Raw genomic sequence first — 144,179 nt, forward strand, 5'->3', positions numbered from 1 at the left:
GGAGAAAGAATGTGATTGGAGCACTATTTTGAAAACACATCTTTTTTTTTTGCATCAAAAGAATTTAAATTAGGTCTTTATGTATTTAGTTTCTGGCATTACGACAAGACACAATCTCATTGCAAACTCTCTGATCCCCTGGGTCTTACAATCTTTTTGCTCCTTCTTCTGCAATGTCCTCTGCACCAGGAATTAGCCCCTAAAATACACAAAGTAAAAATATACAGAGTGAGCAGGTTGTATTTCACAGTTTGGAATAAATAGCATACCCATATTCATATAGGTATGTAACAACAATTAATGAGAAAGGAGGTCATGAACTTGAAAGAAAGCAATAAGGGGTATGTGGGAGACTGTGGAGGGAGGAAAGGAAAGGGAAAGTGATGTAATTATATTATAATCTCAGAAAATAAAAATAAATACAATTTGTTATTGTAATGGTCTAGGAACAATAGAACTTACCTTTGTGAAGATGGACACAAAGATCATGACGCAATTTTTCTTTCAGACCAGTAGAAAAGAATAAAAGGGAGTCAAAGATAGGTGAGAATAGATCACAGACATTCTAATAGCTTAAGTACTGCCTAGAAAAGGCAGCCAAGCCTTCCATGTAATCATGTTGCAACTTTCTCCTCTTTCTGTAAAAAGTCAGGGAAGATGGAAAAGAATGCCATGGTCAGGGTCCCAGACTGAATATAACACAGAAAGTGAATGCTAGCTCTCTTCTATTCATTTCTTTCTTTTTAAAAAAGATTTATTTATTTATTTATTTATTACATATACAATATTCTGCCTACATACCAGAAGAGGCCACCAAATTGAATTGTATATGGTTGTGATCCATCATGTGGTTGCTGGGAATTGAACTCAGGACCTCTGGAAGAGCAGTTAGGACTCTTAATCTCTGAGTCTTCTCTCCAGTCCCTCTTCTCTTCATTTCTTAACTACAGATACAGTATGACCAGCTGCCTCATGCTCCTGACACTATACCTTCCTGCCATGACACTGTCTTCTCAAACTGTGAGCCAGAATACAGTCCGCTTCCCTTACATGTTTTTTTTTAATTATTTGACATCCCAGCCACAATTTCCCCTCCATCTTGTCCTTCCAGTCTCTTCCCCACACCTCCTCTGTCTTCCTACCTGCCAGTTCACTCCCCTTCCATTTCTGTTCAGGAAAGGGTGGTAACATGAAAAGTATCTAATACAGTTAATTAGTAAAATTCTAGGTACAATATTTAGAAAGATGAATACATCTCCTAAATGATTAAACACACACACACACACACACTGTATGTACTGTGAAAGCAACTCTTATTGACTCAGTGGCAGTCCAACAAAAAAATCATGAACTATCAAAATCATTTTTACACTTAATAAGTAAAAGCCTTGGAAATTATATCATTGACTTTTCTACTTCCTCACTCATCAAATAGGTACAGTCACACCTACCATCACTGATTTGTTAAAAAAAACTGAATGAGATAACATAGCAAGTGTTTTTTTGTGCAGTGAGTTCCACAAATGACTATTTTCTTTCAGACATTCCAAACACTACCATTACAAAGGGTAGCAATTACAAGAGTTGCTAAACAAAAATACTAATACTTATTTAGACAGAATAAACTCTTTCAGAGGAATTTAATTTTATTTGAATGAATTAAAATGAGTCTCAACACATCACCAGCACAATTTAGACCCTTCATTTCAGCATTTCTAGCCTAAGATCAAGATCAGTTCTCCCAAAAGACACAGTGTCATAAGGTTTCTATAGTTGCGACAAATACCATGACCAAAAAAACTTGTGGAGGAAAAATGGTTTATTTCAGCTTTGAACCCTCAGGTCAGGTCTGTCATTGGGAAAATCGGGAACTGATGCAGAGGCCATGGAGGGCTGCTGCTTACTGGCTTGCTCCCTATGGTTTGATTACCCAGCTTTCATATGGAACCCAGGACCACCATCCCAGGTCTGGCACTGCTCACAGTGAGTAGGACCCTCAACATTTATCATTAATCAAGAATAAACCCCATAGGCTACTCTGGTGAGGTCATTTCCCAAGTTGAGTTTCCCTTTTTCCCAAATTACTCCAGCTTGTGTCAAGGTGACAAAAAACCAGGTAGTCCGGACAGGCCGCTCTAAAGTGCCCCATCTCCTGTGAGAATGCAGACCCTGTTCTTATTTGTTCATGAGTTTTGTATGTCGGTCCATAAGAAAGCTAACTTCTTATTCCCTGGAAAGCTTTTCTTACAATGTGAGAAGAGTTTTTACAGAGTTTAAAATCAAATCATGCTGTAAGCCAGACCTTGCCCACAAGCACTTCATAGTTACTTCTGCTTTGATGTTAACTTAGATATAATTAGAATGCAACCTTGACATTTGGTCTCTTCATCAATGTGAAAGTGGGATAAACCCCAAGAGAGCTTTAATGCAATGTGCTTTCCCTTCAACTCAACTTCCTGCTTTACTCTTTCCGTGTGCTTAGCCAGCATATCTTATGAAATTCCCATTCCAGGACAAACTATTTTATATAAGTAACACGTGTTGATTTTTTCTTTTTGATTCTGTCTCTCATAGTGAAATAAAACAAAATAGTCAAAATAATATAAAACCCTGACTCTTCCTGAGTATCCTCTTTTCACCATCTCCTCATATTTTCTTATTACTCCTAATGCTTCCCGTCGCTGCCTATTCACAAACATCACTACCTTCTACTAAGAGCTGCTTTCATGCCATTAGTTGGTTATGTCATTCTCTGTGTCATCATCATTATTTCTACTCCACCATCTGCTACCATTGAACACATTACAATTTATGTTAAAGGCTTGCTTCTCAGCCATAATGGTCCATCACGCTGGGTATTTGGTACACATTTTGACACATCCTGGACAACTTAGATTTTATATCAGTATACAAAACCATGTATGTATGTGTGAAACAAGAGTAAAAGTGAAACTGTGTAGGGAAATGAAGGGACTAAGGGGGCAGATGAAAGGAGCATAACGGGTATGGGGCAATATGTTCAATATATAATATATACTTGAATGAAAACGTTCTTATGCAGCACAGTAGCATGTACAATGAACACAAACCATGACATTAAAAAACGCCAATACGTTCTTTTTATCCTTTTAGATTGACATTTAGAACCCAGTCATAACCGCAAATATTCTTTTGAATGATAGGGACTCTTGCATTTGATGAGAATTTTCTATGCATCCTAGTTTGCTTTCCAAACACACTAACACTCCCATAGGTCTCATCTTTCAACTCACCCAGAACACAGTATGCTAGAAAGTCAAATTCCTATATGGCTGCTCCAACTTCAGTCATAGGATTCCTGCAGTACATGCATTTTGGTGGGTTGAGGGTAGGCAGGGTCATGTTGGAAAGATATATGGCTCTTTTATTGTCAACAGAAGAAAAGATAATGACAAATGCAATCTGCTACAAAGCCATTTCTTCTTTAAAATTCCTCAACTTCCCCTCATTTTGACTTCAGGAAGTCTTTTCACAAAATTTAAAACTCTTGTTATTCAGTCACATATCCTTTTCCTGATGTGCCCCTTTCCTTCCCTTTATCTTTTATTCTTCTCAGAAATGGCAGTTGTTTTTTATTTGAGAACACAGTGAACAGCAGTGTTTTCTCTTGCCTCTTAACCTTTTCCTGTGGATACCTCTTGTGCAATAACTGCTTCTCCTTCCACCACAAGCCCCTCCTATCCTTCCAATCACAGTTTAGGTGGGTTTCTTTGAAAGTCTTTTTATGTGCCTCTTTTCCACTTCCCCTCTGGCAATAGTAATTTACCCCTAGGACCACTGGCCCTTTGTTTATCTTTCTAGCATAGTCTCTATCACAGAACATTTTAATTTTGTATTTCTTGTCCTCTGGTTATTTGATACTTGATTGTAAACTCTTAGAAGGGATGGAGTATTTTTTAATAATCCTTCCTGTATTAGTTGATTGTAACAATATTTTTATTTAACACACACTCAACAATTTTTTAAGGAATAGAATTCAAAAAAAGAAAAGTGTAGGCTTCAAAGGACGCTGTAACGATAAGCGACACTTACTGGAAGTAAAACTAAGTATTTATTGTAGAAATTACTCACAAGATACCAAACAAGTAACCCAGACGAGACAAGCAGTTTTCCGCTGCCGAACCGGAAGCTGAACTCCGGGAAAAAGACCGAGACGTCCTGTGTGCTGTCTTTTATACCTTCCCCCGTAACGCCCCCTAGCCATGCCCAAAAGTGGGCCTGGCTAGTGACGTAGTTCCGCCTACGTACGTATACGTCTTTACGTCCAGCCGTATACGTCTTTAGTCCTGCCTAAAGTGGGTGTGGTTAGCGGTGTGGTAAACCGCCCTTTTATTACCTCATCTGTATGCGCCTCTAATAAGTCACATGCTTAATGGCGGCATACAGACTTCCTCCTACAGAAAAGAAGACAGAATAATTCCTTGTGGTTGTCCTCACAATGACAAGAGAGACTGTCATCAACCTGATATGAATGGTTAATATTTGGTATAATTTAATGTGAGTTGAAATGATTCCACCTCAGGACACAGTAAATATAATGGACAGTGTGTAAATGTTACTCTCCTTAAGCTGCTAACAAGGTACATAAATAAAATTAACTGCTTTATTGACTAACTATAATCTATTTGAATTCCCTTGAAGCTGCACAATTTAAATAGCTAAATAGCATTCCTCAGAGAGGTACAGCCTCTACATCAAATCTCATTCTGCTTGGATATTTGCTTGCCTTTGAAATCCAATGATGTTAGTTTGGTGCCAAGATGCAATGGATGAGTGATTGTTTTCTTGGCTTATCATCTGAATAAAATTATTTTAAGAATGTATTTGATATTGTGTGATCACTAAAACATGGACCAAAAAACAGGGAGTCATTTCAACTATCATAAGTAATAAAACAAACATCTGTTACATCCAATAGTTCACCAAAAATTAAAACCAGTGACTCACATACAGTGTGTTAAATCAATTATTAAGAAGCTAAGATCAAAAGCTGCACAAAGACTTGGAAGGCAGTTCAGTAAGTAAAAGTATCCCACAAGATGATGGACTAAGTGTAGATAGCCGGACCCCCACGTAAAAGCCAGACACAGTGGAGGAAGTGGCTGAAGTGTCTGTGATCATCCCTATGTGCCTAAGATAAATGGGAAGCAGAGACTGTTGGATCCCTGAAGCTTATGGACAGCTACTCTGGACTGGCTTATGTAACTTTGAAGAGACTATCTCAAACAAAGTAGAGACTCCAGGAAGCACTCTGTATGGTTTTTCTGTGACTGCCACATACACACTTGTAGGGAGAGGTCTACGTACCCATAGCACTGACCATGCCCGCTTGGGTGTGTTCACAGGTACATAGAATGCAAGGGGGATGAAAGAGCTGGGGGGAGGAGACTCTTTCTCTGTGGGTTCCTGTTTCAGCCTGGAGAGCAGCATGTGGACCTTTGGTTCTCGACTTTCTTGGCTTCTCACATAAGTGATTTCTCTCTCAATAAAATATCATAGTTCAGACTTGGGCATCTCTTTCAGATAAGTTTCAGGTTTAGATGGGATAGATATGATTAGGATAGGATATAGGTAGATTATAATTTGTTTAGCAGCTACTATGTATATATGCTTTATATATGTTAGTGATATTTTGTATAGTGACACAATTTAGTTTTAAGTCTAAATCTTTTCTTTAGACTAAAAGGGGAATTATAGGGAGAGGTCTAAATACACATAGCGCTGACCATGCCATTTGGGTGTGTTCACAGGTACGTAGAACCTAAGGGGGATAAAAATAGCTAGGGGGAGGAGACTCTTTAGGTTCCAGTATCAGCCTGGAGAGCAGCATGCGGACCTCTGGTTCTCGGCTTTCTTGGCTTCTCATGTAAGTGATTTCTTCCTCAATAAAATACCATAGGACATCCCTATTTTGTGTATTTTAATAGTTCCACATTACACACTGGGACACATCTACACATATAAATACAAGTCACATACACACACACCGTACACATCCATAAAGGTCTGTGACGATATTCATTAAACCTGTTTATGAAGCATACATTCTCTGACTTTGTATATACATAAAGATTTTCTATGTATTCCTGGGACACTCATAACTGTCTAGACTGTAGCTAGTCTAGTCACAGGTCTTTGAGTCTCACCAGAGCCCAGACCTCCCTACTCTCATTACAGTTCACTAGCATTAAACCTGTATCCACATCACCCAGCGTGCTCCTGATTGCTGTTTCTGGACACATTATTTGGAATGGACTTCTCAGTTGCTGTTTTGATCATCTCCTTCATCTTCTTCATTATATGACAACCTGTCTGCTGCTGCTTCTGTCTGATCTATTATTTTCTCATTTTTCCCATTTATATCATCCTAAATGGCATGACCTGTGTAATGCCTGCCAAGGAACGGACTTAAGAAGCATTATCATAATTCCTTAATTATCCAGTGGGACTTTTTACTTGGCAGGTCAAGGATGTAGCATTGGATGCCAAGGCACAATAACCTATTTCTCCTCTGATACTGACTCAACTGTGAGGGGACTATGTCATGGGTAGCTGCCACTGTGGGAGTCCCAAATTTCTGAAACCACAATCCTCTGCCACCTGGTTTATGCCAGAAATGACAGGGCCTTGGCAAAAGGAAAGTAAATATTCTAAGCAGAGGCAAATGAGGCAATAGGAGGTGTGAAGCAAAAGGGAAAGAAAATACTTTCAAGTCAGAACTAGACTGGCCATCTTGCTAATGGCCAGCCTGGCCATCTTCACCTCCACCTCCACAGCAGACAGAGTTGCAGCCATGTTTCTTCATCTTCTCTAATGCTGACAGAGTACTGGGCATTAACCTGTGCTTGCACGTTGGTTTATAAGCAGACAGAGGAGTCAATGGGATACCTGGTTGTCATCTACTTCAACTCTATGACTGGAAAACACCCAAAAGGGCATCACTAATGACATACTTCACTGCACCCCACTTTCTAAAGTTTCTAGACTTTCTTTAGCTCCCCACTCCCAGTGGGAGACCAAGACTTTAACATGGATCGTACATTACTCCTCTTGTCTGATTCTCCATCTACGAAGGTTTTCTGTGAGGTCATGTAATGACATTTGATCATATGAGTAGAAAACCAATGTCAAGCCTTACCAGGAAGCAACTTCACCATGTGTTTCTAAGGAAGTTCAAATTAATTTTAAAGGGAGGTATAGTCACATAAATTTAGCAACTTTTCTGTTTCAAAAGGAATTTGTCCTATGAGTGCCAATGTATTCCGAGTTGAATCTGAAGCAATCACATTTTTATGAGTCCAGTCATTTGTAGCATGTGGTACTACTTTAAAGGCTATGGTGCTTTTAGGAGTCGGGCCTTGACTGATGAGGAAGTAACCCCATAGAAGCAAACTTTTAAATGTTATACCACAAAAGGTAAGGAAGAATTCATCCAAGTTTAGATTCTTTGTTGTGATAACAACAAGAAACAAATAAGCCAACGGAGTATACAAATATAACCAGACAGATCTTCCAAGCGTCATGAAGAATCTGAAGATTGTATGTGCAGGCTAACAACTGTGCCTACTGCAGTTTCATAGGTGCTGGCAGAGCACATATATCTGTTGGGTCAGACACTAAACACAGCAGCTGGCTTCAGCTTCATGACCATAATTGGTCCATCCCCCCTAAGCACCATGAACCCACTGGTTCCTTCACCCTGAGAACCATGCCAACATTATTTCCTCAACACTGAGCTCTATGCTAAGTTCCTTCATTTTGAACCCCATGTCCACACTGGTTCCTTTACCATGCAATTCATGATAACATTGAGATTCACGTCCACATCGGTTCTTCCATAGCTCATCGCATGTGTGTATTAGTTGTTTTAGCCAAATATCATCACATTGTGATGGAGATCCACAATGAGATCCCCATGCTTGTATGGCATTTGTATTACACATTCAGCCACCGTTTCAGCCCTTAATCTAGGATTTCTATGTAACTGACCAGGGTAATTTTGTGTCGTTGGTGTTAAGGTGATTTTGTCATTGTAAAATGTACTTGTGATATTATCTTCTCTTCAAGTTTATGGGAAAGTTCAAGAATAATAAATGTAATTCTTAAAATGTTTGAAAGAAGGAATCAGTGAAGCCATCTGGTCCTGGTTGCTTCTAAGGGAAGGACTTGATTATTCAATATTGTTCATTATCTCTTGAGATTTTCTATTTCTTTATTACTCTCTTTTTTCAAGTTTTATGTTTTTAGATTTCAGAATATCTTCAATTTGCACCTGAAGTGTCTGCAAAAGGATTTTCTAGACCCAAAACGGTTAGGGGGGAGGAAACAATAAAGAAAAGAATAAACAAACAAGTAACAAAAGAACAATGAAAGACTAGAAAATATTTGACTAAAATTTGATTCTTTGAAAAACTCAAGGTCTCACCTCAAATTGCACACATGCATGTGCTTTAAAATTGTTACCATGGTAAACTGTAAGCCTTAACCTCAAGCCCCCAGAAGTCTGCCAATCAGATAAACACCCAGTTTGTTTTCATATCTAGCCTTTCTAACTAGGTAAGTGACAATCAAACATAGCTGATCCCTAAGCATTCTTCTCCAACTTCTGTCTTCATTTTGGATTATGGTGAATTTCCTAAATTTTGAATATCAAATATAGCTATATAATTAGATTTTTTATTTTTAAGAGGTTTTTTTTTGCTTTCATTTTAACTTCACCTCTGGCTTACTTACTTATTGTTAACAGGATAATTTGACTCTAATTATCCATTCACTGTCACCAGGTAAAAAATCTATTTTACCTATAGATAACAAGAAAGTACAATATTTGATGACATTTAAGTAATTACTTGATTGTAGTTGAGAAATTCTCCACAACATGTATTTGTAATTTAAACATTGTGTGGGGAAGAAGGCTCGCTTTCTTCTCCACAAGGATGAGGAAATGGGGAAGTGGCCATTTTATGACTCAAAAGCTCATTTTCAGCTTATTTTTAAAAATGACATACTGAGATCCCAAAGTGTTTTTGTATTTATTTTTTTAGTAGTGCCAGCTGAAAAAAAATCCAGTGTTAGATACTGGTAATAACTCCATCCCTGTGTCATTGTCTAGAAACCATGACTAGCTGCCTTGATCCTGGGTTTTCATACATGACCTCAAAGACAAAAAAGAGTAAAGAGGAATAGAGGATGAATTAAAGCCATATTAATACTGGATATTTGTTCTTGCAATACTGTTAGCTTTAATTTCTTTTCTTTATAGTTCTACCATTCTTTTTGTTTTCTTCATAGAGTTTGAATTGTATTCATAAGCATTTTAAGTGTTGAATCGCCTTACACACTACATTACCATGAACATAATTATATAATCAAAAATAAAAGTTTTAAGAAAAGCTTCATAAAATATTACTACTATTCCTTGAATGCTACATTGTAGGCATGATAATGTGTATTTATTTTAGACTATTTTTTGGAACCTTCCAGGTTTCTCTAAAAGCTTTTATTTATTTTTTAGTTGAGAAGAATAATCAACTCAAATGTACACGGTTTTGTGTACAGCAACAATGCATCCATAATTGTGCTTTAGATTTCCTTTTAAAATCAAAGGGCTCTTGAGGAGTTGTCTGGGAAAACCTTTTGTAGCTGTGATGTTATTCTGGTTGAGAAGAATTGATTGCCTAATGTGCCCTGTGACTGCTGTGTTGAAAGGGGAGTTCAGATACAGAAGACAGAAGAAAGAAAGCTGAACAGCACAGGGCAAGTTCTTAGATTCAAATGGGAAAGGAATCAAATCTTCCTATGGTTTCAGCACAGTTGAAGTTGAAGACTGGAGAAAGTGGTGGGTACAGACCTTAATCTGGCAAACACGGCTCTCTCAGCTTGCTTCTTACCACTTCCAGATGAAAAGGATTTCATTAACCAGGACCCATTCAACACAAAAATGTGTTTTCTATTCCCGTCATAATAAAATACCATAAATTCTGGGATGAAGAGATGGCTCAGTGGTTAAGAGCACTTGCTGCTCTTGAAGAAGACCTGAGTTTGGTTTCCAGCACCATTACATGGTAGCTCACAATCGTCTGCAACCTCCAGTTGTAGGGAATCTGACATTGTCTTCTGGCTTACATGGTCACTAGGCACATAGATAGTGTGCATTCATACATGCAGCCAAATGCTCATAAATAAATAATTAAAAATAAATAGAATCTTTAAAATGAAACACTACAGACTTGGTGGTTCAAATTACAGAAGGGACGGCTCCAGAGTTGTGAAGGCTTGAGTCAAGGTATTTATAAATTGTTCTCTTTTGAGGCTGTCCTCTTTGGCTTGTAGTTATACACTTTCTGTGTTTACATAGAGCCCTTTTGGGACTGTGTGTCTCAGATGTCTCCTCCTACACCCACACGTACCGTTTGATAAAGATTTTTCCGTCAGACTGAATTCAGTCTTCTGTAATGGCCTCATTTACTAATCTCACTAAAACCCTTTGTTCAAATACAGTCATATTCTCAGGCACAAGGAAACACTTTAGTGTATGAATTGGGAAATCTTAAATCAACCCCCAGCATTCTGCCCTTACAATCCCCAAATTCATGGCCTCTCCAGGAAAAATACACTTACCCTATCCAAGCAGTCCAGAAAACTTTGCTAGATCCAACATCAACTCCAAGTCCCCAATCTCATCTAAATGTCATCTATATAAAGTATGGATGAGACTAGAAGTGTGATTTATCCTGAGGCAAAATTCCTGTCCATCTATTAAACTGTTGGCAAATTGTCTGCTTCCAAAAATACTGTTGTGATAGATACAGGATAAACATTCATATTCTAGAAGGAAAAAATAAGAGCGATGAGGTCTCTTGGTCCAATCAAACATAAAGCCTTGCAGGAAAATATCTTCAGACCTTAAGGTTTCAGGATCTGTCACTAGGTAGATTACCTCTTCTTCTAGCCCCTCCCCAAAGTAGCAATAACTTTCCCCATTGCTCTGGCTGTTATTTTCTCTCTGCAGCTAAGCAGACAACGTCTGTGTCCCTGTGTCTACCTTCAGGATCTTTCCTTCTCCTAAACAGCAATGGTGCAACCTGACAGCTCTGCCACCCATGCCAGCATCTGAGAAAGAGTTTTTCCATACCCTCTCTCCTCTCCCCTCAGTCTAACGCGCAGTGTCCATGCTGATGTTTTGCCTCTCCTGCTATCTCCTTTGGAAGAGGTTCCAATTCATGAGGCACCTCTGGAATCTCTTCCTCAGGTGACTGTTGAACTGCGTCTACGATGTTCTGTCCTAGTTTTATATTTGCATGAAATACAACAAAACTTTAATCCATGACTTTTCACGTCTAAGTTGTTTGTTTTTTGCTTCAGATTTACTTCCTCATTGTACCCCCTTTCTCTTGTATTTATGTAAAGATCAATTAGTATTCTGTGACTTTGCTGAGAAATTCCTTACAATCCGAGAAGTGTACACACTGTAGCTTCCACAAAACAGCAGAGCACAACTCAGCCATGTTCTTTGCCACATGGCAGCAACCTTTCCTCTGGAGCCCAGGAGCTTGTTTCGTGTTTCCCTCTGGGGCTCATGAGACCATCAGCATGCCTGGTTGTTAATAGCTCATCAAGCAATCCTAGGCTTTTCTGTCTTGCCCTCTCCAAACCACGCCTGCTTCTATTCAGTGTGTTACAAAGCTATGTCCATGTGAGTTACAGCAGAGTCATTCTCAGCCCTAACCTCTATAGCAGTTTGTCACAGCTGCTGTAAGGAACCACCACATCCCAGGCGTCTGAACGTCTTGAATTTCGGGAGGTTGCCATCAAGAGTGTGGCACGTTTCGTCTGGGTTACAGTGCTCTCCAGCTCACATCCTCACGCATTCTTTCCTCCTTGCACATGTTTCCCGGCAGCTCGCTCATGTGTCCACATGTCTTGCTGTTATTGGAACACTGCTGCATTAGGATGGATCTGCCCTCGAGAGCCTCATCTTAACCCAATCACCTGCTTAAAAGCTCCCTTTTCAAATCCAGCCACACTCCAAGGTCCTAGGGGTTTGAGCTGTACATATGAATTTGGGGGAAATACAATGTAGTTCATAATAAAGGTAAATTGTATTTATACAAACGAGTTGCAGATAAGAACTTGGACTATCCACAGCATTTTGAGCATGTTTTAATAGATATGGTATCTTCAAAAAACAAAATATAAACAAAAACTTTAACTTACTATTAGGATAATTCTCATGATTTAAAATATCAAGAAGAGGAAGCAGGAAGTAAATACAACCCTATTTTTTTTTTGCTATACCAGTGCACATGCATAAGGAGGCCCACACAAAGATAAAGAAGAAACAGGAAGAGGGCAGTGACTGTCTCCAGTGAATCTGCAGACTACATTCTATTCTTTGCATGTCCCACACCTTTTCAGATTCTCTCACCGAGACACATCACTTATACAATTAGACAAACATGTGGGATTAGTAAAAGGAGAGTCAGAAAGTTTTGCTTCCCCTCTACTAACACTACTTAGTTATAATGACCAGAGAATAACTTGGTATTGTTTACACATGAAGGAAATGTACAGAAAGGCTTTTTGTGGTGCTTAGCAAATCACAGGGGCTCCTGAAATAATTCATCATAGAAAACTCTAGAGTTAGAGCAGTTGGGGGTTGGGGATGTAGCTCAGTGGTAGAGCGCTTGCCTAGCACACACAAGGCCCTGGGTTCAGTCCTCAGCTCTGGAAAAAAAAAAGAGAGCAGTTGTGGGGACTGTGAATGATATAAACTGAATAACAATTTTATTGACAAGTTACTGCCAGTGGATCTTATCTTTGACTACATTTTCTATACTGGTAGGGCATTGAGATTAGGCTAATTTAGGCCTTATACCCATCCCTGGAATTTGGAAGACATATTTTTGATAACTTTACTAAGAAACTAAGACATTAAGAGAAACAATATAAGAAAGCAAATTATAGTATGTTATCAAAGAAAAGGAATTGTTCAATAATGAGTCTTGATTGTAGCATTAAAGGCAGCACAACACCACATGGTCATAACTGTGGTTCTCATTGCAGCATTTTATGCATATTGAGTTCAACTTAAGAATCTAAGTGCCATCTACTTCTCAGACATTTCAATCATTGAACTGACTCATATAATGCATGTCTTGTCTTTATGATTTCTGAATCTACAATAAAGATTTCATTTTTAAAAAACTCCCCATATTTTCTTTTCTCTTTAGTTTCTCTTTTCAAAAGTGTATTGCAAAATTTGTGTTTTGTTTCCTTTTAAACCAAAGTCACATTCCACTTGTGAGTAGATCAGAGTGTCAAGGAGCCATATTTAGTAGCTCATTAGTCACCTTTTCTTACAAATCGTTAATGGTCACCCTGAAGGCAGTCTTTAAATTGCCTACAACTTTCTCTACCAAATATTGACTGCTCTTGTCAACTTTGTGAGCATTCTCTTATAACCACTTTAAAAATCCATAACAGTGATATTTTCTCATTTTGTACTCGTCAAAATTTTCTAATCCTCTTGTGTGATGTTTCAGAAAAAAATTCTTAGAAGTTATAAATAAATTAAACATACATGCTTTCCTTTATTAAAAAAAAGTATCAGATATGGCTTATGCCTCCAAAATGATGAACACAATCTTTTGCACTCTATGCTTGAAGACCTGACTCCACTTTCTTTTTATAAGGACTAAAGCAATTGTGATGATTTAAAATTCCTGTAGCAACACAATTTTAGCAGGTTGTAAACTGGGATTTGCAGAAGAAGTTTAAATTCCTCAGGTCCATTTATCCTGTGAAGTGATTATGGATACCAACTGAAAAGAGCATGTACTTTTGCAAAGTGCTCTGTTTTAAAGGTCACAAAGGGGAAAACATCGTAAATAACTAAGCCCAGATAAGCTAACAGTACCATTTGGAAATAATGCATCTGTTAGCCAAGAACACACAGTTGATACCATGTGAGAGGTTACAACAAGTACAAAAAATTTCAATTCATTGTTATCTTAATACTTCAAGCAATGGGCTGTTTTCCTTATTTCATTTCAAAGCTTATGCCAGCATGAGTTTTCTTCCTTTCTTTTTTTTTCCTTTCTTATAAACAACTTTAAGTTTGAAATCTTAGAAACGCTAAGCATTTTCTCATTTTAATGCAGCAAGATAATGGAGTACATGGCCATGTCCTAATGCACTCTTCTGAATCTGCTCGTTTCAAGATTTTGAAAAAGAATCATAATGAAAACAGTAAGAAATCTTGAGAAATGTATGCATCTATATTCTGTTGAATATTCACCTGTATTTTAAAAATAATAAGTATCTGATTAAAGAAAACCTTAACCCAATTTATTATTGCTGTTGCTATGTTGAGACATGGTCTCAAACTATTGCCCACACTGGCCTAGAGCTCATTATGCTACCAATGTTAGCCTTCAACTTTCAACAATACTCCTGCCTCTGTTTCCAAATGCTGGGATTACAGGCACATATTATCACACCCAAGAAGAAAGCATTAACTCTAATATTAAGGCAAATGTGTCTTTATTTTCAGTATATACCAGATCCAGGCTATCTAAACACCTACTTAATCTATATGTTACTTTAGCATATAGTTAGTCAATATTTATCACCACCAGTATACTCATAACTTGTCTAGAAAAATAATCACTGTCTAATGACTCTGTATGTTAGTAATTTTGCAGTTAAGATTTATTTCTAATTTATGTATACATATATCCATATCCATATACACACATATATATTTACATACGAGTTTTTCACAGTACATATGCACATGTACCACATGTATGCCTGGTGCCTGTGGAGGCCAGATGATGTGTTGATAAAATAGATTTATGATTAACTCCTAGTTACCAATAATGCATCAGTGTCAAGTTAGGGAAGAAATAAAAGCTGTTCCTCTGAAAGTCATTTAACCAAGAGTCTATTATTTGAATTATCTCCTTCATACTCCCTGTGTCTTCCATCCTCTGTCTATCTTTTATATGAGTCTGAGTCTGGCCTAAATGAAGGCTGTTTTGTGAATATGCCCCATGTTTGTGTCTGTCTGTGAATCTGCTTGTGTCTGTGCTTGTGTGTGTGTGTGTGTGTGTGTGTGTGTGTGTGTGTGTGTGTGGTCTGTCTGTCCCTATACATCCGTGTGTGTATCTGTGATTATGTGTGCATCTGTCCATAACAAAGGGCTTTGATTTGTCTTATTGAACAGCACAGAAAGCATCACATATAAAAGGAATGTGATCCCGCATAAAAATCTTTAATAGAGTTCTACATGGAATTCAGTCACTGACTCCAGCTGATCCCAAGTGATCCAGACAATAAACAATACTACAGACATCATTATTTATCAACCAATGTCCATAAATGGATATTCATTTTAGAAGATTGCTTTCAACCTATGTTTTTGCTGCTCTTAGCAAATGATACACAAGCATTATTCTGGGTCATGAAACAGTACATGCTTGAAGATTGTAGTTACGCATTAGATTGGGTTATAAAAGTTGATTACATAGGAAATCTACTGCAGGTAAGATTGATTGTTACATTGTTCTCTTAATGGCAGGTTAAACAAATGCACTAAGGACCCAGTAGGCTAGCAGTCCTCAGCCCTTAGCAACCTCAAGATGCATTATTAACTTGAGTTGAGAGTTCCAGTCTCATAGGATACAAGAGATATTTTTATCACAATGCATTACCATGAGAAGATAGTGTTGGATCCCCTGGGAAGGAGTTCTGTATGGCTGTGAGGTGCCGTGTGGGTGCTGGGAATGGAGCCCAGGTTGTCTTCAAGAGCAGCAAGAGTGGTGAGCCATCTCTCCAGTCACTGAACTTCACAATTGAAGCCACAGCCATTTTCAATGACGTACAAGAATAAGACTGTAAAATCCAAAAACTGCCTGGGAAAAAGGACCTCACAAGTTCCCACAGGTGCAATTGCAACCCCTGTTAGGAAAATTTCCAGATTTGTCTCTATATCTGTGCTCCCAGCTATATACTGAGCACTTCTCAAGATCTTGCAATGATATGTCATCCAAATATTGTCCCTTATGATTTTCCCAGTATTTTTAATGACACAATTACCTTTTTTCACAACTCAATATCAAGAACTAATTAAAAGTATATTAAATGATGGCCTAACTTGTCACACCCTCACAGTAAACTGTCTGCCACATGATGAGGCATTCCTGAAGGTTGTTTTGATTTGTACTTCTATTTTCTTGACACCATTTTTATTTGGTCACAAATCACATTTGAATTGCTTGAGTTATCAACAAGTAATGTAGAATCTCTTCAAATGAGTGTTGCATTCTAAATAAATAACACAGTTTTTCTGTAATTTAGAACTGCATTTGTATGCTCCCAACACCTAAATTCTCACTCACTAGCTCACTTACTCGGAATTATGTTCTGATGGTCTAATTATAAAACACTAGGATGAGCATCTGTCATGGTTTTCAAAAGCTGAAATGGACAAATTATTTTATGTTCTGATAAGTACTGTAGGGCTATTGCAGTCTGATTTTATAAAGAGTGGCACATATGCACTACATTTGATAGGGCATTCTAGGCAGCTGTATGATGGGAGAAATCGTTTGTGTAAAACCTATGGGAGTAACACGAGGAAGTATTTAGAAGAACACATTTTAGCATGTTTAAGGAACAGAAAGAAGATCAATGGAGTGGAAATTGTGCTGAGCCAATATTGCTTAAGTATAAAGAAGAAACACCAAGAAAGATTTGAAGGAAAAGCTTGTAGGAAATCACCAGTAGTAAATACACTTTAGGGTTCAGGGATCTGTATGAGAGCTTCTGATACGATAGAGATGTTGTATCGAAAGGTAACACTGACTTCTGAGTGAAGAGTGATGAATAATAACTTCTGTTCCAAGATGAAATATGACATGCATTGTGAAATTCGCTCTTTTACTTCAATGATATGAAATCGACTCTGCCTATTCCAATTTTGATAGTCATGCTTCAAATCATGAAGGACTTTGTGAATTTCATTTTTGAACCGTGAACACCTAATAGTAAACACAGATGCAAACATGAGAAGGTAGTAATACCCGTTAAGGCTGCACTATTCTTCAGCAGGGATTGGTGAGACTGGGGAAGGCCACCATGATTCCTTGATGTGGCAAATAAGAATTCCTTCAACCTATTTTGTACATACTTATTACTTTCTTTATCTCAACTCCCTCCTGTGATTATATATTATAGAAAGGGTATACTGTATGTTCTTTCATCTTTAGTACCTGTGGGTTCCATATCTGAGGACCCAACCAATCAGGAATTGAAATATTTGTAAAACATATATCTGTACAGAGGTGTGGTAGCTTGAATGAAAATGGTCCCCACAGGCTCATAGGGCGTGACATTTTTTCAAAATATTAGGACGTGTGGCCTTGTTGGAGTAGGTATGACCTTAATGGAGGAAGTGTGTGGCACTGGTTTTGAAGTTTCAGAAGGTCAAACCAGATTTTCTCTCTCTCTCTCTCTCTCTCTCTCTCTCTCTCTCTCTCTCTCTCTCTCTCTCTCTCTCTCTCTCTCTCTCTCGCTTCTACCTACAGATCAGAATGTAGAGCTCTCAGCTTCTTCTCCAGCACCATGTCTGCCTGCTTGCCACTATGTTATCTGCCATGACAATAATGGACTAAATCTCTGAACTGTAAGCTAACCCTAGTTAAATGTTTTCTTTTATAAGAGTTGCTGTGGTCATGATATCTTTGCATAGCAATAGAACTTTGATTAAGATAGGAGGATCACAGTTTAACCAATGAGTACATTGACTAAATCACAGTACAACCAATGAGTGCATTGCATTTAGATAGCATTACAGATTGCTACATTTTTATTTTCATCTTTCCCTTTTATATCCCTTTTCTTTTCTGCCATATCATCCCCACTTTGCCTTTCTCTCTTCTTCTCTTTGTACTTCTGTTGGATGATGTACAGCCCTTTCTCTTTTGTGTGTCTATAGATAGAGATCTATAGATATAGCGACGTGCTTTCTTGTGTATAAATCTGTATCTACATATGAAGGAAGATATCTTTTTGAGTGCAACAGAAGCAGTTTAGCAAACTAGAGGCTCCTTGGTGAGATTACAAGGATGCAAGACCCCTATGATCTGAGTCAAGTATGTTCATGGTGTAGAAGGTATGACCACACAAGAGGAGTTCATACCATTAGTGCATTGTGAATTGTATGTCAGTGTTGAATAAAAGAGCCTCCTGCAAATACTAGTTACCATTTTCATTAGTCATACCTATTTTTCTTTATAATCATGAAATATATCTTAATTTTATTAAAGTGTTTGTGTTGGTTTTTTTCTCTGCAAGCAAATGATTAAATATTAAATCAAATATACCCAGCATTTTAGAGGCATAGAGGATAGTCATACTGTGGAATAAAGACAGTGGGATTATGGAATCTATGGCACAGTGAGTAGGGAGATATTTTTTTACAAGAATTATAACTCTTGTGGTGATGGGCAGTGCTTGGGGCTTTGGTGACTCCACTGCCTCCAGGTGTCATGCTGGCCAGGAGCTTCTGTTGGGTCAGTTGTCCATTATTTATTAAGAAAAGCCTTTCCCGTTATTCATTCAGAAAAGTCTAATAGGAAAGTTACTACATAAACTGTAATCATGAGTTTGCTAGTGTAAGGAAGTACTTGTGACAATTGTCCAATTCAGAGTTACTCTGAAAAGGAACAAGATATGACTGTACAATAAAACATGACTTTGCTATATTTTCCTTTTTATAAAGACATGTTTTTAATGGAAAATTTATATGGGCTCAAGATGAAAACCACCAAATACCCCTTGAACTTCATTATTTCTCCCCAGAGTGTTGCTGTGGGCACTCTCTTGTGTTTCTACAAGTCAAACTATGTGTGTGAATCCCTTGCTTTTATTTACTATTCTTTGACATTTCTCTATAATGAAAACTAAGAGGTTACCAAATCAAACTCTCATAAGATGCTTGCAGTAGTCTTTTCCATAGTTTATTTAACGAGTGCCTTGCTGATAGAAAGTCGTTTCCCCTAACTTTTGACTAATATAAAAATGTTGCAAGTCATTTTTACCTGTAATGAGTAAATATATAAGACAAAGTTTTCATACGTGGAACTTTTGGATATATGCACAGGCATGTTTTAAATTTTGGTGGAAAGGTCCAATGTGCAAGCTAAGGGAAGGTGGCTAATACACTGCTGTATCCAGGGCTTAAAGGGTTAATAACAAGTCTCCCTGCCTGGAAACTTACTTTAGTTCAATCTTACTGCAAATAAGTTAGAACAGATTTACATGTGGCTTTTAATATTTCTTTTTCTGTAGATCCATAGCATGAATAAACACATTTTTAACTTTCACTGCCACAATGCATCCTTAATTTCTACAATTTTCTTAGTAGTTTCAAAAGGTTCTTTCAGTTAATACCCTCTAGTCATTTCTGACTAACAGTTCAGAGTTGGGACAATATGGGCTCATTTGGAGGAAATTTGCAAGGAACAAAGAAGTGGAAGAGAGAGGGGAAGGTAGAAGGAGAAAGAAAAATCCGCTTGAAAGCATGGACTCCTGAATTACACACCTTCTGAAACAGATTTTAAATTCTCTGTCTCATCAATGCCTGAGTGACTGGCAGAAGCTCCAGAACTTTCTGCTCACCAGGCCAGGCTACAGGAACAAAGAACAATGGGAAGTCTTTGATAACTTCTAAGTGTCCACTAGATTATACCCAAGAATGGAGACATTTTTCATGTTCCACTCTAACAGCCTCCTTGAAAACAGCAAGGTCTTGTCTATGCCTGCACTGTTACACACCAGGGAGGATGACCCCATTGCTAGCTTCCTCCCTTGCCTAAGCACACTAAGTGTCTCACGACAGGTTGGGTGGGCTTCGCTTTCAAGACTTGGTTTCTTTTTGCACTGGAACTGTCTTTGCTTTCAGCATGTTGAGTGACATCCTCTACCTTGCTTAGATGTCAGGGCTGTGAAAGAATAATAATTAGGACCCATACAGAAACAAACAAAGCTGCTTTCTTATTTTAATTCCACCGTTTAGAAAGAAGGTTTTCATTCATTGTGTCTCCATTTCCATTTCTTTTTTTTTAATTATTTTTTTATTTAGGTTAGAAACAATCTTGTTTCACATGTCAATCACAGCTCTCTCTCCCTTCCCTCCTCCTCCAACCTCCCCACCAGGTCCCCCTGTCCCCTACCCAATCTCCACTTAGATCCTCAAGGAGGGTGAGGCACTCCATGGTGGATCTCTAGTAACTGTCGTTTCATCCAGGGCAAGGCCTAGGCCCTCTCCAAGAGTCCCGGCTGAGAAAGCCTCCCATATTGTGGCATGGACATTCAAAGTCTATTTGTACACCAGGGATAAATACTACCCAAGGCCCCATAGATTACCTAGGCCTCCTCACTGACACCCACGTTCAGAAGTCTGGGTCAGTCCCATGCTTTCCACACAGCCATCAATCTGGAGTCCAAGAGCTCCCCCTTGTTCAGGTCAACTGTTTCTGTGGGTTAAACCAGCCCACTCTTAACTCTTTTGCTCATCAGTTCTCTTTCTGATACTGGATTCTAGGAGTTCAGTTCAGTGTTTGTCTGTGGGTATTTACCTCTGCTTTCATCAGTCACTGGGTGAAGGTTCCATTTCCTAGACTCTCTAGCAGTGGGACTATATGCTGGCACTCCCCTGATTCATGTCTAAAATCTAATTAAGAACAAACCGTACTTTTAAACTCGCTAGGACGTGCCAGTCATTATCATGCCACACCTTCCACATGTGATGCTCACTGGTCTGTACTTGAAGGAGGTGAGCTGGTTACACACAAGAGCTGTGACCCACAGGAAAGGAAGGGACTGCGAAGGATTTTCAGAAGAAGGAAATTGAGTGTTGAGCCTTCTTTTCAAATAACAAACGGCTCTCCTTTTCCTTGTTCATCCAGAAAGAGTATTTATAGACCAGGACAAGGAAACAGATTCTGAATGAGAAAACAGCCCTGGCCCCATAGTCCTTTAAGTCAATGTGAAGGCATTCAGAAAAGCGCCCCGTGACCAATGAGTGGGGACACACTGGCCTGTCCTCAGTTTTTCCAGAGGCCTACATGCATGTGCTCTTTTTTTTTTTTTTGCCATTAATAGGATTTGGGCACCCAAAAGAAACCTATGAACTCATTAATGAGCTTGAAGTTCATTGAATTCATTGGGCTGCATGTTTATGAGATACTTTATTTTTTCTTTTTGACCACCTTGAAACAAATTAATCAGATGTCTTGTATGTGCGTTTCTATTAACACAGTGTGCCATGCTGGGCAGGAGAAAAGCCATACAAGTTGTCATCCCTGCGTTTTCAATTCACAGTCAAAGGCAGACTGCTCTTTTGAAAGACACTAGTCATCAGAAGGAGAGGTAAATAGCGAATTACCTAGCAGCAGCCAGAGGAATAAGTCAGTAGCATTTTAATAATTCTATTTGCACTGGGAAAACAAAATAATAGATTTCTGTTGAATGAATGAGATTCTTTGTTTACTGAATGACAAATGTAAATGGCGGAAATTGTTTTTGCAGAAATCTCCAAATCACTTAATTCATCTTGAAATGGAGTTTTCTTACAATAGGGTTCCTGAACTTTTTAAAAGTACTGCGGAACCAAATCCTTGATACCTCAAGCAGTAAACTTCCCATGTTCCCTATTTTAGTCACTTCCTACATTCCATGAGCAGGATATGGGAGGAGAGGCCATTTCCCTCTTATCTAATCTATCTCTAACCTTGGAAACCAAGGTTAAATTCAATTACATTCTTGTTCACAGTCTGACAGATGGGAATCCTTAGTCAAAGACACCACCCTGTTCATTATTTGTGTGTGTGTGTGTGTGAGAGAGAGAGAGACATCATTCTTTTTAGATACCAATGGTAAAGAATTAGACAAAAAAATTGGTGTCACCATATCAAAAATACCTAAAATTTTTTTTAACTTGAGCAAAGAGAAACTATAAATAACTTCAATACAGCATCATGCAAAAATGACTTTCTCTTTCATAATACAATTTTAAGTTAAAGGTTTAGCTAACAGTAATGTAATAAGCACAATCTTCATTCCTTTACATATAAAGATGACATTATCAATCCTTTAATGTTGGGCCTGTAAAGCGAATTAATGTCTACAAGGGAGGTATACAGGACAGTAACAGGAATGGGGAAGAACTAGGAAACTATACTTGAATTAAAATGAGTGAACATGTGAAAGGGAATTTTTAATTTTAATCAGTGTATCTGTGTTCTTTTCAGGGGCCAGGGTACACTGAGACCCATAAAATAAGGACAGAAGACTCAGCTATTTTCAGAGTTGGAAGACTTGATCAGACTTGCCATATTTACCACGGTCTGAGAAGGGCTAAGCTTCACTATAAATGGCAGAAAACCACTATCGTATAGTACATGGAGACATCTGTGTAAATATTCCTGTGTTATTGAACAATTTTGCATTATGCATTCCTCCTTTCACTTTGTAAATGTATCTCAACTAAGTTAGATTTAGAAAATCACAGTCTGAAAACCTAAGGAAATATTTTAGCTTTTCAACTTTTATCATTGGTATGAATATGTACCTATATTGTTTTCTGTTCTTTGAAAAGGAAAACACTAAAATCAAACTACTTTGCCTACAATGAAAATAATCATTAAGTGAGATGATCTTTTAAAGGCAAGGGCGTTTCTCAACAGTTGAATGCAATAGCCATTTGGCAAAGAAGTTGTAAAATTCCAGAAAGACAATTAGTAGAAATGTTTTAATCCATTAAAATTTTTCTCCTACTTGATGCCTTGGATACACCTGTTATAATCTGTGACACTCAAGATTTGCTTTGAATGTGTCTAAAACACAAGAATGTCAGGCTGCTTTCCACATTTGGCTTGCAAATGGAAATTTTGAGGACATAAAACATGATGTCCTCCACCCTGTGAAACACTGAGGGGAAGCTGTTAAGGATGTTATGATTGTTTTTCCTCTCCTCTCTCCTGTGCTTGTTTTAACTGGAACCAGGGCTTCTAGAGCACAGTTGGAATGAGTGGCTGTGGAAGAGAAAAAAGGTAGACTGTGTGGGTCTGTGGCTAAGGTGAGACTGGTCCAGCTGTGTCTGCTAGGCTGTCTATCAACAAGAAATTCAGATGGTAGTTGTTATTTTCTCTTGTTCTGAAACAAACTCAGCCTGGTCTCTGTATTTGCAGAATGCTGATGATCTGGTTTCAGTTCCAAATCAGAAGTGCCGGTGTGAAGAACCCTGCAGCAGCACTGCCTCTACCTCTCTTGTGTAAAGGAGGTTCTAGGAACAGGGTCTTTGTTGCATGACTATCTACTACAGCATTTTAGCACTTCTGAAAATACTCGGTTAAGGCCACCATTGTGCATATCTGTATCTGACTTATTATAAAAGTTTATCTTAAATTCTAGACAGTCTTCAATTTAATAAAGAAATTTTTGTCTTACTTTTTTCTTTATCTTTTTTTCTTAAACACCATTCATATATTTTGGAGAGTCTATTATATTTCTAAAATTTTATTTCATGCATATGTGTTATTTACCTGCATGTATATGTGTGTACTACTTGTGTGTCTGGTGCCCACAAAGGACAGACAAGGGTATGAAAACCCAGGAACTGGAGTAATAGGTGGTTGTGAGCTAACATGTGGGTGCTGGGAGTTGAACCTGAGTCTTCTAGAAAAGCAGCCAGTGCTCTTAAAGTCTGAGGTGTCTCTCCAGCCTCACAGAGAGATTCTATTTTAAATTTAATCTAACTAGATAAAATAATTAGAGAAAATATTTTTCTTGTTAAATTCACATTTACATATTATTTGAAATGGGAGAATGATTAGAAAGGAATTATGATTTACTGCATAATCAACAGACTGAACCATGGTTCACAGCAAAAGTAGTTGAAAAGTAATCACTAAAATTCCTATTTCCAGCTTTATTTTCAATATTATCTCTTCTGGAGATAAACTCAAAGACATAATTTAATGAAATAACATACTCTCACCTCTCAGGCTTAATTATATTCACGGCTGACCTGAGCTTTAGTGTGGTATAAATGGAATGCAATCAGAGTTAGCAGTTTGTAGTGGGAAGCCCAGTTTAAACTCTTGGTATCTGTGTGTACTTCACTTCATTTACACTCAGATTTCTCTTCTAGGGGATGAGATAATGGCATCTTCCTCTCAGCATTTTTCAATGGATTGTTGGAGCAACAGAGCTATTGAACACAAGATTATACATGCTAAATATTAATTCACCCCCATGTTACTCTCTCATCTCATGTGTATATAGGATAGATTTGATAAAGAAATAGAAAAAGTTACCAATGTATAGGGGAAAATAATTAGCTTTAGACATCATAGATTAGATTGCGATCTCAGCTTCACCAACTGTTTCTGACGTCCGTCACATTGTGAGCTCAGGCTTCCTGTTTGCTGTTTGGGAGACGGGGATAGACATGTCTGCTTTGAGAGGTGTTAAGTGACCAAGTGTGTGAAGTAGTAAGTACAATACCCCAAACCTTGGAACTGAAGTTTACCGTCATGAATTGGTTAAGGAGGACACTGTCACTATCAATAGAAGTTCTGATTGAATCAGATCAGTCATGAATGAAATGGAAGAAATAATAATACTCTACATTCAAATACTTTCATGAAAGCATATAGTATAACTTTTGATAAGCAATCATATCATTCATATACAAAATGGGAGCATTAATCTAAAGTAATAAAGTCCTTTACTTCTTTGGAATACTAATCACTTGATGTTCTTGTTTCTGAAATAGACACACATTCACAGTATATTCTTCATTTGCTGTTATTTATTTTTAAGATATTATTTTATTTTATGTATATGACTGTTTGCCTGGATGAATGCATGTGTGCCACATGTGTCATACATGCCTGGTGCCATAGGGGCCAGAAGAGGGTGTCAAATTTCCTGGAAATACAGTGACAGATGCTTGTGAGTCACTTATGTAGGTTAACTGATCCCAGGTCCTCTGCAAGAGAAGCAAGTGCTTTCAGCTGCTGAGCCATCTCTCTAGCTCTGTTTTTCCTTCTTACCTGGGGTGGAGAGTTGTCCTCAGTCTAAGTACACATGAAAAAATATTTCATAAGAGAATGAGAACCTGAGAAAATTACAGATTGACTTTGTTATCACATATATGATATATTAACTTTGACAGATAGTTGACAATCATACATTAGCAGAAGAGAGCATGATTTACATACATTGTAAGTAGGAATTAAGATTTATTCTTTTCTTTTATCTATTGGATTTTTTCCATTTTTAAATTTATTTATTTTTCAGTTTAAATTTAGATAAGAAACAAGGTTGCTTCACAAGTCAGTTCCAGGTCCCTCTCCCTTTCCCTCCCCTCCTCCCGTGCCTTCCCCCCAACCCCCCCCATTATCCCCTCATTTCCCCAGGGAGGGTGAGGCCCTCCATGGGGGTGTCCATAGTCTGTCATTTCATATAGGGCAGGTCCTAGACCCTTCCCCAAGAGTTCAGGGTGAGAGTGCACCTCACATTGTTGGATGGGAGTCCAAAGTCCATGTGTATACTCGGGATGGGTACTGATCTGCTGCCCAAGGCTCAATAGATTACCTAGGCCTCCTCACTGACACTCACATTCAGGGGTTCTTGATCAGTCCCATGCTGAATTCCCAGGCTGATGCCTGGGATTCAAGAGTTAACCTTTGTCTGGTCAGCTGTTTCTGGGGGTTAAACCAGCCCAGTCTTAATCCCTTTGATCATCAGTCCTCCCTCTCTGTTACTGGCTTTCTTGAGTTCAGCTCAGTACTTAACCGAGGGAGTCTGCCTCTTCTTCCATCAGCCACTGAATGAAGTTTCTGTTTCCCAGACTCTCTGGCTATGGGATTGTAGGCTGGCACTCCCCAGATCTATGTCTAAAATCCATATATGAGAGAGTACATGCCATGTTTCTCTTTTTGTGACTGGGTTACCTCACTCAGGATGGTTTCTTCTAGTGTCATCCATTTGCCTGCGAATCTCAGGATTCCATTGTTTTTTTCTGCTGAATAGTACTCCACTGTGTAAATGTACCACATTTTCTCTATCCACTCTTCTGTTGAGGGACATCTAGATTGCTTCCAAGTTCTGGCTATTACAAATAATGCTGCTATGAACATAGTGGAACAGACATCTTTGTTGTATGAATGGATACCTTTTGGATATATGCCTAAGAGTGGAGTTGCTGGGTCTTGTGGTAGGTTTATTCCCATTTTTCTGAGGAAACTCCAAAGTGGCTAAACCAGTTGGCACTCCTACCAGCAATGGAGGAGTGTCCCCCTTTCACCACATCCTTGGATTTTTTTAAAAGCTCAATTTGTCCACAGTACCAATGATGAATTAGCTAATAAATGATTCTCATTAATTAAGTGCACATCCTTAGAGTAAGATGAAAATTGACTTCCATCTGCTATTCAACAACACTCACTGTCTACCTGTCTTGCTCATGCAACTCTGCTTTCTACTGCATTTGTCTTGTACTCATAGCAAGCATGTTGGTATACTTAATATGGCCATGTAGTAAGACCCATAGAGAAGTATTATGTAAGCAGGGCCTTTCTGAAACTGTATTTAAATGCTACTAGAATTTGCGTGAAAACGAACCAGACTTACTTCTGACTTTGAATATAGATACTTCATTTTCTTCTGTGAGAGCCTCTTATAAAAATGCTTGTTAAAACCATCCCAATGAACAGTTGATAGCTTCTAAGGAAGAGTCAGTGTTCAATAAGGGTATGGCCCCTTGTAGACTTATTATGCTTCAATTGGTGTACTCACACAAATTGAACTGCTTGGGTTATTAAAAACAACAACAACAACATAAAACAAGACATTAAGTTGGGTGTGGATGGATGTGGGGTGGTTTAGGGAGAATTTATAGGGAGGAATGAGGTTGAATATGATCAGAAAACATTGTATCACATTCTCAAAGAATTAATAAATAAAAACCTATCCCAATGGAGTTGACTTTAGTGACAAAAAATGCAGTAGCTATGGAAGAGAATTAGGACTACTATTTAATGTCAAGGCAGTTCTTTGATTCTTAGCTAATTGGATGCAAGAGAACCAACTAAACATTTTTGATAGGATGCCAAGATAAAAGCATCGACACAACTACATTAGTTCCTTTTCTCATTGCTGTAGCAGAATACCTGATTAAAAACAAATTAAAGAGACAATAGTTTATTTTGGCTTGCAAATTTAGGGTAGTTTATCACATAAAGGAAGACAGGGTGACAAGAATGGCTCCAACCATGGTGGCAAAACCATCAGGCATACAGTCACATTGAATCCCTAGCCAGAAGACAGAGAATGATCATGTTTGTCATTGAACCCTAGGTACAATCAATCTGGGATCCCCGTTCCTGGAATGATGACATCCACGTGGTCTTCTGTTTCCAGTGAAACTTTTCTGAACACTACCTCATAGACATGTTCACGGATGTATTTTCATGGCAATTATAAATCTAGTCAAGTTGACAGGGAATATTAAACATCACAGTTCCATCCCCTCTTAATTTGACTGCCAGGCACATCATTTTTAATCATAGAATTCCACTCCATTGCCCTTAAAGTTTCATTGTCGTTTCATAATGCAGTATGTGTTTAGTCCATCTCTTAAAAACCCTGAAACTCTTTAATAGTCTAAACACAGGATTGATAAGAGCATAAGAAGAAGAGATCAGACCAAAGCAATAACTATATACAGCAGGATAAATACTAACTCCTTCAGTTCCATGTCTAACATGGGGCACTGTAACATGAATTAGTAAAAGGGCCCAGAGACAAATATTGGAGTTCAAGCTTCAGGATGAAGATCAGAAAAGTAAGTGGCAAGCCACTAGCTCTTACTCTACCTCAGACTGAAAGGTGATCCTGGAGAATATTGGGCCTTCAATGTCTTTCTATCCTTAGTATGGCTGGAGAACAAATCTCTGATACTGACTGCTGAAAACCCTGCTTCTGACTTATATAGCCTTCTAGTGCGGGGATTAAAGGCATGTGATCCGAGGTGCTGAGATCATCTATGTGTGAGTTGTTTCTCTTTAGAACTGGATCAGTCTTGTGTAGATATTGGTGGCTCACAGATATCTGTTTATCTCTTAATCGCGAGTCCTAGGATTAAAGGTATGCACCACCACCTGTTACCTTCTGGACGCTGGGATTAAAGGTGTGTATCACTACTGCCTGATCTCTGTAGCTTGAGTCTGACTTTGCTTCCTGAATCTTCAAGCAAGCTTTAATAAATCATAAATAATGCATCACCACAGGGCATCTTGATGGAATCATCTGGACTCTGATGGACATAGGCAGCCTCACCTCTCCAATTCTGCTGCATATAACGCATGTGGTATCTTCAAGTTTGCTTTACTCTGTGCCTCTAGCTCTCCTCAGTGAGAATCCACTAGTGATGGCATTTCCAAGGTCATGAGGTTTCTGTTCTAACTTAGGCTGGCCTTTCCAGCATCATGTAATGGCCTCTCACAGCCTTCTTGGGGGAAATTTGGCACTGTCACTTACTGCCTGGACTCAGCAACATTTTAGAACCTTGGTGCAAGTCTTCATTGACCCCCTCATTCTTGCATCTTTCGTGCTCATAAAACAAGTACCGTACTGTCAACTTGTAGTCTGGCTCCCTCTGATAACAGTTGATGTGACCTATACCTGTCTTCAAGGAGGACCTTGGAGAGACACTTCCCTAGACAGTTTTTGTTTTGTTTTGTTTTAAGCTGGGAGTCAGTCTCACTTCCACTTTTTTCCTCTCAGATAGATTTGCATTTTCACATGTTGGATTTTTCCAAGTGGGTGGGATCTTGTGCTCAGGGCACCTTTCCTACTGTTACTGCTAAGAACTAGAACTTGATGTTCACCTTTAGTAGTGCAAATTTCTCCAATAGTCCCTGACACTGATCTGAAACGTCACTATATGAAACTTGAAACTCACTTAACTATACATTTTTCATATCTTATTGCTCTTTCGTTTTCATCGAAGACATGGATATTATCAATAAATAGTAAGGAGGGCACAGCCTGGATGCTTTCTTTTCTTAAAGTTTCTTCTGTCAAGAAATATCAGCCTTTTCATTATTTTTGCACTGAGACTCGCTGAGGCTTTTAGAATACAGGCAGAACGAAGTCAAATTCTTTGCCAGAGTAGAACATTAATGGCATGTCCAGTTCCTGCTAGAGCCATTGCTCCTCTCTGGAGCCTCAGGAGCTGGGCCCACTCTCTGAAACTCTTTCGGCCTTATAATTTTCCAATGTGTCATTAGAATGTCCCAACAAGCTCTCTTTACGACCTTCAAAAGCTTCTTTAGTATGGAATTCCAACCTCTCCTACATTCCTTCTACAAACCAGTCCCCAGATCCTCTGAGCCACACAATCAAGTTCATGATAACAATAACCCTGTTCTCAGTAACACTTTCCCATATTTTTTACTTGCTGTTGTGAAAATATCTGACAAAAAACATAAAAACAAGTTAAGAAAGAAAGGTTTTATTTTAGCTCACAATTTGAGGAAGAACATGAGGCGGAGAGAATGAGTCCGTGACAACAGAGACACCAGGCATTAGGCAGCTGGTCACATTTTATCCACAGACTGAAAAAAAAAAGAAAGAAAAAATGAAGAAAGAAAGAAAGGAAGAAAGAAAGACACAATCATTCAGTTGTTCAGTTTGTTCCTTTTTATTTAGGCTGGGAACCCATGGGGTGATACCACTTATATTCAAGGTAGGTTTCCTCTCCTTAGTTAACCAAGTTAACCCTGCCTAGAAATCCTCTCACAGATACATGCAGGTTTGTGTTTCCATGGTGACTCTAAATCCAGACAAATGGATTCTGGAGATTAACTATAACAGACTGCATAATCATTTTTGTATCCATGGATATTAGAAAGACTTAATCTGCACTGCAGTTTATCCATTCTGTTTAGTCATTTGATATTTATTGAGAGTCTTCTTTGAACCATGTGTCCCAGACTAAAATCCCTGTCTTCACAGAGTTTGCATTCTAACAGTATGGGGGATAATATGCAAATAATTGAACTATTTAATACCATCACTTTGCAAGAAACTAATTCAATTATAATTCAATTATAATACAATGTAATGGGCAGCTGGAATTACAGAGTGTTAGGATTGTACATTGGGTGATTAAAGAAAAATTGCTGAGACAATATGATTTGGACAAAAGCCTAAATGTGACAAAAAGAAGAGCTGTGTGATTATCTGAATGCTGGATACCGCAACTGCACTCTCACATAAAGGACCCCGGCTTTGCCAGCATTGAGTGGGATCCAGGTTCATCTTCAAAGTCCAGCAAGTAAAGCCAGATTGGCTAAGCTCGGTGAGTGGAGGCTGACAGAGGGCAGGATTTAGAAATAATGTCAGTTAGATCTTAGGCCCATTTTAAGACCTGCAGTGTTACTTAGAGTTGGATAGGGAGCCGGTCTCAGAAAGCAAAAGAATGTACCACAGTCTGACTTTTCTTTTAAAATAACTCGTCTGTCTCCTGTGTGTAGGGACGACTAGATGAGAGCCTTAATAAAAACACCTTGCAAGTGGCTCAGAGGGCAGAAGAGAAGCTGGGGTCTTGGCCATCCTGATGACTGCAGTCAGGTGGATGGATAGACTTTTGGAAATGGAGCTCTGTGCAATGTGTTAGGTCAGCAATACTATGGTTCTTCTGGCTCTAAGGAAGTACAGTTTCCTGGAAAATCTTTATTACCTAATTAAGCAGGGGGGAAGACTTTCAAGTGGTCTCCGGAGTCTCTCCTCACCTCACCATCCTCAGCCTGACTGGAATGCCAGGACTCAGCAACTCTGTGGGATGACTAGGTAGACCCAAACAATGATTTCTTCTTCCATGTTCATTTAGGAATGTTGTCCTTGGCACAGTGGATTTCCAGTAGCTAAAGGCTCATTTCCTTAGGTCAACATACCATGTGGCAGTCAACAAAGACTTTCCTGATCAACCTCAAGATACAGTATGAGCTGCATGAGAAGGTGCAGCACAGAGCTGTGGCAACCCAATGGAATACTGAATCTATGCTTAGTGTGGAGCTAGCGCTATGCAGTCCCAATAGCCTCAAACTTTAGATGAAAAGGTAACACTAAGTAGCAACAATAAACACAAGACTTACAGTTTTCCAGATGATCACAGAGCCTTCTGTTCTTACACATAAAGCCCTATTGCTCCATAGCTTCAGTGACATAATTTCTGTCTTAATTGACATCCTGTGTTATATACTACTCCCTGATAATTATTTGTGGATAGCTTGAATGTCAGTCCTAAGTTTCAATTCTTTAATAGAAAGTACTACATGGTGGGATGGATGCCTTTGCTATTTTCACAGACACTTTTGACCTTAAATGTATTTTACACAACTTACACATCTTATGTGCAAATCTTATGTATCTCATACAACTTATTCATCTTGCCATTTTTCAAAGTCAAATGAGGCCATGTGCATTTGAGATTACTCTGAGACAACAGAGCACACAGCGATCCTTCTCAATGTTCGTTTGTGCAGAATAGTGGAGACAGTGTGAGCAGAGTTGAAGGCAGGATATAGAGGTGTGGCAAAGAGGAGCCACATACCATACTTGAAAGGTTAGGAACAAGTGACACAAAGGCAGCCCAATATAGAACTGTATGTCAAACACCGTGCTCGTTACATCATGCATTTTTACTCTCTTAATGCTACAATTCCTAGGCAGAGTAACAAACAGAAGTTTTCAGTATATATAAGCATGCTGTAAAAATTTGTTAAGTATGAAACTTCCCCCAATTTAATATATTAAAACCAAAGTCTTAGATGTCAAATAATCTGTGTATAAACAAAGATTCCCTCCTATTAAAAGTTGTGTTCTTACACAGCCAACACACAATGAATCTACGTCATCATGTTATAAGCACAAAGAAGCTTGAATCTAGCTGTGTGTGATGGATTTATACACATTTGCAATTGTTTCAAGAAAACAGTTTTGCTCCAAGTTACCTGTGCCCTTGTAGTAGCACACTTGGGAAATGTGCATTGTTCTGATCTCGGTTACCAGTTGTCATCCAAATTCTTTTATTATTGCCAAAAGAAACATCCAAACCTGACATAGGATTTCTAACAGAACACAGACAGCCTCTTTCAAACAATGATAGGAATTTTTGATAACTTGGTGCTTTAAATATTGCAAATTATAACCTTTCTGCTTTGTCTTTGTTATATTTTAAAATGCTTCATTACTGTATTTTAGTTAAAATACAATACATTCATCATAAATATGATTCTAGTAACACACTTATATTTATGCTAGTGACATAATTATGGCAATATAAATATAATTATTTGTATTGAATTTACTTTCTTTTCTATTGAATACAATTGTGTTTTTTTTGTTTTGTTTTTTTTTTGGTTTTTCGAGACAGGGTTTCTCTGTGGCTTTGGAGGCTGTCCTGGAACTAGCTCTTGTAGACCAGGCTGGCCTCGAACTCACAGAGATCTGCCTGCCTCTGCCTCCCAAGTGCTGGGATTAAAGGCGTGCGCCACCAATGCCCGGCCCTGAATACAATTCTTAATCTTTTGTTATTCTATGTAAGGAGTTTAGACAATTGCTTGAAATAAAAATATAGATGACAAAGAAAGGGCATATTGCATTATTTCAGAGTAAGAGCATACAATAACATAATAAAGCTGTGAATTCAAGGGAAAGAAAAATGCTATTAAGAAGTAATACTTTTGACTACATAGCTCTTGAAAGTTGTTTAATAAAACAAATGCCTATATATAGTGTAACTCAACATTTATACTATACTGTAAAATTCAACATTTTAAAGTTGATAACAAATGAGGAAACACTTGTTAAGTCTCCACTCCTATGTACCAGTGTTTCTCTAGCTGTTGTTGGTGCAGAAAATGTCTATCATTCCTAAAACGCCAAAGCTATATTTTTTAGACTCACTTTTTACAATACATTCTTAAGAAAGTATTTTGGAACACAAACCAACCTTAGCTCATGTAAACAAATGCGTGTAACTTCCTTGGGAAAGATTTGCTGCTTAAATTGTTTTTGAGGGAAGTAATTGATTTTTCTTGGCAGATTTGGCAAAAATAACAAAGTCTTGATTGTCTTATCTGAAGGTCATGTCCTTCTCAGGAATCATCAGTGCATAGCATAGGTTCAGTTGAATTCAAGATGCCCTGTGGTTCTTTCATAATATGGTGGGCAGATGCCATCAAAGGGTTTTACTAGCATATATTACCCACAGTATTTGTATAAATATGTAACAAAAGGAGAATAAGGTATTTTTCTAAAAGAAATAAATCAGGTAGTAAGACAGGCATTAATAGTATTTTCCTTGGGGGATACAGAGAGTTAGGATCATTCCGGGTACCAAAGGGAGGCTCATTACCATATGTAAATTCATTTCAGCAGCTCTGATCCCTGATTTTGGCCTCCCCAAACAGTGGGCTTACATTCGTTGCACAGACACACATGAAGGCACAACATTTACACACACAAAGCAAAATAAAAGAAAAAGAAAATTTCTCCCCTGACCTCCCACTTCTTGGTATTTCTATGAAAATTTCTTCATTAATTCTTGATGAATTCTTGATGAATTCTTAATTCTTGATGAAAATGAAACTTGATTAAGAAGTTTTCATTTTGCTATTTGGAGTGAATGAAGACAGAAGTTGACAGCAAAATAGAAATTCAAATAAGAGAACTAGGTGATTTTTCAACAGATTAGAATATGAGAAAAAAATCTGAAAGTTTAATGTATCACTAATTCAAAATTATTTTCACATGTTCGCTAGAGGAAATCTACAGGGAATTTTACCATGAAGCATTTGTTGTTAATGTGTGCAGTAAAAACAATGAGAATTGTATCTATTTAGACACTTTTCTGAGAGATGGAGAGGCAGCTCAGTGGTTAAGAGCACTGTCCGTTCTCTTCCGACCCAAGTTTGATTCTCAGAATCCAGGTACAGTAGTTTTCAATTGCCTGTAACTCTAGTGTCTGGGGAGCCAATGTCCTCTTTTCGACCAGGGTATCCACACTTAGCAACTTATATATCTACACTTACCAACCTGCGTATCTACACATATCTTCCTGTGTATCTACACTTACCAACTTGTGTACCTACAGTTAACCTGGGAATCCACCCTTGTCAAACTGAGTATTCACACTTACCTACCAGGGTATCTATACTTAAAACCTGTGTATCCACACTTAACACCCTGGTTATTCTAATTCATATGTGCAACTCATATGTAAGTTATATTTATTTTATATGAAATAAATCTTCAAAATCTTTTTGCAATTTATGCTGATGAAGTAGTTGATGTTATCATTATTATTAATTCAAGTTAGTACCATTGGAGAAATAATGAATTGAGAGACATAGAAATGATAAATCTGGATCCAGTAATTTTCTAAAGTAAATATCTATGGTAAGTACAACACCCTTGTCCAATTTATAAGGAAATATTGTTCAAATACACTTACACAGTTCTGGACAGTGACAACCCTGAGAATATTGCCCAATACTAGGCCCATAAATGACATTATTATATTAGGAATGTGTTGGGAAGCCCTGCTGGTCAGAGAGTGCAGTCTACTATAACTTAGCAGGTCTTCCTGGAGAACAGCATAAAGAATTCCCTCTCCACCTTCTTTGGAAGCTTCCTGCTCTCTACCTAGCCTTATCTGAAGGATACCTCTAGGCCTGAATGTCTGACTTATCTGAAGGTCTGAAGGATGACCCCTGACACAGGTCCCTGCAAATGCTCTTCCCCTGCTGCCCATATGGTAATTAAGTAACATGCTCCAGCTATTTTCTTTTTTTTCTACTTTTAAAAATTTAAACTAGAAACAAGCTTGTTTTACATGTCAATCCCAGTTCCCTCTCTCTCCCCTCCTCCTCCTGCCCCCCAACAACTCCCTGTCTCACTCTTTTCTGCTCCCCAGGGAGGGCGAGGCCTTCCATGGGGGATCTTCAAAGTCTGTCCTATCATTTATATCAAGGCCTAGACCTTACCCAGGGTGTCTAGGCTGAGAGAGTATCCCTCTATGTGGAATAGGCTCCCAAAGTCTATTTGTATACTAGGAATAAATATGATCTACTACCAGAGGCCCCATAGATTGAATAGGCCTTGCAGGCAGACTGGGCAGGAGAGGCCTGAGTGGGCTGATGCCTTCCTCGCTGAAGCTTGGAACAGACTCATGGTCAGCACAGAGTGAGCCCTAGCTATTTTCATAGGGCTGTGCTGCCACTAATTCAGATAGGGGATAAGATGGGAACATGCCACCTAATGCAAATTAGGGTTTGCCCCAGCCAATACTATGTAATCCTTATACACTGGAATAAGTTGAGCAGTCTTACGAAAGCTGTCTCCTGACCATCCAAAGCTCTCTGTCATCTTCTGCCCCTTTGTCCTTGTGGACTGGTGGCCCCAGTCTGAGAGGAAAAGGGGGATCCCACAGGGACACAGAGCACATGCCTGGAAAATTTTAAGAGGACACACCAATTCTTTAGGAAGGTTAATTCATGCGATGGCAAATAGCTATGGTTTAGAAAGCCCTTGGTAAAATGAAAACAAAAACCAGCAAAATCTAATGCGGAAAAATTAAGATACACAAAATAGGGATGTCCTATGATATTTCACTGAGGGAGAGATCACTTATGTGAGAAGCCAAGAAAGCCGAGAACCAAAGGTCCGCAAGATGCTCTCCCAGGCCAAAACCGGAACTCCAAGACAGGAGAGTCTCCTCCCCCTAGCTCCTTTTATACCCCGTATGTTCTATGTACCTGTGAACGCACCGAAAAGGGCGTGGTCAGCATTACAGATACATAGAACTCTCCCTACAAAAATCAAAACTTCAGTTTCTGGGGTTGAAATACCCTCTTCTGACCTTTCCTGCTACCACGTATGAATGTGGTACACATACATACATGCAAGCAAGAAATTGCACACATAAAAATAAAATATGTCTAAATTTAAAAGCAGATTACTCAACAGTCACATTAAAAAACTATTTTGATAAAAAATAGAATTGAATGAATAAGAATAACAAATTTTATTCAACAAGAATGCATTCTTGGTTTGTGTAATGGGAAAACTATAAGAAATTCATGTTGCAATATTTTACACAACAAGTCTAGTTAAGTTGTGTAAAATTTTATTCTACATATTGGTGGTCACATAGCAACTTGGATATTATATTTCCAATGAAAAAGTTATATTCCCTAACTGAAGTTACTTAAGGAAGGTCACACTTAGTAGGACTATGAGCTAGTGCAATTCTTATGGGAAGCTATATGGAAATCCATGAACAATTAAAAGCTGAACTGCATGATTTATAAATCCCACTGCTATGCAAATGAAGTTTTTCAACAAAGTAGACTGAACTCAAGATCATCATGTTAAATGAAGTATGCTAGGCACAGGAAGACAAATACCGAGTAAGTGATCACACTGAGGTGGAATCCGACAGGAGTGGTCTCATACATACAAATTTAAAGCAGGCTGTGGTTGGTAGAGACTGAGGATTATGGGGAGTTAGCAAAGGGGAAAGGCTGATTAGACCAAATTAAGTGGTAGAGAATAGAAGCAAGAAGTTTTGTTGTGTTAATGGAAGATAAGCCCACACAGCAATAAATCACTGAGTGTATATGTACATATGTACTGTATATCTGAAAGAGCTATAAGAAAGGAATGATAAATATTTGAGGGGTTAAATGTGCCGACTCAAACATATGATGTATAAATGCATTAGAACATCACTTGGTATCTAATGTATCTGTAGTATCACATATAATTTAAAGTTAATTTATTTAAACAATAAAATAAAACCATACAAGGAGGCGATTGATACAATGGTGAGGGGTCTGGGCAGCAGGTCTCACTGTGACCTGTGGGGTGAAGCTCTCAAAGGCTGCAGCTCTTGGCCAGGAAGTAATGAGGCTGGAAGGCAGGCTGCATTGCTGATGATACTTGTCCGTGTTAGCTCTTTAATTTCTTGGACCATTACACGGAACCTCCTCTGAACAGTGAAAATGCAGGTGTGTAACCTTAAGTATCCTGGGACACCCAAAGAACATGACACTTAATACAATTAGCACTGCACTTAACATTAGCATGCATTATCGTTAATAGAAATTACTGGTATTTTCATAAAATATTACCAACCGACTGCTCCCAAAACAAAGGCACAGTGATAGCAACAATCTCAAAGCACGAGGATATTCACTGAGTAAGAAGTTTAGTAAAATTTCCCCAGGAAGTTAAGAGATTCATGCTCTACTGAAGAAGGTTTGCAGAGGATAACATGTTTGAAGAAGGTTTGCAAAGCATAACATGTTTGAAGATCAGTTAAGCTACCCTGAAAATCAGGAGGCTTCATGCCATTACTATCCTTTACGCAAAAGGGGGGAAGGCTATATTCTAAGGATGTCCTGGGAGAATTTCTCCTTCTAGTTATAGTGCCCCTTGAGATAGTATTTCCTGCTGATGTTAATGTTAATGATGTTAATGTTAACCTTTCCTTTAATCTCTACGGGCATGGGAAATTCTTACACAACAATTGATTCTAAAGGATTCGCACACTTAGAAGCTCAGGCTGTAATTTACTCATAATCTTTGGAGGGTGAAACTGTCCAATAAATAATTGAGGGACATATGGAGACTCCTGCATTTTAAAAATAACACCTGGGAGTCAGTCGTGAAGCTGACATCATGTCATGAGAAGATAGCTGTGTGTGTATGGGGGGCAATGAATGTCTTGATCTCTCTTTTGCAGCTGCTGGTAACATTTGACCATACAGAACCATTCCCTAGGCAGAGTGAGTATAAGGCTTGGTAGATGAAGACTCATAGGAAATAAGTAGCTATCCTGATAAAAATTCCTGAAAGAGGGAAATGAGGGAAGGAGACAGAGGGAGGAGTACCACTTAAAAATGTTCTGGTGAAGAATACACAAAGGGAGTGGCTTAAATGAAGATTTCATCTAAAATGAGTCTGGCCAGTTCTCAGTGAAGCGCAGTGCAGAGGCAATCATACTTTTAGCTGCAATCGAAACAAATCAAATCAAATCAAATCAAAACAAAACAAGACAAGAAAGAACGCTTGGAGTCCAAGTCAAAGGGCAGAATCCAACTCTATTCTGTTATAGGAGAACCCATAAATAGGCATTATATTTAATTTGGAGCAGGATTATTTTAAGTAACAGACACTGGTCTATATTTGGTTTAGAAGAAGAGACGCCAAACAGGAAATAGTTTGCAATCATGTCATAAAGTGGACATTTAAAGGAACTGAGGGAGATTCAGCTTTGGAGGGGAGAATTCAGGTTCTAAGATGAGGGGTAAAACTACTGTTTCTGTAGCCTCCAAAGTCTGAATGGTGACAACTAGTTCTCACCCACAGAGAAGTGAACTGTCTCATGGGTGAGGCTTTCTGCTGTCAGATGTATTATAAAGACACTGGGTAATGGGAATGACAGACTCTGAATTTATTCATATATGTATATATATACAGTTATGTGCATATGTATGTACATAGATGTGTGCGTTTCCCCAGAGTCAGAAGAGGGTATTAGATTCTCTCAAGTTAGAGTTATAAGCGGTGGTTACCCAACCTGGTTCTTGGGAGCTGAATCCTATTCCTCTGTAACAGTAGCAAGTGCTCTTAACTGCTGAGCCATCTCTCCATCTCTTGGTTCCTATTTCATTTATAGTAACTTAAAATTAAGATCCTAGTGCCATCCCATTCCATAATTATTCACTAAGGGCAATACCATATTTTGAGGCTCTTTCTGTTTCAAGGGTGCGAATGGTGAATATAAGTGCTGAGTGTAATATGGTTTTTTGATTCAAGGTACCAGATGGAAAAATTCATTATAATATCTTGAGTCAGTGTATATTAAAGATATTTCAATCAAGTTACTAAGACCCAACAATTAGAATACTGCTTTCTTTAGTGGAAGACACAAACTGTTTTAACACAGTCTTACATATGAATAGCATAGTATTGACTGGAGAGATTTTCAAACCTTGTATTAGTTTAGATAGGGTAGAAAAATTAATGGGTATAAAATAACAATAAAGTTATATATTTACATGGATAATAATTATATAATTAATACATGTGCAAAAAAATCATACAATGCTTGTGTGAAAGTTGTTGGCTTACTAGTTTAAAAGCATTTTCATATAAGCATTTTCAATTCAATTCCTTTTATGTTTTAATACATGAGTTACACATAAGTATTTTTGGCACAACAATATTTTTATATTTTTCATCACACTTAAGAGTTTTCCAAAATATTTTTATATTACTAGATACCCCGAAGTCTTTCTAAAATGAAATTTTAGAAGGAACGAATTCCAATTTCTTTAGGTTGGTCTCAGAGCTCTAAGCAGAAAGATAGAATTTATTTCCTACCAGAATTTATTTTTTAAACTTATTGCTTTTTCTCATAACTACACATCTGTAGAAAATCGGTCTGGGAATATCATTAGTTTTTATTCAGCTGGAAAGTTTTCATAGCTATTTAAAACAGTTGACACTGTCCCAATTCTTTTTCATTCTTTCTCTGGAGCTAAGGGTTGTGACAGCTATGCTTCAAATGGAACACCTCATAACGACCACATTATCACGGGTGGATAATTCTCTTTTGTGACTTCTGAATCCTTGCCATATTGATCACCATCAATTATTTTTGTAGATTTTCCTTTGACATAGAAACAAAATATACACATCATAAATGTTCTCTGGAAAAAATTCACACAAAGTAAATACCCTTAAATATCATTAAGATTAGAAATAGATCATTATCAGCATTTCAAAATACTCTCTCTTTTAATCTTAAACACAAGTCCCCCATAGACAGCTACCATATTGAACTTTAACTGTCTGTCTGTGAATGGGATAACAAATCTACATTTTGCATTTAATATTTCTTCCTAAAGTTAGGTTTTCACAGTTCATGAATATTACAGCTTATTGTTTCAATTAACTTATCATTATCATAGACACCCCATGGCATGAATAAATCACTGTTGCTCATTCTGCTCTTACAGGGTACCTTGTTTCTACTAGAATTCTTGGGAATAGAGTGTCTGTGAATGATCACATATTTGGTTTTTGATTGATATATGGATACACTCTGTTGAATTGACACATGGACATGGAATTTCTAGCTCATGCATACATGTACACTTAGCTTTAGTAAATAACATCAAAAAGTTTTCCCAGTATTTCTTCTCACAATCATGTACAGATGCCTCTCACCATTTCAAGACTTGGTGCTCAAATATACTTCAGTCATTCTCTTCAAGCCAACCACCATTTTATTTGTTTACTAGTATTTTGATTATTCTCTTTGGTGAAGAGAAGATATTGTTCAAATAGTTGCAATTTGGTTAGGATGGCTAATCTTGGTTGTCAATTTACTTACACATGGAGTCAGTTAAAACCCAAGCATATGGGCACACCTGTGGAGTGTTTTCATGATTGGGTCATTTGAGATGTCACTACCCTGAACAATCATGACATGAGGTCAGAAGACCCGCCATAAATCTTGCCCAAACCTACCGGTTGTAGGCTTCATAAGAGGACACACAATAAGGAAGGTTTTGCTTCTTGCTTGCCTTTGCTTGCACTAACAAGTTCAACTGTCCTGTTGCTGACGATTTTCTCCATTGGTATTAGAACCTACCTCTTTGGGATTCCAATGTAGACTAGAGACCAGTGACTTTCTAGGACTTGTGCATGAGATTAGGGCTGCTTAATCATCCAGTTGTGCAGACTGAACAACTACAGGATCCATATTTCTTTTGAGAGAAATCCACTATTGGACTATTCAGACTATAGCATGCAATCCACTCTAATAAATCTTCCATATATATATAATGCACACATATATGCATACATATTGTGTACATGTATATATGTATATGTTTATATATGTATATTGTATATATATGCACATTTGTATGTATATCCACTCTGTAAGTTATGTTCCTTTACAGAACCCCGGCTAATACATTGGTTTGTTATTCTATCTGTATTTTCCCCACTCTGTGTCTCTTCTAGAATTTCCACTCTCTTGCTGATGTCTGATGACTGGCAGAAGGTCTTGATTTTAGAGTAGGTCAGTTTGGAAATATCTCACTATGGTTGCTGTTTTTAGCACTCTTCTTACTCTAAACAAACACACTGCATCATTGCTTTTGTATCTTGCTTCAGATATCTAATGCCTATGACTGGAAATGAACTTGGATTTTTATCATATATGCTGAGCCCCCACACCTTGACTCATGTTACATAATGTCAAAATCAGTTCTGAGCACAATAATTAAGAAATAATCTCAAGAATATTTGGAATACTTAAATCCTAGAAGAAATTTTGCCTATTGTGACTTTTGTCTTTTATTCAGGAAAGGAAAAATAAACCTTATGTATTGGAATATCTTCTTGTTATTCCTAAAGATAAAAAAATTGAAGATTAGATAGGGCCACTGCATTTGCTTTCTCAGGAAAACATCTGGTCATAGTTATGGCTGAAGAAGCATAATTCAACATAGTTAACAGACAGATATAACTTAAGCCACATAAATGCTTTGGTTTCTTCCAAGAAAAATTACTTCCATAAAAAGTGAATGAGTTTCTATTTTCTCCTTTATTTTCATTTGTTTTTGTTTTTTGTTTTGTTAAAAGGTCATGCTTTTTAGCCCAGGTTGGCCTATGACTTGCCATGTGAACCAGGCTTGCCTAAAACTTGTGGTGATGCTCCTGCCTCTGCTTCCTATACAGAAAGTACAGGTGTGCATTACCAGGTCTTGCTTCCTTATTCTTTCTTAAGTGAGGGTGTTAGTTCTAAAATAGGAGCATCCCTTATCAGACTTGGAAAGTAATTATTCAACTTAGTTTTAATAAAAAAGAACATAAATCAGTGTACATTGTCATGAATAATTAATTTCACTGTTTAAAAATTTATGTAAGTCTTCTACAGAAAACTAGATTACACACTGATCTCAGTGCTTCTCTTCATTACATGATAGAAGATTTTCTAAGAAGAACTATGTTTTTACTGGAAGGTAGAAAAGTTTTCAAACCACTCTTTATTGAGGTAGCTTTGTTTCATATTCAGAAAATACTTGTAAACCTTTTTTGAATATATCATTTGAATGTAGATTATGTACATGTGCATTTAAATGTTTCAATTCATTTGCATCAAGAATAATTTGAATATTGTCATTCATTAATTATAATGGTTACAGAAAGTTTCACTAAGTTAATACTTAGAAGTTAAGGCTACATACAGAAAAATAAAATGATGCTATTTTTTAACATACACTCACTCAACTTGCTTTTATATTCATTCTCAAAGACATCAAAACAGAAAGTATGAGAGTTTATGGCTTTTGGACACTCCTAGGAGACACATTCTCACAGCCAACTAGCTTTTCCTCTCTCTGGTCCTTACTATCTGCCTGTCACTTGTTACACAATGACATCCAAGCCAAGGTGCAGAGGCAGTGCTGTAGATACGTCTTCTGAGAATGGACTCCACAACTCTGCATGTTGACTGGTTGTGATTTTCTGCAATGGTCTTGATGGGTTGCAGAGAGAAGTTTCTAGTAGGCACAGAAGCATGTGATGATGCAACGATAAACGGCACACTTGAGGGTATAGGTAAATGTTTATTGTAGAAATTACTCACAAGAGAAAAACGAGCAACCCAGATGAGTCTAGTAGTTTTCCACCACAGAACTGGAAGCTGAAAGAGAGCCAGCGCTCTTGTGGCTCGGTCTTTTGTTCCTTCCTCCATGCACGCCTCTAACCTGGCCAAAAGTGGGCCTGGCTAGTGGTAGTTCTGCTGCTCTGTGTCTAGTCATGCCCAAAGTGGGTGTGGTTAGCGGCGTGGTTCTGCCCTTTCATTACCACATCCGTATGTTTCTTTAGAGCGCCACATGGCTAATGGCGGAGTCCTAAGTTTCCCCCTACCCGAATAGCCTTTGATGTTCACCTCTACACATGCCCAGATGCTGGCAGAAATCACAAAGAACCAAGAAAATACACACCAGGTTCTGAAGCCCAAACAAGTGAATATGAAAGAAAGCCAGACCACTGTGTAGAACAAAGAGTGACTGTCTGAGAAAACACAAAATCGGGGCAGCAACCAAACCCCACACTCACAATTCCTAGTGCTTTCTTAGGCTCACAGAGACTTGACTTTGAGATCAATTGATGGACAAATGTCACAGTGAATATCATGGAATGAAAGAACATTACTAAATCCAGATTGCATCAGTCTGCCACTAAATGAAGTAACCTGTCTATCAAAGGTGTGTGACATAACTTTCTCAGTTATATATTGTCTGCAAAGTTCTGAAGCTTAAGCAAGGCTGAGGAAAATACCTTTAATTTAAAAGACAGAGAAAATGAAAAATTAGTAAGCATTTGCTATGAAACTATTGCATTTTCGAAGCATCTCTGTGAATTCAAGGCCAATCTGGTCTACAAAGCTACACAGAGAAACCCTGTTTCAAAAAACAAAACAAAACAAAAAACAAAATTAAACAAACAAAAGAAACTATTGCTTTTCAAGTTTTGTGTTGATTCTTTTGGTGGCTTTGTTTTGTTTGAAATGATGGTTTTTGTTTTGTTTATTTCTGGTTGCGTTTGGTGCTACAGGCAGAATCCAGGACTTCGAGCCAGCTAGGTAAGTACTCTGCCACTGAGCCAAGTCTCCAATCTCTATGTCAGGGTCTTAATATACGTTCTATCATTAGTTATCAGAATAGTAGAGGGAGACATTTTTCTTCCATTATATACATAAGCAAACTGAAATTCCACTAGTTGAAGTGGCACATAGAAATTAACACATGATACTGTCTGGCTTCAAGAGCACTTCACTGCACCACACCAACCTAAAATCTGTAATGAGGACATAAACAGACACATTGATGAAGGGCTGCCAGTATACAAAATGGCAAACAGTACAAGATTATGTGTGACTCATGAAACCAAGAACAGTTTTTTGAGAGGAGCGATCTTCCCCCAAGGCTCTTGAGAGATAAATAGGATTGGAGAAGAGGAATAGAATTCTCCTGGAAAGGGTTGTCAATGGAATCGAGGGAAGACATTAAAGGAAAGTCTTAAGTATTGGTTCCTAGAAACTGGAGCACTTGAAATATATATTTTTAAAAAATCTCAACCATAGGTAAACTCAATAAATTTACAGTCTTTTCCAACCAGCATGTATCCAGCAATCTCCCTAGATTGCACCTTGAAGAAGTCAGATAACCCCTTCTCTGTGTATAACCTGCCCTGATTGCACTGGCTTTTGTAAAGTCCAGACATTTTTGGGAGGTTACAAGTTACAATCTGCGCCTCTTTCTCTCCACTCTATATAGGCATGCTCTTCATTTCCGAAAGCCTCCGGACACTTCCTGGTCTCAGTTTGGATTGATTGCTGTCTCCTCTGCTGGAAATGCCTTTTACCCTCTTGTCTGCACTTGTTCAAAGTCTATTTTCTCAGATTCCATATTCCTTTGAAAAAGAGCATATGATTTGCTTTGTTGTCTGTTCCACTTATAAGATTGGCTCACTTGGAATTTTTTATTTCATCACCTATTTGGAAGTTTGCCCTATAAATGAATCTTTGCAAAGCCTTACCTATAGAGCCTTTAAAAATGTTGGCATAACCATGTAACTACCAAATTTATAGTTCTGAGGAAGATGTCTGGATTTTCTGGTCTTTCTCAAGTACTAAGTGAAAAACTAAAACAAGGAAAGAGACTGTGTAATATATATTTCATGAAAAAGAAACTTTGTCTAAAGCCGCTTCCCCTGATTTGTTATAACCTGGGACCATGTGAGCTAAAAATATTGGGACTGTAAATCACCATGAAACACTAATTTCTGCTGAAATTATAAAGTAAAGGAGGTTTGAACTATCTAAGGTGAGTTAGGCTTACAAAGACTTAAGATCTGAAGGGTAGTTCCACTGTCATCATATCCACAAGGGTATCAGCTTGAAAGGACACACTCATACCACAATAGTCAGTATATAACAGAATCAAAATTCCTTCAGGACAGGTGTCTGTTCCTAAATATCTTGTGATTCTCAATGTTATCCAATGAAAAGAACCAAAAAAGACTCACTCAGAGTGGGAAAATAGTCCCATTTTGGTGCATGCTGCAGATTTTTGCGTTCTTAATCACTAGAAATTCTTTCATATATATTTGTTGAATTGATGAGTTCATAATCAACAGATATGATGCCACTCAGGATGGGTATTTAAATATGGCTTAAAGATAATAACTTGCCAAATCTTTAACCACATGGAATTATTCAGGAATAAAACTTGTATAAACAGGCTGTTATTATAAAATTAAAGAGCAATTTGAGATGTAAACCTCTTTTAAAATATCTTGTTAATGTTTTCAGCTAGACACATTTGTGTGTGTGTGTGTGTGTGTGTGCGTGTGTGTGTGTGTGTGCGTGTGTTTGCCTATATCTGTGTATATATGTTGTAGGTGTTTGTGTGAAGGTATATACATGTGTGGTGGCCAGGGGACAACCTTCCTTGTCAGTCCTTGGGCATTGTCCTCCGTTTTACCTTTTGAGACAGGGCCTCCTATTGATCTAGAACACATCAACTAGGCTAGGCTGTGTGCCAGCAAACTGCTGGGCATCCACCTGCCTCAGCACTGAGATTAAAAGTGGACATGGGTTCTAGACGCTGAACTCATCTCCCTATGATTTCACAGCAGCCACTTGGATGACTGAACCATTTTCAAGGCCCCAGACTCATTCTTAATTCATGATAAGCCACACTATTGCTAAACATTATGACTTAAATTTATTTTTAGCTTTTAAGGCTAAGAATAATTATCTCTAATAGGAATTTTTAAGTTATCTCTTTCATTTTTCTAGGAAATACATGTGAAGGGGAAAGGACCTATTGCATAAATTTAAGGGCATTTTAGAATAAGGGACAATGTTTCAGTTAACTCTGATTCTTTGAATTTTATCTGCAAAGGAAAATGGAAAGACACAACATGACATAATAATAATAATAATAATAATAATAATTTAATCTGTTGGAAGTGGTCATTTGTTTTTGTTTTTTTGTAAGCTTTGACTATCACCCAAAACAAAATTCAACAAAAATGGTTAAGAGAATTTTATTGCCTCATAATCATAGCGATATTATTATGTTTAGTGGTGTTGGCCTTCATCCATAGGCAATCTTTAATAAAATTTAAGGTGATGAAAGCAACTAACAACCAGTCATTGTTGTTCACATGCAGGTGTAATAACAAGGACTTTATTTGAACTTATGCATTTAAACTGAACCCTGAAGCTGAGAAACAAATGCATTGACACTCAACCTCTACAGATGAAGGGCTAGTTACTTGGAATGTCTAGAAGTTGTTTGAATTTAGTCTAGAAGGTGGCAGAGCAGAGACCTTTCTTATGCAATTACAACATCTAGGCTCATTATCCATTATCTACCATAGAAATTTCTCTTCTAAATCAGGTGGTGGTGGCACACTCCTTTAATCCCAGCACTATGGAGGCAGAAATTGGTGAATCTCTATGAGTTTGAAGCCAACCTGGGCTACAAAGTGAGTTACAGGACAGGCTCCAAAGTTACACAGACAAAACCTGTCTTGAAAAACAACAACAACAAAAAGTTCTCTTCCAAAAACAAACATGGTATCTGGCTATGATGCTACACATCTGCAATCCCAGCACTGAGGAAACAGAAGCAGAGGAACCATTATGAGTTTAAGGCAGCATGGGCCATGATAGAGAAACAATTCCAAGACAACCAGAACAACATAACAAAAATTTGTCTCAAAATAAATAAATAAACAAAGGTAAACACAAAGCTAAAACATACCAACTATAGTATAATTACTTCCAGTTTGGTCTCGACCAGCCCACTTAGAACATAAGCTTCATTTGCCATGCAGTGATTCCTTCTAAAGCAAGTGCAGCATCAGAAGAAGCAAGTTTTCCTGATTTCTGAGTTTAAAACTGTGATTGTCTTAGCAGTGCAAGAGTAAATTTGCTATTTTAGCAATTAGGCCATGAAGTTGAGGCTGAACCATGTGAAGTCATTTGTGTTATAGATCAAAACTGATCAAATATTGATAATTTAATGAGGTTTAATCTGAAAGCTTTCAGTTTCTCTCTAGGGTACTTCAACCAGAGCATTGAAAAGCTATAGTGAGAATTCAGTTTCTACATACAAGCTAGGAGAGAAATAGAAAGAAGGCATAGATGTAACTGGATCAGCAGATTAAGCAAATAAAAAAGAGAGGAAGAAAAATGTTTTTACTTACTCAAGAATCCTATATTGTACATAGATTTACACATATAATTTTATGTATATATTACATTAAAATAGAAATGAGAAAAGGGAATAGCAGGAGATAATTTGGAAGGAAAGATATGGGTGTGAATCTGATCTAACTGAATGGAATGTCTTTGGAAACCCATCACACTATATACAGTGATTATATAGCAAAAATGACCCAAAAGACATGAGAAGGCAAATAACCTATGTTCAAGGAACTTAGAAGGAGATCATATGTAAAACATGTTGGATTTGATCAATTCTTTGGTCAAAAATAGAAACTGATCGATGGCTAGACTTTCTGGCACTAGTAGAATTTGAAAGCTATAGGAATTTCTAAACATTCCAGGAAGTGAATTAAATAGAGAAACATGGAAAGACGATGATGGTACAAGGAGCAACATAGGAAAAGACAGATACCTTAGCGCCATCTAAAAATGTGCAGAGCCAAGAGAAGAAAGGCCTGGTTGCATCGGTGACCTGGCTAGAAGAGAAGGAAGGTAGGCTGCAGTGGGAGCAGACACCTGGATTCTGCCCAGGAGGAGGGACGTGGTTCTTTTCCAGGAGGGTAAGTCCGTAGAGCATACTCTAAAACAACTAACTGTGGTGAGCGCACAATGTGAGTGACCAGGGCCAAGAAGCATCTTTGGTCAGTTAAATAAGCCAGTGCCAGGGTGCAGAAATATGAACCTGCCTGAGAACCCAATAAATCTTACAAGGAATAAGATTTGGCTTCCAATTTGGCATTTTGGTAGAGCAGGAAAAAAAATGAATCTAAAATATTATCTAATTACTTGAGAGAAATGAAAGCTGTGTTACCTCAAAACTAAGATAGTGGATGATTTATTCTAATAACTATATAGAGTTATGATAGTGCGTTTCCAGACAGGGATTGAGTGCTGAGTGGTGATATGCATATATTCAATTCTTCAGATAATTGAAAGGCAAATATTCTTACTTTAATTTCATAAGCAAGAAAATGTAGGCTCAGAGATCCACTATTTTTGTGAATTACATGACCTTAAGTGTTTATGCCTGCCAAAGTCCAAGCTTTGGGTTGCTTGTGTATTTCATTCCAGGGGAAGTTGAACAGACTGCTGAACATTCAAAAGACTGTGCTTTTTGTTTTGTTTTCTTTTTCTTTTATTATTAATTAACTAGCTAATTGTGGGAACACCAGACCTTGAGCAAGAGACCCACTTCCCCTTCTGCCTGGGAGTAGGCAGCTGTAAGACAATGTTTACTAAAAACATGTTTACTAAAAATAATACAATGCCTGGGGGCATTAAGTTCCTGGAAAAGGCCTTCCCACAGAAACCACCCTGACCTCGACCTTGTCCAAAGACTAACCACCTCTTCTGCCACGCCCAGATCAGTTTCTGGGGTCAGAGCAGAACCAGCCAGGGGAGAGGAGAGAGCAGAAGCTTCTCTGGTGGGAGCCTTTCTTAGGAAGTTTTCTTGAACCTTTTTGGGGCCTGCTTAAAGTTTTCTTTACATCGTTGAACAAGTCTCTGTGTTGTCAATCCCCGACACCCTCCGCACGTTCTCGGACACAGGCCGCGCAGCAGACGCGACAATTGGAGGTCCCACCGAGATCGTGAAAGCGAGGTAAGTGGACGGGGTTAAGAAACTATGGGGAATAGTTCCGGGAAGCTAGAATCATTGCAGTATCAACTAAAAAAGTTACTTAAAGAACATGGGACTGCAGTCAAGTCTAAAACCCTAGAAGGCTTTCTAAAATCGATCGAACAAGCCAGTCCATGGTTCATTACTGGGGGGAAACTTAAATATTCCAGATTGGGAGGAGGTTCCCCGTGATCTTCATAGACTTTTACGAAAAGAGGGATCTGAGTCCTTACCCCCTACAACATTCTCCTTATGGAGATTAGTGAGGGGAGCACTTTTGACAGATAAGGTTCGTCACCGCCAGGTAGTTCAGGACACAAAAGAGGCTTTTTTTAGAATTACAAGAGACTGAGACTCAAGCCTCCTTGAGTTCAGGGGCAGAGAGTGATGATGAACCATCTGAAGGGACCCTGACTGAAACTAGAGGCTCCATTGTTAGTGAGGATGAGGAGGAGTCTCTTAGTAACAACAAAAAAATGGGTAGAGATCTCCGGGCGCGACCCAAACAGAAGAACTCCGGTCAGAATTGGTTATATCCTTCTCTATCAGACCTAGGAAATGGAAGTAGCTCAGACTCAGACTCGTCACAGTCTGAAAAGGAACGGTTACTTGCTGAGATCGCGGCCCTTAAAAAAGAACTAAAAAAGATTCGATTTAAGGAAAGACAGGACAGGGAGAGAAACCCTTCCCCATACTCTGAAAAAAGGGACTCCTCCTATGAGATAACTCAGTCCTTCTCGGACCTGGAGGGAAGACCCAGAGGAGGGGTCCAATGCTGCCCGGTGGTGGCCCCAGTAATGGAAGTTCCAGACCCAAACAATTCTGGACAGGTCATTCGGCATCATAACCCTTTAAATTTTAAGGATATAAGACAACTTAAAGAGGCAACTTTAAATTATGGAGCACAGGCTCCCTTTACACTTTCCTTAATGGAATCTTTTTCGTCTCTTAATTTGACACCTGGCGATTGGCAGCAGCTTTGCAGAGCAGCTCTGTCGGGGGGAGATTATTTGATTTGGAGAGGTGAGTTTCAGGAAAGATGCAGCCAGACAGCCCAAAGAAATGCACAGGCTGGACAGCCCCAGAGAAATGTGGAGATGCTTACCGGGAGTGGTCAATATGCCACCATTCAGCAACAAATGCAATATGACATCGCAGTCTATGCCCAAATGGCAGCAGCGGCCCAAGGGGCTTGGAAAGCATTGCCTTCCAAGGAAGGAGGGGATCATCTGTCCAAAGTCCTTCAAGGACCCTCCGAACCTTTTCAAGACTTCGTAGACCGTCTCAGTCAGGTAGCAGAAAGAATATTTGGGGGCATTGGGCCTGCGATGCCAGTCATCAAGCAGATGGCATTTGAAAATGCAAATAAGTATTGTAAGGAAGCCCTTCGCCCCTATCGCAATAAAAGTCTAAATGACTATATCCGGATCTGTAGGGACATTGATGGGAACTTCATCCAGGGCCAAGTGTTAGCTGCTGCCATTCGGCCCCAAGTGGGGAAAGAAAGACCTACTCTGGGAGGGAGAAAAACATGTTTCAGCTGCGGTAGGGAGGGACACTTCCGTAGAGAGTGCCCTCAAAATAGTACTACGGGTCTCAAGAGACCTGGTTTATGCTCCCGTTGCCTAAGGGGATATCACTGGGCCAATGACTGCTACTCTAAAACTGACCGGGAGGGAAATTTCCTTCCTGCTAATAATAATCAGGGAAACGGGAGGAGGGCCCCGCCCCAGGGCCCCAAAACCAATGTGTACGGGGCAATGACCCCTGCTCCGGGCAGTGGCAGGATTCATTTTCTCCCCCAGAGCAACCCCTTCATATCTCAGACCTCCTTAGAGCCACCTCGGGGAGTGCAGGATTGGACCTCGCTCCCTCTGCCCGGGCAATCCTAACACCGGAAATGGGGATCCAGGCCCTCCCTACTGGGGTGCATGGGCCATTGCCCCCAGGCACGGTCGGACTACTCTTGGGACGGTCCAGTACTATTCTTCGAGGCATCCAGGTACACCCTGGTGTTATAGACCAGGATAGTGAGGGGGAGATTAAAATAATGACATTAGTGGGCAGTGGGGTTGTTGCCATCCCTGCAGGAGAACGGATTGCTCAGTTACTCCTTCTCCCTACAGCTCCTTGTGAGGCTAGAAAAATTAAAGAGAAAAGGGGCAACCAAGGTTTTGGAAGTACCGGCCCAGCACAATTGGAGGCAGGTCATTTGGTTCCTTCCATGTCCCCTTGGAATACCCCTATACCGTAATAATTTGTCTACTATGAAGAGACATTGAAACAAACCCTCCCAGTCCTTGGGATGGGTCAGATGGAAGGATTTAATTACAGGAAAATGGCAGCCACCCACCCCCCTATTAGCTAGGGTCCGAGGGGCTGTTTGTGTTTTCCCTCCAGGAAGTGAGAAGCCTATTTGGGTCCCCGAACGGTGCATCAGGCATGTCGATCCCAATACTACTCCGGATACTAGGAATGCTCACCATGATAAAGATGATCCAACCATTGTTGAACACTCAGGTAAGGGAAATATGGGCGTTGGTGAGGATTCCCCCCCATGTTGATGCCAGATAGTCATTCCAGCTCCCTGTTCATCAAATTTTATAACACCAATAATATATTGGGAGCAGCTGCCGCCAATGAGATTAAAAAGTCAGAAACTAGACATTCTGAGTTTCCCCCTCCTAAGCCTGATACCAGGGTCAAGAAGTAGGGAAACCCAAGAGATTGCCAGCGGCATACGCCTTTAATCCCAACACGCCTTTATGAGGGAACATCCTGGGTTGAAAATTGGATTGAAAATGGGTGAATAGCTGGGCTTTGGCAGCACACGCCTTTAATCCCAGTACTCGGGAGACACAGGCAGGCAGATCTCTTGAGTTCAAGGCCAGCCTGGTTTACAGAGCAAGTTCCAAGACAGCCTCCAAATAATACAGAAAAAAAAAATGGTAACAAGCTGGGCGGTGGTTGCACACGCCTTTAATCCCAGCACTTGGGGAGGCAGAGGCAGGCGTATCTCTGTGAGTTCGAGGCCAGGCTGGACTGATAGCCTCAAACAATACAGAGAAACCCTGACTCAAAAAAATTGGTAACAGTAAAGAGGTACTGGTATTAAGTAAAGAAAAAGAAAAAGACAAAGGTATATAGAATGGAAATTTTCGTTTACATTTAAGTCCTATTTTGTGAGTCATCGCTAAAAACTTTTGGCCAAAAGCGTGGCCTCTCCACCTTGCATCTACAGTTACAAGGAGTAGGTATGGCTGTACCCCATGACTGTAGCTCAAATGGAGGAATGATAAAGAACATACAGGACTTTTTAACCTCTTAGTTCAAGGATTGGCTGGAGTTGTTCTTTTACATAGATTTCAATTAAGGGAGCTTCATTGCAACAGACTAATCATGACCTAGGGAAAAAGGATGACTGAAAGATGCATGTATGTTCTGAATGTATGGTGTGGCCACACCGGTATGTATAAAATGTGATTGTGAATGCGTGAGTGTGAACTGCTTATATGTTTAAAAGGATACTTCAATCCCTTCAAAAATAGTTAAGAAGCTACCTAGATTGCTTTAAATATAGCCAAAAGGAACATCCAGCCAGTCTGTTAATGTTTTAACAGAAAAATTTAAGATGCAAATGAGGCCTTGTCAGCTAGTGAGAGCTCTACAGGTTAGATTGGGAAAGACTGCTCACCGACTTCAAATAATTTTCAAAAGTTATTTGGACACAGTATAGTTTACAGTCTTTGAGTGATTTTCAGAAGTTTTTGGGAAATATTTAATGGATATGTCCCTTTTAATGGGCATCTACAAAAAATCTAAGTAGTAATCCCAATTTACCTAGATAGTCAACCAAGGAGGGTAGACAAATTCTTCTACTATTATGGTCCAGCTTCAACAGTTCAAAAAATTTTTTAGAAAATAAAAAAGGGGAATAATATCCCCAGTCCCCACATGACTCATCAAATAATACACTCCTCATTTAAAAATTTTATAATGTGAATGCCAGTGAGCTTTAGACAGATTCTGGCATGATGGAACTTGAGCAACCATTGCTCAGGTCAAATGAAGACATCCATGCACTAAACAGTGGAGAAGACCCTAATTTGGGGTCGAGGGCATGTTTGTGTTTTCTTGTAGGAAAAGAATAAAAGCTTCGGCATGGAGCAGAGAAAAACTGGACCTGAGACCATGGGAGCCTACCTAAGCTAGTTTGAGTGAGATCTCCTAAATCAGTGTTCCTGACCCTTGATGTCATCGAATCTAGAGCCCAAGAAAGAAAGAAAACAGTCAGCTCGAGATTTCCAGTTTCTCAACAGACCTGCTGCATCAACCTTCCGGACCCATAAGTTTTCATCATGAAGCCAACAGAGAAAAAAGGACCCATTTAAAACATTTGGACATTGGTAAGGACTGTGATGAGGGGCAAAAGCCTCTTTTCAGTAATTGAACAGGACATGGTCACTTAAAATATCAGACTTGATGGTTCCTGTTTCTGGAATCACGACTAGGCCAGTGTATTTTTCTAGAGAGATGCAACTTGTCCTAATGTGACAAAAAGGAGACTTTGACTCAAGTCGCATACCACAGGAACAAATTGGTGCTCTGTGGATAGTGCAACAAGCCTATTGTTCATATTTTTCATAATGCTACATGTGTAACATCAATGATTGTACCTAATGTATCTGTGCAAGTGCACTTTCTAAATGCTTTCCTGAGCAGATCTTGGAACAATTGTAACTTTATCAAATTGTAAATGTAAATCACATGCGGGTTACCCTTGTAACAGATGAAGGCTGGTAGAATGTTATGGCCCAGATCTGGTGATGGGTATGGTGATGGAGAGGCGCTATGTCAATGGGGGTCCTGGAAATGGTGGCAGTGGCGGTAGGCATTCTGGCTTTATGCCGAGCTCAAACGTGCCTTGTTCCAGAGGCAAGAGATCTGTAACCAAGCATTGCTTAGCCTAGCCCATGGCAATCCCGATAGCCATGAAGGTTGGTTACAGATGATTTAAAGTTGGGGTGCTCTGATGACGGGCAACCTGTGGGGAAGACCCCTCCCGCCTAAGACAGGGGTTCAAGGTCCCCCAAGGATGGGAAAGGGAGGGTGACCCTACTTGACCTAAGCCAGGAGTGCCTCATTTAAAATAAAAAGGGGTGAATTGTGGGAACACCAGACCTTGAGCAAGAGACCCACTTCCCCTTCTGCCTGGGAGTAGGCAGCTGTAAGACAATGTTTACTAAAAACATGTTTACTAAAAATAATACAATGCCTGGGGGCATTAAGTTCCTGGAAAAGGCCTTCCCACAGAAACCACCCTGACCTCGACCTTGTCCAAAGACTAACCACCTCTTCTGCCACGCCCAGATCAGTTTCTGGGGTCAGAGCAGAACCAGCCAGGGGAGAGGAGAGAGCAGAAGCTTCTCTGGTGGGAGCCTTTCTTAGGAAGTTTTCTTGAACCTTTTTGGGGCCTGCTTAAAGTTTTCTTTACATCGTTGAACAAGTCTCTGTGTTGTCAATCCCCGACACCCTCCGCACGTTCTCGGACACAGGCCGCGCAGCAGACGCTAATTTTCTCCAGACCAATCACATTTCCCTCTCCCTACCCCCAGCCTTCTCTCTCTCCCACCATCCACTCCTCCTTTCTCTTCAGAAAAGGGAAGGACTCCCATGTATATTAGTCAGAGATAACATATCAAGTTGTAGTGAAACTAGTCACCTCCTCTCCTATTAAGACTGGACAAGGCAACCCAGTAGGAGGAAAGGGACGCAAAAGCAGGTAACAGAGTCAGAGACAGCCCCTGCTTCCATGGTTAGGAATCACATGAGAAGACCAACCTACACAACTGCAACATATACACAGAACACATAGGTCAGTTTCATGCAAGCTCTCTGCTTGGTGATTTTCTGTGAGCCCCTATGAGCCCAGGTTAGTTGAGTCTGTGGAATTTTTTGTGATGTCCTTGGCCCCTCTGGATCCCATAATCCCTCCTCCTCCTCTTCCACAGGTTTCCCCAAGGTCCACCTAAAGTTTGGGTGAGGGTCTCTGCATCTATTTCCATCAGATGCTGGGTGAAGACTCTGATGACCAATGGGCCAGGCAACAATCTGTGAGTATAGCAAAATATCATTAGAAATCAATCATTTCATTGACTCTTTTGCCAGTTATGTTTGGTTCTATCCTAGGTCTCTGGGCTATCCAGCCTCTGAGTTCTGGCCTTCCAGGCAGTGTCAGCAGTGCTCCCTCTCTGGCATGAGTTTCAAACTGGACCAGTCATTGGTTGGCCACTCTCAAAATTTCTGCACTACCTTTACCCCAGCACATCATATAGACAAGTCAAATTGTAGGTCAAAGGTTATGTGGCGAGATTGGTGTCCCTATTCCTCCATGGGAAGGCTCACATGGTTCACAAGAGTTGATTCAGGCTCCATCTCGCCCATTTCTAGGAGTCTTAGCTAGCTGTCATCCTCATAGATTCCTGGGAGTTTCTATTGCACTAGGTTTCTAGCTTATTCCAGAGATGCCCTCGAATCAGTTGTTTTTCCCAGAAGACTGGAGATGGGGGGCAGGGGTACTTAGTGCCTGGATTTGGAGGTCACCACAATTAGTTGAGGAGAAGAAATGTGAGAGAGCAAAAATCCCAAACCTCCAACCATAAGAGCCATTTAGGATGATCAATAGAAAGTAGAGATGAGCATGTCAAAACTAAAACAAAATACAGGGAGAGGGAGTGGAGTTTTAAGGCATCTCAATCATGTAGAGCAGAAATGTCCAATAGCTAAGCAATAAGCTGGCTGATACCGAAGGCCCATTGAATGTTATGTGTGTGAAGTGAAGTGTATTCCAGGAGGAAGAGACTGCTGAAGAGTGTCAGGAAGGAAGGGCAGGTGGAGGGAGTTAGCAATGAAGGGCTTAGGCTGAAAACAGTGGATTCTGAAGAGAAGCTCCTGGTACTGTTTCACCAGATGAAGATCCCAGGAGCTACCTACCATTTGGGGATCCAATATCTGCAGCATGTGTCTCCTGTCTCTCATTGTTAAAGGTTCACGGTTATCTTATCTTTGGAAGCCACAACAAATAAAAGACCAAGAACGGAGTGAACTATTACGTGTGTGTCTCATAGTCCAAAGGTTATCGAGCAAATACAACCTGGGTACTATCTGACGAGAGTCCCATGAGGATATTCTTCTGGTTTATAGACAGTTGCCCTCTTGCTGTGATGTCATATGGAGTGTGAGTTGTGGGAAAAACAGGAGATCTGTAGTCTCTTCTAGTAAAGACTCTACTATCATCTACTGTCCCCATGACTTGTTTCCATTCCCAAAGACCTTATCTCTAAGCACCAATATGTTGACTATATGAGCTTCAATACACACATTTGGGGGATGGGAGGACATAGGACACAAATACTCATTCCACAGCAATGGGCTGACTATTATTTGTATCAAATTGAAAAAAATTGTTTCTACTCTGTCTCAAGTTGACCTTCCCAAGTTTTATTTGATAGTAAACAAGACACACTACAAAAGATCTGTAATTTTGAAAAATATCAAAATCGGTGATATGATTTTTAATAATTAAACCGCCAATTGGTATTTCTGAGGATGTCAAGACAGACATATTTCCCAAAAACCACTGAAGGAGGTTCTTGATGCTCCTTCACCTATCTTTGGCTCTAAGATGAAGTAGAGGAGGACTGCTCCACCTCTGTGTTCACAAAACTGGGACATGGAGGCTGCTTCAGGGTTCAGTTCCTCTATCTCAGTGTGTGATAAGCTGTTCCCACAGTTGCCTTCATTGTCACAGGCAGTTCATTTTAAGCTGCATGTGCCATAAGCAAATGGATTTAGGGGAGCAGATATCTGCATGGTTGATACACTCAGCATCTTTTGTTAGGCACTGTCTCTGTCTCCTAGCAACATTGTAGGGAAATCCATCAGGGGTATGAAATTAGATGTCTATGTAGGCGGAATACCTGTAGAGTGTTCAGTTTTATGAAAAGCTTTCACTAAAAATTATATATATTATGCAAAATGCTACAGTAACATAAGGTTAAAGTAGAAATTGTTCAACTCCCACATGAGCAATTTAAGGTTCCAGCAGTAACCAGTAGCCAAGAGTCTACAGTGTACAAAGAAGAAAGGGGGAAAATCACAGAAAGACACCATATGGAAAGCCAGAGCCAGATACAATAACTACTCTAAGAAAAAAATTCTTCCTCAAAAAATGAAAGAAAGACAGACAGACAGACATAAAAGGAAAGAAAGAGGAAGGAAGGAAGGAAGGAAGGAAGAAGGAAGGAAGGAAGGAAGGAAGGAAGGAAGGAAGGAAGGAAGGAAGGAGAGAGACTTTTTGGGATGGGAGTCATCTTGATCCAGGCTCTTGTTTTGTGAAAAGCTTCTCTAGCTGTGGAGAGAGAATAAAACAAGTCACTTTGTGCTGCAAGCAACCTAGACACAAGCTGGAAATACAAAATTCCAGGACAAATGCTAAGGAGATTTTCTCTGCAGGTTCTGGTGGCTCACATGTATCAAAATCCCATGTACTCAGACTCACTCCTTGTTACTTCATTTCTTACAGTAGTTGAGAGTCAGCTGTCTGACTCACCTATGAGCTGCAACTCGACAAATCCAGGTTCAAGAGGAACATGTCCCAGGATCTGTGTGTGACCAACCTGTCCAAGAGATTCTTGAAAAATGATAAATTTTACAGAAAGTGCTACACATGTTGTCTGCCCCATTTGTGTAAGGCCAATAAAGGAATTTCCACTTACAGAGAGCCTGTAATGTTTTGTCCCATCCTGTTCAATGCAAAAACAAATGAACAAGTAAAAATCCCTTTAGAAAATAAAATAATTTACTTCTCAGTTGTTTTATTTACATGACTAGTTTGAGTCATATTCCTAGTGATCTTACAACTAACATTATTATTTATTGTATGCTATGCAGTCGTATAAACTATAAATCACATACACATACACACACACAAAATGTATATATGCACATATCTAGCTGCAAAAGCTTGATCTGGTCGCCGTGCTTGATGCTGGAAAAGGATAGGACAGGCTGTCAGTGTTGATACAGGACTCACAATCCTTCAAAAAAATCAATAAGCAGTAAACATTAAGGATGAATGCTATCAAGGACTACTTGATTAAAAGATGAGCACACACACATATTCATGTATTGAAGATCTTTTCTTCTTAATTTAATTACCCTCTGCAACTATAAATTAAAATTAATAATGTTGCTGGTTATATATATATGTTGAATCCTTTTGCAAAAGTATTTCAAAGGCCATGCATGAAAGAACTTGCAACACAAAGATTGATTACCAAACTAAGGATGGTTAAATTACTCTGGTGTGGCTAGAAAAGCCTAACAACCCTGGAGCAGAGTAGATGGTTCTTCTTTTATGGGTCTCTGGGTTTATCTATAGACCCCACTTCTTCAGGCATGGAAATGGAAAGAGGAAAGAATGATCTTGCTAGAGTACTTCAGATTTCACCTACAAGTTAAATTATAAAAAAGCAGCTCCTTTTTTTATATTTTATTTTCCATTTTAAATTTAGATAAGAAACGAGGTTGCTTCACAAGTCAGTTCCAGGTCTCTCTCCCATTCCCTCCCCTCCTCCCGTGCCCTCCCCCCAACCCCCCCATTATCCCCTCATTCCCCCAGGGAGGGTGAGGCCCTCCATGGGGAAATGACAGACTATGGAAAAAGCAGCTCCTTAATAAGACTTTGTATGAACCAAAGGACCAAGCTCCAGCTTCCCTGTTTCCAGAAGGGAGAGGAAAAGAAAAGGCAGGTCAGGTTAAGATGTCTGTTACAAATTCTATAAAATTTCTCCTTTAACTACTAGAAATTTTAGGTGACTAGTATTGCAAAATCCCTTAAACTAAATTTCTTATGAACAGACAGCAAAAATTTGTAGGATGAGAAGTCCAGTGCCAGGACATTGGCAGATCTGAAGTCTAGTCAGCCATCTCTCTGGTTTGGAGATAGTGCCCTCACACTACACCTTTATATGGAAGTAGTAAGGCAGGACTCTGGAGCCTGATTTGCAAATGCTCTAGTCCCATTAGTGAAACCTCTACAATCATGACTTAATCAACAGCCACACCTTACAAACACATTAATGAATATAGGCTTTGCTATGTGAACTTTGGAGAGATTCAAACATTCAGTCTATAGCACAAAAGTCTCAGAACTGTGAGGCAGCTTTGACACTTACTGATTCTATTGTCCAGAACTTAGTGCCACCTTTCTTTGGGCAAGTGATTCTCAAGTACTAACATAAAAGAATTCACTCAGACTACTGTGAGGAAGTGAAAACTTAAACAGAAAACTGGAAGATGAGTGACACATGATGCTGACCACACCTCTTACAGTGGTACTTCTTGCAGGGTCCCCACAAGGATGTTTTTATTTCAGCCTCATTCCTTTTGACTATGGTGTAAATTTTATTCTCTGTCTTCTCATAGTTTCTGTAACATGGCACCTCCTGAAATAGCCTTTTTTTCTGTTAAGTTAATCTGAGTCAGTTTCTGATTTTAAGTAATGAGAACTTTGACTACTATGGGTAGGAAGCTGGATCACGAATCATGGGGGAGACAGGCTATATCAGTACAACAGTAACAAGGCTAAGCTCCTGGAGAAAAGTTTGGCAAAGATGAGTTCCCTAACTTTGGTTTTGTGCTTATGGTTGGTCAAAGATCACCACACAGTGGGTAAACTGAATAGTAACTCAAGTGTTAACAAATATCCACCAAGATTATGCTCAACCATTAGCCTCTACAACTAGGAAGACCCACTATGAGGACCTACTTGTCCTACCTCTAAGAAAATGTCTTTCTAAGAACTGTTTTATGAGTATGTATGTGGTGTGGATATTGTAGGTACCTGTGTGTGTTCATATGGAAGCCAAAGGACAGATACCCTCATATGTTGTTTTTTTGGGTACTACTCACTTCATTATATAAATTAGAAACAAGCTTGCTTCACATGTCAATCCCAGCTCCCTCTCCCTCCTCTCCTCCCTTGCCCCTCCACCAGCCCCACAGACCCCCACTCAATCCCCACACTATCACCCAGGGAGGGTGAAGCCCTCCATGCCGGATCTCCAGAGTCTGTCATTTCGTCCAAGGCAGGACCTAGGCCCTCCCCCATGTGTCCAGGCTGAGAGCATACCTCCATGTGGAATGAGCTCCCATACTGGCCTCTCAGCCATCAGTCTGGGGTCCAAGATCTCCCCCTTGTCAGGTCAGCTGTCTCTGTGGGTTTCACCATCATGGTCTTGACCCATTTGCTCATCATTCCTCCCTCCATGTCACTGGGTTCCAGGAGTTCAGTTCAGTGTTTAGCCTTGGGTATCTGCCTAGGCTTCCTTCAGTCACTAGATGAAGGTTTGTCAGTGGGATTGTAGGCTGGCACTCCCATGATCTATATCTAAAATCCATATATGAGTGAGTACATACAATGTTTGTCTTTTTTGTGACTGGGTTATCTCACTCAGGATGGGTTCTTCTAGTGCCATCCATTTGCCTGCAAATTTCAAGATTTCATTTTTTCCTACTGAGTAGTACTCCATTGTGTAAATGTACCACATTTTCTCTATCCACTGTTCAGTTGTGGGGCATCTAGGTTGCTTCCAGGATCTGGCTATTACAAATAATGCTGTTATGAACATAGTGGAAAAGATGACCTTGTTGTATAAATGGGCATCTTTTGGGTATATGCCTGAGAGTAGTATTGCTGGATCTTGTGGTAGACTAATTCCTATTTTTCTGAGGAATCTCCATACTGATTTCTAAAGTGGCTGAACGAGTTGGCACTCCCAACAGCAGTGGAGGAATGTCCCCTTTCTCCAATTCTCTCCATCATAAACTGTCATTAGTGTTTTTGATTTTAGCCATTCTGACAGTAGTAAGTTGGTATCTCAGAGTTGTTTTGATTTGCATTTCCCTAATGGCTAAGGATGTTGAGCACTTTCTCAAGTGTCTCATGGCCATTTTGGACTCCTCTTTTGAGAATTCTCTATTTAGTTCTGTAGCCCACTTTTTAATTGGATCCTTTGGTGTTTTGGAGATCTGCTTTTTGAGGTCTTTGCAAATTTTGGAGATTAGTCCTCTGTCAGATGTGGGGTTATACTCACATTGTTTTTAAGACATGTCTTTATCTACTTCATAGAAGAGGTGGGCTAGCCAGAGAGCCCCAGGGATCTGCTTGCCTCTTCATTTCCAGGGCTGGAATCTTTTTCTATGCTCAGTATTCCACTGAAGTATATTCCCACCCAAGAAATACTTCTAATACACTGAAGTATTCATTCATTTTTTTACTCAGTCTGTCATTACTGAACACTTGAGACATGAATGGAATGACAATAAAGACAATAAATACAGTAGCAACCTTCCTGAAAATTAGAGAGGAGCAAAACATGTATTAAATAATTATACACACAATTGTTTCTCATTTTGTTGTGGATTCATGTACTTAATAAAAAGTATTCATAACTTCCAAAGCAGTCAGTAGCAGACAGAAGCAGAGGCTGTGAATAATTAAATCATCAGATAGACAAGTTCCCAGAGGTCACTCTGTCTGGTTTGAGCTTCAAGGCAGAAAGTACCTGAGGAGAGACAGTAAGGGAGAGAATAGTGCAAGGAGCATAGACTGTTGCCAACTAGAATGGGTCATCATCTAATCCCAATTTCTGATCAATAGGGCAGCCACTTTCTGCTTAGAGCAAAGTTACAGAAAGCTAATTCATATTGGTATGTTATCAAGTTCACTTTTTTTAATAATAAATATTTTAATACAATTTAGCATGATTTTCATATTTATGCTCTAAATATTAGGTTTGGAGGTTTTGTATTCATAATTAGTTACTTATTATTTTCTTTAACTTCTTTACTTGTACAACTATTGTTTTCAATAGCCCTATATGCAATTTATCAATTATAGCATTTGTTTCTATTATACCAATTGTTTTGTCCTCCTCTTTCTTATTATAGGTCATATTTTCTGCTTCTTTGAAAGTTTGGATTTTTATTATGTGAATGTTAGATATTGTAAAATGCATGATGCTGTGTGACAGCTTTCCTGGGATCCTTGCCTTACTTTAAAGAGAAGTAGAATTATATAAAAGTTACCCTTTATTCCTTGCTCCAACCATCCTAGCACATCTTATTTTGTCTGGGCACATCTCATTATTAACATACTAACTTTTTGAAAATGCTATCTAATGACTATATATCTATCATGAAATTTCTACCTTTGCTGGTTATTATACAAATTGTTTCTAGGAAAAATGCAGAAAACCATTATACCTACTTGTCATTTGTTTTTTTTCACAAAGTGGGATAATTTTTACTGACATGTTAATTGGATTAAGAGTTGCCTAGGAGATACAGCCCTAGACATGTCGGTGGAGGCGTTTTCACAAATGATAACTAAGGAAGAAACATATACAATGAATGTAGGCAAGAGTATGAGACTGAGTACAAATGGCAAGAAAGTCAAACCAAAGCAACAACAATAACAATAACAAACATAAAATAAATGGAAAAAAACCAGTAGAGGTTTTTGGCTCTTCATTTAAAGATGTGGAGAAGCAGTATCTTGGACCTACTACCATGTAGCTGTCTGTCACCATGTCTTCGCCACATGCCTGAGTTGTGTCCTTAAAACATGAGCCCAAGTAAGACCTTTCTCCTTTTAACTTTTGTCAGGCATTTGATCACATCAAGGAGAGTAACTAGTAAGTAGCTAGTAAGAGTAAGTTGATATTAAATGTGTGGACATTCTTTTGACTAGCATGAACATATGGGTCACATACCTTGGATTTGTAAGAGTTATGTTGCAGACTTTGGGGCTCTGGTCCAAAGAATCCTTAGAATGCTGTAAGCAGGGACAATTTATCAATTCTGGTGTGGTAGACAAGAAAGCCAGATGAAATAATAGATAGTAAAGGCCATACTCAAGATGTTTTAGAGGAAAACAAGGGTTCAATTAAACAACAGACAGGCCTTGTGTTTTATCTCCTGGAAAATAATCTAGCTATGTTTTGCCCATGACCTGAAAATTAGAATGAAACTGAATTAAAAAATGATTAAGTGATCTTGCAGAGGACATTTTGAAGTGGCATAGCATTCAGGCTGTGATTACTGCCTGTTACTTTTAGCCATATTTACAGTAGAAAAGGTCTGAAAGTTATAAAATTTTACATCTTGGTCAAGAAAGGTATGTGGACATGACTAAAGTTACATGTAGGGCAGATGCCAAGAAAGTATCTATACTTGTTAAAGAGAATCATTAAAAAGAAACAATTAACTTTGCATTAGGATAATAAAGTTCTCTGAAAGCAAGAACCCATCCATCAACAGCTGTAGTTTATAGCACTGCAAATTCATCTGAAAGAAGAGAACCTAGACTGGTAATGTTTCCTTGGATATTCCTGGGTCAAAAGTAACCACTAAAGAAATATTGTTCCAGGTTCATCAGGAAGAAAAGGTCACTATTAATGAGTCAAAACCTGAGCTATGGTGTACTTCAAGCTAACAGAATTTAGCAATGGCGTCCAGATGATGCTGGCTTAGAAGCTTGCATAATATAAGACTGGGGGAGCTAAGGAGGCTTATGCCAAGCTTCCTGAAAGTCACTGAAACAATGTGCAGCAAGGTCAGAATGACAAGAAGGTCCTCACAGACTGTTGTGTGAAGTTATAACAGTGAGGCCTAAGTTGCTTTGGAGACCCCAGGACGTTGTAGATGCCAGGAATAATGGAAAATGTGCTCAGTAAAAATACAGCACCAAGTGGAAAAGAGAGGCTATGGATGTTAATAGCCACAGACATGCAGGAGTGAGGAAATGCAAGTGCATTAGAACCCAGGATGATATCACCATAAACCCCATATGTTGGATATGACACCGAGATTATGTAATGGTGTTTTCATTATGTTTTGTTCTGGTATTGACCTTGTATTGGATATGTTTTCAATGTCTACCAGGGCTGTCTCACTTTAGTAGCTTCTTTCCTTTGCACAACAGGGGAAGACTTCCTTAGATGTTTTAGTTTATAGGCTGCAATGTATCCTACTCCCTCAAGATTCTCCAAATTTGATACCCTAGGGAGGCTAATTTTCTAACTGGGGCAGTGACTCCCAAGTGCATCGGGGATGCCAGAATGCATTTCAACACAGATCTGTATAGACAGAGACCATGGCTTCATCCTTTTCAACAACCCTAAGTATTGACTGCTCTACTGTAAGAATAGACTTATGGGTGTTAAACATTCCAATGGTCATAAAATTTCTCAGTATCTATAGCTCTGAATGGCAGATGCACCTCCGGAGGTTAATTTACTGGTTGACCTTAGGGTCAGGGCATCAAGTTCAACACTATTCTCAATTGATGATGCCTTCTCTGGACCACCAAGGATGGGGCTATCATTCCCTGTACCATTCACAGCCTGAACTTTGGGAAGTCTGAGCATTTTGACTGTCACCATCTAGTGTTTCATTTCCCATAACTGCATTTCACCACATGGCTACAGAAGGTCAATTTCAAATTGTCTGAGTTGTGGTTGTTCTCTCTCCTCAGGCACTCAAGTAGCTTAGTTTTAAACCATAAGTTCTTTCTAGAGACCAGACCCAACCACTGCCCTCTGAGTCATATTAGGATGACAGGGTGAGATCTTTCCCACTGCTGACCCATCAGTCAGCAATCCCCTCTATTACCCAATCCTAGAAATGGACCTGTGACTTTTGAGGACTGAAGGCTTGTCCTAGGAGTAAGGCTTGCAGTCTTTTCATCATGGTCACTGGCTTTTTTGGGCAAGGCTTCTCCTTTTACTCTGCCTCAGGGAGGGTTAGTGACCCTTATTTCATTCTGGCACATAACTTTTTTTCTTTGTACTGTTCATCTGTTTCCTTACTCCCCTTGTGAATTTCTGATATTCCCTCTTTTTCTTTTCCAGATAAATTATTTTCCTAATCTGGCTCTCCTTCACAGGGTTGCAAAGAGGCTGTTTCTAGCCTATCACCAAGACAGGGAGTCTCTCTGACTGCCTCCTAAAATCTGAAGACAGCACTGAAGATATTCAGGTGACATGAAAATCCAGGAACTATGATATTGCCAAGGAGATGCAATAACTTTCTATTAATTATACCAAAGAAGCATAATTCTGTGAATTCCTGCTTTTAAAAAAATCAAAAATTTTTACATGGAAGTTTAGCAAAGAAATGTAGATGTCAAACTCACTAAATTTTAGTATATGGGATACCTACAAAGAAAGGAATAATCTCTTCAGGTTCTCAGTTGAAATACATGCTGAGACACAACCTCATCAATTGTTTATAGTGACTCGGTGACATCATTTGTAAGAAGGCACACACTAGTCAGAGACTCCCTGCTACTCATCGAGAAGTGGCAGGACAAGAAACAGAGTCTGTTTTTCAAAATGATTAAATACATTTTATCATTTTATATGTCACTAAGTTAACTTGGTCTATTAGAAATGAATAAGTTGCAATCAGATGGTTTTTCAGAGTTTAATGGGAGCTTTTTTTGGTAATTTATATTATTTGTGCTAACAAGTGGTAGAGAAGGCAGTGCTGGGTAGAACAATGACCTAACCTCAGAGAAATTAGAAGTCAATGACTATCCTAGTTATGTTCCTATTGCTGTGTTAAGACACTGAGACAAAAGGCAACTGGAGGGGGAAAGGGTTTATTTTAACTTATAGCTTAAAATCTGCAATGGAGGGGAAGTCAGGGCAGGAACTGAAGAAGATGCCATCCAGGAGTGTTTCATCATGGCTTGCTCTCTGTGATTTGCTCAGTCTGTTTTTGTATACAACCCAGGACAACCTACCTAAGGGTGGCACCACCAACAGTCGGATGGGCCTTCTCACTTCAATCATTAATGAATAATCCCCTGAGATATTTCCACAGGCTACTCTGATGAAAGCACTCAGAGTTTCTTTTTTTGATGATGACACCAGCTTGTGTCAAGTTGAAAAAACAACCAACTGTTCACATATCACACAGCCAGGAAGGTGTAGAGCCATTTTCTGAGGTCTTCTAAGCTCAAGCCAGTTAAGCTCCATGTGTACCAGACTAACACAACATGGCTGCTCATGAGGAATCATGGAATTCCTTTGCACCATAGATTTCTCACATTCTGTTTTTATAACATCCATCAATGCAGTGTTCATTAAGGAAGCTCAAGATTGTAAAAGCTGCCCATCTTATTGCACAACACAGAGTTTAATGTTTCAGGAGAGAGTAACATGCTATTGCTTCTCTCTTTCTCCATTGGTCTGAATTACCCAAAAGAGTTGTTGAAATCTGGAAGCTTTTGCATATTGTATGCCTCTCTGCTCAGTTAGCCTCCCACTGCAGTTTTCTTAATAACAAGATCCCAGGCTTGTTTACCTTTAATAAAGAGAATATTATACCCATGTGTTTTCAGAAGTGGATGTAAGTGTTTCCCTAGTCCCATGTTTGCTAAGTTTATGCACAAGTTCCCAAATGTCAAAAGATATGGCACATTTCATGAAATAAGTTGTAAGTTGCTTCATTCCCTTGAAATATAATAAATCATACTTCATAGACTTTCAGAATTTCTTCCTAAAAGCACCACTATAAAGGTAGAAAATGTCACACAATATCCTCTGATATGGGAAAACTAATTAATTCAATATTTTCAAAAATTATCTACTCTACCTCCTTGAAGTGCTGTAGGTAGTGTTTATGGTACAGTGAAGGCTACTTTTCCTTCCAGTTGGTTTTATTTTATTTGTACACGTTTAGCAAAAGAGAAATGGTTGACTCCCATCATACATAGTACTTAATTTTATTTCTAACTTAAAAATTTATTGTTTGAAAATTTCAAACATACATACAATACATCTTGATCATAACCACCCATCACTCCCAACTTCAACTTTCTCCTCAGACCATACCATCACAATTTGCTCTACATCTCAAGTCCTCCTCCTTTATTATTATAATTATAATATAATAATTATTATTATTATCATTTTAACACATTAAGTTTAATTAACTCTGCTTGTATGCTTATAGGTGCAGAATCATTCACTAGGGCATGTGATACACACCAGTGGCAACAAATCTGAAGAAAAATGACTCTCCCTTCCCTAGAAACCATTATCTGCCAACGTCTCCTCAGCTAGGGATAGGGTCTTGGGATCTCTTCCCCTATTCAAGCTAGAATTTTAACTGGATTGATCTTGTGCATATCTTGGGCAAGCAACTACAACTGCTGTGAGTTCATGTGTGGCATAACCATGTCATATCCATAGGACAGCATTTCACAACACTCTTCCCCATCTGCCTAGTAGTAACCATGGTCAAAACCTACGGCTGTTAAATCCATGGCCCTAATGAAGAACCTACTGATGTTTTCCTAATGGTGATATTGTCAAAATGTCTTCCAAATGTTTATGTTTCTATCCATATATTTGTGCTGCTTCCAACCTTGGTCAGAGAATCTTCATATTTTACAGGGTGTCAGTTAATACGGGGAGTCATTACTGTCCTAAGTTCTGAAAAGGAGTGACTGTGGGCGTTTTGTCATAGGAGGGACATCTATATCACCACACATACACACACACACACACACACACACATATGCACACACACTCCACATATGCACACATGCCACATAGGCATGCATGCACATAAGTGGCCCAGGTAACACCATGGAACAGAAGGAAAAATAGTATATTTTTATGGAAATAGTTATATTTGCTGCTTGATTATAAAAAATTACTTTTTTCTTCTAAATATTAAAGCACAGGAATTTAACAATTCAAATTGCCCAAAATTTAACAATGTACAAAATATGCTTCTAGATATTTCAATATAGTTATTTTCAACATCCTATTATAATTTCTGTTTTGTTGATCAACATTCAGAGTTACATTTCTATACCAGTAAATATGAACACAATATACTTCTTTCCTTGAACTTAAAGAATAGCATTATTTTATTTATTTATATAGCATATATTGATTTTTAACAATATCTCCTTTCAAAGTACTCTGTCAGCATTGGTCAATACAGAGTCCAATCTAGGTGAATTTTAATTTTATATTCACTCTCAATTCCTGGTCCACTGCATTTACCTTATATTTATATCATGTATAAGACATTCAGTCTAAAAGGGAAGATGAGCCAGCAGTTCAGGCTCCTTCTCAATTACAGTGCTGAAATAATAAGGAGTGACAGATTAAAAAAACAAAAACAAAACAACGAAAAGATATTCAGTCTATATATATGGAAAATATACATACACATATATATGTATGTATGTACGGGTATGTGTGTGTGTATATATAAACACATATATAGTACATAGTCCACAGGCACATATATATTAATCTATTATATCAGCAAGTTACAATGCACACAAGAAAAAGTACTCTAACACAGTGGAGTACAACAAACCACACAGCTGTAACTACTACTATTCACAACCCAAAGTGTCAAGGTTTCCCATTTTGGTCAAAACCAACTGTCAGCACTGTATTGAACATGGTTTTATGTGGCTTTACCTCCTGCTGCACAAAAGAAATAAAAACAAGACAAAGAGCCAGAGGAAGCTCTCTCCAGTATTTCTAAATTTCACTCAAAACCAAACTTGTTTTCTGTTTGGTCTGCAGCCCCCGCTCCCCTTCCCCTGATTTTGTCTCTTTAATTTGCCATCTTTCTTTCTTTCCACCTCTTTCAAACAGTCAGTGTTCATCTTATTTCAAGGTAGGGACTTATAATTTATAATAACATCCTTCTAAAAATTATTAATTACCAAGTTAAGGTTTGCTTTTTGTAGCCCTGATGTTTTAGTAGGTTTTATTCTCTATGTTAGAGTTCTTTTCAAAATTTCACATCTTAGGTAGAAAAGACTCTGTGGCTCTCTTTCTTTAATCAAACTATACCAGATATGTTTCATAAGTGATGATGGCAAAATAACACCTAGTTAAGAAAAAATTGAGTTTCAGGCCAGCCTGGTCTACAAAATGAATTCCAGGACAGCCAGAGCCCTTACCTAGGGAAACCCTGTTTTGAAAAACCAAAAAAGAAAAAATAAAAAGAATGTGTGACTGGTGACTTATAGACAGAAGCTGTCACTGTCATAACTGAAGTGCCTACCTTTCTGGGCTTATTTGGGAAGGAAGTACTTACTGAGGTGGCCATTGGTAAAACTAATCATTCCAGGAAAATTGAAACAGGTGAACACCCTGAAGTCCCACTTCCTAATACAAATTTTTCTGATACTTCTTGTTATAAATTATGACTTTCAATTTCCTTCTCCAGAAGGGCTTATGCTGTTTTGCTTATTCTACTCTATAATTTATAAAATAGAAGGAACTTTCTCAAAATTTCAAAGTTATATTATTAATGGCTACAAAATTATCCTCAGCTAAGACTGTTTCTAATTAATTTTAGAGCAATAAATATTTTGAGTTTGCTCAAGAAGCAAAGATTCTAGGTCAAGAGGCATAAATAACTTAAGATTTAAGTCTACTGAGTTTGAAGTAAATAAGTGCAAGTCAAACAGCTCCTTTTGCTCCTAGCCTTTCACAAGCTGTATTCTCAGACAAGATGCAAATCCTTGTAAAGTTGTCCTTATCGTTCAACTCGGTGTTGCTGTCTATCCCTTCTACTTGTTTCCTAGTCCCTCCATTTTAGAAAATGCCCAGAAGATTTGAGAGTACAGAATTATTAGAATGAGAACATCAAATATGGGAAGAAATGACTGACACCAAAGGTCATTTGAAATACTGTATGAAAACATACAATTATAGAAACTTCGCCTGTATTTATGTATGTATATACATATATGAAAGGAATAAAAATAGCATCACCAAATAATATGGGAGATGATTCCCCAAGAAGATGAGGAAGAGTATTCTGGGAAGTATAGGCAGAGTGTAGTTGACATGTATGATGCCAGAGGAGTAATAGGTCCCTGGACCTTTCTCCAGAAAGATAAGACCACATGGAAACACTTAGGTTAGTAGAAATGGGTTAGTAATTGAGACAGCACTAGCAAATAAGAAACGCTAGTCGTTGGCCACCAGTCTCATAATTAATTTAAGTCTTTGGGTGTTCATTTGGGGCTGACGTGGTTGTGGTGCCAAGTTGGTGGGAAAGAGTTCAGTAACAACCTAATGCTATTATTCAGCTAAAGGAACATAACAATGGGCTCTGGGGTCTATGTGAAAGAGGAGGTAGAAACATTATAAGAGGACTACAAAGAGACAGTGTCTTACAGACACAACAGTACAGATACACACATGAACTCATCGAGACTGTTGTAGCACATGAAAGAACTGCAAAGATTCAAATCAAACAGAGCACCATCACTAAGAGAGAGAATTGGACATGGGGTTCCAACCCTCACCAAACAGAGTTCTGTCACTAAGAGAGAGAAGCGGGCATGGGGTTCCAACCCTCACCAAACAGAGTTCTGTCACTAAGAGAGAGAAGCGGGCATGGGGTTCCAACCCTCACCAAACAGAGTTCTGTCACTAAGAGAGAGAAGCGGGCATGGGGTTCCAACCCTCACCAAGAAGCTAGCTGTTGTTGGAACATGCTGGCAAAAGGAAACCTAGTTTTCTCCAACAGAGTAACATTGGGTATATCAACAACATATGCCAGGGCCATCCCCATGCCCAGGAGTAGTTGGTCAATAACAAACTACAAATTCCACAGTTTATTTTGTCAACTTTTAATTTCATTTTTGTGTTTTCTTTTTTGGATATTTTGTCTTATTAGTCTTTAGATTGTTTGGTTGGATTTTTGTTTTTGGTTGAAGGTTTTGTTATTTTTTTTTGTTCTTATAGTTTGTTTTATTTTTGAAAGGGAGAGAGAAGGATGGATGGGTGGATGGATGGATGGATGGATGGATGGATGGATCAGAGTTTAGTAGGTAGGTAGGTGCGGAAGAACTGGGAGAAATTTGGGGAGGGGAAATATAATCAAAATATATTATATAAAAATCAATAAGATGAATGAAAGAGAAGAGTCATGAAAAGCTAAGAAATATTGAAGTGGTCTGGTATGAGCATTTCCATGAAGAAAAAGGAATATCAATGAATAATCTCTTCATGTTGTAGATATAAGGTTTTCTATATCCACACTCAACAAATCATTTTCTACATACAAAAGTTTGTGCTTCATTTGTTTGCATTTTCTTTTTTAAAATTTTACTGTCTTGATTATAATTTACTTACATTTCTCCATTGCCTTCTCTCCCTCCAATCCCAACTATGTACCGCCATATGCTTTCTTTCAAATCCATGACTTCCTTTTTTTCATTAACTGTTATTGCATGCATATATAAATACAACCTGCTCTGTCTGTGGATTGTTAACTTGTATTATACATAGGGTTTCAGGGCTGACACAGAGCAACAAATTGGTGTGTTCTTCTATAGGGACAACCACTTTTCCTTTTCCGAGTTTTCCTCAGTTGACTACATTTCTTTGTGCATAGTTGAGGCCTCATGGGCTTTTATATGTCCACGTTAGCATACCCACTGATGTCATCCTTGTTCAGCTAACATTTGGGCAGACATGCTGATGGGACTTTTTGGATGTAGCTTCTGATATTGTAGCTGACACAATCTCTCAGTAAACTCCCCAATCCTCCAGCTTTTTCAATCTTTCCTCTTCCTCCTCTGAAATGTTCACCAAGCCTTAGGTGCAGGAGTGTTTTGTAGATGTACACATTGGTACTGGGATCCACAATTCTGCATGTTTCTTGGTTGTGGTTTCCTATAGTGGTCTCCCTCAGCTGCAAAGAGAAGTTTCCATGATGAGGGATGAAGACTAGAGTTTCATTTTAAGGAAACTGAAAAAAGGTTTTGTTTACCCAAGGCTGACACAGTTTCATAGGTTGCCCAAGATCACTTAGTAAATGCTCCTTAAAACTGAACTATTTTGGCGATCACAGAAGTGCAGAGACAGAGAAGTCCAGACAACAGTTTCAAGAAACCATTTTAATGTAGTTCTCCAGTCTGTGGAATGTGAGTTTGGATTTCTATTACAAGTGCATTCATAGCAGTTGGCAACAGGGAACCAGTTGTGTTCTTCTGACGCATTAAAACCCAGGTATGATTTGTCTGGATGTCTCCTCTACTCTGTCCAAAATTGACTGTTCCTGCAATAACTCTCTGTGATATAAGTGAACCCCAATTCACACCCTCTTTCGCTCTAAACTGCACCATCTCATTTTATATCCATCAGTCCTTTTCCACTACTGAATGCTTATATGTGTATCTCTATATACTGAGAAGATGAGATAAATTTAGCAAGGAGAAATTGCTGCCTCAGAACCTGCTGTGAAACAGAACTCATTTTTGTGGATGAGCTTAGCCACCTTGTGCAAATTGAGTGATGGCTCTGAGAAAGTATGCAGCGTGTAAACCTTCCAGCAAAGTTGTCCGTCTGCTCTTTTCTGACAGACCCAGGGCAGAACGCCAGTTGTTCATATTTTTTGGAGTTACAAAATTTAGATGAGGAAGATGGCTTGATCCAGGAATCTTACCCGGAGGTATGAGTTGCTTCAGCCGAGAGGGAATGGCTGTTACCATACAAATAAGGGGCTTCGGCATGTGCTCCACGAAGCATTGGAAAATCCCCAAGGAACTGATTGAGAAATCCTGCTTTTGCTCCTGCCTCCCTCTGGAAACAGCTGTAAGAAAAAAGTAGAGATCAGGTCTGGCAGGGATATCAGTCTTGGCTGTTTGCAAAACCAGAATTGATTTATTTTCTGGGAGAGGCCCCTCAGAAAGAAAGTGATGCTTGCTATTAGTGGATTCACTTCAGCCTCAGGGGACAGTTCATTAAAGCAGACTTCCTTGGTTTCCAGCTTGCCATATTGGAGTGAGTAAAGAGCAATGCTTCCCAGTTTTTTATGGATGATTCGTGTGCATGTCCATGGGACAATCTAACTTTCTTTTTATTAATTGTAATGAAATACTTTAATTTTCCTTTTTGCTAAACTCTTAACATCCACCTTATTCTGTTGAGTTTCCTTCTTCCTGTCATCAAACTCCTTCTAAAGAGAAACAAAACAAAATATACATTAATTAATTATCCCGATGTCAAAATGGCTGTCATTGGTTTGGGATGGGTGGTATAAACCCTAAACAGAAAATCTTTATCGTGTCTCTCCTTTGTGCATAGTTTTCTTGATGAAAGCAAAAAATGAAATTTTCAAATTCAAAATAAATGTTTTTGTTTTCCTCTATTTGTTGAAAATTCTGGAAGCTAGACTTGAAAACTTCTTAATATTTTTAGTGATTAAAATATAATAGTCTCCACTGTCTGGAGATGATGTACACCTTTAATACCAGCACTCAGGAGGCAGAGGCAGGCGGATCTCTGTGAGTTCGAGGCCTGGCTGGACCGACAGCCTCCACAAAACAATACAGAGAAACCCTGTCTCGTAAAAAACCAAAAAAAAAAAAAAAGTGGAAGGCAGGAAGCTGAGCTTGAGTCTGGTGCCTTAGACCACTCGGCCACCCTAACACGACTTTGCAAAGAGGAGAGAGCTAAGAACCAAGATCAGGCTGGGATACCCTTAGAGGCAGCTGACCTAAACGAGAGGGACCGCATGGACCCCAGACTGATGACTGAGAGGGCAGCATGGGACTGATCCAGACATGCCCCCCCACTAAAAACCTGGGTGCAGGAGGAGAGGCCTCAGGAATCTGTGGGACCTTGGAGAGTAGATCAGTATTTATTCCTGGCATACAAATGGACACTGCGAGCCCATTCCACATGGAGAGGATGCTCTCTCGACCTGGGCACATGGGGGAGGACCTAGGTCCTGCCTGGAATGATATATTAGACTGAAAATCCTTCCTGGAAGCTCTTACCCTCTCTTGGGAGCAGAGGCGGGATGGAGTGGGGTCAGGGGCAGGGAGGAATGGGGGGCCGGGGCAGAGGGGAGGGAGAGGGAACTGAGAGTAACATGCGTAAAATGATTTTAAAAAAGAGAGAGAGAAAAAAAAAGTGGAAGGCAGAAGCCCTCAGACCTTTGGAATCATAGTATGGCAGGCACCAAGTAAATCCCTCGGGCCATCGATATGAGCAGTGTGCGTGCTCCTATGCAGGATTGTCTGCTTCCTTAGCTCAATAGGGGTGTTTTTTCTGTCTTGTTTGTTGCTAAGGATGGCACAACAGTAAATATTTAGTGACTGCTTCGTTGTATTAGGAGTACCAAAGGAGTATAATTTGATTATTTTACAAATTGCAAAGCTTCCGGCCACCCTTCTCGCTGACACATTTTACAGGGTCACTTTTGCCTGTGGTCTAGCCTGAGGCTCCTCTGTAAGCCCCAAAACGGCATGGTCCTTATTTGTTTCTACTAACGGGAGAGAAGAACCCAAGCGGTCTTGTCCAGCCTGAAATTTCAGCTCGGTCCAGCTGGGTTCAACTGGATCAGAGGACGCATTCCACCAACCAGGAGCTCTCTGTTACCAAGAGGAAGGTGTCCAGGGGTTGAAGTTGCCAGAGATGCAGGGAGTGGCAAGACCATAAATGGAACAATTTGGCAGCTGTGACGTAGCAGAAAGATTTGCTAAAATAGTACAAAACCATACGTGAGCTAAAGGAAGTGAAAGCCGAGCTACTAATCTTGATGTGTCTTCTTTTTGTTTCTTTCTATATAAAATGATCTCTAGAATAGCTTAAGTTACACTTGAGACTCAGAGTGGTGGCTCCCAATATAGTCCGGTGGACAGGCGTGTATTGATTATAAAAGAAACCAGCTACAAGCTGTGAGATAGCACCATGTGTGAGGCAGCTTAGAGTCAAGTTCTCTCGCGCTCTGCTCCAGCTCTGCTTCCATGCCTATTACAGGCATTGCCAATTAGGAGTGTAGGACCTTGAGTAAAATATTCAATATTTTTGGTCATTTCTTTTTCTAATCAGGGTATTAAAATTGCTAATATACTCCACTCTTAGGCATATATCCAAAAGATGCCCATTCATACAACAAAGATGTCTGTTCCACTATGTTCATAGCAGCTTTATTTGTAATAGCCAGAACTTGGAAGCAGCCTAGATGTCCCTCACCCGAAGAGTGGATAGAGAAAATGTGGTACATCTACACAATGGAGTACTATTCAGCAGAAAAAAAATAATGGAATCATGAGATTCGCAGGCAAATGGATGACACTAGAAGAAACCATCCTGAGTGAGGTAACCCAGTCACAAAAAGAGAAACATGGCATGTACTCTCTCATATATGGATTTTAGACATAGATCTGGGGAGGGCCAGCCTACAATCCTATGGCCAGAGAGTCTGGGAAACAGAAACTTCATTTAGTGGCTGATCGAAGAAGAGGCAGACTCCCTTGGTTAAGTACTGAGCTGAACTCAAGAAAGCCAGTAACAGAGAGGGGGGACTGGTGATCAAAGGGATTAAGACTGGGCTGGTTTAACCCCCAGAAACAGCTGGCTAGACAAATGTTAACTCTTGAAACCCAGGCATCAGCCTGGGAATCCAGCATGGGACTGATCAATACCCCCTGAATTTGGGTGTCAGTGAGGAGGCCTAGGGAATCTATTGAGCCTTGGGCAGCAGATCAGTACCCATCCCAAGTATACACACGGACTTTGGACTCCCATAGAACAATGTGAGGTGCACTCTCACCCTGAACTCTTGGGGAAGGGTCTAGGCCCTGCCCTATATGAAATGACAGACTATGGACACCCCCATGGAGGGCCTCACCCTCCCTGGGGGAATGAGGGGATAACGGGGGGGGGTTGGGGGGAGGGCACGGGAGGAGGGGAGGGAATGGGAGACGGACCTGGTACTGACTTGTGAAGCAACCTCGTTTCTTATCTAAATTTAAACTGGAAAAAAATTGCTAATATATTTCATACATCCTGCTGATACAAATGATATACTTAAAATGGTGTTTATGCACCTGGATACATGATATGAATATTAGTAACTATTAGCTTGATTACCACGACTGTCCTGTGGTGAAAGCTGTGTCAAAAAAGGGGGGGGTTCCTTAGACTCTATTCTAGTTCAAGTTTCATGGTTTCAGAGAAGCTTTCTTTCCTGTTTCTTTTGTTGTCATTGCTGTTCATCAACTAGCCCACTGCATACCGGGGATGTATTTATCAAATATTCAAGGACTAAGTCATGAAAGAAGAAAGATTTAATGATTGGTGGGGTATTCTATATTTAAAATAAGGGAATAGAGGTTCATGGACATTCAGAAGTCATAGAGGTTGAAGGAAGTCACAAAGTTCATAGAAGGCAGAAGTGACATTTAAATCTTAATTGAGATGAAGATGTGCAAGATAGGAACCCAAGGAGCAGGTGCACACACACACACACACACACACACACACACACACACGGAGGAATAAGTAACTAAATAATGAGAAAATAGTGTAAATGATCCGAGGATGTCTCCTTTAAGAGTATAGGAGACTAGGAGTATATGGTGTTTCATATACAGCAGCAGTTGGACGGAAGGCTGGAGAGATGAAGGGTAGGGCTCCTCTCCAGAAGTCTGGAGGTTAACCTGGTAGAGACTGTGATGGAGACCAGCATTCTGAGCACTAGTGAAGGCTGCTGATAGGAAGGTTGGTGTCAGAGCTCTTGAACAGCTCTTCATAAAGTCAAGGGCATTCCCTAAAATCCTTGAGTGGAACCTAGACAGAATAGACTTACTTTGTCTTGGGCTTTAAATCAACGCCAAATTAAGGTGTGATATACAGGAAGCAAATGGGGAATATTTTTTTTGGTGGTGGTGGTGTTTTTGTTCGTTTGTTGTTTATTATCTATAGCCATAGATAGCAAAGAATAAGTAGAGTCTGGAAACAAGAAAGGAAGAAAAGGGGGTAATTTAAGAGACTGGAGACAGACTTCCAGCTTTGACCATCTAACCTAGGTGGTTCATTACTAAAATACACTTTGTGACCCAATTAAAGGGAAATTTTATCTCCAAATTTACAAATATAATGGAATTGCAATTCCTTTCATTTAACTTTTTTTTTTGGTTTTACCAGACAGGGTTTCTCTGTATTGTTTTGGAGGCTGTCGGTCCCTTTCATTTAACTTTTAAAATTACTCACTTCGGCTTTTCTTTAATAGCCTATATTTGACATGTTTCTAGGAAAAGCCATGGTACTCAAAATTTATCAGTAACTTTAACTCCTCCTTATACTCTCTCATGGTTGAGTACAAGGTTTTATGTTATTTTTCATTACTTTTGTTTTTATGGTATTTGTTTTTATTTTATGTTTATGGATATTTTGTCTGCACATATATCTGTGTACCATGTGCATTCCTGATGCCCTTAAAACCAGAAGAGGGAGGCAGATCGCCTAGAACCAGAGTTGGAGAGGATGGTAGGACTCTTATGGGTGCCAGGAATTGAATCCAGGTCCTCTGCAAGAGCAGCCAATGAGCTATCTCTCTAGCCCCCTCTGTTAGTTTTGTTGAAACTATTGTAAAATGAATATACTTTCACAGTTGAGTGTGGTAGTACACATCTATAAACCCAGCACTCAGAAGGCAAAGAAAAGGGGATAGTCATGATTTTGAGAACAGATTGGACTACTAAGTGAAATTCTGTTTCAGCGAAACCAACAAATAAAACCAGTGAATTCATGTTCTCTCTCAGATATCCTTGTGTAGGTTCCTTATGAACAGGATATACCAATTCACTTTCTGGACTAGAAATTCTAGCTGTAGGCTTGGTGTTGAATCTGCAGTTTAAAAAAATGGCTGTCTCCTACTATAATTGCTCATAATTTATTAAAGAATTTTAATAACAAGAATTAACCTTTTAAGTCTAACTCAGATCATCAATATTTTGTGAAGTGTATTTTAACTTTCCAAGTTTTTTCTTCCAACTTTGCAATTAATCATTTCAAGATTTAACTTTGTGAATTGTCTGTATTTGAGTTCCCTGTATTAAGCCATTTTTTTGATACTGAAGCTAGGTAATTTATAATGAGATATTTCTCAGCTCACAGTTCAAGGAACTGACACCTTTGTTTGATGGACAGACACATAGTGAGGATCTTATTGGGGTATAATCCCTCTATGAAAGGTAAACGAGCAAGAGAAAAATAGAACCAAGGGGAAGGGGAAGGAGAGCGGAGGGAAGAAGAGATAGAGATGGAGAGAGAAGGAAGAGGAGTAGGAAGAGGCGAGGAAGAGGAGAGCAGGAGGAAGGTTTTAAAATTGCATGACTCTCTGTGAGTAAAGTTCTGGTGTCACAGTCAGGAGGACCTGAGTTTGAACTCACAAGCCCTGGGTTAAGTTGGATGAGTAGCTTGCATCTATAATCTCAGTGCCCATATTTATCTCAGCCATTTCCACAAAAGTAAGATGGAATCTCAAGGTAGTTTTGATTTGCAGCTTCTTGATGGCTAAGGATGTTGAACATTTCTTTAAGCATTTCTCAGACATTTCAGTTTCGTCTATTGAGAATTCTCTGGTTTAATTTGTAGCCCATTTTTAAATTTAATTATTTAGTTTTTAAGATCTAGTTTCTTGAGTTCCTTATATAATTTGAATATTCATTCTCAGATCCAAAAGGGTTTTCAAGTTTTAAAGTGATCACATGCTATTACTTGAAATAAACTCTATTTGCTTAAGATACTTATCATTTTATTTGATTGCAGACTTTAATTTGATTCCCAGTATTGTACAAAAGAAAGACAAGTCTAGACTTCAGTAACCTCATCATCACAGCCAGTTTGAATAATCTTTACAGTCTCTTGCAACACTTATGAAATTCTCTGTCCACAGGGTATAAAATTAAATGAAACTGCTGAATGTATCAGAAAGTGAAGACTACACATTACATGGGGATGGGGTGGTTACATAAAGATTCCAAAACAAAATTTCACAAACTGCAGTTTAAAACAACAGAAACTTATTTTCTCACCTTTGGACACTTGACTGCATCTGTCTAGAGGTCTGAAGGAGAAGTTCTTGATCCCTCCCATGGCTTCCAGTAGTCTGCAGCTGCTGATATTCATAGACATAAAGACACATTACCTAAACCCCTGCCACTGCTATCAATGCCCCTCTCCTTGTGAGTACTCATGTCCCAATTTTCCTCTTCTTTTCAGCATGTAAGTCATGAGCTCTGCTTCAGTAAGACCCTATTGTAACTTCATTAAAACTTCTAGGACTCTATTTTGAAATAAGGTTGTATTCATTGGCTCTATGAAGGTGTGAATTTGGGGAGGACATTACTTAGTCTAGTACACACTTGGATTTTAAATTTGATGTCAGCAGGGTATAAAAAAGATTCTTACTAAAATGGAACTCTTCTTTCTTTTTAATAATTTATTTTTTCTTTAAAATTTCATTTTACATTCCAACCACAGCTTTCCCTTCCACCTCTCCACCTGACTCCCCTTGTGCCGCCTGCCCCTCAAGCAAACCCCAGTCCACTCCTCCTCATAGTGAGGCATTAACAAAGTCTGGCACAATAGGTTTGGGGCAGGGGCAAGTCCCTCTTCCACACATTAAAGTTGAGTATGGCATCCCATCATAGGGAATGAGCTAAAATGGAGCTTTTCTTAACCATGCTATATGGAGTTAAACTATTCTGTACACACACACACACACACACACATTTTATGACACAGCATCATCTTTCTTTGTGCCAACATGAAATGCTTGATTGCTACACATGTTGTCAAGATAATCCATGATTTACAATACTTGTTCATCCTTACAGAGACATGTTGTATCTTCTTTGGGTTCTATAGGAGATGAGGACCTAGACCTAAGAGAACACACCCCTCAGTCTGGAGAAGACTGGCTTGGCTGAAGAAACTCAAACAGGATTGCACAGATCTTGATTGTATATACTCAAAGCTGGGCAATCCAGGCCTTGAGAAATCTAGTAAACACACACAAGTGTTTATATGTCTACATTTAAGTTTTAGTATGATGAGCAAGCAAAGTCATGTTCCTGAAGCAGACAGTGACAGTTTCTTTAAGGGGCTATAGTTTCCCACTGTTACTAATCTCGAGAAGTTGATACTGGAAATAAAGGTTAGAGGTCAAATTTAAGTAAGCACAAAGCAGAGGCATCTTCCTTTTTGTGTGTCTAGAATCTCTAACTCTAGAATGCTGAATGTTTAGGGGCACTTGATGGATTGAAGTATGTCCTTGGAAGGTAGACAAAGTCTTTATGTATTAGGCATAAAGCCAGGAATTATAAACAATCCCAGGATTACGAACCACATTTTGAGAGCTGTTAATCTAAAAATTATGATTTGAAAGTTACTGTTTTCTGATTCTTTTGTTGTTCTAGAATAATCAGTAACTTGGTAAGAGTATTTCTGCGATCATCTAAAGATTACCATCCTCACTAAAATTATTGTAGAGCACAAGGAGCTTGGACATGGGAATTAGACTGTAAGACTTGCTTAGTTCTTCTTAGCTTTATTTTGAGAACTTAAAATAACAGGAAAATTAGAAAACAATTGGAACTTTTAACTGTTATGTGGATAAATGGTCCTTGGAACGTGTAACAAATAAGTTATGCAAAAAGTTTAGAGTAGTTATTATTATCTCATTGGAACTATTTGTATAAACAGTGCAGAAACTCAATGGAGGGTAGTGAGGAGAAATAAATGGAGAGCCAATGAGGGAAAATAGAGAGCAAACAGAAATGCTTGGTGCAAATATTGGGAAGGACAAAGTTGGGTGGCCCCTTTAATTGTAGAACTAAGTGGCAGGGCAGGGGGTGTGTGTAATGATCACTGAACTCTGAAATGAAAGCTTACAGTAAGGAATGACAAAAAAGCTCCAGAGAGGCAGGGGTAGGAGCATTTAAATACTGGAGAAAGTTTTCCTGAAAGGGTAATTTACTCAAAGATGCAAAAGTCTAAAGGAAATTAATGAGAAGGCACTTAATCGGTACTTAAGAGGTCTTTCTTTGAACTATTTTAGTAATCCAGAGAGTTCTTGCTTGACGGCTTTGAGCTATTCTGAATAATTTATATTAGCCTTTTAAAAGTTTTCCCAAGCACTCACATGTATAAATGGAGAAGAGGCCTACTTATTAGTACTGTGTATAAAATTAAGGAGAATGATCACAAATGGTGCCCATTAGGCCTATCCGACCAGCACTCTACCATTTAAGCCCCAAATCAAGGGTTTAAGAGCTCAAAGTTTTTCCTCAGAAGTGAGTGAATTGGTTTCAATGATTCTCTCTGCACACAGATGTGGTTGTCCAAGACCTCTTTCTACCTCTTAGATTATTCTTGGAGTATCCATTAAAGGAAGCTGAGTCAAGTGTTTCCCATCATCTTCAGAGAGGAGGTGTATATTGCCTTAACTTCTTCTCCTTCACAGAGTCTCTACCCCATGGTTTCTTGGCAGAGGTTCTCATACAGTCCTTAGATGCCCTGAGGTTTTCAGAATACTGAAAGTGGGCCTGGACCAATGGTGTTTGTTTGTTTGTATTTTTACCTCCAGTTTACAGAAAGATTCACTCCTATTGTCCAAGGGCTAATCAAAAATCACTTGATGGCACTAATTGACTTAGGCCATTTGTATATGTTATAACAAAGTCCTATAAGCTGGGCAAGTCTGGGGACACAGGAATTATTTCTCACACATCTGGAAGGGAGGAAGTCCTCAGTGTCTACCAAAGGTCTACAGTCTGTTTTCCAGATAACGCCTCCTCACCTCTTACTCTGGAGACTGATTCAGTAAATTACAGTTTCAAGAGCTGGAGAAGTGGATCCGTGGATAAGACAGAACTCATTTGCCTGTGCACATGTCAGCAATAAAAAACCAGTTGTAACTCCTGCTCCAGGGTAAACTGATACCCCTTTTTACTCTCTGCAAGTTCCCCCCATACACACATTAATATTAAAAAATTGAAAGTTTATAGTTAAGAAACTAAGTTATTCTAATCATGATAAAGGTTGACTGCTTGTGGTCATGGGCAAAGATGTGTCACTTCCTTGGTTTACTAAAGGGCTAAATGAGCAAGAGCTAGGCAGGTAGACGTTAGGTGGGACTTACAGACAAAAAGAGAGCACAGGAATGAAGAAAATCAATGTTGCCAGTTAGACACAGAGGAAGCAGGAGATGGACAGACCAAGTTGGAAAAAGGTACCACCATGTAGTAGAGTGTAGATAAGGAATATGGATTAATTTAAGACATAAGAGATAGTAACAAGCCTAACAAGCCTAACCTAGCAGCAAGCATTTATAATTAAATAATAAGTCTCTGGGTGGTTATTAGGAAGCTGACAGTCCCAATGGAAAAACCCCACCTACAAGTAAGAGATACTATCTCAACAAACCAAGTAGCCAAAGATCACCAAGGCCAAGGAAAGCACCCAACACTAACATCTGCAACCTACACACACACATGTGGAAGCATACTGTGCTGGCTAGTTTTACATTAACTTGACACAGGCTAAAGTCATCTGAGAGTGAACCTCAATTGATGAAATTTTTCCATGATATCCATAATATTAACTATTGATGTGGGAGGGCCCAGCCCATTGTGGGTAGGGTTACCCCTGGGCTGGTGGTCCTGAGACCTGGAAGAAAGCAGGCTGGGCAAGTCAGGCTGAGCAAGCCAGTCAGCAGCACTCTTCAATGACCACTACATCAGTGCCTGATTCCAGGTTCCTACCCTATTTGAGCTCCTGTTCTGACTGCCTTTGGTGATGAACAGAGATATGGAAATGAAAGCCAAATAAACACGGTTCTCCCCAACTTGGGTCATAGTATTTCACTGAAGCAATAGAAACCCAAGACACATACCAGCATGTGTATGTAAACCACACACATACCTCATACACTAGAACACACATACAGACACACATGCATAGACAAAGGAGGCTATGAGCTTTAAGGGGGGCTTTCTTGGGAGGGATGAAGGGATAAAAGGGACCGGGAAGTGATGTAGTTCTGTTTCAGTTAAATATACATTTTAAAAATTATAAAAATATTTATTAATATGGTAATACTTGTAAAATTTAATTATATAATATATGGGATATGTAATACATTCTTTTTAAAAATTTTAAGTAAAAAATTTTAAATCTTGAAGAAAAAGTTGCATATACAGGTACAAGAGGCCTACAAAAAACAAATACAAAAAAAATAAAGCAAAACAAAACCAAAATAGGACCAAAAAATTAACTTCTCATGATATGTTACAGTTGAAACACAAAAGTAAAACATAAAGAAAATATATTGAAAGTTACAAGAGAGAATGGAAGCATCACATATAAAGTTAGACCTATTAGAATAATGTCTGCTTATTCCATAGAAATCTATAAGTCAGAAAGATGTATCCCAAGCTCTCAAACATCAAAACTGCCAACCTGAAATATTGTAATCAGCAAAGTAATCTTTTATAAATGAAGAAAAGATAAAAAGCTCTTCATGATAAAAAGAAACTATAGGAATTTTCATCCACTAAACCAGCCCTATAGAGAATAGAGGAAGGAATTCTTCATACTGGAAAAAAAAAACAACAAAATATGAGAGGCCACAGTGAAAAATAATCCACACAAGGACAATTAATCAAAATATGTCTAAGAAAACACCACACAATAATCACATACCTTTCAGTAATAACGATGGATAATTATAAGCTCATTTCCTAATAAAAAGATTACCAAATTGGATTATTACACAGGAGCCATCTTTTTGCTGCCTCTAAGGAACACTCTTCACCACTGAGGATAGAAACTACCTTAGAACAAAAGGATGGAAACAAAAATCTGACGAGGAAATGTGACTTGGAAACAAGCTGGCATAATTATTCTCATACTGAATAAAACAAATGTCAAGCCAAAACAAGTCACAGGAGACAAAGAAGCAACTGCAGGTCATTAAGAAAACAACCCATGAAGATTATGTTACAGTCTAAACACACACACACACAAAAGTACGGATACACAATTTCATAAACCGAGCATTACTATGTACATAGCCACAGATTATTTGCAACATAATAATAGTGGGTTACTTCAATACTCCACTATCACCAATAGACAGATCATTTTGACAAAAACTAAGGAGAGAAACATTGGAGCTAAATTACACCATAAATCAAGTGAACCTAACAGCATTACAGAACATTTCACTCAAACAACAAAAAATAAATATTCTTTTCAGGAGAACATGGAATTTTCTCCAAAGCAGACCATATTTTAGGAAACAAAACAAGTCTTAACAAATACAGTAAAATTGAAGTAGCATTCTGTATTCTATTTGATCATCATAGAATAAAGCTAGATATCAACAACAATAGAAGCTACAAAAAATACAAAAACTTATATAGATCGAACAACACTCTATTGAATGGCAAGTACATTATTGAGGAAATCAAGTATGGGATTTTAAATTTTTTAATTGGATTAATGAAAACATAACATACCAAAATCCAGGTAAAATAATGAAAACAATCCTGAGAGGAAAAATTACAGCAATAAGTGTACATTTAAAAATGTGTGTGGAATATCTCAAATAAACAACTCAATTATGCACATTAATGGTTTGAGAAATCAAGAACAAAACAAATCCAGAAGTATTAGACAAGAAGAAATAATTAAGAGTGGGGCAGAAATTAATGAAATAGAAATGGAAAAATACAATGAATCTAGAGTTGCTTCTTTGAAAAGATTAACAAATATTGACAGGTCCTTAGCCAAATTGAGTAAAATAAAAAGAGAATACACAAATTAAGAAGATCTGTGCACAACTAGCCAAGACCAGGGTACTGTGTACTGCAGTTCTCATCCCGGCAGGAGCCAGCCCGCCCAGAGACTCCCAGCATCCAAATCCCTCTCTCCACTCACAGGACAAGCAAGGTAAGTTTGAGATTGTTTCCAGCCTACCTTCCTGTGCCCTGAGCAGAACCACCTGAGACCTGGGGTCTGCGCACAGTGGATCCCATCCTGATGGGATTCAACCCGCCCAGAAACTGCCAGCACCATAGTGACTTTCTCCACCCAGATAGGCCTGGGTCTGTTTATAGCCTGCCTTCCAGTGATCTGCGCACAACTAGCCAACGCCAGGGTACTGTGCACTGCAGTTCCCATTCCAGGAGGAGCCAGCCTGACCTGAGACTGCCAGCGTCCAAGTCCCACTTTACACCCATGGGACAGACAAGGTAAGCGTGGGACTGTGTCCATCCTGCCTTCCAGTGCCCTGAGCAGAACCACCGAAGACCTGGGGACTGCACACTGTGGATCACATCCCGAAAGGGTCCAGCCTACCCAAGGCTCTGGTATTAGGACAGCCTCCATCCATGCAAGAGCAAAGTCACTAGAGTATTGGACCTGCTCGCACCCACCGGAAAGGAACCATGGTGACATACTCACCAGGAGAGAAAGAGACTCCTTCTGCATCCACAGGAAGAAATGATGGGAAGGAGACAATATAAAAACATATCCAGCAACAGAAAAACCAGTCCTCCAGAGTTTAAAGATTATCCACAGCCCAATGCAGATGAAGCAGATGAGAAAGACCTTAAAAACAAGTTCATAAAAATGATAGAGGCCTTCAAAGAGGATATGAGAAAATCTCTTAAAGAAATGGAAAAAAAAACACACCAAAAATTGCAAGAAATGGAAATAAAAACAAACCAAAAAAATCCAACAAATGCAAGAAAGAGGAAAAAACAAAGCAAAAATTGCAAGAAACAATTCAAACAGTGCAAAGATTGAAAGCTGAAATAGAGACAAAAAAACACAGTCTGAAGGAATGCTGGAAATAGAAAAGCTGGGCAAATGGTCAGGTACTACAGATGCAAGCATAACCAATAGAATATAAGAGATGGAAGAGAGAATCTAAGGTGTTAAAGATACACTAGAAGAAATAGATTCATAAATCAAAGAAAAATCTTAATTCCAACAAATCCCTACACAAAATATCCAGAAAATATGGGACACTGTGAAAAGACCAAACCTAATAATAATAGATACAGAATAAGGTGAAGAAAACCACCTCAAAGGGGCAGAAAACATATTCAACAAAATCATAGAAAACTTTCCCAACCATGCCAATGAAAGTACAAAAAGCTTACAGAACACCAAATAGAGTGAATCACACACACACACACACACACACACACACACACACACACACACACAAATCCCCTCGCCACATAATAATCAAGATCCCAAAGATACAAAATAAAGAAAGCGTATTAAGAGTAGCTAAGGAAAAAGGTAAAGTAACATTTAAGGCAAACCTATCAGAATTACACCTGACTTCTCCATGGAAACTCTGAAACCCAGAAGGTCCTAGATAGGTATTCTACCAACACTAAGAGACTAACATGCCAGCCCAGACTGCTATACCCAGCAAAGCTTTCAATCACTATAGTTGGAGAAAACAAGATATTCCATGATAAAATCAGATTTACACAATACATATCCACTAACCCAGCCCTATAGAAAGTTCTGGAAGGAAAACTCCAACCCAAGGAAGTTAACTAGAACCAGAAAAACTTAGGCAATAGATGATACCACTTTACCAACAGCCAAAAGAAAAAAGAGGTGGAAATCCACATAATTCCACCACCATCGACCATTCCAAAACAAACAAGAATGAGCAATCACTGGTCATTAATATCCCTCAATATTAATGGTCTTCACTTGCCCATAAGAGGACACAGGCTGAGTCAAAGACAGAACCCATAGTTCTGCTGCATACAAGAAACACACCTCAGCTTCAAAGACAGACATTACCCCAGAGTTAAGGGTTGGGAAAAGATTTTCCAATCAAATGGACCCAAGAAACAAACAGGGGTAGCAATCCTAATATCTAACAAATTATACTTCAAAATAAAATAAATCAAAAGAGATGAAGGAGGTCATCTCATAGTCATCACAGGAGAAACCCAGCAAGATGAAGTTTCAATTCTGAACATCTATGACCCAAATACAAAGGCATCCACATTCATAAAAGAAACATTACTAAAACTCAAATGGCATATAAAGTCCCACACACTTATAATGGGAGACTTCAACACCCCACTCTAGCCACTAGAGAGGACTACCAGACAGAAACTTAACAAAGAAGTAAGGGAAGTAATAGAAGTTATGAACCAATTTGGATTAACAGACATCTATAGAACATTCCATCCAAATAAAAAAGAATATACCTTCTTAGTTTCCCATGGAACCTTCTCAAAAATTGACCACATACTTGGCAACATATCAAACTTCAAGAGATACAAAAAATTGGAATAATCCATGCATCTCATCAGACCACCATGCGTTAAAATTAGAATTCAACAACAACACAAATTGGAGAAACCCTACAAACTCATGGAAGTTGAATAATTCACAATTGCACCATTCCTGGGTCAAAGAAGAAATAAAAAAAGAAATTAAAGACTTCCCAGAATTCAATGAGAATGAAGACACAACATACCCAAACTTATGGGACACTTTGAAAGCAGTGCTACGAGGAAAGTTCATAGCACTAAGTGCCCACATGAAGAAACTGGAGAGTAGTTACACTAGAGAATTAACAGCTGAACTGAAAGCTCTAGAAAACAAAGACGCAAACTTACCCCAGAGGAGTAGATGCCAGGAAATAATCAAACTGAAGGGTTGAAATCAAACACTAGGAAAATAATACAAAGAATCAATGTAACGAAGAGTTGGTTCTTTGAGAAAATCAACAAGATAGGCAAATATTTGTCCAAACTTACCAAAAACAGAGTGTGAACCTGCAAATTAACAAAATCAGAAAAGATAAGGAGGACATAACAACGGACACTGAGGAAATCCAGAGAATCATCAGGTCATACTTTGAAAACCTGTACTCCACAAAATTGGAAAATTTAAAGGAAATGGACAATTTTCTGGATAGATATCACTTGCCATAATTAAATCAAGAACAGATAAGCAATTTAAACAGACCTATAAGCCCTAAGGAAATGAAAGCAGTCATCGAAAGGCTCCCAACCAAAAAAAGTGCGAGGATGGTCCAAACCTGAGTTACATCCTCATCACAGTGGCAAAAAAATGGAGCCAAGTGTGTCTGTTACTTGGAGGCCAGACATATTGTCTGGAACTCTAAAGGTTATTTTTCAAAGAAAGAGTTACCGGGCCAACAATAACTTCACGTCTACTGTCTTTGCTTTATCAACCCTTTTTAAGTTTTCTTTCTCTTTCATGTTAAAAAGTAATGCTGTCTGAACCTGTTAGAAGAGAAAATGGGAGGTACCCTTGAATGAATTGGTACAGGAGACCGCTTCCTGAACATAACTCCAGTAGCACAGACACTAAGATCGACAATTAATAAATGAGACCTCCTGAAACTGAGAAGCTTCTGTAAGGCAAAGGACACAGTCAGCAAGACAAAAAGGCAACCCACAGATTAGGAAAAAATATTCACTAATTCCACAGCTGACAGAGGGCTGATCTCCAAATGTTACAAAGAAGCAAGTCTCCAAAACAAGGATCCAATCAAAAAGTGACATACAGAACTAAATAGAGATTTCTCAATAGAGGACTCTAAAATGGCTGAGAGACACTTAAGAAAGTGCTCAACATCCCTAGCCATCAGGGAAATGCAAATCAAAACAACTTTGAGATATCATCTTATGCCTGTCAGAATGGATAAAATCAAAAAACTCCAATGACAGTTTATGCTGGAGAGGATGTGGAGAAATGGGAACACTCCTTCACTGCTGGTGGGAGTGCCAACTCATACAGTTACTTTGGAAATCACTATGGAGATTCCTCAGGAAAATGGGAATAAACCTACCACAAGACCCAGCAATTCCACTCTCAGGCATACACCCAAAAGATGCACATTCATACAACAAGGATGTCTGTTCCACTATGTTCATAGCAGCATTATTTGTAATAGCCATAACCTGGAAGCAACCTAGATGCCTCTTAGCTGAAGAGTGTATAGAGAAATTGTGGTACATTTACACAATGAAGTACTACTCAGCGGAAAAAAAAAACAATGGAAATTTGAAATTTGCAGGCAAATGGATGGCACTAGAAGAAACCATCCTGAGTAAGGTAACCCAGTCACAAAAAGAGAAACATAGTATGTACTCACTCATATATGGATTTTAGACATGAATCAGGGGAGTTCTAGCCTGCAATCCCACTGCCAGAGAGTCTGGGAAACAGAACCTTCATCCAGCGACTGATGGAAGCAGAGGAAGACACCCACAGCTAAAAACTGAACTGAACTCCTGGATTTCAGTGACAGAAAGGGAGAACTGATAAGGAAAGGGGTTATGACAGGGCTGGTTCAACCCACAGAAACAGTTTACCTGACCAAAGGGAAGTTCTTGGATCCCAGATTGGTGGCTGCATGGAAAGCATGGGACTGATCCAGACCCTTTGAATGTAGCGGTCAGTGAGGAGTCCTACGTAATCTATGGGGCCGTGGGTAGTATTTAACGCTGACATACAAAAGGACTTTGGCTGTCCATCCCACAATGACAGACTCTCTCTCAGCCTGGACTCTTGAGGGAAGGCCTAGGCCCTGCTCTGGATGAAATAACAGACTCTGGGGATCGGAGTGGAGATTTTGTGGGGACCTGGGGGTATAGTGGGGAGCAGGGAAGGAGGGAAGGCAGAGGGAGCTGGGATTGACATGTGAAGCAAGCTTGTTTCTAACTTAAAAAAAGATGATTAGAGGTAGAAAGAAATACATAATGACAGATACCAATGAAATTCAAAAAAGGATAGAATATGCATTGAAAAATGTAGATTCTACTCTATTTGAAAATCTGAAAAAATAGGAAATTTCTATATACTTGTTGTCTACCAATTTTAAATCAAGATGAAGTAGATAATTTAAACAGATCTGTAACCTACATCAAGACTGAAGATGTAATTAAAAAAAACAGCATGACCCCTACAGTTAAATTAACCTTCTAAGACCACATGGATTTATTGTATAATTACACAAGACATTCAAAGAACAATCTTCACCAATATTATTAAAATTACTTCAAAAATAGCATAGAGGGGAATGCTGCCAAACTCTTTGTTTGAAGGCAATATTGTTCTGATACCAAAAGACAAAACCTAACTAACTAACTAACTTACTAACTAATCAACTTAGTTAACAAATAAATAAAAGTTCAGAATAATACCCTCAATTGAGACACAAAATCTCTCAATAAAAAAATTACAAGCTGAATTCATATCACATCAAAAAGATACGCATCCTGATAAGGCTGGATTATTACAACAAAATAAGGATGGTTCAACATATTTAATCAAGAAATACAATTCACCACATAAGCAGACTAAAAGAAATCAATCTATCCTTTCAGTTGAAATGAAAATAAAATCATTGAACAAAACCCAACATCCCTTTATGATAAAAGTCATAGAGGATAGAGGGAGAGAGGCTAAGGGATATAGAGACAATAACTCAACACAATAAAGGCAGATATCACAAACATATAGCAGCAAATGGAGAAAACTAAAACCGTTTCCACTAATAGAAGAAACAGGAGAAGGGTGTCCACTCTCTCTACTGCTATTCAGTATACTGCTTAGAGTTGTATCAAGAGAAATGGGACAAGAAAAGGAAATACATGGAATACAAATGGGGCAATAAGAAATCAAATTATCCCTTCTGCAGAAGACAATTGATCATATAATTAAGAGAGGATAAAGATTCTACCAAAACCTCTTAGATAAACCCAGTCAGCAAGGTAGCAGGACACACAATTAACACACACACACAAACACAGTAGTCTTCCTAAACCTAACAACAAATATATTGAAAAAAATTAGAAAAATAATCCCATTTGCAACAGCCACGACTATCCCCACTTAGGAAAAACCATCAACAATTTGGAACACCTTTATAACGAAAACTTCAGTACACTGAAGAAGAACGAAGTTGAGTAAGGTACCAAAAGATGAGAAGACTTATTTTGATCATATGTTAAGAGTAAATGTCATGAGAATGACCATCCTTGCCAAAAAATATTCACAGATTCAATTTAATCCTAATCAAGATTCTACTGCCATTATTCAAAAAACATATGAAAAATAGTATTAATAATTCATGTAGAAACACAAAACACCATGGTTAACCACAAGAATCCTGGGTAAAAAGGTGTACTGCTGAAAGTATCACCATATTTAATTGCATGTTGTACTACAGGACCATAGTAATTAAAACAACACAGGACTAGCTCAGAAGTATGCACATAGGTCTGTGGAATAGAAAAGAGGACCCAGGTATAAATGCATCCAACTATAGCTACCTCAGTTTTGATGAAAATGCTGAAAATATACATTAGAAAAAAGGCAGAATTGGGAAAATAAACCAAAATTCCAATGCTAAGTCTATACTTCTGTTTGCTAAAGATGCCCCAGAGGCGTCCATCGCTCCCTGAACAATACTGGCTCTTGCTATTTATTCCTTCTGGTCTTCACCAAAACCGGTTGGTAAGATCCTGCTGCTGAAGATTCTGCAAAAGAAATTTAAAACTGAGAAAAACAAGTAATAAGCTTGCCTTATACAACAAAGGAGGTTGACATAAAGTAATTTTATTCCTCCTGAAGCTTCCATGCTCCCTTACTTTCAGGTTTAAATGATAGCCTTGAACAAAGTGGGACCAGATATAAATGTAAGGAATACTTAGAAGAGGGCTGTCTGTCTCGGACCTTCAGCACGCCTTGCTTCTTCTGCACATTTAGTTTCTAGTTCTGTTATTTTACCTATGCTGTCTAGCCGGCTGGCGTGTATTTCTCACCTTTGTTGCTTCTGCCAATACTTGTCAGTTGGGAAGAGTTTCTCTATTTCCAGAGACTCTTCTTTGGTGAAAAAGTAACTAACAAGCACCTAGTCCATTGCACCCTGTGGGCATGCAATAAATGCTTGTTTCTTAACTGCCTGCCTGAATGTGCCTTCAGGAGCACAGGCAATACTCTCATCTGCCTTAAAGATGACAGATGGTGCTATCTGCTGGGCATTCCCTTGAGGCCTTGTTAAATACAAAACTAATGTCAGGAGGCACTAATGTCTTGTGACCCACACAAAAAACTTATACTTAAGTCATTTGCCAGCGCATCCCTGTGTGGGAGACACTGAACTTAAGTACCATGGATGCCTGGGTACCTGAGACCACGAAAGAATGGAGGAGTTGATGTCTGTCGGCCAAATTACAAATGGGATGAATAGCAATAGGATGAGGTGCTCGATGAGATGTTGAGTTAGGAGTGTGTGCAAGGAACAAGGGAAGACGGGAAGATAAGGGCAGGGTCATTTATGTCCCATCAACATTGCCATCCTCAGGTAGAAGGTAGTGTGTGCTTTTATTTTGTCTAAAGCTCTAGAAGCAAATATAAAGTGACTGTTAAAATTGAGGGTAAATTAGGTTTTCTAAACAGTAGAAGAATAGAGAATTAACAGGCTTGACTGGCCTACCTTTTTACATGTTTCTAGATGAAAATAAAGGTCAAAGTAAAATAAGCAACTTATTTTCAGACAAAAAATTGTTAACACAAAAACCGCACCAGGAAATAATATGAAAAGCAGAGAACACTGACAGAGATGATCACACATTAGGAAGATAATACCCAAAGCAGAAAATGCACACGACTAATAACATTTCCTTTTTAAAGAAAGTTCAAGGGTAATTCTAATCAGAAGATTACAAACACATTTAACCTGCCAAATTATTATTTCAAATGATTAGTCATACTTACACTTAGAGAGGGGACTCTTTGCATAATCAAAACAATGTTTTTAAAGGCTTAACTCTTTGCCATTGCCACTTGGTATGTTGTACAAGTCTCCCCATGAGGCCACCCCTTTAAAAATGTTTCAGGTTATTTCTTGTTTGGCTAACCTAAAATGTGCAGATCTCAAAATATGCTGAGTTTCTCCCTGCCTATATTTTGAATCAGCCAAACTAGAATGTTCTCTAGTTTTTCTAATATTAGAAATTCCTATTAAATACATGCCCATACCCCCAGCATCTTTGCATGTCAGGTGTGCCCAGCAGCAGTCCTACGATCCACTTAGTCCCACCAGCTTCACTGATGAGTTCTCTCTCTCTGTCTCTCTGTCTCTGTCTCTCTCTCTGTCATTTTGACTGTTCCTACTTTCTTTCACAATTTATACTATTTTATATGATTTACTTACATATCTGTCTTCTCTTACACTGCATGTTGACTGAAATCAACCATGGTGTTTTATCATCTGTATAACACAACTCTCTGCCAAGGATGTTTAATAGTATAAATTATTCATGGGTATGAATGAAAACTTTCAGTGTTTTTCCAACTGTTTCTATGTAACTTCAGTATATATGAACAAAACATAACCTTGCTGGGCATGGTGACAGATGCTTTTAATCTCAGCATTTGGGAGGCAGAGGTAGGTGGATCTCTGAGTTCAAGCCAACCTGGTCTACATAGGAGGTTCCAGGTCAGGAAAGGCTACATAGTCAGATCCTTTCTCAAATATAAATAAATAAATAAATACATAGGATTAATGAAAAATAAATCTTAAAAGCATTGAAGATACTGCCATTGAGAATACAAAAAAGACAATGTTAAACTGAAGCATTCTCTCTCTCTCTCTTTCTCTCTCTCTCTCTCTATTTCTCTCTCCTACATTGTCTCTACACATGCTCAGTTTAGAGCATTTGTTAAATTGGATTCTTCATATAAACAATTTCAACCAAAGTATTTGGAAATATAAAAGTCTCTTATTTGATTACTGAGTACGTGGGCTATAATTTGTCAACTTGAAAACACTAGAGCCAACTGGGACAAGGGAATATTAGCCGAGAAATCCCTCCTTCAGAATAACCTGTGCACATATCTGTGTGCATTTTTCTTAGTGACTAATTAATACAAGAGGGTCCACCCCACTTGGGGCAATGCCAGACATCCCTGCTCATGGGTTGTTTAAGGAAGTTGCTCAAGAAATCAGGGAAAGCAAACTAATAATTGCCAATCCTTCATGGTCTCTGCTTCGGTTTTGTTTTTGTTTCTTTTTAACTTTCTTTTTGTTTCTTCTGGGTCCGGGTAGTTGCAGGGCTGGTCAACCCACCCCCTCTCTCTCCCCTGTCCTCACCACCAGGGTGAGCTCTCCAGCATTGCCTTGGCTAGTTCATCCTTGGCAGCAATGAGCAAGGGGCAGGGCCAGTTCTCCTGCTTTCATGTCCTTAGGATCAGCTCTCCCACACCTATGCTTCACGGACAGTTGTACTGTGTAGTTCAGGTGAGGTGCACGGGCCCCTCTCCTCAGTGTTGCAGCTGGTGAGGGGCGGGAATAGCTCTCCCATTCTTATGACCTCAGAGCCAGCTCTCTCACCTGCCACATGTGGCAAGAGCTGACCAGGGGTGGAGGGGGAAGGTCATCTCTCTCCCACTAACACCAGCATATGGTAGATGAGTGGCGGACCAGATTTCCCATGTTCACATTCTCAGGGGAGGTTCATCCACACCGCAGTCAGCAGGATCAGCTCTACTGGACTGCCCAGGCAAGAGACAGGGCCCGCTTTCCCAAATGCTGCAGCTGGTAAGGGGTGGGCCAGCTCCTTTGTCTGTCACAGGTAGTGAGGGAGGAGGGGTAAAGGGGGCAGCTCTCCCCCATCCATGCCTCCACATGACAGATGAGTAGTGGGGACATCTCTCTCACACTCACAACTTCCTGGCTGGGCTCACCCATACCTCCATGAGTAGGGTCAACTCTACTGTGCTGCCCTGGATAGGTGCAGGGCCTGCTCTCCCAAGTGCTGTAGTTGGAGAGGGGCGGGGACATCTCTCACACTTATAACCTCAGGGCAAGCTCTCTCACCTTTCTCAGGTATAGAAGGGAAGACCAAATCTCCCATGTTCAGGTTCTTAGGCTGGCTTATCCCCCTCCCCCGAACAGGGTGTAGGGAGGCATCTTTCCCTCACCACATGGCAGGAGTGACCCACTCTCCCATTTTCACACCCTCAGCTTGCCCTTGCCCCTGTGAACAGGGTCAGCTCTATTTTGCTGCCTGGGTGAGGTGTAGGACCCTCTCTCCTGAGTGCTTCAGGGTTAGGATCTACTTCAGTTCTTACCTTAAGCCACCCATCTTGGCTTTCCTGGTGGCTAGACTATGTGACTTGTAAGAGAAAATGGATGCTCTCCCTTGAGTGTTGTCCTTGTCCACTGCTGGATGGCATGAACAAAGAAGCAGCAAACACACTGAGAATTCACACATGTGAACCTTATAATCTCAGGAACTCTAATGGCAAAGCTTCCATCATCCTGGAGCTAGCATCAGAAGTCTATTATAAGCAATCTTAATGGCCAGTTACACAGAAGTAATTAATGGGCAACGTCCCAGCTGGCTTCCTTCAACTCCAAAGGAAGTCTCCTTGGGACATAAGCTCAGTTATTTTCACCTGAGCACACTTTCCTTCATCACAGAGTCTTATTACACTAACAAAACAAAACAAAACAAACAAAAACGACATAAAACTTCAATCATAGTTTACCAAGAAATTGCTTGTTAGTTGTCATGGCACTTATATTTTCAGATCAATTATCTAATTATAATATAGGCGATATGCATTTTAAGATGTGCTTAAAATGTGTGGTAAAGCATATTACATACCAAAGATTAATGATGACTGTGTCTCTGTAAAATTATACCCCACTAGTGAAATTTTGAAGCTATTGTGGTTTTCAACTGTTTGAATATTATAAAGATAAAAATTCCCTAAAATATGCTTTATACTTCTCTGTAGCTCTATGGAGGAAGTCAATGGATTGAAATTATCTTGAAGATTCAGGATGCTCAACATAAACATATACTATTATTCATGTCTTAATTTTATTATGATTACAGTTAAACTACATGCACACTGGGATTTATTGCTACACTAAAGAATTTCAGATTATTGTGCTCTGAACTCTTTATACATCTTAGTTTTCAGCTAAATATCTTTTTTGCACTTCAAGCAGATTTGGAAACCCTACTGAACTGTTTGAGGCCAGAACTATTTCATATTTTAGAATATTTGCACATATATAGACATCTTGAGTTGTACTTAGAAGCCTAAAAACAACTCCCTTTATATTTTATATGCAACCTGTACACATATTACACATGTATACATTTATACAATGATTCACAGCTAAAATATAAGCATGTGAAATCACAGTATAAAATTCCATGTTAGGGAAGTCAGTTGTTGAGTTTTCATTAGTGGTGTTGGTGTCAGTGATAAAAACGTTTTACATTTTGTTCTTTGAATTTTAACCAGTTTTGACTTTCTGGAATGGTCTCTTCTTTCTGTAAAAAGAACATCTTTGTGGACATAAGGATAAATATTTAGAATGCAGTTGGGTATTATAATGGTTGAGTAGCATGCCCATAGTAGGTTCTCCTCTAGGGTCTATGATGTCTCCAACCACAGGAGCTGGCTAGGTTTACAGTGCCAGGCATGAGCTGCCTCCTCATGAATGAACCTTAATTCTAAGAGGCTGACTATTAGTTAACTTAGAGATTTCATACTGACCACTATTGTAACATATAGCCTTTACAGCTATCACATCCTTGAGGACTATCAAATGCTTGTATCCCTTGGAAGTTTGTAGCACCTATTTGCTTTGGTCTTAATAATAAAAACCCGAAGTCAGCTATCAGGGGGTGGAAGCTGAAAAAACAAGAGAAGCAGAACGACCAGCCACTAGAGTTCTTACCTCTGGCAATGCTCAGAGCAAAGGGGTGATCCTGTCCTCAGACTGCCTTCTCAGACTGAATCCTCAGACTGCATCAACTGACTGCTCAGACTACATCAGTTTCTAGGAATTCTCAGACTGCAATGAGCTCCTGTCTCTTTCCACCTTATATTCCTCTCCCAACCCAGCCATAGCCTCTCCGATCTCCACCTCCTTGGTGCCAGGATTAAAAGCATGTGACTCCCAAATACTAGGATTAAATGAGTTTGCCACCACTGCTTGGCTCTGTTTCTCTTTCAGCCTGGATTAATTTCATGTAGCACATGGTGGCCTTGAACTAACCTCTGTCTCCTAAATGTTGGGCCTCTGTCTCCTAAATGTTGGGATTAACGGTGTGTATCACCACCGCCTGGCCTCTATGCCTGTGACTAGCTCTGCATGCTGATCTTCAGAAAATCTATATTAGATCATAAACAAAATATCACCACAGAAGTTTACAGAGAACCTTCAGGTATTAGAGCTAGCCCTCAAGGAAGAGACTTCCAAGTTAGTTCTGGCTGAATTCCTCCAAGTCCTGTGTCCAGTGTAATGTGAAATATGCAGTATCTTCAGCAATAGGATCTTACCTTCAAGTTCTGGAAGTTCATCCAAGGATGATCTAAAAAGCCCGTGTTGCTTTGAAATTCTGGACTCCTCTGGCCAACAGCTCAAAAGTTAATTTTCTGAATCTTTCCTTTAGCAAGGAGCCAAACTCACTATGCGCTATGTTCTATCATTCAGTAAGAATCTTATAGAGAGGGGTTCAAACTGCATTTGCTTGCTCTCATCGTTAGCTTGCAAGGAGCGCTTTTCTAACATTTCATATCCTCAGATCCTAAGTGTGGGCCTGATTCCTAACCCTTTATATTTAATTCTCTACACTTTCACTATTATAAAACATATTCAATTTTTTGACATCATGATTTTTGCTGACATCGCTTCCTCTGGGGTGTCATTATTATTGTAAAACCATCTGTTTTCCTCACATACACTGATGTCTGACCTCCCTCACATTCCCTGGCTGTATGTGTTGAATCCCTCTGGCAAGTGTCAACATCTACATGGCCTGGTATTCTTTTTCAACAACATTATAACTTTTCATGTCTTTGTAACTCTTTCTTCTTTAGTGGTGAATTCTTTATTCCTGTTGTCTACTTTTGCAAAATACGGGCTTCCCTCAGAAACAGCAGAAGGAAATACACATTTTGCTATCCATAACCATTTAAGTCAAAGGAACAGCAGAAGGAAATACACATTTTGCTATCCACAACTATTTAAGTCAAAGGTGCTTACCAACCTATGGCTAAGCATAGAAGCAACATAACTGATCATAGATCAAGACATCTGCACTTGTTATTCATATAGAAATTTAGGGAAGGTAGGCTAGGAGCACAAGTTTTATTTTACTCCAATGATCAGTGATTCTACCATCAAAACAGAAATTTGAAGCATGCTAATGGGATACTGGCTGTGGAATCTAGAAGGAAAGATGTGCATGTATTGGAATCTTAGCCTCCAGGAACTCTAATCACTTTGTGGTTTAGACCAAGAGAAGCCAGGTCCCCCATGATTTGTGTGCTTTCTAGCATCCATGGAATTCCTGTGTGATGAAAGGTCTACTCCACTGTCAGCTGAAAGGTGTCAGCACTGTGATCCCATTCAAATCACACTTTAGAGAATCTTCTCTTAGTGTTTTGTGACCAGAATCCTGCCTCATTTGCCAATAAGACTGTGTATAGTCATTGTACCTGTGTCTATCTCATTTTTAAACATTTAACAATCCTTTGTTTTATTTGCAGAAAGCACAGGATCCAGTTGTCATTTGTGGTCCTTGTTAAGCATTTTATATGTAAATTACTTCCATTTATATTCAAAAACAAGACATATATGTCAGCTTCTGTTGATTATTAATTTATTTGCATGTACATAATAATAATGGCAGTGTTTTTAAGGATAATGCTATCCAGACCAACAATGACAATAGTTATTTAAAATAAAATTTAATATTTTGATATGATATTAGCAAGTATGCTTTTTTGCTATATGGATTAAGATCTGTGATTCATCATTTTAGTTATGAATATTAAAATATTCTAAAATTATTTCATAATGAAACCTCTGGTTCCAACAACACTGAGTAACAATTTTATATGAGTTTACCTTTCACAGGAGCTCAGTTATTGTAAACACTCATGTTTTGGTTATATGTAAAGCTAGAATTTGAGTAGTTGTGTACAAAATATATGTTATCTGCTACAAAGGGAGCTTACAAGTTTTCTGAACAATAATTTGATATTTGAGTAAAGTATAGCTTAATAATTTTTCTTTGCTATTGTCTTCCTTTCTAGCAAAGCCAATCTCCTTTTCCTTCTCACTCTCCCTGTCCCCATGCTACTTCTTAAAAGTAGACAACTTCCCACAGTGGTGATGCACTTATGCTCTTACGAAAACTTACAGAGTAATTACTTCAGCCCTTGCTTTCTTGCTACATAAATCAGTATCTTGCTTCTAGTGAAAAATCCATTTGCTTTTCATGACAGGATTTATAGTATTAAATTTTAACCTAAAGAGCTCACCTCTTTGGAAATGTTTTGTGATTTAGTTCATAATACAATCGATGTATCTTGTAAAATCTTAAAAATTTATGGAACATTGCAAAGGAACACAAGGAAAAAAATGATATACCAGGCAGGAAAGCAGGGAATCACATGGGAGTAAATAAAGGTTTTTGGTACTTCTTGAAGTCATATTATTCCCAGTAAATTGAATCTAGATGAAGTCAGAATTCTATGCATCCATCCATCCATCTGTCCACCTGCGAAATAATTGGGCATCCCTTTGGTATCAGGTGATAACACATCATGTTCAGCAACATCCCTACCCAGCACAGCAAAAGCTGGTGCTTAGTGTAAAGCACAGCAAACTTCAGAAGGCAGCACTCTGGAGGAGACACTACTGTTGGGAAACAGCCACTGTACAGCTTCAGGACCACAAGAAAGAAGTGTGCAAATGGCACCCACAAACATAGAATAGAAGTAGAAATTTTAAAAGAAAATAGCTTGAAAAAGTAAAAAAAAATTATGTTCTACAAAGAAATTTGATTTATCCTTAAGGCAGTGGAGGACTGGGGATGGATTTATGGCAAAGTCAGCAAAGCAAAGAAATGGCAATAAAAGATACTTTACTGAACTTCTAGCAACAATAATACTTAAATTTCAGACTCTTTTTATCTAGGTGCATGGATTTTCTCTTTCAGTTCAATGGTAAGGGAATTTTGGCTATAGCAAACTTCTCCCACATACTTCCTTTAGCTTTTTGCCTCTGGGAGTTGTCATCACTCCAGCTGAGATTTTCCTACTCAGGTATCTTTCACTCTTAGTGCCTGAAACTTTTCCTCACCTCTTCTATTCCAAAACACTTTTCTTATGATATTTAGAATTGGATTCCAACAGAAGTCTGCTTTACTGCCTGCAGAACAATTGTCTCCTATTTGCAATCCATTGGCACCTTGCAATTTGTCAAAGTAGCTTAGTGATGTCAAATGTATTGGTGATATACCAAACTTGGTTTAAAAGCCTCAAAGTTCACATATTTTTACTAAAATGACCGAGCAGCATTATCACCTTTTAACTTGTGGCCATCAAATCGCTCCTACCTTTTGTCTCAGTTCCCTTTCAAGCCAAATGGAAAACCTGGTCAGTATGGGTTTACATTTCATAACCTAATGTTTAGGAATTTTCCAAGAATGCCTCAGGAGATTTTAAAATATGTGACCAGAGAATTTTTTCACCTTTTACTTCAAACAAAGTATGTGTTCCTTCTTGTTATATTTGTTAGGTTTCAAAAGCTCAAACTGTTCCTAGTCCCCTCTCTCTCCCTCTATCCTTTTCTCTTTCTCTCTTTCTATCATAAACACACACATGTATGATGTCATATATACATGTATAGACTCATATACATCTATCTCTATCTATAGCTATATATATATATATATCATGTATATATGATGACTGGCAATAATAGATTTGATAGCAAAAGAGAAAAATCAGAGAATAGCATTGCATTTATTGAAAGAGAAACATAGCTTTTAAACTGTGTCTTTCTTGACGAGTATGACTGACACTGTTCACCTCTGCTCTTGTAAATATGCAGTGGTCCATTTGTGTGTGCTAATGGATGACTTCATTATGGCCTGACAAGGATCAGAGATCTGGGGGAATGTCCCACTTAGATAGGCTAATGCAGGTGTTATTAATAATTTCTCCAAGCATTCTCATCCTGATAAAGAATTAACACAGTGCTTTTCATCTCAGTGCTTAGAACATTATGCCAGATAGTGCAATCTGGAGTCTGTATTTTTATTCAGTCAAACACTTGACAGCTAGCGTAGAGGGTTATTAATCTTTGTGTTGACTTCAACTACAATAACAGAGTTGTGCCCTGGATGGGAGGTTTGTCATGGTACATTGCTTTCAAGATAGCAGATGGTTTGAAAAACATATGTTACGACAGATCCAACCAATGACTAGAATTTCAATTCTCTCTTCCTGATGTGGTGATGAGAAAGGCACATGTGGGAAATTAATTCTCCTGGTTAACTGAATGGCAACTTCTTGGTTGGGGCACAAACCAGCAAAAGGAATGAAGGATTAATGTAAGCCAAGTGGGAAGGCCCTAACCGACTCCAATCTACTTCAAAGAATCTCCCTAACTTAACATTATTGTGAATATGAAGAAGGTCAATTTATGCCTTTCAAGGCTTGGTTTTATGGCTTTGCTCTTGAAGAATGACATAGCTAGACAACAGAAGGGTATATTAAGCAGGGCTTGGATTACAGTGCTTCAAAGCCCGGCATCAGGTAATTGAATCTACTCAGTTTATGCAGGGCAGGATTAAAATAAGTAATTTGGACATTTTGAATAAATTCTGCCAAGTTAAAAGCCTCAAGACCATTTTGTGAATATTCCTTGCTCTTTTTAATGCAATGCGAGAGCATAGAGTTGTTTACAATGATTTCAGATTTCTTCTTGGCCATTATTATTATTATTATAGTTCTTAAAATGCTTCCCCTGATATCCTTCCTGTGTAATGAATATGTCCCAAGGACACTCCAGTAAATGAGGCGAACTAATGTAAAATATTAAATAATTCATGCCCTTGGAAGCCACTGAGACTTCCTTCATGTTTTAAAGAAAGCTATGCTGTACTGGAGAGAAAAGGGCATCTGTAAATGAAAATACCTTCAGTATTTTCTGTTAAACTAAACATGTGCTCCAAAAGAAAAAGAAGAGGAAATGGAGTGTCTTAAAGAGTGTAACAGGTAGCACTTAAAATAGATCTAATTTTATTTTCCTAATTTAAACATGGTTGCATCACTTGTCTCCTTCCCTTTCTTCCCTCCAACCTCTTCCATGTACCCCACCCCTCACTCCCTCTCAAGCTGATGACCTCTTTTTCTTTGTTATTTGTATACATATGTATAAATCCATAAATGTGTTAATAAAATCTCCTGAGTAGAGTCTGTTTAGTGTTGCTTGTATGTGTGTATTTTCAGGGTTGACCACTCAGTATTGAATAACCAATTGATGTGCTATTCCCCAAAGAAGACTGTTTTTCTTTTTTCTCACATTTCTTAGTTGTAGAACTCATCCTGTAGTTCTTTGTTTAGGGGTAGGGTCTGGTAAGATTCCCTCCTTCCACAGCAACATGTCTACTGGTGTTGTCATTGTTCAGGTCCTGTTTAGACAGCCATATTGTTTGGGTATCATAAGTTTAGCTTTCCTGACATTTCTAAGAAACAAATAATCACAACAGAGTCCTTTGTCCTCCAGGCTCTTAAAATCTTTATGCCAGCCGGGCGGTGGTGGCTCACGCCTTTAATCCCAGCACTCGGGAGGCAGAGGCAGGCGGATCTCTGTGAGTTCCAGGCCGGGCTGGACCGATAGCCTCCAAAACAATACAGAGAAACCCTGTCTCGTAAAAACCAAAAAAAAAAAAATCTTTATGCCGCATTCTGTGATGTCCTCTGAGCCTTAGGTGCAGGAGTATTGTAATCTATACATTGCTTTTTGGCACTTTGTCATCAGCTTTATCATTTTTACTGGTTGGGGTTTTCTGTAATTGTCTGTGTCTTTTGCAAAGGGAAGTTTCATTGATGAGGGGTGATACTGTACTTAACCATGGGCATCAGGATTTAGGGTCAAAGTACTTTGTAAAAGTAAGATTTCAGTTTGATAGAGATTCAGGGAAGAGGAGTTTATGTCACTCCTTTAGTCATCATTTCTGAGATGCTGAATTAAACTAGAGGGAGAATGGTTGGAGGACAGGTAGAATATAGACTGAAACAGATGGGGAAGGATTGCACGTTAAAGGACAGTGTGAATTAGGTAACGGCCCAAGATATTTGTGTTCCATGACTTTCCTTCATCTAGGTCTAACTTTGACTTGCTATGTAACCCTTCAGGGCTCCAATCTTCTTGCCTATAAAATGCTACTATAATATCAACCCCACAGGTCTGTTTTGATTGTTAGAAGAGCTGATGCGTGTAAGCAGAGTAGAGTATCTGGTACAGAGAAGGCCCACGACATTCAGATCATTTTTGGTCATTTTGTTCACTGTAGTAGCAGATTCTGTCAGACACATTGAAAGGGGAAATCTCACAATACTTCCAGGAGCAGCCAACAAATGGAACTAGGGATTGATTTTGAAGACAAATTTGTCCCCCAAAATACTTTATTTAGTCTGTTTTAAAGATATCTAATAAGATAATATTAGTACATACCTTACTGAAGAGTTGTAATAATTAAATGAAGTAAGCACATTAAGAAACCATGGGCTAAGCAGTGTGGCTGCATGCCTTTAATCCCAGCATATGTGTGGCAGAAGAAGATCTCTGTGAGTTCAAGGCCAACCTGGTCTACAGAGAAAGTTCATGGAAAGCCAGAGTTACACAGAAAACTCCTGTCAAGAAAAAAATGAAGAACTTAATATAGTTCCAGGCACATAACAAAAACTATTACCTCTGATTATTGACCAATAGTCTTACAGAGCCATAACCAAAAGTACTTTGTTTGTGATCTTGAGAGATAGACACAAATAATTATACCCCCAACTTTGGGGAGTGTTCAGTGGTGAAAATGCTTGCCTTGCAAGTATGAGGACAGAATATTGGATCCTCAGACCCCACACAAATACCAGGTGGCAGTGGTGTCTGGCCTGATGCAGAGAGGGGATTCCTAGAGCAAGCTGGCCTAAGGTACTAGTCAGAACAATGAACCCTGGATTTGGTTGAGAGATACTGCCTCAGTGAGTAAGTTGTGAGATTAGTTGATGATTCCAGACATCAGCCTGCACATGTGTCCACACATGTAAGCATGCACACACACACACAAATTGAAAATGGGGTTGGAAAACAACACTTTTTTTCCCTCTATGACAAGATTCCTCTATGCAGATATGACAACATCAGTTGACAGGGAAATGCTTTCCCAAGCTAATCTCGAATTAACCTTAAAGCCAACCTTAACTCTTTGTACTTATTTTTACCTCGGTCTGTTGTAGCCAGAAGTGTACAGCTTTTGTTTTGCACAATAGAAAGCCATAGTAGATAAATTAGAATCAAGTGGAAATTGAGAACTTAAAATTAATAGCCTAAAATTAAGATGTCAGTAATTTTGAACACCTATGAAAAGAATTAGTCATTCTGATTTTAAAAAACTAGTAAGACCAAAAGATCAAAAAGTATGAACCAGTTCTCACTGTCTGATAGAAAAAGAAAACATATAAAAATGTGTGTGCTTGAAATGCTATGAGGAATTAAAGAGAGATAAGGGGATATAAAATGGCTTGAAGAACTGATCACTGAAAATATCAAGTCTGATAATGAGCAATAACTTACAGGCCCAACGATTGCACAGGAGTCAACACAGGTTAAAGGCAAAAGAGAATGATGAGGCACTTTGCAGACTGCTGACACCAAAGCCATTTACTTTTTCTCTATTATTTTTTAACAGTTCTCAGAGAGGTTGGAGCATTTGCCTCATTTCACTTAGTTGACTTCCATCTCCAAGAACATGAAAAGTAAATCATGGTACAAACCCTGAATGAATAATGTTGAGAACTCACATTACAGAGTCTAAATCACTGGGGTTATTTTATGCCAAACTTGGGGAACATTGTTAGACCATTCTTTTGCTTGAAGAATGAACCATGTGACTAAATCCAGAACCAAATGCACAGGAAACACGTGCTAGTCCCACTAAATCTTTGCCTCAGACATGACACGTATATGCTACCACCTTAAATATTTTACTAAGGGGATCTGAGATTTTTGTGCTTGAAGATTTGTAGTGTTTAAAAATGTCAGTTGGCTGCAAGTTGCAGATTAGAGAGTTTAATAGTTTTAAGTGAATATAAATACTTGGAACCAGTTTATTAAATAGAATCAAAAGGGTGTTTTGTTTTGTTTTCTGAGACAAAACAGCCTGTGTAACAGTCCTGGCTGTCCTGGAACTCAATCTGTAAACCACACTGGCCTCAAACTCACAGGATTCGGCCTGCCTCTACCTCTCAAGTGCTGGGATTAAAGGAATGTGCCACCTCCGACTGGACTAAAAGTTCTTTAACAATATTGACCTGGATAAAACTGATATGACATTTGGTTTGTGACATGTTTTTCCAGAGTCTAAGGAAATAGTGAGGATGGTGATTTGCACATATCCCTGCTGGATCAGATTTGGTGAAAATACAAGAGAACTACCTAAATCATACCTAATAACATGGGTGGCTAATTAGTAGACATAGGCTCACCATTTGGCAACACAGGGGCATAAGGATAATGAGGTTTTAGAGTAGTTGCTTCTCTCCTGTACAGATCTGGTGTGAACAGACTGTCATCACTGGGGGCATTACCATAGAAACAAAGCAGGTCCATCCTCCATAAAAGCTTAAGGAAAGCATCACAAAAGACTACTGGTGAAAATTGCCTGTATTTCATAATATGCTATAGGTTTTGAGTCACATGTGTGTGAATTTATGGTGAGATATTTAAAATGGAAACCAATTGAATTAATCTCAGGTTACAAGAGGGGATTAATTTTATGCATATTCTTATTTGAAAGCATAGATGGCAGAAGAAGCCAAAATGTCAATGTAGAGTAAACCAAGGTCGAGTGGACTTAATGTTCTATCATATATTCTACACCAAGATCTTGTGACCACAGAAACAGCTTAGTATGTGCACTTGACCTACACACAGCCAGATAAACCAAGGCTTGCTGTGCAAACACCAGTGGGAAGAGTATGGCTGTTATACATGTTCACAGTCTGATGAAATGTACCATGGTGTACCTGGACCAGTGTTTGAGATAGGTATGAGTTTAATGTCATTTACTTTTGGAATCCTACATTTCTGGTTCCTTTTTTTAAAGTGTGTTTTTCTGATGTGGTCATCACTCATTACTTTGATATTGATTCCTCACTTATTTGAAAAAGGGTAAGTATACTACTGTTACTCTAGTAACTATTAAGGTACCGCATAATTGTCCTATGTCCAAAGTGCCTAAGCTCCCAAGATGGAGGCACCTGTGAGCATTTGACACTAAAAGCACCTTATCTCCTGAGCATATTTGCAGTGGATAGTTGATGTATTAGAGTCTCTATTTCTTGTAATATAATTCTTGTAAAGTGCAAAAGTCTTTAGATTCTTTCTGTAGATGTATATACATTCTTGCTTCAAACCCTGGGAACTACCTATCTGTGGGTAAGCCTTGCATTCTAATTTGCAAGCACTCTGTTTCCAAGGAAACAATGGATTTTGAACAATTAAAAGCAAGCAATATTTTGGCTCTAATGTGGCTATATGTTAACTCCCAGCAATGTAGAGAGGAGTTTCACCTTCTGTACTTCAAAATGTGAGTTTATTTGGAACAGGAGTGGTTGAGGGTAATCTTTTGTGATGTGGTTCTGTGGAAGTCCCAAACCCTGATAATCCAACGCTACCAGCAGCCTGCTGAGAAGACAGGGACCTGGAAATAGAATTCCAGAGCTGTGTCTCGCTGCAGAGGAAGACCGGGCTATCTGGCATAGGTGGGGAAGAAGTGGAAGACCACACAGGAGTCACACAAAGCAGGGCCCTGATGATTCCCTTTTACAGAAATGGGAGATGGCATAAATGTCTGTAGTGTTAAACCGTCCACTCTGTAGTACTTCTTAATAGCAATACTTGGATACCCATACAACCCTTTCAACATGAAACCTATAAAAACACAGAATAATAGGAAGTAAATCACTTTCAGAGAAAAATCTTCAGGAAAAAACATTACCAAAAAAAAAAGCTAAAGTTTACCATAAGCTTCAGCTTCACTATGACAGTTTGAAGTGATTGCAATTGCAAGTGAAATACCTGGTATGACATGACTTGGCAGGAGACACTGCTATCAAGATGTGCAGCAATAAAGTGGGAAACACTGAAATCCGATGAGCTGACAGAAGAAAAGGAATTATTTAAGGCCATAATCAAAGGGATGCTGATAACAATAAAAATACTAAGAAAGCAGGCAATGCAATGGGTAGGGCTCTTGTCGAAAGTTCTGGGTGTGAATCCCAACACAAGAAAAATAAAACCACATCGAAAAGGAAATAAATATCATCTTTTCAAATGTTGGACTTGTCACCCCAGCACTTGGGAAATAGAGGCAGAAGGATCATGACCATCATTGGCTGTAACACGAATAAACAAATGACCCAGAGACTGATATTTTGGTTCAAGCTTCAAGTTAAATATCAGAAAAACAAAGCAGTTGGCCACTAGCTTCTTACCTCTACATCAGGCTGAATAGACTGGTCCTATATCCATGAACTCTCACTAAGCCTCAGATTGTACCTTTCCTCAGATGTCTCTACTGACCTTACTTTGGTCTTCTACACTTCCCTAATGTTGGGATTAAAGGTGTGAGCTATAATTCTCTTTTAGACTAACTCATTCTTATGTAGATCTGGGTGGCCTTGGACTCACAGAGACCTGTCTATCTCTTAGTGCTGAGTCCTAGGATTAAAGGTGTGCACCACCATCTCCTACCTTCTGGCTGTTGGATTAAAGGTGTGTCCTATACACCTTTAATCCCAGCAGGCATACTAGCTAGCCATAGAGCTAGGTAGTGGTGGAACACACCTTTAGTCCTAGGACTCAGAAGACAAGCAGATGGAGCTCTGTTAGCTCAAGGCCACACTGATCTACATGAAATTGATCCAGTCCTAAAGAGAAACAGTTCAGCACTTGGGATCCCACGCCTTTAATCCCAGGATTTGAGAGGTATAAAAGAAAGAGGCAGCAGTCTGGGATTGCAGTCTGAGGCTTGGTGGAGAAATTTATTCTCTACCCACGCTGAGGGAGGAGAGGACAGCCCTTACAGCCTGAGGCAGAGGTAAGAGCTAGTGGGCAGATGCTTTGCTTTTCTGATGCTGAGTTTGAAGCTTGAACCCCAATATCAGTCTCCAGGGTTTGTGTGTGTGTGTGTGTGTGTGTGTGTGTGTGTGTGTGTTTGTGTGTGACACGTTTTCCCCTAAGAGACAGTTAGGAAACACCTGCAATGTGGAACACTGTGGAAGACATGTGTGAGCAATGCTCCCCACGCCTGGTCAGACCGTTCAGCACAGAAAACACTGGACAGAGCTGCAAGAATCAGGACTAACACCCTCCCCAGCCTCAGGAGTCCAAATCTAGAGACGGAGCCACTCAGTGAGTGACACGTCGGTGAAATGACATGTGGCAAACAAGGGCTTTTTGATAAGACTGCAACATAAATTGCTTAAAGGTTATAAAATGAAAGGAACGTATGCGATCTACAAGTATGCAAATAATACCAAAAGTGAAAACGCAGGGAGGAGCAGGTGATGGACTGTGTAAGACTGTCTGGGCTTTATTAGAATCATTGGAGCACTAATTATATCACCTCTAACCTGCAAGTCACATGAATCCTTTTTTTCTTTTTTTTTTCTTTTTGTTTTGGTTTTACGAGATGGGGTTTCTCTGTATTGTTTTGGAGGCTGTCGGTCCAGCCTGGCCTTGAACTCACAGAGATCCGCCTGCCTCTGCCTCCCGAGTGCTGGGATTAAAGGCGTGCGCCACCACCACCTGGCAAGTCACATGAATCTTAAGCAATTAAGTGATGAAGGATAGCACTGGCTCAAAAACTTTAAAAGTTGTTTTCTCATGCAGAGGCGCACTCTCTCGTTGTCTCTGTCTCAAACAAGTGCACATGTTCACCTGTATGCATGCTTACCCAGCACATACATTCTCTGTGACACACAAACTGCTGTAGAGGAACACTGTGCACACCAGCCTGAGGTCAGAATGTTTCTAGCAACATTGCACTTTGTCTGTGTAATGGGAGCCTCAGAAGACAATGCAGTCTTCTGATGATCAAAGCATCAACTATAACACGAGTAAAGAATACAGCTGTGTTTCTCATACGGGGTTTTGAAATATTAAATGAGACTTTAAAACATTTATCCAGAAAATTAAACACTATAATGCAGAGATGATTCCAAGACATCATTGTATAGAAAACTCTAGGCTAATTTTTAAAAGATTTGTTAAATCAATGCATGAAGTAATTGTACCTTGGGAAGAAGTTTTGAGAAGAGCTAAATTTCTCAGTCCACAAAAAGTTATTATTTTATATTGAGAAAAGAAAAGAAAGCAAATAAAGGAATAACAACCAAAGAACCAGGCTGTAGGAGGATGATCACGTAAAAGGCAGGCTCTTCAGTGTGTGAACTTTGAGAGGAAAGAGTTCCTAACTTTTTTTTAATTTCAATTAGAAGCAATCTTGTTTTGCATGTCTATCTTCTCCCTCCCTTCCTGCCCGTTCCCCACCTACTCCCTATCCCATCCCCTTTTTGCTCCCCAGGGAGGGTGAGGACTTCTATGGGGGATCTTCAAAGTCTGTCCTATCATTTGGAGCAGGGCCTAGGCCCTCCCCCTTGTGTGTGTGTGTGTGTGTGTGTGTGTGTGTGTGTGTGTGTGTGTTTAGGCTGAGAGAGTACCCCTATATGGGGAATGGACTCCCAAAGCCCATGCATACTCCAGGGATAAATATTGATCCACTATCAGAGGCCCCATATACTGCCCAGATCTCCTAACTGACACCCATGTTCAGGGAATCTGGGTCAGTCCTATGCTGGTTTCCCAGCTATCAGTCTGGGGTCCATGAGCTCCCCCTTGTTCAGGTCATCCTTTACAATAGCCACACCACAATTCTTCACAGATCTTGAAAGAACAATTCTCAACTTTATATGGAAAAACAAAAGATAGCTAAAACAACCCTGTACAATAAAGGAACTTCTGGAGGCATCACCATCCCTGACTTCAAGCTCTATTATAGAGCTATAGTCCTGAAAACAGCTTGGTACTGGCACAAAAATAGACAGCTAGACCAATGGAATTGATTTGAAAGCTCTGATATTAACCCACACACCTATGAACACCTGATTTTTGACAAAGAAGCTAAAACTGTACAGTATTTTTTCTATTTGATGTCGTTTGATGGGCACTTGTCTGTTGACATAGGGTCTCACGTAGTTCAGGCTGGCCTCAGACTCAGCATCTAACTGGTTTATGCGAAGCTATGGCTCAGACCTGGGGCTTCATGCGTGGAGGCAAGTAATTGAGCTGTATTCCCAAGATCTTTCAAAGTTGATTTTGGTGCTCTACTCGAAAGTAATGCATGACTCATGGCCTAGAACATTAGGTTGTGTTTAACAGATACAATATCATATGCCCTGAAGAAACTTTATTAGGAAGAAATAAAATACATATTGAAGTCCCACAGCAACTAATGGCTTTCAAGAGCATTGTGATTTTTGTGCTTACATGGGTGCACTTGGGAAAAGAGACTAGAAAAAAATGGGATAACATTTTGGAGATGAGAAACTAGAGTTGTCTTTGAAGATGTGCAAGAATGAGAAGAATTTATGGTGATTCTTCCTACTTGTCTCCTCTCTGGTTTGTTATTTCCCTCCAGACTTCTCTATCCCCAGGAATTTGATTGTATTCACACTTACTCTGAATGGTTCATCTCTTTCATCACTTTGTAATATACCCTGCATAAGTGTTTACGATTTTTCAAGTTGTCTCTGCTCTTTTGGAATTCTGAGAGCTCCTTTAAGATACGACATCTGAAGATATCTGTATTTCTCCTGTCATTATTTGTTATTGCTTATTGAAGTTAACCCGGTGGCCACCCTATTACACATGTGCCCATTCAGATGAGAACATCTGAGAATCTTGAAATTTCTAGCCAAAGGGATGTTTCTAACTTAGGAAAATTATTCAGCCTCTTCATGGTAGGGTAACCACAGGCTCTAAAGAACCGGTGTTGATTGGGAAGATACTCACAAATGCTCACAATATCTCAGGACTAGTAAATTGACAACCATTTTTATGTAAGGTTCACAGTTCTACCCAAAATTTGTTTTCTGATATGATGATAGATCTACACCTGCTTCGACTTTGGGACAGTTTGACATATAGTGGAAAATTTTAGGGACAGCTATAATTTTTCCTGAGTAAGTTATTATTTTGTGGAAGTATAAGTGAAAATTTAAAAACTAAGAAAAAGAAAGCATCACTGTAACTATACAAGGCATCTGCTGCCGAAGGCCTCCGGCCATTATTTGCCATTTCTCCTGCCAGCAGAGGTCTGCAAGACATCAGTTTTCAGTTCGGCTTCAGAGAGCAGCAATGGAAACTCAGTAACGGTAACACTTGCCATTTTTCAACGTTTGAATCCTTTTGTCTTGCAATAAGCTCCTTCTGAGAAAGACACATGAAAGAGCACAGTGGCATTTTAATCATCCTCAAACAGGAAAGAGATACTGGCTTTTGGCATGGAAACGTTCCTGTTTTAGTTAGAGAGACTGAGAGAAGGCAGCACACACTGTCAACCCCACCAGGTTCAATTAATTGTTGAAACCAAACAAAAATAGCCTCTCACGGCTTCCATTGTTCTGCAGCTGTTGGCTTCATAATGCTTGCTGTCTCCTTCCTTATGACTCATCTTCATGGTCGCCCAGTTTCCACCCTTGATTTCCTCCCAGGAGTTGGGATGTGTCATAGCTAGAGTGAGCAACTCTACTAGCATTATTCCCAGACCCTCAGAGCACATCCTAGTCTCAGTACTTGTCTCTTTTCTTCACATTTGGTTCTCTTCACCCACCTGCACTCAGAGGCCATTTGAAAAGGGATCCTAAGTGGTTTCCTGGTTTAAAAGGGGCAGAAAGATGTGAGCTCAGATGAGCTGTGTATGCAGTCTTGAGCCAAATAGAATTCCCGATTTGAAAATTCCCATTTTGTTTTCTGCTACTTTGCTGAGACATGTTCTAGGTTGCTAAAAATATAATCCGATTTCCAAGTTTAACAATTATTAAAGGGTTATAATAGCATGTGTATATAAAAATGTCATTTTTAGCTGGGGATCAAAATTATAATGACCTAGCTCTTCAGAATACAGATAGAAAAAAAATGCATACACTATGACCCAAACATTTCTTATGTGGACAAATCTTGAATGATAGAACATCATTTGGTGTACATTATTCAGAGGATGAGTGTTAGTGGCATTATTAGAACTTAGCCACTTTTAGACATGTCTAAAAATCACATTTCACAGGAAGGAAAAAATATTACTGTCCATGCTTTTGAATGGCAGCAGAAGGTAGCCACATAATAGTATGAAATCTCCTATGGATATTTAGTCATAAAAGTGAGACAACAATTAAGTTGGTGTGGTGGTCCCTGGCTGCAATCCCAGCACTTACTCAGAGACAAGAGGAAACAAGTTCTAAGTTCTAGACCAGCCAAGACTGTATAGAGAAGTGTGTGTGAGTGTGTGTATATGTGTATGTGCTTGTGTGTCTGTATGTATCTCTGTGCATATGTGTGTGTTTGTGTCTGTGTCTGTGTATATGTGTGTGCATGTGTGTATGTGTGTGTGTGAGTGTATGTATGTGTTTATGTGTCTGTGTGTATCTATGTGTGCATATGTGTGTCTGTGTGTATGATTGTGTTTATGTGGAGTGTATTGTGTATGTGTGTGTCTATGTGTGAGTGCGTTTATGTATGTGTTGTATACATGTGTATATGTGTGTCTGTGTGTATGTGTGCATATGTGTGTCTTTGTGTGTGAGTGTGTTTATGTATGTGTATGTATGTGTGTGTGTCTGTGAGTCTGTGTGTATGTGTGTGTCTGTGTGTGTGTAGCCTAAAATTCAAATGTCTCCCTCTAACACTTTCCAATTTATTTGTTTACTTATTTACTTACTTACATCTGAGACAGAGTCTGTCACTGAATCTGGAGTTCTCTGATTGGCTGGAATGGCTGGTCACTTAGGCCCAAGATTGTCCTGTCTCTTCCTCTTCAGCTCTGGGATGACAGGTGTGCATGGCCATGCACAGATTTTACATGGGCACTGCTGCAACTTCAAACTCAGGTCCTCGTGCTTGTGTTGTGAACATGTTACCTACTGAGCCATGTCCCAGTCCCCCAGGGCTACTGCTTTCTTATATGATTTATTCCTTCCTTACCCCCCTCTTCAGCTCTCACCATGTTCTTGTGAAGCTGAACAGCACTCACCTTGGGGCTATTTAATCCCTTAAAACATATTAGGCCCATCTCAAGATACTTCTTATTGTGATAGCCTGGGGAAAACAACTATAAGACCACATTGAGACATGGATGCTGTTAAATGCCTCTGAGGGGAAAGTCTAGTCTATTTCTCTTCTGCAATGACCCAGTGCAAAATGTCACGCATGACAAAACTGGATATTTTGCCAACCCACCTAACCCCAGCCTCATTTTCACCATTTCAGCTCAAAAGTCACATCTCCTGAAACTCTCCTTTGAAAAGAAACCATCCCTTTAGGAGCTGGATTGGCTGTTTAGCTCATTTATCTTTTAGTTCTTAATTTGCTGTTCTTCCTACAGGCTTTCAGGTGAGTGGGGATGGGCCTTTTATCAGTTGTGTCTGTCCAGTACCCAGTTTAGTCTTTATTAAGTGTTTATAAGTAAGTGACTGAACCAAAGGAAACGCTGGTGTTGAAAACATCTCTTTGCTTTTCTGACAGTCACTTGGCAGTGTTAGAAACGTTCAGCTGACTCCCTGAACATATTGGCATTAAGCAAATATTCTTCCTCTTGTCTGTCCACTGTCTTGGTCCATTGGTCCACAGCACTGATGGCATCTGGGGTGATAGTCTCTGCGTGGTGTTACCAGGGCAGGTAATAAAAACTGAAAGTCCATCTTTAACTGTGCTTCATCTCCAGAGTCTGAATCAACGTCTAGTTACTAGTGCTTCCACTGAAGACTATCTGCCTTCAGTAGATAGCCTACCGCTTGTGCCTTCTTGCATGCACTTGTTAAAGGCACCATGATTCCATTTGCAGTCTGATAAATGGTGATGATCACAGTCAAAAACTTAGAATTGATTCTTATTAGAATTAACTGGGTAGATATGTTTAGTGAGATCCCTGCTCATAATAGCTAGAGGCAAAGAAGAGGGACTAGTGTCATTCCCCTTATGAGTGAATCAGGATAAGTAGACATTGATAACCTTAGACTATGACTTGAATTCATTGTGTTTCCAAGGACAAACAGGAGGACCCATGTTACAAGATGAGAGCTGCTTTGCTAACTACACATGCATCTTAGTCTGAAAAACCAACTGTAGAACTCTGCAATCCAGGAAAAAGTATCTAATCCTTTCACAAGGACAGAGACCACTGGTTACCTATGGATGCCACTGCTACTGTAGTCTAACTTTTCTGCTTCATAGTAAAAACAGTGGCATTTTAATCATTCTGCCCACAGTAACTAATGTCCTTTAATAAAGTTTATTAACTATCAGCTAAGATTCCTTTAAATTATAACCTGAACATGTTACATTTTCTAATTTACAGTGGATCATCCAGGCAAATTGAAAACTCAAAAAGGAATGAATGAATTAACGCTAATGAGAGAATACAGCATGGGACAGATGTCATGTTAATATTTAGAGTGTGCTCTTAAGGCCATTGTCAGGACAAAGTTGTCCCTTTGCAGCATATAATTCAGGCCAAAAGCTTTGCCATGGCAGTCCGAGAAGGAATGGAAGTTGGAAGCCAGAGAAAAAGCTGGAAGCAAAACTGTAGACAAAAAACACCATGTGTCCTCATCTTTCATCCAGTTCAGGGTGCTTATATACCGCTACACATTTTCTGTACTATGAAGCAAAATGGTCAACTTCAGTTCACTTTTTTTTTGCCTAGAATTCCCCATTCATATTTTTTAAACTGAAGATCTTCTCTGGATGCTATTGACAGTGTCTTATATAGCCATCAAGGGAAATAAAATTATCACAATAGTGTATTGTATGGTAATACAATACATACACATTTCCAGTACTGAGCAGTACTGTCCTACCCTGCAGTGCAAGCATGCTCTATAGCCACAAGGGGTTGTTTAGCACTTGATATGGGACTTGTGTGATCAAGGAAGTGATGTTTCACATTTACTTAATTTAGCTTAAATTACATACATGGCTCCTGGTTTTAGGTCTACAAAGTAAGAGAAAACGCATGCTGTTCATGTTTACTACCTAATTAAGATCGTTCAAAGTTGTTTGTCAATATTACTCTTAGACCAAATAAATCGATATCTTCTCCTCTGTGGAGTCTCTTTGATTTCCCTTCAGTGTATTACTTACCAAGTTAAACTCATTTCTCTCCGTGCCATAATGATGACATTGCAGAGATGGAATACAACAGAATTTATATAGAAATGATTGAATGATGAATTATTACATTCAAGACTGTAAACTGTCCTCTACAGAAACCTGTATTTGTCCACTGGTGGGTATTTTATGACACACAAGGGGTAGGAGAGGGTCCCTAAGATTTTTCTCTTGACTGAATGCATACTTGAATTTATGAACTCCAAGAAATATGACTTTAGTTTACAAACTTAACAATGCATTGAAATGAAGGCCACAGGGCCCTCTCATCACATGAGCTGCCATTAGTTGTCATTATCTCCAAAAGCATGGAGTTCATTATGTTTTGGAGACTAAACTCACTGGGTCCGTGTAGCCCTCTAGGTTTCTATCGAGCTGCTCACATGACTGCTAGTTGAAGGTATTAGACACATTGCTCAGGTTCTATTTTGATATTATCAAAAGGAAACACAGGTCAAATTCTAATTGTGTTGATAATTTAGAATGTCATGAATAAACAAAGTACATTCATGGACAATAACTCTGAGGCATGCTACCCAGTGCACAGAGTTGAAGGGATGTTTTCCCAACTCAGGTCTGTAATTCGATTGGGATGTTTTGCAAAGACAGTATAAATTCCATATTGACCTTGTTTCAAAAGTTCCTTTGCATTCCTCAGAAATTCCAGAGATGATCCTTCCTCTTCCTAATTAGGTCATTAAGTTATGTTTCCTAACTTGTCCATCTTTTGTGCTTGATGTGAACAAACACCAATATTGCCACCTATAGGTAGGAGTGTTGTGAGGGGTTATTTCTTATGAGTAAGGTAAGAACGAAAACACATCTCAGAACTGATCATTTTGGACAATTGGCTTTCACAAGAGTTCAGGCTTCGTGCCATTATGCACTTGTTTTTAATTTTTTTCATTTTTTAACAGTAAAAAAAACTTTAAAAAATTACTGCCAAAGTGTGACTTCTCAGCCTCCATGAAGAAAACGTGACACTTTTGATGATGAAGTATGACCACAGGCAGAGAGGCTTTAAAGTGTTAGCTGGCCTGAAGCAGACTCCTGTCACAGCGCCATCTCCTTGAAGTACTTACTGCTTTGTGGATCCAGTCACATGTGTGGACACTCTTGACTCCAAATTTGTTTTCACATCCAGACCTCCACTTTCTATCTGGGGAGCCCAAAAGTGTTGGTCAAGGTGGAGTCCAGGGATACCTGGGGCATTTGAACACATTGACAAGCTCCCATAGGAAGTGGAAGGAGAGTAAGAAATCACCCAACGAATGAAATAAATTTTTAAATTAAGGTTTTTAAATCTTGGGGGTGATTTTTTTATCCCATATATACATGTAGTGTGTGTGTGTGTGTGTGTGCATTTATATATCCCATTTTGAATGAAATGCTGAACTAAGAGTAAAAGAAAAATGGTTTTATAAAAATTCAAAAGAATTATAACTGTTTCAAAATGTGTCATAGTAGATTTTAAACTGAAATGAACTTTGGTGTGATTTCTGTAGCAGTTTTACGTCTTTAAAAATCTTAGACATTTTAATGAAGGAAAACTGGATACATCAAGAACATCCAATATAATGAAACCAGAGTCATCACTGATGGGTGGGCTGACAACTTTGAGGCCCAGAAATACAACCAAGTTGCATTTGTGCACATTGTGCCTCATATCCAGGTTACATTTCTTTCCGCTCACCAACCCTTCTATGGGAGAGCCACCGTGTTCTTCTCTTCCTCCCAAGGTAAGAAGTTCACAATATGGAAATGTAGACTTGATGAAGATAAGCATTTTAATTTTGTTTTCCTGAAAAGCTAGCTCTCTTCATTTTTGAGCATTGATGAATACATTATTATTGTTATTGTTAATATTATTAATTTTGGAATCCATTTCCAAAGAGGGGGGTTTCAAATTCTCCACTGAGTCAAGTAAAAGACAATCAGCATGTTTGATCCTGGCCTAAGGAAAAATGACTGCTGTTACATGTGAAGATCTGAAATAGCTCCTCTCTCTCTCTCTCTCTCTCTCTCTCTCTCTCTCTCTCTCTCTCTCTCTCTCTCTCTCTCTCTCTCTCTCATCAGTTTTCTAAATCCAAAAAGCTTACTGTCAGTGTATATTCACACTTGGTGCTGACCTTTTCTGAAGTCATCAACAGAAAAAAAATTAACATGAGTTCATCTTCCAGTTGCCTGATCTCCATATCCCTGTACTTTCTAGTCAACCCATCATTAATCCTTGATCTCTTCTTAAACCTCAGGACCCTGGAATGATTGAATGTGGCAGAACTGAATAGGGCAAATGAAGGAGAATTTAGTTTCTCTACACAAGCTCACAGGCCCTCTTGATATGTGCAAAATTCCCGCAGAAACTCTGAGTCTTCAGTCTTCTAGCTCTTACTTAGTCCTTTGTTTAAGAATCACAGACTAGCAACTATCGTTTAAAAAATAATATCAAAAAGAAAGAGATGTATACTACTTCTAAAATAAAAATCCCCCAAATCTTGACCTATACTTTCAATATACTTCCATTAGTCATGTATAGCTTGTTTGTTCAAAGCAATTAAAAGGAAAAAATTCCATTAATTGCTTGGTCATACTGAACCAATTTGAAGTACTCAGTTGTCATGTGTGAGTAGTGACCATTGTATATAATGGTAGATGAGGAACATTTCTCACACCACAGAAAGTTCAGTAGATAGTGTAATGTCCAATACTAACACTGACATGTTTATAAGCAGCAATGCAGAGATAACAGTACTAATGTAGGAAATGATAAGTTACTAAGTGTTATTGATGAGGGTGCTGTACAGAGAAAATACCATAGAAGAGGGCTAGAAAAGCAAAAGGTCTTCCTAGGAAGAAAACAACATGCACCAATGCATGAGGACTCCACATGCACCAGTGCATACACACTCCACATAATGAATATTTTGCAAATAAAAGAAGGGGTGACTCATTAAGACCAGTGTTGATCACAAACACAAGGATGCTATTAGATACAAGCTTCACCCATGTCTTTTTTTTAAATCTCAGATCTGTTGTTGTGTTTTAATAAATGCTATCAATATGACTTCAAAAAGATCTAGAAAAGTATTTTCAGTAGAGTATGATATGGTCATATACTTTTAAAAGATTTTAATTATGTATTTGTGTGTTCTTGTATGTGTGCATGTGCACATATACGTAGGTGCCTAAGGGGACTTAAAGAAGGCATTAGATATGCTGGAGTTACAGGTTGTTGTGAGTTATCCAACATGGATTCAGGGAATAGAACTCTTACAGGAGTAACAGCTTATCCATATCTTCAGTGTTGGTTATAACTGTTTAAAAATGTTGCCGGGCATTGGTAGTGCACGCCTTTAATCCCAGTACTTGGGAGGCAGAGGCAGGAGGATCTCTGTGAGTTCTAGGCCAGCCTGGTCTACAGAGCGAGTTTTAGGACAGCCTCCAAAACAATACAGAGAAACCCTGTCTCGAAAAAAAAATAAAAAAAATAAATAAATAAAAATGTGTTACTTAGTATCTGCTAGTGCTGGATTGGTAAATTTCTGCCTCAATTATATGAAAATTATACAAAAGGGAAGACTTAGAAAATTTGAAAAAAAAGATGGAGCAATTAATATTTAGTATAATTTGTTAAGAATTAATATAACATAAAGAAAGAAATAGAATAGAAAATAGAAAAAAGAATCTATTGACTAAAGTCACATCTAAATTTATTGATTGAAGCCAGAATTAGTAAGAAAAGCAAACCACTTCCAGCATCACATGTAGGTTTGAAATATCTCGGATATCATAGAGAAAGTCAAAGCCCCTCGTTTAATTTCTGGAGAGAAACAAATCAATTTGAACTGTGTATATCAACTTTGCAGTATGCACCCACATATATTTTCATTTAAAATCATGAAAGTAGCTCATGAGCAGATGGATTGACAGACAATAATGTGAATTCCAAGACATACAGGCTATCCACACTTTGAAAACACATGCAGCCTTGGGTTTTCCTGTGAGTTATGAAAGAAAATAAATGAGGCAAATGGCTTCACCACTCAGGGTGGTTAAAGAGTTAAAGAGTATAATTAGTAAAGAGAAGCCCTCCAAAGAAAGTTCATGAAATATAATAATGGCGTTCACAGAAATTTAAGAATAGATTAGTAAGTTTGACAATTCATAATAAAAATAAGCTATAGAGGTACTGTTTGAAACTATTTTACCATCTTCAATAGAGTGATCAATACGTTATATCCTAAACAAGTAAGAACTTCCAGTTTGCAGTTAGTCAAATAGTTTAGAAGTCAATACTCTACCTTAAACAAATAGAAAGACAACACTTCTTCCTACATCTTTATGAAAGCTGAGGTTACAAAGCGAATCACCATCTCCCAAATAAGAGAAATGAACAGATTCAGAGAATCACAACTCCCACAAGTAGAAATTCATGAGCAGGAGTTTCCATGAGAACCAGTGATAGAGCAAAGATGTCAGAAGTATAACTGACAGATGATGGAGGCTCAGCATAGACCAGTTCTAGGAAAAACTTCAAGGAAATGTAGTCATCAGGGTTCCTGGAATTTTGAGTAATTTACAAGCAAGATTTGTACGAGTGTCTCACAGTGAAGACTGGATAATAATTTTTTAAAAATCATACATTTAAGAGTTGAAAGCAAAAGAGAAACCATGCCTTATACATCAAAGCAAGCTGTTCCTAATGAGTTGTGTCCTCAAAGGAAACTTACATAAACTGGATCCTGAGTTATGAAGAATGGCTGACATCATAACTGACGTGAAAGAAGGAAGCCATCCCAAGTCAGTCTTCAACCTCCACGTGGGAAGAGGAGGCACCCAGACATAGCATGTTCTTGTCACCATGTCTGACCTCGGGTGCAGGAATATGGTTTAAGAGGTCCACATGGCTTTCATAGTCTAGGGGTGTGGGCTTGCTAAAGACCTGACTCCAGTAACTATAGTGGCATCATGTGTGCATGAGCATGTACACACACACACACACACACACACACACACACACACACACAGTTGAAACAAACTGTTTTTCCATTTGAAGCTAGAAATCTAGAAACCAAGGCAAAGGCCTTACACCTGCTCCACCAGTGATTTCCACCCCTATCCTGCCAGACATCTTTGAAAGAAATCATCAGTTTTTATGCTCTGCTGCCTATGCTATGAGTTCTAAAGCTTAGATTATATTGGTTCTGAAGGCAATTTCTCAATTGCAGATGAAGTGACAGTTGATAGTTGGGGTAATGAAGCAAAAATAATGTAAATCTCTTTTATGGATAAAATATAAAAATGAAAAGCAAACTAATAGCAAAGGGAACACTACTGGAGATGAGATAGCCAACATAAAATGTTAGGTGAAACGTTTCAAAGATTCAACACCATGATATATGGTACAAATTGATCTTAAAGTAAAATTTCAATCAAAATTGCATAGATTTTTATGTCTTAATGGTCATTTCTGAGTAGCATATTATAGCAGATGTGGAAAATAAAAAATAGAAAATCTCGACCAAGAAACCGGGCCAATTTCCTTATAAAGCACTCAAGACTGTGGTATTTAGGACAGTATAATGTTGACATAATTGCATACAAAAAAATCTGATGAAATAGAAACCCAGAGATAATCTAATTTAAATAAAGATGTATGATTTATGTAAAAGAAAGAATTAAATAAGGAGTAGACAAGCTAAGCAACAAATGGCATTTGGACAAGTAGATTTCCACATATAAGAAAATAATATTAGATCACTACATAGATAGTAAAATCAATTCTAGTTGACCCAGTAATTTGACACTAATAATTTTATAATTAAGACATAAACATATCAAATTCTAGAATTTAGAATTAATAAAGCTAACTATGTTTACAAAATCAATACTCAGAGAACATCTGCTTTCATGAATACAGTCAAAATCACAGCTGAGAGATACTAATACCATGGAAAGCTGCAATGAATTCATTCAAGGGAAAGAATTTCTACAAATCAATAATCTGATAGGAAGTAAAAACCAGAAGACATACATAGGCTTATCTTAGAAGGAAAAATCTGAATATATAGTAAGTGTATGACAAGATTATCAACTTAATTCAGCTGTCATCAGAGGAATAGAAATGTGACACTACTGACAAAGAGTTTCAAATGATCCTGCTAAGATGATAGAGGCATAGATGAAAAAGCAAACTGGATCAACCAAATTAGAAAATGAATTACCATAAGAAAAAGAAAATGAATTACCAGATGTGTTCCAAATGTGCATACCTGTAGCCCAACAAATGCACTTCCTAAACGTATGTACAGGCAGATAGGTATAAAACATCCATCACACAGTGTGACTATTTTAAGTCATTTTGAACAGATAGATATACTGCAATGTATCATAGATGGGCAGACAGAGGAATTCTGTATGCCGACACACATAGAAAATGTTAAGAGTCAGCACAAATGGGTAAATTTTTTCCTTGGAGGCTAAAATGGAGAGAGCAAATGACAGGATATTGATATTAAGTCAATGAAGTCCTCCTGTTTGCTAATTATACCTGTCCCTGTGATATTTGAAGTGTACTCTTCCAAAGGCATCTAACCACCTGTCACAAAGTAGGATGCAAACTGACATTTGATTCCATCTAGCACTTTTATATCTCAGGTATGAATGTTCTGGTTTAAGATTCCTAATCTTCTTTAAACTTTACCTTCATTTGTTGTAAAGTTCCAATTTCTAATATGTCTCATATTCTCAAAAGTCTTATTTATTCAGACAATTAAACACAGGCAATATATCTCTTGTTAACTAAAGTATTGTCCTTTGCTTGACCAACCATTGATTCTGAGGTTGGAGTGAGGAAATGAACTCATTAAATAATATAAAGGCCTTTTTGTTCACCTGGGAAAAGACTTAACAGCATGTAGTTGACTGGAATTCATTTCTAAATTTAGATGTGGAAAACATTTTATCCTTTGTGGCTAAAAGAAAAGAGAAAAAAGAATAGTTTGGTTTTTCCTCATTATGAATTAATCATGGTAAGCACACACAAAAGAATGGTACCTCCAAAACTTACATGGCACTTCATGAGTTCTCTTCCCTCTCCTCTCTTTTCTTCCCTCTCTGTCTCTCCCCATATCTTGACCCCTCTTCCCATTACAACTCTTGGTTTCCATGTGGGAGGAAAATCAAGGTGTGGTACTTACATCAGGGTACACTGACTTCATAAGACTAAGCAGGTTGTGTCCTTTCTTCCTTAACAATTCTGTGTTCATCTGTGTTCTGAGCTGATGCAGCACGTAACTTGAGAAGTGCCTACTTCTAAGGATACAAGATAAAACATTATTTGTTTCGGGGTACCCCTGGCTAGTCTCAGATCGAGAATTTATGTCTCTGTCAAGGGCATTACAATTCAACTCTTTTCCCTGGATATTTTATCATTAATGCACATAACACAAAGAATAAGGTTGTTGTCCACTGGTGTCTTTTCTCAACTTCTCTGCCATTCAGTATGGATCAGTTGACTCTCTAGATTGAACTGTAAGACAATAAGTCATAAATTTGAGACACCAATAGGCAGGAGGGCTATGGCCTGAAATAGGCATGTGCTAATGCTTGGTTTAAAATTTGGTTATTTTCATAATTCTGATTAGAAACCCAGAAGTTCAAAACCCAGGGTGAAAAACAGACCAATAGCAACAAAATAGGTCATTGGAAACAAAACAGCAGACCAGTAGACACTTGTTAACCTTTATACCTGTTAGCACTTGGGGACTCAAGAGTAAAGTGGAATGATCTAAAAAGAAAGATATTGGTTTAAGTAAAGAATTACACTATCCTTTTGTATCAGTGAAGTGCACGATTTGCTATCTGAATTGGTTAAGATAAATTAACAATGGATGTTTTACTAAGGAAGTAACGATAATGCCCATGTTCTCTCACTTGAAAGGAGACAGAGACAGAGGGAGGAAACATCTTTATGATGTGCTTTTGGCATGGTACCACACAGTTCAGGCTTTAGAAGCCTTGTCTCAGGAGACAGTTTCCTCTCTTTGTGTCCTTCAGTCATCTACTCTCTCAGCGATGTAAAATGAACTGAGGAGAGATACCCAGGAGAGATGTGGGCAAGGAGAGCAAGTGATTCAAATTAAGACTGCATCAGCAACACAGATCATTTTTGTTTACACCCAATAGCCCGATCTACCTGCCATGGTGACTGTGCCCGGTTGAAGCTGCTCCAGTGTATAAGAGTAAGTTGTTTTTCTCTAGCTTGTCACCCACTAACTTCTGGAAGATGAAGGGGGGTTTCCCAGATGTTGATATGTGCCAGGAAAACTCTAGGTACTTCAACCAACTGCCTTTTTATTTTTTTGAGTCAAAACACATTGGTGAATCAGATATATTCAGCTGTTCCTTGAGGTTGGCATCTATAGGATCTGAGGCCAAAGGTCATGTTTCCTCTGAACTTAGTTTTGGGAATCTAGGTCAATGTGTAACTTATCACTGAGGAGTCAAGTTGTCTCCTGCTATTGCTGTGAGTGTACACACTTAGTTAGCCATGGTGGACCCTGAAGAGAGAGTCCTGGATGGCATTCCATGGGACTTTGGGGAGCTCATCTGCAATTCTGTAGCATTCTAGTGCACTCTAGACAGGTTTAAGAATAGCATAGAGACTTCTCTGTGACCATGATCACTCACCACCCTCAGCATGAACTTCTATATTACAAGATATTCTGTGAGCATCTCAAATCTCCAGAGTTTGTCCATAGTCATCTTGGAGTGTGCCCGGGATAAGGCCCCGTCAAGCTCTAGGTGAGGAATAAGGGTAGGAGAGGTAATCTGAAGACTAAGACGAGGAGAACACTAGCGACCTCTGTCTCCCAAGAGGAATTTTCAAAGGCTTAAGAAACAATCTGTTGGATAAGAGTGGGTCAAGAGAAGCTGGCCTGGCACCAAATCCAGGATTCATGGACTCTGGTATCTAAAGAATCACTGATAGGTCTGGGCGATACAGAAGTGCATAGAAGCAAGAAAAGGGTTTGGGGACTTAGCTCCGTGGTGGAATCCTGGCCTAGACAATGTAAGGCCCTGTGTTTGGCCCCTATGGCCAAGCCTAGAAAGATAATTGAAGGTGTGTAGTAGTGACCTTGTTGTCACAGTATGAACAGATGGGACAGATGCAAAGACAGCTGGGTGTGATGTAGAAGCAGGGGAATCTCTGTGAGTTCCAGGCCAGTTTGGTCTACATAGTGAGTTCCAGCACAGCCAGGACTACATAATGAGAATCTGTCTAAAAAGCGTGACTCACCGGCTGCAGGAAGAACATCAGGTTTTCATTAATGTTTGATGAACTGCTCTTGGGCGCCTGAAAAATTTCTGCCATGATCTTCCATTCTGTTTCTGCACAGTTTTTTTCTGCTTTTTTTGTTTTTGGTGATCAGTGATCATTCCTCCATACCACAGTCTCTGTGAGTATTGCTTCTGTGTGCTGTGCCTGTGGTGTGTGTTATCTTCTTAGACCTGACTGTCATGGTCCCATCAATGTGTTTCCAGTCAGCCTTGGGGTTTCTGATTATACACTAGGATGTCTTTGCAATACCTCCTTTCGACTTTTGCCTATGCTACTAGTTTGTCAGGCTCTGAGTGTTCAGGGTCTAGCTAATTCTTCTATGATTCATACAGCGGTCTGCTTCTGCTATTGTTTACAAACCTTCTGTCCTAAGGAAGACACCTCATGCAGAATTAATTTTAAAGCAAGGATGCAATTGATCGGTAGGAGAACTTTCCTTCCATTAAAGTCTGCTAACTTTTAAAAATTTTAGGATGAAGTGTCATTTAAATGCTCTGTAGTCTCCAACTATCAATACTGAATTACATTTATTAAACAATTCCCCACACTAAACACTTGTTTTCACATTTTGAGCCAGCCAGTTGCAAACTAGTTCCTGGTTCTCTGTGTATTTCCCACATTCATTATCATATCCGAGGAAGAAGCTAGCCCTCTTCGGGCAGCCTGGTAATGAGCCACCTAACGGGAAGGATTGTTACATGAAGCATGAGAGCCATTGTACCTGGCACAACAATGTAGCAGTACTTTGCTTTGGGCCATTAGCTCACAAATAATGACACCCAGACCTGTTAATTATGAAAGCTCAACCTATAACTTAGTCTTGTTCCTAACTGGCTCTTATAACTTAAATTAGCTCATTTATGTCCTCCTGCACATCCTGCTGGCACTGCATCTCCTGGTATTCTCATTTGCCTTCCTCCTAGATTTTTGAAAACATCAATCCTTTGTTTCTTTTTTTTTCTATTTCCTGTCTTGAATTTATGCAGGACATCTATTGGATGTCTTGAATTTTATTATTTCCTCCCATCTCCAACTTTTGAGGTTTATTTTTTTCTTGTTTTTCTAAGGCCTAGAGTATTAATTCTATGTATCTAAAATATTTTATTTAGATACTTAATGTTACAAACTTTTCTTTTCAGACTGCCTTTATTGTGTCTCAAATATGCTTTTTTCCTTTTTAATTTTTTAAAATTTAAATTAGAAACAATTTGTTTCACATGTCAATCCTAGCTCCCTTTCCCTCCCCTCCTATCCTACCCCTCCCAATCCCCATTCCACTTTCCAAGGAGGGTAAGGCCCTTGCTGGGGGATCTCAAAAGACTGTCATATGATCTGGGACAGGGCCTAGGCCCTCCCCTATGTGTCCAGGTGGAGACAGCATCCCTCTATGTGGAATGGGCTCCCAAAGTCCATCTGGATGACAGGGCTAAATGCTGATCTATTGCCTGAGGCCCCAAAGGATGCTGAGGCCTCCTCACTGACTGTCTCAAATATTCTTATACATTATGTGTTCATCTTCATTCAATACCAGAAATACTTTATGTCCTTTCTGATCTATTCAGTGTCCCAATTATCACTCTGCAATGTGCTGTATAGTTTCCATGAGGTGGTATGCTTTCTGTGGTTTCTACTTCTGTTGATAGCTAGCTTTATTCCATTGTGGTCAGCAGAATGCATGAGTTTACAACATGGAAAAATAAAGGGCCCAGAAACAGATATTGTAATTTCAAATGTAGCAAGAATAAATAAAAGACCCAGATACAATATTGGGGTTCAAACTTAAAATTGAAGATGAGAAAAGCCAAGTAGTGGCCACTAGTTCTTACCACGGCCTCAGGCTGAAAGCACTGATTCTGCTGCCTTTCCTCAGCATGGCTAGAGAAGCAGGAGCCTGAATGTCTTCCTATTCTCCATGGGACTGGAGAATGAATTCCTGATACTGACTACTGAAGCCTGCTTCTATTTTTTATACCCCTCTAGAGTTGGAATTAAAGGCATGTGATCCCAGGTGCTGAGATCATCTTTGTGTGAGCTGTTTCTCTTTAGGACTGGATCAATCTTATGTAGATCTGGGTGGCCTTGGACTCACAAAGATCTGTCTACCTCTTCATCCCAAGTCCTAGTATTAAAGGTGTGTACCACCACCTCCAAGCTTCTGGCTCCTACAATTAAAGGTGTGTATCACCACTACGTAATCTCTTTAGCTTGGGACCGACTTTCCTTTCTGAATTCTCAGGCAAGCTTTAATAAATCGTAAGTAATGTATCACCACAGGAGTTATTTCAAGTTTCTTGTATTTGTTGAGTGGTACTTTATGTCTTAACAGGTAGTTAATTTTGGAGAAACACACATTTAGTGTTTGGGTAGAATATTCTGCATATTTTTGCTGTATTATTTGGTTTATGATGTCATTTAACACCAATGATTCTCTGTTTAGCTTTGGTCTAAATGAACCCACTGTTGGAGGGAGTGTATTATCAAAGTTACCAACTATCATTGGTAGCTATTGGATTCATGTTGGGATTAATCTATGATGTTATATTTGGAATATTTGTTTTTTGAAATTTGGTGCACCTGTGTTTGTGCATATATGTTTATAGGATACTTTTGGAAGATTTTTCCTTTATTGAATATGTAGTGGACTTCCTTACCTCTTCTATTTTTGGTTTTTATTCAATAGATGGCAAAACAATACCTGCTTGTTTTCCAATTAGATATGCCTGGAATAGCGTTTTCCATCCTCTACCATAATGTTGTATCTGTCATTGATATGCTCCAAGTTTCTTAGAGAAATCAAAAGGATGGATCCTGTTTTCTAGTCCAGTTGCTCATCTGTGTCATTTTCTTTGGAGAACTGAGATGATTGGTATTCAGATGTCTTGTTGAAAATCATGTCTTAATACTAGGTTTTGCTGATTTTTTTGGTGTTTTCCTAGACCTCTTTTAATTAACTGATCTGATATTGTATATTTTCTCATCTGACTCTTGAATGTATTTACCATTCTCTTCTATCTAAAGAACGCATGTAATGGCCATAAATTCTTTTAATCTGTTTTTCTCAAAGAAGGTTTTATTTTTATTTGATTTTCCTATTATCTTGGTAGCTAGATGGTATTCTACATTATCCTCATCTACACATTAGCTGGCAGGCATTTGTGTTGTTTGCATTTCTTGAGTGTTGAGAATATGTTTTCAATAAACATGGAAGTACACATGTCTCTTCAGTATACTGATTTTATTTCCTTTCAATCTCTCTCTCTCTCTCTCTATATATATATATATATGTGTGTGTGTGTGTGTGTGTGTGTGTGTGTGTGTGCTAAATATACATATTGATTCTATTTTTAATTGTTGGAAGTTCCTACATATGTGCTATCCTGATTTGCACCCCCATCATCAATAAGCAAGGCTTCCTTTTTCTCCAATTTTTCCCAAATTGGCTAACTTTAATTTTTTGATAATAGTCATTCTGACTAAAGTGATATGGATTGTGTTTTTTAAATAATGTTTTTTAAATAATGTTTTTAATTGAAACACAACTGTATCACTTTCCTGCCTTAATTTCCTCCCTCCTGCCCCTTCCAGCTACTTTCTCTTGAAGTCCTCTTATGCTTATCTACTTTTGTTGATAAATTCCTTTTCTTTGATTATTATTGTTACATACAAGTATATATTTGCAGGTAGGTAGGTATATGCACAAATATAAGTAAACACAACCTGCTGAGCCTATTCTTGTTGTTTGTGTGTATATGGTCTTGGGGCTGACCACTCTGCATTGGACAAACAATAAGGAAACAATAATTTTCTTTCTCCCTTCAGTTATTAATTGCCTGTATCTTTTGATTACAGAGTAGGATCCCATGAATTCCCCCTTCCACATTAGCATGTCTATCCATATTGTCATTGTTCTGGTCTTATTTTGGCGTTTTTTTTTTTTGAGCAACTGTTTCACAGAGGATGCCCTGATATTCTGGCTCTTACAATAATTCTGACCCCTATTCCATGATTTTCCCTGAGTCTTAGGTGCAGAAACTGTGTTGTTGATGTATCAGTTGGAGCTGGGTTCCGTGTGATCTGTCATTTTCTGCATTGTGATAGGTTGTGGTTTCATAATGTTTTGTTTTCTTGTTTGTTTATTAGAATTTTATTAGAATGGCTTTACAGACCATGGTCTATGTACTCCAACAGTGGGGTGTGGGGAACATTTTCCTGATGATAGTAGTATCAAGCAAGATTTTTATAGACTCACTGCCCATTTGTATGTATTCTTTTGAGAAAGGAGTACCCTGTGTTTAATACTCATTTTTTAAATTGAGTTATTTGGTTTCTGTTGCCAAGATTTATGTATCTCTTCATGTAGCTTAGATATTACCCTTATTAGAAGTGTAGCTGGAAAATTTTTCCTCCCCCTAAGAGACATTCCTCTGCATACATTACTTTAGGATGCCATAGTACAATATGTCTATTTTGCTTTCCTTCACCCCTGGTGGGTTTTGTTTTTGAGTCTTGTCTCAGACATCCTTGACCAACCCAACAGAAGTGAAGCAATGCCTCCACACTTTCCTCTGATATTTTCACTTTCAGATATTGTATCTGAGTCGCTATCCAGTTTTGATTTGATTTGTGTGTGTGTGTGTGTGTGTGTGTGTGTGTGTGTGTATGTGTGTGTGTAGTAAGAAAAGCATCTTGAGGCTAGAGAGAAGGCTTTTGCACAGAACCCAGGTTCAGTTTCTAGCACTCATGTGGCAGCTCACCACTATCTGTAACTCCAGTTCCAGGGAATCTGTGCACTCTTGGTACACATGAATACGCGTAGGCAAAATACATCTGTTTACAAAAGCCCATTCTTAGTGCCCTTGTTGAAGACAGTCAGTGATAAATGTCAGTTTGCTTCCAGTCCTCTATTCTTTTCCATGGGTCTACATTTATATTTCATGGTAATACTCTTTTGATAGCTCTCATTTTTAGGTATATTTTGAAGTCACCTGAAGTGGATGAATGATATAGACTCCCGCTTATTCTTCTTTAAGATGTTTTGCAGATGTGTAGTTCTATATGAATTTTAGAATTTTATCTAGAAGAATGTCCTTGTGATTTAATAAGTATGGAATTGAATTTTATTGTCACTTTGGAAACAGAGACATTATACAGCATGGATTTTTCTGAGCCATTGTTCTATCCTCTTTAATCAATCTTTTATAGTTTTCATTATAACATCCCTTTTCTTTGGTTAAATTTATGCGTGAGTAATTTTTATAACTAATAAAGATGGAATTGGATTTCTTGATCTTGTTTAGATACTATTGATAGAAAAATTATATGCATTTCTGTACATTAATTTATATAATACACTACTTAATTAAATTCATTTATTAATTCTAAAAGTTTTGATAGAGTCATTATGGTCCTCTATACCTAAAAGTATGCCATCTCTGAGAAAGGAGAGTTGGGTTACTTCTTTTCTAGTTTGGACTCCTTTTTTCCTTTTCTCTTGTTGTCCAGGAAAGGCACTCACAGACCATGTTGCCTGTGCTAGTGGAAATGTCTATCCTTAACTTCCAAATATTAAAGAGGTTTTCATATTCCTTTTAAGCATGCTGTGTTTGTGTGTGTGTGTGTGTGTGTGTGTGTGTGTGTGTGACCTTTATGATGAGTTAAATTTCTCCTGTGCCTGATCACTTTTGTCTGGAACCTGAAAAGACATGGAATTTTATCAACTATTTCTTCAGTATTTACTGCAGTTATTGTTTTTCCTTCTCCTTGTGGATGTGGAGTATCATGTTTACTAATTGGCACATGTTGAGCCATCCTTATGCCTCAGAGATGAATCCACTGATTTCCATCACTGAGAAGAAGTGGGAACAAAGTTCCACTCCTGCCAACAAGCCATTTGCAAGTGATAGCTACTAGGAAAGGGAAAATCAGTTCTCTTCAATGGACACTGGTACATCAACCACATTCCAGGGTAGGACCTATACTCAGGAGTAGTTGACCAACACAGAACAGGCTCTATTCTGCTTCGTTTTGTTCGTGTGTGTGTGTGTTCTGTACTATTTTTGTTTGGTTTTGGTACTTTATAAATTTGAGTGAATACGGAGAGGGGACAATTTGCAAAGGGAAAGAATATGACCAAAATATATCTAAAATTTTCAAGATTAAAAATAAAACAAACATTAATCTTAAGCTAAGTTTCCAAATCATTCTTCTAATGGAGATGAGCATCATGTTTAATTTTTATTCGAATTAATGTTTTTCTTTGAATAATTTGAATGCACTATAACTTATACATAGATATGTCATTGATCAAGTCATCAATTAAGATTTCCTCCAAAACCAACAGTTAGGCATTTTCTACTCAAATTAAAATTTCTTACATTCTTTGAACCTGTAAAAGTCACTTTTAGTAGTTTTTCATGAAGGTACACTGGATCATGAGTAATGAGCATGCCAGACTGTCCATATGAACAGAGTCTACAATAACAAAATGCCAGACAGCACATCAATGCCTATCAATAGGATACTGATTAAATTTAGTTAAAAATATGCGACACAGCAAAATTGGGTATAAAATCTAGCATATTTAATAATTAAACAAAATTCAATACATTGTATCTGGATACTACATCAAGCATTAAAGACAAGTAAAACTTTAAAAAGTATTTGCCACTCTGTATTTATAAATGCAGTTAGTTGTCAAAGGTAGCAATCAACAAAAGTATGGTAATGCTTATGTTTTACTTTCTTGTTTCATATTTACTGTAAGGTAAGGAGATGGCACGGAATGTTTAGTTACTATGTTTTTAAATGAGAATGCCGCATTACTAGTGATAAAGAACAAATTGTTAATTTTCATTAAATGAGAAAAGTTCAGAACAGTATACAAAACAGTGTATGTTTGCTTACATAAAATATCTCTAAAGAAATCAAGAAAGTGCTAGCATTAGTGATCTCCATGGTGAATGGGAGTGGGGTACACAGCATGTAGGATAGTTCATTTTGTTTTACCTGAATCTTGTAATTTACTTTTTTTCCCTCAATGTATGTTTTTAATTAAATAAGAAACATGAATGCTTCACATGTCAATCCCAGCTCCCTCTCCCACCCCTCCTCCCTTGTCTCTCCACCAACCCCTTGGCCCCCCACCCCATCCCCACATCATTCCCCAGGGAGGGTGTGACCCTCCTTGGGGTATCTCCAGAGTCTGTCATTTCATCCAGGGCAGGACCTAGGCCCTTCCCCATGTATCCAGGCTGAGAGAGCATCCTCTATTTGGAATGGGCTCCCAAAGATCATTCATATACCATGATAAACACTGATCTACTACCCAAAGCCCCAGTGATTTCTGTGGCCTCCTCACTGACAGTATATTAATGGAGTCTGGATCAGTCTCCTGTTGGCCTCTCAGCCATCAGTCTGGGGTTCAAGAGCTCCACCTTATCTGGTCAGCTGTCTTTGTGGGTTTCACCAGCATGGTCTGGACCCCCTTTGCTCAACACTCCTCCATCTCTGTCACTAGGTTCCAGGAGTTCAGTTCAGTGTTTAGCTGTGGGTATCTGGTTCTGCTTCCATCAGTCACTGGATGAAGGTTCTAGGATGGCATATAGGGTAGTCATCAGCCCTATCATCAAGGAGGGGCTACTAATGTAGTCTCTCCACTATTGCTTAGTTTGAAAGTTGGTGTTATCCTTGTAGATCTCTGGAGATCTCACTAGGGTCAGCTCTCTCCTCAAGCCTATACTGACTCAATCTATTATGGTATCTCTCATCCTGCTCTCCTCTATTCTTACCTAGACTCAACCTTCCTGCTCAGCCATGCCTTCTTCTCCCCTCCTCTTATCTCCCTCTCTTTTTCCTGGTTCCCTCTCCCCTCCCCCATGTTCCCAATCTTAATTTTTTTAAAGCAAAGGACTGATGTAGAAAAAACAGTCTTGAGTTTCTGCTACTGATATCCATTACTTATGTTCTGACTTCATCTTTTGGGAAAAGATCTGGGGCAAAGAATTCTGATTTTAAAGATAGCAGAAAATTTCTCACTCTTTTCTGGAAACATGCTCTTTGGGGTGACTTTTCCTGATTAGAACCATGTTCTCAAATGTGTTGATGAAGGAAAGAGGCAGAGGTGGGATGCTTTGAGATCATTTTTTTTTCTTCTTCCAAAGGCCCTTTGTTTAACAGCCAGACTGACATGAGTCAGTCACTGCTCTGGGAAGATCTCAGTGTGTGCAATAATTTGCTTTCTGTAGCTGGGATAAAACACTCTAAACAAAAGCAAGTTAGGAAAGGATATTTTTTTCATTTTACACTTCTGGATCACAGCACTCCCTCATTGAGGGAGATGGGGAAAGGAACTCTTGGAGGCAGTAACCACTGAGGGACAACACTTTCAGGTTCACTTTCTGGGTGTCTCACAGGCTTGTCCTTAATTAACTTTCTTATACACCCCAGAGCCACCCAAGGATGGTGCTGCTCACTTGTAGACTGGGTCCTCATATCAATTAATAACCAAGACTGTCTCCCATGGAAACATGCACAGCACAATTGGATCTAGGAGATTTATTAATTGAGGCTTTCCTCTTGGATGACACTAGACTGTGTCAAGTTGATAATTATGAATAAGTATCACAGTGACTAGGAGATGTGTAATCAAAAGAAACAATACCATGTTCTGTGGCTCTTTTGGAAGGAAGTTGACTTGACAGATACCTGAAGTGGCTGGGTCCAATGTGGGGCACGAGCCTAGAAGCAGAGGTGGCTTGCTGTTGGCGCTCTTTCCTCTTGGCCAGAACAACTGCAGTAGCATGGACATGTCCTGTATCAGTGAGTGTTTAGCCATTTTTTTATACCTAAATAATTTCATGTGAACCTTTCCCATACTCTCGTGGATTCTTACTACAGAGTGGAAGCAGGGTGTCTTCATTATGTTTCCTTGAAATCAGCATAGCATCCAATGTACAGCAAAAGTTCATGTTCCTGTGGACTGTTTTCACTGTAATGATGGTTGGATTTTGTCTTAGGCCAGCATCCGCAGAAGATGAGAAGACAAGGGTTGTGTGCAAGAGATTCTATATAGGAGCTTTTAGAGGAACTTGAAGGAAGGAAGGAGGTAGAGGAAAGAAAAGCAAGCAGGGTCCAATTACAGACAAAGCTGCTTTCTCTGGCTCTTTTGAGCAGCAGTGCCTGTACTTCAGAGTTTGTCTCTCTTTGTAGCCAGCTTTCTGACATTCCATCATGTCTGCCTTGTAAAGAGAAATCCTTGAAGGCCTGTGGCCTCTTTGGCATGCTGACTGTCTGTACATTCCAGCTTCTTGACAGAAAGAGACCAAAAGCAGTTCTTCAAAAGCAACTGAGGATGTTAGATTCTAGGGAGAAATTGCTAAGGCAAAGGAAGAGCACACCAAATGAGTACTGGCACCTGACACATGTTAAAAACCGACACATGTTCTGTTCTACATCATGGGGACAAAACATGACCAACAACTGAAACCTAGTCATCAAACTTAGACTTTGTATTCTTTTAAGAACGAAGATTCAGCCACATCATCTATTTTATTTTCACAGAATATATACATGTATCTTAGGTCTTATACTAAAATTCATTCAGCTCATTCACTGCCATAAAGGTTTATACTGCTAGAAAATATCTTTAGTATTCATTTCCTTCTATAAATCCTATCAATTTTGAGTCACAGTGATTTTGCCAGAGATTGGTGGAATTCTCACACACCTTCTGAATTAAAAAAAAAAGAGCAAATTAAATGACCAGTCTTCCCTGAATAAGGCAAAGGGAAGGATTTTTATTTTTCATTAGATAATAAAAATGTTCTTGTTTTTTCAAAAGAAAGTGTTTGGATGGAATTTAATATAACTTTTAATACAATGGAAAATCAATAATTTGGAACAAGCCTTATTTGTTAACTACTCTATCACTATACCTTTTTTCCTTATAATGTTCATTATATTGTGTCTCAAGATTATCAATAATAGGAATAGAAGAGATCATTTATAGCACATTTAAGAGTAGTTACTTGCAATCTAATATTTCAGACCCTGGGATACACAAGTTATCATCAAAATAAAAAAGGCACATAAAAATCACAACCCACTAAGCTCATCAACACACAAGTTAACAAAAAGAACTAATTCATTTATTTGAAAAATGCATGACCCTGCTATGTTATGCTAGTTCCCATTTACAAGATCTGTACATGTAAGTGATGTCTATTTGGGTATAAAATTGGAGTATATAAAGCAATTACTAGTTAATTAAATTTTCTTTATTAGATCAATTATCTCAAAACTTAAGCCCTTTGAGTGAAACCTAATAAAGAATCATGTTCATTGGTAAAAAAAGTTAAGAACACTTTCATCTACCCTGACCCTCCTCCATGGTGGGTTAAGTATCTAGACTGATTACTGAGTGATCAGAAATATTGATCTTTGGACTTTAAATGTGACCCAGCCTCCTGTAGCCTTTCCCCATAAATATCATTGAAGCTTATATGCTTCACAAGGATTCCAGACCATGAGGCTAACATCCTTGTGAGATGTTAGCTAACATCCACTCATTCCCAAGACTAGAGATGTCCTGACAAATTGCTACTACACAGAGTAGCAGTTATTTCTCTTGTTGATGTAACAAAATACCCAACTAAAGTAACTTCAGGGAGAAGGGACTTATTTTGGTTCACGTTTTGAATTTAGAGTTCACCGTGATGGTAAAGTTATGACAGTGGGCATGTGAGGCAGCTGGTAGATTGCATCTGCAGTTAGGAAGGAGAGAGAGAGGTGAGTGCTATGCTCAGTTTGTTTTTCTCCTAGTGCATGGAATCTAGCTCATGGAAAATACCTAATAGGCAGGCCAGAATGATTGTTTCCATAGGATTTCTTGTATAAAATAGTTTGGGGTATTTTGAAGAGTGATGGAGTCTTTCCTGGTCATTGGTAAGTTTGGCATATTGGGCGAGTAAGATTCACAGTTACATGAAACTTTCATTGAGTCAGGATCTGTCAGGCTCTTGTCTCACAAATCTGAGAAATGAAGGTCACAGACCACAGAGGGTGATATTTAGGGAGAAGTGCTTTATTGTAAAGAACTTAAAAGAAGGAAGGGTGGGCCAGAGCTCTAGTACAGAAGAGGAATTAGAGAAAACATGGTTCCATCAAGCTGTCTAGGGAGAAACTGGGGTGAGGTAAAGGGGAGTCACAAGCTGGTCAATCCTGTTGATCAAACCAAGTGGTGTTCAAGTACCCACCCCATAAGTTCCAGGAATGTCCTTGAGTATAGCTTTCAGACAAGAGCAAGCATAATAAGAGACTAGGAGCCATAGTTCTCTTCTGGATTTCCTGGTCTCCAGATAGGATATTCTACTACTTTTGGTTCCCTGCCCAATCTGGCCAGTTTCTGTCTCCTGTTGCCATCAGGTCTATATCCCATCAAGGAAACAAAGAAGATTAACAACCATATCAGAAAATAAGAAGTGTCACCATTCAAAAGAGACTACGTAGAAAACAAGAGAAGGCAAAAATTGACAAAATTGATATTTTTGAAGTAACTGTGAGAATTCTTAAAAGAAAGTATCACGGGGGAGGGGAGAGTGAGGGTAATTAAAATGATTTAGCCTGTGCAGCACAATCAACCATCTCCTGTAATAGTTACAGAGGCACTAGGTTACATGCCTATGTGTGAAGAAGATGGCTACTGAGATGTAATACAACTGTTACATACTTATTTAATACTACTACAACTCAAAAGGGGATGCAAAGATACAATGGTTTGAAGTCATCAAAAGAATGTTTATGAAAGTGTGTGTGTGTGTGTGTGTGTGTGTGTTGAACTAAGTCTTCATGTAAGTGAGAATAGATGCACAGAAGTTGTGGGAAAGGCCTGGTGAAGAATACATCACAGGGGCAGATGTAGGGAGGAAGAGATGAGGGAAGCAGTGGGCAGGATGGGAGGGAAGAAGAGGATGGGACACAAAGGAAGCAAACAGGACGTCTGTAGTTGGAGCCCGTGCTCTTCAGAGAAGAGGGTGCTGTGGAGGAAGCCTGCCTGCTCACCCTCCTCACCCATGGGATGTGAGGCTCCTCACTGAAAGCTACAGCTTCAAGTATTTCCCCCAAGTATTGTTACTTGACTGAATGGATTCCCTAGGGAAGTTGTGCAGAGAGAAGAGCAGAGAAAAGAATATATGACAATTTTGTCTTTATTCAGAAGTTGAATTTTTCAAAACTTCAGGTGCAAGACTATAATTCTAAACTGAGAGCAATCTTTTTTTTCCCTCGGCACTCGAAGGACAGTGGCCTTCCTGGGTTAAACCAGATGTAAGCATGTCTGCATATTAACTATGGGAACCACCAACATCAATAGCTGTCTGGATACTTTGAAGCTTCAATACTGAGATAAATTGCATCTGCCAAGTTAAATCTTGAGATTCATATATAGTAAGCCAGCATGTCCTTCATTCCTGAGGGAAATCAGAGGTAGACTCAGTGGCCTCCTCCTAAAGGCCACCTTCAAGGTATCTATTCAAAGTAGAGAGCCATCTTTTGTTCTCTGAAAGTGCAGATTTAAAATCTGTCTTCAGAATGCAGTGACAGTCCCTCTGCCTTGCCAAAGACATATGGAAAATTCCCACAGTGTATTTTGCTGGAGCTGATCCAGGGACAGGTGACATTTGCTCTGTGTTAGTCTTTGCGTTATTGCAGACTTCTGGGTCTTGTGTGGGCTTCAGTAAAGTCACTGCATATGGAAGAGTGATGCACAGTGTGTCTGCTGAGATAATTTAGGGTTGTTGTCTAATCTTCTGACATTTATGTTTCCATTCTGTTTTGTTTTGTTTGTTTTTTTCACTCACCCTCAAATCTGGATTCTGCGCATGGTAGCATGCCCAAGAGGGTTTTGTTTTTTTTCTGACCTGGTAATGATGGCACTGAGTTCTGGGCACATACTTGAAAGGAACTGAAGCAAAGGAAAGGCAAGTGGAGCTCTTTCCAAAACGCATGCCTGTTGGAGCCAGGGTTTCCACCTGCAGGGACCTTTCAAGGGGATGAATTCTGGACATCTAGGCTTCTGCTGTGGCCTGTCTAGGCATGCCATCTACTGTCTACTGGAGCACAGTAAACATATGATCCCAAATTTGACACAATTTCATCGCCTCCAGATTATATGTGAGACCTGAAAAGTGGGTAATCTGACAAGAATAAGCCACCATTCACTTCTGTTCTTACAACAGCTATTTAAATATCAAGAATGTTTTCCATTGTGTAACTGTACTTCAGTTGAGGGGCATCTAGGTTGCTTCCATGTTCTGGCTATTACAAATAGCACTGCTATGAACATAGTGGTACAGCTGTCCTTATTATACGAATGTGCATCTTTTGAGTATATGCCTAAGACTGGAATTGCTGGATCTTGTGGTAGACTGAGTCCCATTTTCCTGAGGAACCACTATACTGATTTCCAAAATGGCCGTACAAGTTGGCACTCCTACCAGCAGTGGAGGACTGTTCCCCTTTCTCCACACCCTCTCCAGCATAAACTGTCATTGGTGTTTTTATTTTAACCATTCTGACAGGAGAAAGATGGTATCTCAGAGTTGTTTTGATTTACATTTCTCTGATGGCTAGGGATGTTGAATCCTTTCTTAAGTGTCTTTTAGCCATTTTAGATTCCTCTATTGAGAATTTACACAATGGTGTACTACTCAGTGGAATAAAACAATGGAATCTTTAAATTCACAGGCAAATGGATGAAACTGGAAGAAACCATCCTGAGTGAGGTAACCCAGTCACAAAAAGACAAACATGGTATGTACTCACTCATATATGGATTTTAGACATAGAGTAAAGGATTACCAACCTACAGTCCACACCTTCAGAGAAGTTAGGAAACAAGGAGGACCGTAAGAGAGGCATACATGGTCCCCAAGAGAAGGGAAAAGGGACAAGATCTCCTGAGCTATTTGGGAGCGTGGGCAAGGGGAGAAGGAGAAAGAGAAGGGGAGAAGAGGGGGGGAGGGGAGGACATGAGAGAGCAGGAAGTCTGAGTCAGGGGAAGAACAGAGGGGAGCAAGAAAAGAGATACCATAATAGTGGGAGCTGATACAGAATTAAAGAGAAATCTGGCACTAGAGAAATGTCCAGAGATCTACAAGGATGACCCCACCTAACAATCTAAGCAATAGTCAAGAGTCTACCTTAAATGCCCTTCCCTGATAGTGAGATTGATGACTACCTTATATGCCATCCTAGAGGTTTCATCCAGTAGCTGATGGAAACAGAAGCAGACACCCACAGCTAAACCCTGAGTTGAACTCCTGGAATCCACAGGGAGGAGTGATGAACAAAGTGGTCAAGACCAGGCTGGAGAAACCCACAAAAATAACTGACCTGAACAAGGGGAGCTCATGGACCCCAGACTGATATCTGAGAAATCCCCATAGGACCAACCCAGACCCCCTGAACATGGGTGTCAGTTAGGAGGCCTGGGCAATCTATGGGACTTCTGACAGTGGATCAGAATTTATCCCTAGTGTACAAATGAACGTTGGGAGCCCATTTCACATAGAGGGATACACTCTCAGCCTAGACACATGGAGGAGGGCCTAGGCCCTGCTCCAAATGATATGATAGGCTTTGAAGATTTCCCTATGGAAGGCTTTACCTTCCCTGGGAGCAGAAAGGGGATGTGATGGGGGCTAGTAGGGAGCAGGGCAGGAGGAGTGAGAAAGGGAACTGGGATTGACATGTAAAACAAGTTTGTTACTAATTTAAATAAAAGATGTAAAAAAATGTCTTCCAAGTCCGCCAACCCCAGAAGGGAAGAGATTTAAAATAAAAATATGCTGCTTACATAGAATGTTGTAGTTGGAATTTTTCAGGGTCATCAACAACCTAACAAATAAAGACACAGAGACTTATTATTAGTTATGAATGCTTGACCTTAGTTTAGGCTTGCCTTACTAGTTCTTTTAACTTAATTTAACCTGTTTCTATGGGGATTTCTACCTTCTTTCTTTCTGTATGCCCTACTCTGTGTCTGTCTGTCTGGCCCATGGAATCTTCCTGGAATCTCTCTGATGTCTTTTCTTTTTTTCCCTCTTCTTCTTGAGTCTAAATTCTTATTCCTAGTTACTGCCCAAAAGTCTTTCCTACTATGCCTTTTCCCCTCACTATTGGCCACTCAACTTTTTATTAGGCCAATCAGATGCTTTAGGCAGGCAAGGTAAAAGATCAACACATCTTTACATAATTAAACAAATGCAACACATCTTTATGTCAACAAATATTGCATAATATAAACAAATGTAACACAACTTTAAATAGTTAAACAAATGTAACACATCTTTGCACAGTTAAGCGAAATATTCTGCAACAGAAACTTTCAAATTTGCATTATTGCTTTGTTTTTTTTTTTAGAAAATATGTCCGATTTATGAGCAAAGTAAAATTAACAAAAGAGGTATATAAAATCAACTGTTTTTAAGCTGTATCTTGAAGGTGGAAAAGATTCAGAATGCTTCATCTTTGAAGAAGACACCAGCATGATCTAGATGTATTATCAGCAAACAAGAAATAAGAAGAGGGCAAAATTACCTTTACTTAACATGTATTATCATTATTGATATTTTCTCTAGCAAATACAAGGTCAACAACAAAGGGACATTTGAGAATACACCGAACAGCTTCTTTTGTGAGTTGCAAGTGAGAAGGACATAAGAATGAGACCTTTAGTCAGCATTTTCTGTTGTTCAGTTCATTCCTCCTCCCCCTCTACTTTTCCTGTCTCCATATGTCTCTGCTCTGGTCCTGTCCTGTAAGGCTGACTACTGGGGATCTGCACATCCCAGATCAGTTTACATCTGCATCTGTCTGAGCATAGTGATGAAAACTGTCCTGGGAGACCAGAAAGAGCAAAGCCAGACTGTTTCCTCCTGCCTCCTGCAGTCTGCAGATGTTTAATCCCTCCCCGTGTGTCTCCATTTTCAGTCCCTGACTGGTTGGCCCTCAAGTGAAGCCAAGGTGCTCTTGGGGTTCTAGTTCCTTTGTTTCTTTTTTATTATTATTTAAGTATATTTTTAAATTTAAATTAGAAACATGCATGCTCCAAATGTCAATCCCAGCTCCCCGCTTCTCCCTCCACCAGCCCCACCCCTACCCCTCCCACCCCCAGCCCAATCCCCACATCATTCCCCAGGGAGGGTGAAGCCTCCTTGGGGGGATCTCCAAAGTATGCCATTTCATCCAGGGCAGGATCTAGGCCCTTCCTCATGTGTCCAGGATGAGAGAGCATCCCTCCATGTGGAATGGGCTCCCAAAGTTTATTTATATACCATGGTGAACACTAGTCTACTATCCAAGGCCCCAAAGATTTCTGAGGCCTCCTCACTGACACTACATTCATGGAGTCTGGATCAGTCCCCTGTTGGCCTCTTAGTCATCAGTCTGGGGTTCAAGAGCTCCCCCTTGTCCAATCAGCTGTCTTTGTGGGTTTCACCAGCATGGTCTTGTCTGCCTTGCTCATCACTCCTCCATCTCTGTTACTCTGTCCAGGGTGTCAGTTCAGTGTTTAGCTGTGAGTATCTGTCTCTGCTTCCATCAGTCACAAGATGAAGGTTCTAGGATGTCACATAAGGAAGTCATCAACCTTATCATCAGTTAGGGGCTATTAATGTACTCTCTCTGCTATTACTTAGTTTTCCAATTGGTATTATCCTTGTACATCTCTGGAAATCTCACTAGGGTCAGCTCTCTCCTCAAAGCTATAATGACTCCAACTATTATGGTATCTCTCATCCTGGTCTCCTCTATTCTTACCCTAACTACACCTTCCTGCTCTCCCATGTCTTCTTCTACCCTCCTCTTATCCTCCTCTCTTTTTCCTGGTTCCCTCTCTTCTCCCCCCCCCCCATGTTCCCAATCTTCCTCAGAGATCTTGCCTCTTTCCACTTCTCTGGGGTATAATGCATATCTCTTGGGAACGTCCATGTTTCTCAGACTCAATGGCCCTGGGATTGTAGGCTGACACTCCCCTGATCCTTGTCTAAAATCCATAAATGAGAGTACATGCCATGTTTGTCTTTGTGTGACTGGGTTACCTCACTCAGTATGGTTTCTTCTAGTGCCATCCATTTGCCTGAAAATTTCAGGATTCCGTTGTTTTTTTACGCTGAGTAGTACTCCATTGTGTAAATGTACCACATTTTCTCTATCCACTCTTCAGTTGTGGGGCATGTAGGTTGCTTCCAGGATCTAGCTATTACAAATAATGCTGCTATGAACATAGTGGACCAGACACCTTGTTATATGAATGGGCATCTTTTGGGTATATGACTAAGAGTGGAATTGCTGGCTCTTATGGTAGACTGCTCTGTAACTGTTGAACAGTTTCTCTTGTGGTTTTGGCCTTGGACTGCTTTGAGATCTTTGCTGTGTTGCTCCAACTTTAGGGCTTCAGAAAATGTTCTCTTTATATCCATGGTTAAAATGTCCTTTTTCAAAATCAAGCAATTATATATCTTATAATCCAAGTTTCAAGTCCTAATTTGTCCCAAAGGTCTCTTCTTATAACTGAAAATTTTAACATGACTTCAGTGTGAAAATGGAGTTTAAGATCTACATTTCTTAGTTCCCACTTGAGTGGGCTTGATCAAGCTTCTTGATTAGTTGTGTGTAGCTAAGTCCCCTTTACATCACAGTGAGCATGTTGCTATAAGACAAAATCAGTCAGTGAGAAGGGTTCTAAATACAGCAGAGCTTTTCTGATCTGAACACTTCTTTCCTGGCTTCTGATAAAATTCCTGACAGTTAAATACTTGAATGATGAATAGCTGCTTGGGAGCCTCTTTGTTTCAGGTTTTAGTTGTGATTTTTGTTTTCTGCTTAGAAGCATTGTTCTCTGTCCCAGTTGGTTCTGTGCAAAGCCACTGTATTTTAAAATGCAATGTCTATATGCAACTGCAACTCAGTTTTGGTTGGACATTAAAGGAAATAGCTTTGATTCTTTGATCTCACAATTAAGAATAATTATTTTTCTATTATAAAAATGTCTTGCAGAGATACTCCCTTTCTTCCCCAGAGTCCAATTTTCAGGATGTGTCAGTCAGGCTAGGCTATATTTATACCATGGTAAAATAACTTCAAAATTCCAGTCTCCTAAAGCAACTGAAGTTAATTTTTTTTCCTAGGAAGTTCTGCTCTTTGTGACCATGGTCCCAGGCTGACAAAGCAGGCATCATTTCAACCAAATGTGATTGTTGTTTTGGGAGTACACAGTTCTGAAGAAACCAATGATACACTCTGCTCACAATGGAGCTAGTGAGCTGGCCAGCCACACCTAGTCCTGGGAGCAGAGCCCTATGGTCCCCAGCATTAAGAGAGGCAGAGCTTTGATCCAGTTTCACTAAAGCCTGCTCCAACCCTGACATAAGCTACTGTTATGCTTCTCCAATAAGTGCAAAGGAACCGTGTTTTGAAGCAGGCAACACCTCCTCAGGCTTACTTGGAGGAGAAGAAGCATGGGATAAAATATTTTCAGGCAAAAAAGGTAGAGAACAGAGAAAAGAAAGGAAGATGGCTTAGAAAAATCAGGAAGACAGTAAAATGACAGAAAGAAGCAAACCAAAGACAATTCCAGAGTATTCATCATAGAATCAAAAGGTACAGGTAGCTACTGCATGTTTAGAGATTCTTTTAGAAATTTACAGTTTGTCCTAGAAATCTCCAGAATCACTGGCATTCTTAGAAGAGATTTCGTGCCTGGTGTTTTGACCAAATGCGAGCAGCAGAAATCGGTAGTTGAGCATTTGGTTATTTTCAAAGTGAACTCATGGGTGTCCTTCTGTGGAAGCAGCAAACACCAGATTCACAGCCCTGAGAAGTTCACTGTGAAATTCAGTCAGAGAAGCCACAGAAGCCGGGACTCTGCTGGGTCTCTCAGTGGGGCAGCAAGGCATGGAGTGGAGGAGTGCTGCTGATAGAAACCGAATGGAATTAAAAGGAGCACAGAGATCAAAAACTGGTTCTAAGGAAAGGATCCCCGAAGGAGGAGTCCCTGGTTCTGAAGGCTCTGAGAAATCCTCAGGAAATGTGCTGGAAATGTGTTCTGCCCTGGCCTCCTCTTGCACTTTGGATAACATCCCCATCCTGTTAAAGCCCCAAGAACAATCAGAATAAGTAGGCAGAGA

This window comes from Mesocricetus auratus, unplaced genomic scaffold (assembly GCF_017639785.1).
Source record: "Mesocricetus auratus isolate SY011 unplaced genomic scaffold, BCM_Maur_2.0 Super-Scaffold_100009, whole genome shotgun sequence".
Classification (NCBI taxonomy): Eukaryota; Metazoa; Chordata; class Mammalia; order Rodentia; family Cricetidae; genus Mesocricetus; species Mesocricetus auratus.